This window comes from Dasypus novemcinctus, chromosome X, assembly GCF_030445035.2.
Source record: "Dasypus novemcinctus isolate mDasNov1 chromosome X, mDasNov1.1.hap2, whole genome shotgun sequence".
Classification (NCBI taxonomy): domain Eukaryota; kingdom Metazoa; phylum Chordata; class Mammalia; order Cingulata; family Dasypodidae; genus Dasypus; species Dasypus novemcinctus.
The window spans coordinates 43,785,207-43,928,597 of NC_080704.1; the positions used below are offsets into that span (position 1 = coordinate 43,785,207).

General features: G+C 38.7%; 1 protein-coding gene and 2 pseudogenes across 2 annotated transcripts; 2 read left to right on the plus strand and 1 right to left on the minus strand.

Moving 5' to 3' along the window:
* LOC101434571 (cyclic AMP-dependent transcription factor ATF-4-like) overlaps positions 1–250 on the plus strand; it is a 2,736-nt pseudogene extending 2,486 nt beyond the window's left edge.
* Positions 251–4,018: 3,768 nt separating this feature from the next.
* On the plus strand, positions 4,019–6,971 carry LOC101434999 (krev interaction trapped protein 1-like; annotated as a pseudogene).
* A 50,151-nt stretch (positions 6,972–57,122) lies between these two features.
* On the minus strand, positions 57,123–121,465 carry RPGR (retinitis pigmentosa GTPase regulator). 2 transcript variants are annotated; one of them, XM_004457643.3, is made up of 18 exons: positions 121,237–121,465; positions 118,216–118,341; positions 117,693–117,785; positions 116,142–116,204; positions 115,044–115,202; positions 113,515–113,664; positions 104,992–105,150; positions 100,334–100,489; positions 95,794–95,918; positions 94,177–94,362; positions 92,821–92,989; positions 82,515–82,612; positions 82,144–82,209; positions 78,949–79,833; positions 67,937–68,134; positions 66,952–67,009; positions 65,605–65,696; positions 57,123–57,789 (listed from the first exon to the last, which is right to left on the minus strand). In XM_004457643.3, exons 1-18 carry the CDS (start codon positions 121,262–121,264, stop codon positions 57,583–57,585), a joined length of 3,018 nt encoding a protein of 1,005 aa, XP_004457700.1. In that variant the 5' UTR covers positions 121,265–121,465; the 3' UTR covers positions 57,123–57,582. The 2 variants fall into 2 exon arrangements, with proteins under 2 accessions (XP_004457700.1, XP_071069244.1); XM_071213143.1 differs by having other exon boundaries at positions 78,043–79,833; positions 121,237–121,435.
* Positions 121,466–143,391: the final 21,926 nt, after the last annotated feature.

Here is a 143,391-nt window from a genome sequence, read left to right on the forward strand (position 1 = left end):
CAAGAAACTGAAAAAAGTGGAGCAGAACAAGACAGCAGCCACTAGGTATCAGAAGAAGAAGAGGGCAGAGCAGGAGGCCTTCACTGGAGAATGTAAAGAGCTGGAGAAGAAGAATGAGGCTCTGAAAGAGAGGGCAGATTCCCTGGCAAAGGAAATTCAGTATCTGAAGGATTTGATTGAAGACATCCGCAAGGCAAGAGGGAAGAAAAGGGTCCCCTAGTTTGGGTAGTTGGAAGTGTATGCCTGTACATAGGCCTGCTTTAAAGCTATGTGTAATAAATTATTTTGTAATGAAAAAAAAAAGGATTAAGCTGTAAAAGAAATGTGTGACACACACATACACATATATATATACATACATATACATACGTATATATACATATACTCAAACTGTAGCTAAGAGATGTAGAGGAAAGCGGACTTGGCCCAGTGGTTAGGGTGTCCGCCTACCACATGGGAGGTCCGCGGTTCAAACCCTGGGCCTCCTTGACCCATGTGGAGCTGGCCCACACACAGTGCTGATGCGCGCAAGGAGTGCCATGCCACACAGGGGTGTCCCTGCATAGGGGAGCCCCACGTCAAGGTGTGCGCCCCATAAGGAGAGCCGCCCAGTGCGAAAGAAATTTCAGCCCGCCCAGGAATGGCACCGCACACATGGAGAGCTGACACATCAAGATGATGCAACAAAAAGAAACACAGATTCCCGTGCCACTGACAACAGAATCAGAGAAAGAAGAACATGCAGCAAACAGACACAGAGAACAGACAACTGGGGTGGGGGGAAGGGAAGAGAAACAAATAAATAAATCTTAAAAAAAAAAGATAAAGAAAAGTACTTAAATAAATGGGGAGACATATTGTGTTTGTGAATGAACCAAGTGAAGATTATAAAGAGCTTAATCCTTCCAAGGGTAGACATTGTCTTCACAGAACATCAGTTACAGGAACTGCTCATGTGGTTTTGGAGAGAGGCCTGCCAATCACAGACCCCCTCAAACACTGGTCACAGGTGTGGTTACATGATTCCAGCTGGGTCAATAATAGAACTTTACCTTCAAGCTACTGTGATTAGAGGGGTAAGCACAGGTCCCAGGCAGGCCATGAGAAGTTTGCTCAGAGATCTTCAAAATAGAGGCTGATTGAGAATTCCTCTTATTTTTCTCTTTGGTTAGGCACTGTATGAATGTGACATCAGAAATGCTGATGGCCATGATGCTGATACCTGGAGAAACCTAAAATAATGAAGTCAACAGCAGAGAAAAGCGGAGGGTCCCAACAGCATTCCTGAACCAGTATCCTGTTATCTCTGAAGCTATCTTATGAGTCACTAAATATCATTTTTGTGAACCTTAATTTGAGTTGGATATTCATCCCTTATACTCTAAAGAATTCTGTCTAAACATTTCCAAAGTTTATTATAGATGTAACCTAATCCCAATGGAACTCCCAATATGATTAGGGAGGGATTATTCAGTGGGGGTCCTGGAAAGAAACAGAGGAAATATCAAATGGATATTGAGGAGTTTCATGGAGGGGCTATTTACAAAGATGTAGGCCAGGTTAAGGGAAACTATCAAGGGATGGTCAAGCACCTTGTGCTAATGATAGGAAAATTGATACTACCCATAGTCCTGCAGAAACAAGTGAAGGGAGTGCTGTGGAATCTCGAGAGAGCTGCAGAATTGGTTGAAAGAAAAGGGTCACCTGACAGGACCATGGCAATAGGTAGGGAGGCATTCATGGTAATAAATATCCTTTCTTCACTCTCCAATCTCCTTCAGTGCTTCTCAATGACAGAACACATCAAGTGAACAAGAGGGTTAAGTGAGATAGTCCATCAGGATCAGCCTCTTGGAAAAGAAGTATGCCTAGCAAAGGGGGGAACTGACAAAATGGGTCCACAGTTCATTTTCAAGTATAAGAAGTGAGAATAGCTAAGACTGTTTCGGGGGTGGGGGTAGGAGGGCGGGGGCAGGAGAAGAATCAAGAAAAGGAGTTTCTTCTGCCAACTCTGGAAGCATAAATGTATAATAATTTAGCTGTGTGTACTTACTTACACAAAAATGGCCTATGCCCCCCAAAATGGAACATAATAATTATCCCAAGAAGCAGCCGTAGTGAATATTTTAAAATTTACTATATGAGGAAGCAGATAGGGCTCAAGTGATTGGGCTCCTGTCTACCATATAGGACGTCCAGGATTCAATTCCTGGGGCCTCCTGGTGAAGGAAAGCTGACCCGCATGGCTGTCTGGCCTGAGCAGAGAGCTGGCCCATGTGGAGTGCTGGCCTGTGCAGGAGTGCTGGCCAACGCAGGAGTGCTGGCCTGTGCAGACAGCTGGTGCAGCAAGATGACGCAACAAAAAGAGACACAGAGGAGAGATAATAAGAGATGCAGCAGACCAGGGAGCTGAGGTGGTGCAAGAGATTCTCTCCCACTCCTGAAGGTCACAGGATGAGTTCCCATTGCTGCCTAAAGAGAAGACAAGCAGGCACAGAAGAACACACAGCAAATGGACACAGAAAGCAGACAGTGAGGGAAAAACAACGAGGTGGGAAGAAATAAATAAAATCGTTTAAAAAAACGTAATGTATGATAAAGGAGGGCTAACAAAGCACCTTGCTAACAAAAGAATGAGTACTGAGAGATCAGGCCAATGGCCATGGGAATAGAGAAAAACAGGACAGATGCAGTAAGAGGAGTGGACTGAATGTGGGAGAGAGAAATCTCAGTAAGAACAAGGTTCCATTCTAGCAATAAGGGAGAACAATTGAGCCATTAATAATGAAGCCAGGTGGTGCGGGGGCTTTGAAATGTCTCAAATTGGATAGGCTGAGCTGTATTTCCAAGAATTCACGGTCCTGCTTTTCTTCCATTTAGGGTCAGCTACAGGGGAGATTCTTGGGAGATTTGGAGGCTGGAAGGGAAACAGCGGCCATTTTGTAGCTCATACATGTTGATGCTGATCTGTGGATGCACTTCATCGGTGTGAAGCAGCAGCTAGGCCTGCAACTTCTTTACCTACCCCTGAATCCTCTTTTGGCTTCTCCAACTCCTGGGCTAGGTATGTGTTTAGCTCTGGAACAAAAGGCCCTGGCTTCTGCCGTGTAACTTCTTACCGAGGTCAGAGGCAATAAGAACTGACATGAGTTTTAGTTCTACCTTACGGACCTCCAGCTTGTGCTTGTGGGTTCCAGTTCATTCCTGCTCTCCCCCAGTTCATATCTATCTTCCCTTCCCTGCTGTGTGCCCTGTGAACTTTCAAACTTTAGCTTCAGATGCAGAGATAATAGCCTTCCAGAGTCTGCTTAACCAACTCCTACAATTACATAAGGCTAATTCTCTGTATCAAATCCATGTTGGCCTTATGGAATATATATCCCCTACTGTTTCTGCTTCTTTGGTTGGATGCTGACTGATACAAGTGAAAAGCTAGTATGAGAAAATAATGAGTTTAGTTTTGAGCATGTTAAGATCGAAAGGCATTGCAGGGTGTTAACAATCAGGTGGCTTGGGGGAGAACTACACCAAATGTAAGATAGTGGCTATAATTAGTAGTAAGATGCTCTTTCATAGTTTTTAAGAATTGTTTCACAACAATGCAAGGTATTGGTGTTGGGGTGATGTATGGGAGCCCTGTATGATGATATGCATGTTTATTTTGTAAGTTCATGAATTTTACTATACACTTATTATGTATGTTCACATATGAATGATATACTTCAATAAAATTTTATTTTCAAAAAAGATTGAGACACCCCAGTAGAAGCAGGATGGGAAGCTAAGGACTGAGACTCAGGAGACCTTCGTTTGGAAAGACACTGCGAGGTATTTGATGCAGAGGTCACAGCCCCACCCCCTGAGCTGAATGTAGCAGCTGGGGAGCCTTGTGGCTGCCTGTGCAGGTGACACCACAGGGTTTCCTTTGAGGAAATGAAGAGGAGCAAGCTCCAAACTTCAGCCACAGTAAACACAGTGGTGGAAGACTCAGCCATCTCCACATCTAGTTTTTCCAGCAATGGGTAGTCCAGAAAACATAGAAGATGCATGCATTGCTGTTATTTGTCCAAAGAATATTGCCAGTCTCGATTCTCAGGAATACAGAGTTAAGTCATATGAAAGTTTGTTGCATGAAGTTCTCTTTGAGGGACAGAAAAAAAAAAGAGATAGAAAGGTTTATTGGAACATAAATTTCAGGATGACAGTGAAATAATGCAAGGCATATTGGCTTATGTAGTAGAGTCCACCAAACCAATTTCTCCTTCAAACCAGGGTATCAGAGGAAAACAAGTGCTACTAATGATGACATTTCCTCTGGAGAGAGAAAAGATGGGCAGAGAAGCAACACTATTTATTCTTCTATCAGTTGTCAAAGATAATACTAAATATACGTATACTCCAGGATGCCCAATTTTTCACTGCTTACAAGATATTGTGCAATTTGATAGTGAATCCAGCACTGACTTTGCTACAGTTACAGGAAGGATGTGAATAGCCTTGGATAAGTGACTAGATGAATGTCATGCACAATCTCATTTTATTCCAACTTTATTCCAACCTTCTCCTCTTGAGCAAATAAAAGCCAATGTAATACACCCTGCATATGCAGCTGGCTCAGGTCAAACAGAAAACTCACTATTGGCTATCTAGTGCACTAAAAATAAAGAATAAAATGATAGCCCTAGAGAAAGCAGATACTTGTATTTACAACTCTTTGTTTAGATCAGCTCTTCAGATACAAACTGAAGATGAAGTAATAAATCCATACTTTGGTCTAGGAGCTCCAGACTACTCAAAAATGCAAATTCCCAAACAGAGAAGTGTGAGCAGGGTCACAGAAGACAAGAAATGATAGTGGGTAGGTGATTTCCCTCTTCTTCAAAGTGCCTGTGAAGGAAATTCAGAATTACTAAACTGTCTTCTCAATGAAAGATTTTCAGTCAACCAATTAGATAGTGACCACTGAACACCCACTGCTTATGCATGTTGGTATGAAAAAGTTGAGGCCTCCTGTATATTGTTAGAGAAAAGAAAGTGCAATCCAACCCTTTTAAATGGACATCCTCTTTATTTTGCTGCTGGGGGAGGACATGCTAAAATAGTATAAATTCTTCTAAACCACCCAGAAGTTGACAGACACATAATAGAACAATGAAGAAGACCCTCATTAAATATGTTTGAAGAAAACAATCAAGATAATTGGGAAGAAACTGCAAAATTGTTGAAGGAAGCCATTAATATTATCATATGAAAAAGTCTGAATATACAGAATGGATGGATCATACATTTTATTGAATGGAAACATGGAAATAATTCCACAAACAGCAAGAATCCCCTGAGTACCGGGGTAATGACCAGTGAAGGAGAATGGTCCATTGATGGGCCTTTGATATTGATGACTATCCTTATGAACCTTTATTATTATTATTATTTTAAAGATTTATTTTTTATTGATTTCTCTCCCTTCCCCCACCCCCCACTTGTCTCCTCTCTGTGTCCATTCGCTGTGTGTTCTTCTGTGTCCACTTGTATTCTTGTCAGCAGCACCGGAAATCTGTGTCTCTTTTTGTTTGTCATCTTACTGCGTCAGCTCTTTGTGCCTGTGGCGCCACTTCTGAACAGGCTGCAAGTTTTTTGCACAGGGCGGTTCTCCATAGGGGGTGCACTCCTTGCACGTGGGGCTCCCCTACGTGGGGGACACCCCAGCGTGGCATGGCACTCCTCGTGTGCATCAGCACTGCGTGTGGGCCAGCTCACCACATGGGTCAGGAGGCCCTCTGTTTGAACCCTGGACCTCCCATGTGGTAGGTGGATGCTCTATCAGCTGAGTCAAATTCGCTTCCATGAACCTTTATTTTTGAAATTGAAACTTAGCTTAGTATTATAGGGTACCTAAGAGTTACCTCTTGAGAGGTTCGTTATTGCTCAAATGTGGCCTCTCTCTAAGCTTGAACGCAGCACATAAATGTGGGAGGTATAGGGAGCAGGGCATATGGAAATCCCCTCTGTTCTTTAACGTTTGAATAATGTAAGTATCTTTTTAAAAATTTTTTAAAAATATATTTAAAAAAGAAATAATACCACAGTGCAACAGATTATGGAAGGAATGCATCTTTCTCAAAAAACACAGTGATACTTTACTATTCGGATATGTTCAAAAAGCCTCAGCCTTCAACTCAAGCTTTATCGCATATCCTTGCTGCAACATGTTTGGGTCTGGCCAGAAATACTTGCTGAACTGACTAATTTGTATCTGCAAAGGGAAACACCACAGCTTTTCCTCAGAAGAGATGTTAGACTTCCTTTGGAAGTTGGAAAGAAGATTGAAGACCCAGTAGCTATTGTTATTCTCATTGATGAAGCCAGATAAAATTTATTGAAGGACTTTTATACAGTTCTTGTTGCTTAACTCGTGACATTGGCAAGTCTACTTTTGCTAATAGTTTACGGAAATCATGAGAGTAAGAAACAAAAGCAAGGTTTCCTAAATGAAGACAATCTAAAATCCATTGCTCCTGCTACCAAATTGAAAAGTAAGGCACCTCACTGGACAAACTGAATACTTCATGAATACAAGAATCTTAATACAAGTGAGGGTGTCAGTAAAGAAATGCATCACCTTCAGTGCATGTTATTACAAAATTGTGGGGAAAGCCCTAAATATGGAGCAGTTTTTTTTCGCAGGACAGATATTTACAAAGGCAAACCCCAGCAATCGTAAAGTTATTCCTGTGTATGTAGGAGTGAATTTAAAAGGACTTCATCCTCTCAATCTGGAAACTAAGGCTTTATTCATCAGTCTTAAGTATGGTTGTTTTATGTGGGAACTTGGAGATGCAGATACTTGTTTGCAGATCCATAGAATGGAAAATAAAGTGGCTTTTATTGTACACACAAAACAGGCTGGCATTATGGTAAAACTGTTAATGAAGCTAAATGGGCAGTTAATGCCCACTGAAAGAAATTTATGAAGGAGAGCCATTGATATTCAAGCCATCACATTTTGTGATGAAGATTTTTTTCCATGAAAGATTTCTTAAAATTTTACCTTTAATCTCTTATAATATATACATATATATAATTGTACAGAATCTGTAATTAAGTTTGGCATGTAATGTACCAATTCATTATATATAGTATCCTTATAAACTGCTCTAGCTTTTTAGAGAAATATGCAAGGAAGTGTAGATCGATAGTCTGTATGACATTAGGCAATATAGTAAGCTTTATAAAATGTTATTTTTGGTAAATGGTAAAGTATTTGGAATGGAATGTGATGAAATCAAAGTTCAGGTTTGGTATGACTTTGTGTGCTATTCCAAAATATACCTCAGGAAGCGGACTTGGCCCAATGGATAGGGCGTCCGCCTACAACATGGGAGGTCCACGGTTCAAATCCCAGGCCTCCTTGACCCGTGTGCAGCTGGCCCATGCGCAGTGCTGATGTGCGCAAGGAGTGCCCTGCCACGCAGGGGTGTCCCCCGCGTAGGGGAGCCCCACGCGCAAGGAGTGTGCCCCATAAGGAGAGCAGCCCAGCACAAAAGAAAGTGCAGCCTGCCCAAGAATGGCGCCGCACACACGGAGAGCTGACACAGCAAGATGACGCAATGAAAAGAAACACAGATTCCCGTGCCGCTGACAACAACAGAAGTGGACAAAGAAGAACACGCAGCAAATGGGACACAGAGAACAGACAACTGGGGGGAGGGGAAGGGGAGAGAAATAAATAAAAATAAATCTTTAAAAAATATATATATATACTGAAAGAACATGATCTGAATAAAGAAAATGTATTTTCTATATAAAAAAAAGATTGAAAGGCATGCATGCATAAATAAAAGTTTGAACTCCAAGTGGAGCAATAATGTGGAGATGTCTAACACTAAGAAAATTTAAAATTAAATTGGAGAAATGAGAGGGGTAGTATATATTTGAAATTCTTGCCTTCAGGTGAAAGCTGAAGTTACCACAGTGGATGAAAATCCTTGAGGACATTGGAGGAAAAGAAAAGAAAGGAAAAAGAGGATATACAACTCAAATGGGGAAGAGTGAAGCAAGCCAGAGTCATCATCCTCTTCTTGATCTTGGCAGGGGACATCAAGATCCCAAGGTGAAGGACTGTTTTTGCCAGCTAAGATTTGAGGGAGCATATACAGGGAACATGACCTGGGAGTAGAGGCTAACAGAAAATGGAACAGTGTGAAGAAACATCGTTTATATTCTGTGGCTTAATCCCTTTCCTCTAAGAACTGAGCCCCATAACTTCCAAGCCCTCATGTTGGGTTGTAATAAATTTGTGGAGCTATTCTCTCAGCCTAACAGAGGAGTAGAGAAGCAGGCCAGAGCACTTCAGAGACAGGAATACTTTAATGTGGTAATAAGGAGACAATCAGTTTCTATCGCCAAATCCACGCATTTGAAGGGAAGTGTAACTGATGTGGGACCTGGAGTTTTTTGCATACTTTCTTAAGGGAAATGCTTCCATCTGCCTCTTCCGATATTGATTTCCCAGTGAAAACCCCACTCCTAAGCCCAGTGGGGGTCTGCTCAGGGCTTTGTAGGGGTGGTTATTGTCCTTTCACTCTTTATTCCCAGCAAGATTCTTGGGCTGCCAACTTTGAAGATGGTGCAACTGAACCCCTGCTGGCGGCCGCATCCATTAAACTATCTCCCCTTGCTCTCTTCTTAATCCTTTGCTCTTGATGATTTGTCACATCCTGGGGCCTGTGTCTTCTAGAATGCTGATTCATCCAGAAAGCATGCGCCAGGAGGTAAAAGCCTTGTCACATGTTTTGTGTCAAATCGGGATGTGTTGGGGGAAAGGGAAAGCTTTCATTTACTCTTTTGTAATCAACTCAAAGTTCTGCATCACTGCCAGGATTTAGAAACATTATTCCTGGAGGCAAGAGAAGGCTTTCCATCTGAAAGAACAGCTTACATACATCCCCTGCCTTACCCCACCTTACCCTATCTTCTACTCCCTCTAAGTGTGCACATATATGGGCTTTCTTTCTCTGTGGTTGTGCCATACCCTTTCCCCTTCTTTTTCTACAGACCTCTCTTCAATGCTGAGAGTTTCTGGCTCACTGTGAGGTCCTCAGAGAGGCCAGAGTACATGCAGAAACCCTGCTGTTTGGCCAGAGCTCTGAGGGGACTGAGCCAAGTATGAAAAACAGTCCAAGTTTAGAAACAATGAGTTAATAGTCCTTCCTGGATTGCATCATGCTGTTAGTGATAGCTAATCAAATGCTTCATTTAGTCAAATCCTGTTGGACCTTTGTTCCAACTGCTTTTCAAGGATCAGCCTTCCTCTGACCCTGGTAAATAGCCAAAGAAAAGCTGATACATGGAAAAGTTGTGAGATTTGCACAAAAGCCTACAAGAGGGAAGCAGATATGACTCAATGGATAGAGTATCCACCTATTGTATAGGAGGTCCACGGTTTGATACCCAGGGCCTCCTGGCCCCTGTGGCAAGCTGGCCCACATGGAGTGCTGTCGCGAGCAAGAAGTGCTGCCCTGCACAGGGGTGCCCCCACATAGGAGTGCCACTCTGCACAGGAGTGCCCCCCCATGCAAGGAGTTCCGCCCCATGCAGGAGTGCAGCCAGCCCAGGAGTTGTGCCACCCACATGGAGAACTGACGCAGCAAGATGATGCAACAAAAAGAGACAAGAAAAGAGACAGTATGAGACGCAATGAACTAGGGAGCTGAGGTGATGCAAGAGAATGACCACCTCTCTCCCACTCCGGAAAGTCCGAGGATGGGTTCCTGGAGCCACCTAATGAGAATACAACAGACACAGAAGAACGCACAGTGAATAGACACAGAAAGCAGACAAGGAGGGGCCGGTGGAGAGGGGAGAAATTAAAAAAGAAAAAAAAAAAGGCCCACAAGAGTTATATATACCCAAGCTGAGTAAAGAATCTGAGCCATCAGTGCTGAGATTCTATAGTAATATATTTTCAGGAAGCTGTTTGAGGCTTTTTTAATTTTTTAAATTTTTTTATTTTTTAAAGATACTTAGTTTTGTGTGATCTTTGTGTGCGTTAAAAATAAATAAAATGTATTTTTTAAAAGTAATAAATAAAGATACTTAGATTACATAAAGAATACATTAAAAATGTAGGGAATACCCATATGCTCCACTCCCTCCCCCTCCCACACTTTCCCACATTAGCAACATCCTTCATTAGTGTGGTGCATTTGTTATAATTGATGGGCACATTTTGGAGCATTGCCACTAAGTATGGATTATAGTTTACATTCTAGTTTACACTCTGTTTGAGGCTTTCTTGAATTGCTCTGGTTCTTCTCCATTTTTGCTGGAGTGGGTCCAATCTCTGTGGATCTGGAACCCATAAGATGTACACATTTCTCCTTTTGCCTCATGCTCCCTTCTCTTTAAAGGAGAATACACAGTGATGCGTCTTTTGAGTATACAATCTGGTACAATGAAAACAAATATCTTCTTATCAAAAGGTTGTTATTGCATATGATCATATTATATAGCTTTTTTTCAATTCTCTCTTTCCCTTTTAAAAATAATTCTCTAAACTTCCTCAATCTACTCCAAGCTGGTGTCTGCCCACATCACTCCTCTCAAGTAACTCTTACTCGTGACCTGCATGCTGTTTGCACCAAAGGACATGTTTTAGTCCTCATCTTTGTATATCTCTCAGAGACATTAAACACTAACCACCACTTACCATTTCTAGTAAAACAAACAATCTTTAGCTTCCAATACACCACTCTATTTGACCTCCCTCCTCTCTAACTGCTTCTTAGACTTTGACTTCCCTTCAGTCACTGACAACCCTTGACTGGTGAATTTCACAAGATTGCATTCTAGACCCATTTCTTACTCTATACTCACTCTCTAGGTGATCTCATCTGTACATATAACCTTATCAACTAAATATTGGAAATTCATAAATTTGTATCTTTAGGTTCTCCTATGAAATCCTAACTTTACTGTATATCTTCTCTTGTTTGTTCAAATGCACTATCAACTCCACATACCCTAAATAGATTCAAGACCTCTCTTCTGAAAACCTAGTTGTCCTCAGGTAGTCTCTGTCTCCATGATTGGCACTAAGAGTCATCCTTGACTCTTTCCTTCCTCCCCACATCACCCAATCCATCCCTAGGTCTTGTGGATTTTTCTCCTTAGAGTCTTCCAGCTATGTCTTTCCATTTTCACTGTTACCCACCTGGTCCACTCACCATCTCATCACTTCTTAACTGGACCCCTTATAAATGGCCTCCTAAATGGTCTTCTGCATCCAGTCCTATCCCTCCTGCAACCTTCTGTAGCCAGAGGAAACTTGCTCACCACCTTAAAACCCTTTGGTGGATTATTGGTACTCTTAGATGAAAGAGCAGGATCCTGGGCATAGCCTATAAGGCCCTGTTTTTCTAGATCCTTTCTATCTATCAAACTTCAAATTTCACCACCCTTCCCCTCACTCTCTGTACTTCAGTCATAAGGACCTTCTTTATAGAATAGGGTCTTTATACAGGCTATTCCTTCTGCTTGCTGCATTTGAGTTAACAGCTCTATACTTCCTAATCTTATCTCAAATGCTACTTCTTCAAAGAAGCTTTCCCTGAGTTCTGCTTAAATTCATTTAAATCTGCATATTTTGTGTGCTGTGTATCTTCTAAGATAGTATCTTAGTCAGCCAAAGGGGTGCTGATGCAAAATAACAGAAATCTGTTGACTTTTATAAAGGGTATTTGTTTGGGGTAAAAGCTTACAGTTAAAAGGTCCTGAAGAGTGCAGCTCAAGGCTGCTTTCTCACCAAAGTCAGTTGCCACAAGTGAAGCAAGATGGTGGGCAACTCTGCCTGGTCTCTCGGGTCTTCTCCGGCTCAGCTGCTCTGTTCTCTTCAGCCGCAAACTATCAGGCAAATGGATTATCTCTCTTCCTGAGGTTTTAGCTACTTGAGCCTTCTCCTTTCTGTCACGTGGCAAGACAGAAATGGCCAAGTTCTCTCTTCTTCTGTTCATCTTCTTGAGTGAGTATCTATTTATATCTGCCCAGCAAGGGGCAGGGACTCAACCTGAGTGACACCCTACTGATGTGGTCGAATCAAAAGCCCTAATCTTTTATCAAATAAACATAATATATTTGAATTTAATACAATCAAAGGGTATCACACTCAGAGGAATAGACTAGTTTACAAACATAATCTTTCTTTTTTGGGGGATTCATAAATAATATCAAACTGCCATAGATGGCTTCAACAATATCTCCCTTCTCTTATGTTCTCCTTAAAATGTGATGACATTCCTTCCATGTTGGTGGGGAGGGGGCTCTATGTTCTTTCCCTTGAATCAAAGCAAGGCTAGGTCATAAAAGTTGAGAACAATTTTGCCTGGTCTTTTATGAAATACTTGTTCTTGGAAGCAACCAAGAATCCTTATGGGGATGCTATATGTAGGTGTACTACCTGACACCTCAGTTGAGACCATGTCAATAGCCAGCATCAACTGCTAGACATGGGAGTGAGGAAATCCTCAAAATTATTCCAACCCTCTTAGTAGGTTCTTTATGGTTGGCCACATGTCCTCTCCACTCATTCAAAGTGTTTGAGGTCAAACCTGAGAAGAAGTGGCAGGACATCAGCATGATGCACATGAAGACCATTGGGGAGCACATTGTAAGCCATATCCAACAAGAAGTGGACTTCCTCTTCTGCAAGGATGTGGACCAGGTATTCTAAGACAACTGTAGGGTGGAGACCTTGAGCCAGTCAGTGGCTAAGCTACAGGCCTGGTGGTCTGGTGGCCTGGTGGTGCAAGGCACATCCTGACAACTTTACCTACAGCAGTCATGTTGTATTACTATGAGGCCATTTTGGGAGGAACACTCATTCATATTCTAAACATCACCCAGTAATGCTACAAGGGAATCCTCCAGGACAAGGAAAATAACATAGAAATATAGTGGCATGATGAAAGCCACCTAAACGAATATTACTTCTCAACAAATATCACTTCTCAACAAACTCATGAAAATCTTATCACCAGAATATTGCTGGGATTATCATATAGGCCTGAATTCAGATATTAAAACTGTCATGGTATCTTGGCAGACAAAAGAGTATAATTTGGTTAGAAATAATATTTAACTTCAAATTGTGCCAGTAGATTTCTGAATCTGAAAGAGTATTATTCTGGTTACTTCCTCAGAAAAGTAACACTTAATTTTCATTTTAAAAATACTAAAACACCAACACAACAAACACATCTATTCCTCCATGTAACTTGAGACTTGTAATAAGTGAGACTAAATCTGTGGTAATCAGATGTAAATTCTCAGTGGTTTCTTATCTAGTTTTAGTTTGGGGGAAATACTATCAGGTGAACCAAAATTAATTTGTCACAAGCAAAAAAAAAGTCAGTAATAAGTAACACTCTACATGTGCCAGATAACACACTAAAGAGTTCTAAGAGAAGTGTTTGGCAACAAGACACGGTTGGGGGAGGGTCGTCTCCTAGATTTCAAAGTCTTCTGTTCAAAAGACTGGTAGAGATTCCCAGTGGATATCATAATGATATTCTGAGTCATGGGATCTGAATGAGTCAGTGGGTGCTAAGAGTAAAATGGCAATAGAACCTCAAAGCGAGCATTCCATTAAATAGCAAATTAAGAGTGGAAATAGGGCTCATCACTGTGGGGCAGTGCCTCCTTGAAAGAGCAAAGTGCATGCAGTTGGCTTCTAAATACACTGTGGGTGCAGATGGTGAATGGGAGACAGCATGGGTTATCTCCAGATTCCTCAACCCCACAGCTATCAGAGTAGCATGGACAAGATGGTTCTTGTTTTGCCCAAGTCACATTCAGTCTGCCAACTTCTGCAACTTGTGTCTTCAAATCCTAGACAAGAAGTGGATGGTATCAGAGCGAAAAGAGGCCGGCAATGGATTGAAGAGACCTAGGAGAACCTGAACTTCATCAGAGGACAGTTATCAGCAAGGCCCCAGGCTGACTTTAACCCTCAGAGTCACTCAGGTCATCATCAAGGCCCAAGTTGAGGGATTGGAGTAAAAGCCCTCCCATCAAGTAACCTCTTATTTCCCCTGGTCCTGTGTACACCAATGGAGTATACAATTGTAACAACCATTTAACTGAATTTTCAAGTGTAACAACCATTTAGCAGCAAGGTTATTTGATTTTATAACAAAAGCATGAGGGGATAGCAATGGGAAACCCAGTCCATTCATGACTGAATAGCTTAACATTCAATTCCCTTCTCTAAGAGAATCAGTAAAATCCTAGCTATTATTTCAAGTTAAGCAATTCCGAGTAAAGGAAGTTAGGAGGCAAAACTTACATATGCACATGTTTATATTTTGCTAGTGTTCCAGTTTAGGTCATTTGTTCCCATTTTCAAGCAGCTTATTTAAAAGGTCATTGCACTGGTTTGATGTATAGTACAATGGGTTTCTTTGAAAAAAATGAAACTTCCATTTTCTCTACTGTTTCACTGCTGCCTCCTCCTCTTTAAAATTCTTGTCTCCAGGGTGTAGCTCAAGTGGTTAAGCACATGCTTCCCGCTTATGAGGTTCTGGGTTCAATTTCTGGTAGCTCCTAAAAACAAACAAATGATAAAACCAACTCTCATTGGAGAGCAACTATTCCTCCTATATATATAAAAAAATGTTTTGCCCCCTAAAACTGACAACCCAACAAAACAAAACAAAACAAACAGAAATCCTGAAAAAGAAGTGGGCTTTAAAGAAAGAAAAAGGAGAGCACAGGAATCTTTTCTGTAACCTTTGTCTTTGATCCATTCTGAAGTAGGGAGAGTTAATGGCTGAAGCCCTCCCCCCCAAAAATTATCTACCCTCAATGTTTAGAGAAAAGAGCTGTTGCTTACTTTTGAGGGACTATCTTGATTTTTTTTCATGTAAATTTAAATCCCAAATGGACAAATTCAAGATCTCTTTAATAGTTATTCTCAAATATTTTTTAAAATAAAATTCCATATTTACAATTAAAAAAACACTCCAAACCCAATCACCATGTTAAGGCAGGTTAGTCTAGGGAAAGAGGGAAGACAATCACAGCTGGGACCCAGCAGAGAACATGGCGTTGCGACTCTGCCCAGAAACTACTTGAGGGAAGGCCACTAACAAGAACAATGCTGGAAAAAACCCTGGAGACTCTGGGACCTTCTGGGTTTAGGAGGAAGCCCCAGATAACACCAAACAGAAAGACCTATTGGTTTCCTGAGAGCTAACAGGTGAGGATCAAAAGGCAATCAGTCGACATCCAGCAAGATGGCGGTGGAGTAAGGAGCTCCTAGAGTCAGCTCCTGCTACAGGGCAGTTAGCAAACACCCAGAGCTCCCTGCAGCTAGCTGAAGCATCTGTTTGGGGGCTCCAGGAGGCCAGAAGAGTATCCTGCAACATCCTTGGGGGAATGGAAGGAGGAGACTGCCCATCTGCAGGGAAGACTCATAAGTAGAGTGCTCCATGCTGCAGAAGCCGGTGCCCATCCTCCACTGGAGGCACAAGCCACCTCGGGAGCTGTTCCGTGGCTGGAATTGAAAGCTCCACTTCCCCAAAACAAGGAAGGAAGAGACGGTTGGGCACCAATTTCAATTATTGATGAGGAAACTCAGTGGGCTACAGTATAATCATGAGAACAGCTAAAGCTTGAGCCTGCCCAAGTCAGAAAGAGGCCAGGAGCTGCCATCTTAACTCCGCGCTTGGCACGAGGGGAAGTGGGGTAGACTGAAAATCCCAGTGCTGGTGGGGACCGGCTTCTTCCCATCCAGATCATATGGCAGGTCTAGCCTAGGTCCCAGTACCACTGAAAGCAGGGAGGAAGCTGCAGGGACCTGTGCCAGCCTCTCCAGGAAAGTACCAGCCAAGCCAAGGAGGCCAGTGATTATTCTACTCTGGCAGCATGAGCCGTCCCAGGAGCTGTTCTCTGATGGGAATTGTAAGCTCCATTTCCCAGAAACAGGGGAAGAGGAGCCGATTGGCTGCCGATTTCAGCTACTGATTGGTAGACTTGGCTGGCTAAGAAATAACCCTGGGAACAGGGGGGTGTGAACCAGCCCAAGTCAGAAATAGGCCAGTAGCCACCATTCTGACTCCGCCCCCAGCCTGAAGGGAAGCTGAACTGACTGAAACTCTCAGTGTCAGTAATGGCAGGAACCAGTTTCCTCCACGCAGATTAGCCTGCAGGCTGCCCAGGCTTCAGCCTTGCCTCTGGCGGGGAGGAGGCTGAGGAGCCCTGCACCAGCCTATATAGGTAACTGCAGGTAACTTTGGCTGCCATAGACTGAAAATCAGAAGTCTACCAGGGCAATTGTGGTCATCTTGGACCCACATTGCATAAATTGCTGCCCACACCTGCAGCTCCATCCCTGCCCCAGGCAGGGGAGAAAGGGATGTGAAACTTCATCAGTCTCTCTGGGCAACTACAGTCTAGGCCTGCACGTGGATTATTCCACATAGCTGTGACTCTGTCCCTACCCCTGGCAAAGGAGAAAGTTGGAAGAAGCTTCATTGGTCCCTGGTGCAATGAGGGCAGCTTGAGCCTCCACAGCTTACACCACCAACTACATGCTTGGCTCCTACTGCACCACCAACAAGGGAGAAATGATAGGAAGCCCTAAACTAAAGAGAAAAACTGCACCCAGAATAAAAACTCTAGGAAGCCAGATGCAAAGACACCAACCAAAAATTACAATCCACACCAAGAAACAGGAAGCTATGGCCCAGTAAAAGGAAGAAGATAAGCTTCCAGATGACATAAAGGAGTTGAGACAACTAATTACAGATGTTCAGACAAATCTCCTTAATAAATTCAATGACATGGCTAAAGAGATTAAGGATATTAAGAAGACATTGGGGGGGGGGGCAGAGGACTTGGCCCAGTGGTTAGGGCATCTGTCTATCACATGGGAGGTCCGCGGTTCATACCTGGGGCCTCCTTGACCCATGTGGAGCTGGCTCACGTGCAGTGCTTATGCACACAAGGAGTGCCCTGCCACGCAGGCGTGTCCCCTGCATAGGGGAGCCCCACTCACAAGGAGTGCACCCTGTAAGGAGAGCTGCCCAGCACGAAAGAAAGTGCAGCCTGCCCAGGAATGGCGCCGCCCACACGGAGAGCTGAAGCAGCAAGATGACTCAACAAAAAGAGACAGATTCCCATGCCGCTGACAACAACAGAAGCGGACAAAGAAACAAGACACAGCAAATAGACACAGAGAATGGACAACTGGGGTGGGGGGAGGGGGGAGAAGAGGAGAGAAATAAATAAATAAATCTTAAAAAAAATAAAGAAGACATTGGATGAGCACAAAGAAGAAGTTGAAAGCATACATAGAAAAATAGCAGATCTTATGGGAATGAAAGATGCAATCAATGAAATAAAAAAACATTGGAATCATATAATAGCAGATTTGAGGAGGCAGAAAAAAAGATTGGTGAGCTTGAAGAAATGGCCTCTGAAAGTGAACAAACAAAAGAACAGATGAAGAAAAGAATGAAAAAATTGAGCAAGATCTCAGAGAGCTAAATGGCAGCAAAATGCACACAAACATACATGTCATGGGTGTCCCAGAAGGAGCAGAGAAGGGAAAAGGGGCAGAAGGAATATTAAAAGAAATAATAGAAAATTTCCCAACCCTATTGAAGGACATGATATCCCTGTCTGAGAAGCGCAATACACTCCCATCCAAAAAAAATCCAAATAGATCAACTCCCTGACATATACTCATCAGCATGTCAAAGGCCAAAGACAAAGAGAGAATTGTGAGAGCAGCAAGAGAAAAGCAATGCATAACATATAAGGGATATCCAATAAGATTAAATGCTGATTTCTCACCAGAAACCATGGAGGCAAGAAGACAGTGGTCCGATGTATTTAAGATACTACAAGAGAAAAACTTCCAGCCAAGAATCTTATATCCAGCAAGACTGTCTTTCAAAAATGAGGGCGAGATTAGAATAGTCACAGATAAACAGAAACGGAGAGAATTTCTAAGCAAGAGACCAGAATTTCAGAAAATACTAAAGGGTGTGCTAGAGCCTGAAAAGAAAAGACAGGAGAGAGAGGCCTGGAGAGAGTCTAGAAATGAAAATTATATCAATAGAAGTAACTAAAAGTGTCAAAAGAGTGGTGAAAATAAAATACAACACATAAAACTCAAATAGTCAGGAATAAACTTAACCAATGATGTAAAGCACTTGTATTCAGAAGACTGCAACTCAATGTTAAAAAAATTTAAAAATTCCTAAATAACTGGAAAAATATTCCATGCTCATGGATTGGAAGACTAAATATCATTAAGATGTCAATTCTACTCAAATTGATATACAGATTTAATGCAATCCTGATAAAAATAACACCAGCATTAAAGAAAAAATTGAAAACATGATCATTAAATTTATTTGGAAGGGTAAGGAGTCCTGAATAGCCAGAAGCATCATAAAAAGGAAAAGTGAACCCTCATCTCCAGACTTTAAATCATAATGCCTACCTATAGTGGTAAAAACAACATGGTACTGGCCTAAAGGGAGGAGGAATTTCCTGTTGTTTGGACAAGGTTAAAAAATTGCTACATGAAAGCTTGAATGAAGATTTCAATAAATCTAATTGTGTAATCTCAATGTTTATTTGAGATGAGCTTTTTTGCTATAAATTTAATGACTCAAAGCACAGTAAGTGATGATTCAACATTCACTCATCAAATATTTGTTGACTGTGCAAAAGCACTTTGGAAATCCTGAGTTACACTACGGGTTTCTGCATTCTAGTCACTTGTGAATGGATGCCTCAAGAATTTACCAGATACCATTGGTATTCAAGGATTTCATATACTCTTTGTTTACTTTTTTATAGATTTATTTTATTTATTTATTTCCCCTCCTTGTTGTTTGCATTTGCTATCTGTTCTCTGTGTCCATTCATTGTGTACTTTCTGTATTTGCTTGTCTTTTCTTCTCATCTTCTCTTTAGGAGGCACTGGGAACTGATCCTGGGACCTCCGATGTGGGAGAGAGGCACTCAATTGCTTGAACCACCTCAACTCCATGGTTTGTTGTGTCTCTCATTTTCTCTCCTCTTTTGTCTCTTTTGTTGTGCCAGCTTGCTGCGTGTGCCAGCTTTCCTTCACCAGGAGGCCCTGGGAACCAAACCTGGGACCTCCTATATGGTAGATGGGAGCACAATCAGTTTAGCCACATCAGCTTCCCTCTTTGTTTACTTTTGTTAGTAGTTACTGAGGCACTTATTTGAACCTTAAAGGTATTGATGATGAGTGAACGGTCTTGACTCTTCAGCATCTAAATTTCAATAGACTTTTGTTTTCTGTATGGTAATATTCTGAAAGTAATTGAGCCTCTGTGTCTTTGTGGCAATTAACTTCTCAGAATCATTTGACTCTACTGAAATGTGATTAGAAAAAAGGCTGGGAATATGTATAGAACTATCTACATTTGAAGTTATGTTGGTTTAGAAGGCCTTTGTGAGAACCAAGCATCTGCTAGGTGATGCCATGGATGGTATGGTCAATGAGAAGTTAAAGTGGGCTGGAAGAAGTCGGTGGGGCAAGATGGCATCTGAGTGCACCTCATATTCTCTCCTGCAAAGAAGCAGCTGGTTGGGGTTGGAGTCCTGCAAGAGTGGGCGGTTTTGGGGGCTTGCAGGGCAGGAGGTGTCTGGACGTCGATTTGGAGAGACAGTGACAGAAGTGGTGCTTACTAGAGGTAGAATTTGGGGTTTCTGACAAGGAGGTCAGAAGTTGTGTGTGGGACCCTTCCCCCTAGGGCTGGCAGCTGCAGCATTCCCTGAAAACTATTGGTTGTGTGGCAGTGTTCCCAAGCCCCATGTTTCCTGGATGCGTGGTTCCAGGGTCTGTGTCCCCTAAGCCCCCATAACCCACACTCCACAGACCCACATACCTTGAGTCCACAATATCCCAGACTTCCCATTCCTGAATCCAGCCCTCCCTGAGGTCCATGATTGCCCTAGCCCTCCCATTTTGGATGGACTCTGTGAGTGCGAGAGATTTGGTGGGAGAGGCGGAGGGGCTAGGTGAGTGGGTTCAATTTTCTGGTACCCCCCACTTTTTTTTTTTTTTTTTGAGCTTGGAGGAGCATACTAGCTGGCTTGGAGAGAGCCTGGGAAGAAAGGAGAGGCGAATCTGCTGAAAAAGTCCAATTTACCTAAATGCCCTAGGATAGGAAACTTGGTCTGGGATAAGGAGGAGTCAGAATATCAGTTAGCCCTCCCCTAGCACACCTAAGGGAAAGGGACCATAGGGCATGCTTTCCAAGCTTCCAAAAGCATATTTGGGGTTCCTGGTGAAGTGTAGGTGCTCTCTCACTGGTAATAAAAAGTCATTGTCTTCTGTGTTGAGTTGGTTCACCAAGGACCCACTTGAATCTCCTATAGGACCCCTAATACTGCTTTCCTGCTGCCCTGGGAGAGAGGGAAGTGAGGAAGGGAGAAAGGGGGAACGTCAGATTCCTAAGCGTTTTATTTAACTGCAAAGAAGATTCCTAGCTTGAAACTTCAGATTTTTTTCTTGTTGTCATTGGTTTGTCTTCAGGTTTTTCCTTCCTCTTTACTCCTCAAAGGCCCTTTTTCATTTCTTTTCTGTTCTTTTTTTCTTTTTTTCTTTTTTTCTTTTTCTTGCTTGCTTCCCCCCCACCTATTTTTTGTCCCACCCCCTTTTTTTTCTTTTTCTTCCTTTCTCTTGTTTTTTATTTTTATTTTTTATATTAGGTGCTGCAGGGAGCACTTCACATTTGCTGTGTTTCCTCATCCTCCATTTCCTCTTTTCTGTGTATATTGATTTTGGCCACCAACACTATCCCCTTTCCTCTACATCTTTCTATCTCCATCATTTATTGTTTTTCTTACATTCCACCTCTCTTTGCTTGGCCCCCATTTTTTTCTGACTTTTTATTTCTAATACCTTTGTTTTGTTTTCTGTCCTTTATTCACTCTTTATATTATTGTCTGTCTTTTCTCTTTCACTCTTTCCTGAAGACACTGGCCTGTTAATTCATACTGTATTCCCCCTCATATTCAGTTGACTGTCTCATTACAGTTACTCTACTTTATTTACTGTTATAACTCTACACAGCTTGCATGAGTCTAATATCCATTCTCCTAGATCTCACATGGTTCCTCTGTTAACATTTACTATCAATACTACTATTATACATTTTCCTTTCTTACTCATTTTGCTTTCCCTGGCCCTAATATTTTTCTTCAAGTGAACTTAGCCAGCAACAAGAAAATAGAATAAGAAGAACAAAGTGACAAAGAGAAGACATAACACCTATGCAAAAACAACAACTAATTAAACCCTAAGACTAGACAAAGAAGTTAAGGAACTGATTAAACCCATCAAGATAAAATGATGACCAGACAACAAAAAAAAAAACACTATGAACTGGGAAGTGGACTTGGCCCAGTGCATAGGGCATCTGCCTACCACATGGGAGGTCTGCGGTTCAAACCCCAGGCCTCCTTGACCAGTGTGGAGCTGGCCCATGCACAGCCCTGATGTGTGCAAGGAGTGTCATGCCACGCAGGGGTGTCCCCGCATAGGGGTGCCCCACATGCAAGGAGTGTGCCCTGTAAGGGGAGCTGACCAGCTGGAAAGAAAGTGCATCCTGCCCAGGAATGGCGCCGCCCACACAGAGAGCTGACACACAAGATGATGCAACAAAAAGAGACACAGATTCCTGTACCACTGACAACAACAGAAGCAGACAAAGAAGAACATGCACACAGCAAATGGACACAGAGAGCAGGCAATGGGGGGTTTGGGGGGGTGAAGGGGAGAGAAATAAATTAAAAAAATAAATCTTTAAAAAAAAACAAAAACTACAAACCAAACCAATAATCAGGAAAACATGCCCCAATCCAATGAGCAAACTAAAAACCAGGAAGAGGAGCAGAACATCGAACAAGCAATTAAAGCTCTCAAAATATATATTAGTGACCAATTTGATGAAGTGAAGGAAGAGATTAAGAATATGAAAAAAATACTTGGAGAGAATACAGAAGAAATTGCAAAGATACACAAAAAGATAACAGATATGATGGTGATGAACAACGCAATTCAAGAAATCAAAAATGCACTCTCAGCAAATAACAACAAATTAGAAGAGGCAGAGGAGAGAATTAGTGATATGGAAGACAGTACATCTGAAATCAAACAGATAGTAGAACTGATCAATAAAAAGATAGAAAAAATCAAGCTGGGACTTAGGGACCTGAAAAACAATGCAAAACACACAAATATATGCACTATAGGCATCCCAGAAGGAGAGGAGAAGGGAAAGGAGACAGAAGGGATGTTGGAGGAAATAATGGCTGAAAACATCCCAAACCTATTGAGGGAGATGGATGTGCATGTCCAGGAAGCACAACACACCCCAAACAGCATAAATCCCAAAAGGCCTACCCTAAGATATATACTTGTCAAATTATCCAATACTCAAGACAAAGAGAAAATTCTAAAAGCTGCAAGAGAAAAGAGAGCCATCACATACAAAGGAGGCTCCATAAGATTAAGTGCTGATTTCTCATCTGAAACCATGGAGGCGAGAAGGCAGTGGTATGATATAGTCAAGGTACTAAAAGAAAAAATTTCCAACCAAGGAATACTCTATCGAGCAAATAGCATTCAAAAATGATGGTGAGTTCAAAATATTCACATATAAACAGAAACTAAGAGAGTATGCCAAAAAGAATCCTGCCCTTCAAGAAATACTAAAGGGAGTTCTGTAGGAAGAAAGAAAAAAAAACAGGAGAGGCAGAGTTGGAGGAGAGTGTAAGAGCAACTAAAAAGGCAAAAAGAGAAAAAAAATCAAACAAAATATGACAAACAGAAATCCAAAGAAAATATGGCTAATAGAAATAATTCCTTGAAAGTAATAACACTGAATTTCAATGGATTAAACTCATCTGTCAAGAGACTCAGACTGGAAGACTGGATAAGGAAATATGACCCATCTATATGCTTTCTGCAAGAAACACATCTTAGACCCAGGAATTCAAGGAGGTTGAAAGTGAATAGCTGGAAAACAATCATACAAGCAAACAATAACCAGAAAAGGGCAAGAGTAGCTACATTAGTATCAGACAAAATAGACTTTAAATGCAAAACAATTGTGAGAGACAAAAAGGGACACTACATATTAGTGAAAGGGATAATCTTTCAAGAAGAATGAACAATCATAAACATTAATGCTCCTAACAAGGGCACCTCCAAATATGTGAGGCAAACACTGGAAAAACTAAGTGAAAGAATAGATGCCTCTACAATTATAATGGGGGACTTTAATACACCACTATCAACTTTGGACAGAACATCTCAAAAGAGAATCAATAAAGAAACAAAAAATTTGAACAGTATATTAGAGAAGCAGGACCTAATAGACATATACAGAACATTACACTCAAATACAGCAGGATATACATTATTCTCAAGTGCACATGTATAATTCTCCACGATAGACTATATGCTAGGCCACAAAGAAAGTCTCAATGAATTCAGAAAGATCAACACCATACAAAATAATTTCTCTGACCACAGTGGAGTGAAGCTGGAAATCTGCAAGGGCCAGAGGCCCAGATTTCACAACAAGATATGGAAATTAAACAACACACTCTTAGAAAAACAGTGGGTCAAGGAGGAAATCTCAAAAGAAATCAATAACTACCTTGAAACTAATGAAAATGATAACACAATATATCAAAACTTATGGGATGCATCAAAAGCAGTACTGAGAGGGAAATTTATAGCCATAAATTCATACATCAAAAAAAAAGAAAGAGCTAAAATTGAAGAACTAACTGCACACTTGGAGGAATTAGTAAAAAAAACCAACCAAGTAACTCCAAAGGAAGAAGAAAGAAAGAAATAACAAAGATAAGAGAAGAACTAAATGAAATAGAAAATAAGAAAGCACTTGAAAAAATAAACAAAACCAAGAGCTAGTTCTTTGAGAAGATCAATAAAATTGACAAACTTTAGCTAGACTAAGAAAGAAAAAAAGAGAGAAGATGAAAGTACATAAAATAAGAAAGGAGAAAGGAGATATCACCACTGACCCCACAGAAATGAAGACTATCATAAGAGGACACTTAGTTTTTTTTTGTTTGTTTTTTTTATTGATTTTGTAATAATATTACATTAAAAATATATATATGAGGTCCCATTCAACCCCACCCTCCCACCCCACCTCTCCCCCCCCCCCCAGCAACACTCGTTCCCATCATCATGACACATCCATTGCATTTGGTAAGTACATCTTTGGGCACCTCTGCACCTCATGGTCAATGGTCCACATCATGGCCCATACTCTCCCCCATTCCATCCAGTGGGCCCTGTGAGGATTTACAATGTCCGGTGATTGCCCCTGAAGCACCATCCAGGGCATCTCCCTGTCCCAAGGACACTTTGAAAAACTATATTCCAACAAGAAGGACAATTTAGAGGAAATGGACAAATTCCTAGAAACACATAAGCAGCCTACATTGACAAAAGAAGAAATTGACGATCTCAACAAACCAAACACAAGTAAAGAGATACAATCAGTCATTAAAAACCTCCCAATGAAAAGAGCCCTGGGCCAGATGGCTTCACAGGTGAATTCTACAAAACATTCCGGAAAGAACTAACACCAGTCTTGCTGAAACTCTTCCAAAAAATCAAAACGGAAGGAACATTGCCTAACTCATCGTATGATGCCAACATTACCCTAGTACCAAAGTCAAACAAAGATGCCACAAAAAAGGAAAATAATAGACCAATCTCTCTAATGAACCTAGATGCTAAAATCCTCAACAAAATACTTGCTAATCATATTCAATGACACATTAAACGAGTTATACATGGCCAGATGGGATTCATTCCTGGTATGCAAGGATGGTTCAACATAAGAAAATCAATCAATGTAATACACAATATAAATAGATTGAAGGAAAAAAATCACATGATCATATCTATAGATGCAGAAAAAGCATCTGACAAAATACAGCACCCTTTCTTGATAAAAACACTGCAAAAGATCGGAATAGAAGGAAATTTTCTGAACATGATAAAGAGTATATATGAAAAACCCACAACAAACATCATTTACAATGGTGAAATCCTAAATCTTTCCCTCTAAGATCAGGAACAAGACAAGGATGCCCACTATCACCCCTTCTATTTAACATTGTCTTAGAAGTACTTGCTTGAGCACTGAGGCAAGAACAAGATATAAAAGGCATCCAAATTGGAAAGGAAGAAGTCAAATTTCATTATTTGCAGATGACATGATCCTATACATAGAACACCCTGAGAAGTCTACAAGAAAGCTTCTAGAACTCATAAATGAGTTCAGTAAAGTCGCAGGTTATAAGATCAATGCGCAAAAATCAGTAGCATTTCTGTACACCAATAATTAGCAATCTGAGGAGGAAATTAAGAAACAAAAGCATTTACAATAGTAAATTTAAAAAATCACATACCTAGGAATAAATTTAACCAAAGATTTAAAAGACTTATACACAGAAAACTACACAAAACTGCTCAAGGAAATCAAAGAAGACTTAAATAAATGTAAGAATATTCCCTGTTCATAGACTAAATATTATTAAGATGTCTAGCCTACCAAAACTGATCTACAGATTCAATGCAATCCCAATAAAAATCAACACATCATTCTTTAATGAACTGGAGAAACTATGAAGTTTATTTGGAAAGGAAAGAGATCCCAAATAGCCAAAGACATATTGAAAAAGAGAAATGAAATTGGAGGAATCACACTACCTGATTTCAAAACATACTACAAAGCTACAGTAGTGAGAACAGCATGGTCTTGGCACAAGGATAGACACACAGACCAATGGAACTGAATTGAGAATCCTGATATAGATCCTCTTCTATACAGTCATATAATATTTGATAAGGCCACCAAGCCTACTCAACTGGGAGAGTTGAGAGCCTCTTCAACAGATGGTGCCTGGAGAACTGGATATCCATATATAAAAGAATGAAAGAGGATTACCAACTCACACCTTATACAAAAATCAACTCAAGATGGATCAAAGACCTAAATATAAGAGTCAAGACCATAAAGACTTTGGAAAGCAATGTAAGGAACAATCTATGGGACCATGTAATAGGAAATAGCTTCATGAACTTCACACCCAAAGCATGAGCAGCAAAAGAACAAATAGATAAATGGGACTTCCTAAAAAATAAAGCCTTCTGCACCTCAAAGGAGTCTGTCAAGAAAGTGAAAAGAGAGCCTACACAATGGGAGAAAATATTTGGTAACCATATATCTGATAGGAGACTTATATCCAGCATATACAAAGAACTCCTATATCTCGAAAATAAAAAGACAAACAACTCATTTTAAAAATGGGAAAAATTTGAACAGACACTTCTCCAAAGAAGAAACACAAATGGCTAAAAAGCACATGAAAAAAATGCTCAAAATCTCTAGCTATCAGGGAAATGTAAATCAAAACTACAATGAGATACCACTTTACTCCCATATGACTGGAAGCTATCAAAAAAACAGAAGACTACAAGTGCTGAAAACGATGTGGAGGAATGGAAACACTTATCCACCGCTGGTGGGAATGCAGAGAGATCCAGCCATTCTGGAGGACAGTTTGGTGGTTTCTCAAAAAACTAGCTATAGATTTGCCATATGACCCAGCAATTCCACTGCTGGGCATATACCCAGTAGAACTGAAAACAAAGACTCAAACAAATATATGTACACCAATGTTCATAGCAGCACTATTCACTATTGCCAAAAGTTGCAATCAACCCAAATGCCCAACAACAGATGAATAGGTAAATAAAATGTGGTATATGCATACAATGGAATACTACTCAGCCATAAGAATGAATAAAGTACAAACATATGTAATAGTATAGATGAATCTTGAGAACCTTATGTTGAGTGAAGCAACCCAAGCATTGAAGGACAAATACTACATGACCTCACTGATATGAAATAAGTAAGCCAGGTTGTCTCAGAGAGCTAGAGACTGGTTGATAGGCTTAAAGGAATTTGGGGGGGTAGAGGAAGGTTTCAAGCTGGCACCTACATGGGTGAAATCTATGATAAGCTGGAGGTAAGTATTTTTATAGGGAAGGGATAAAATGGGGGCATAGGGATACCTTTGGGTGGGGCTTTGCAGGCTTGAGGGGGGTAGGGATGGGAGGATGGGTAATATGGCTCAAGAAATAGGGGGAGGGTGGGGGGAATATTTGAACATAGGAGATTGTAAGATATGTGATTGAAAGTATAATGTTGAGAAAACTTTTTCGAAAATATAATAAGGAGGGCTACCCATTTAAGATACTTAAAGAGGATAATTCGATACAGGGCAGACTTCTAGGGAGTGTGTGAGTGCTCATTTTGTCATAGTGGGTTATATCACTGGATGGAGACCCATACAATGAGAGTGAAGGCATATCCATATTCTGGGGAGGACTGATGTTCTCAAATAGAGGGAATTATATCTCTTGAGAGAATTGGTGGCTCCCAATGGGTTAGGGCAGTCGAGCATGTCAAGTCCTCAACATAGTTGTAAGTATCTCTGAATATGGTCCTTCAAGTAATGAAGATTGATTGTCACGCTGGGCCCTGAGTGGAAGGGGAAAGAGGTGTTGAATAGATGGAATCAATGTAACTGTGGGGCAATGGAAGTGTTCCACAAGATAATGCAAAGATAGATATAGGACACATTAAAGTATACCAAAAGCCTATAGGCTAAAATGTAAACCATAATGTAAACCCAAGTGTAACCATGTTTGAAAGCTATTGTCTCAATATCTGTACATCAGTTGCAGCAAATACAAGATGAACATATAAAAAGATCATTGCTGTGGAAGGGACAAAGTGTTCAATCCTGGATATGTGGGAGTACCGTATATAGTATATATGAATTACTGTGATCTAAAACTTTTGTGAAGACAAACTTAATAATTAGAAAGAAAAGAAAAGAAAGGATGTAGACACTGAGGACGAAATGGAAGAAATTGCCTTGCCACTGTACATACAGGACAATACCTATAGCAGTGATAAAAGGCAAATCATACTAATGACTATGCTTGTGAGCTGATAAACCCAAAATAATAACAAGGCCTAGAGCAACTTTGTGCCTGGGAATTCCCTTCTGTCAGCCTTCATGTTACTCAAATGTGGCCAGTCTCGAAGCCAAACTCAGCATGTAAATGCAATGCCTTCCCCCCAGCGTGGGACATGACACCCGGGGATGAGCCTCCCTGGCAACGAGGGACCACTATCAACTACCAACTGATGATGCAACTGGAAAATGACCTTATATGGAAGGTTCAATGCGGATCAGCAGAATATCCATGTCTACATAAAATACCATGACTTTAAAATGCTGTTTGACCTAAAGTAAGGGGGAAATGGAAAGGAGAAATGAGTTTATATGGCTACGAGTTTCTAAAAAAGAGTCTGGAGGCTGGCAGAAGGTTTGCCCTCATGCACAACTGAGCAGAGTCAGAGAGACAGATAAAGCAGATACAACCCCCAGATATTGGTTCCTTTGAGGGCTAAAGAGACCCATGGGAGTTATGGTCATGGCCGATGGGGTTAACTACCAGGGCAGATGGCCCCTCTTTGGAAATGGTGTTTATGTGTGATGAATCTGGACTCAGATGGGATCTCCCTTCATAAGACTTTCATGCTAATGTGCTGGAGGTGCAGTTAATGTTGGGGTTTAAGATATATTTAGGGGATTTGAATCTCTGGACTGACAATGTGATAGCCAGATCCTGAGCCTCAACAGTCTCCAGCACCTACAATCTGATTTATTGGACTTACCACACTCAGCTAAGATGGAGGTGAAGAAGGACAACCACCACACCATGGAGCCTAGAGTGATTACAACTGAAAATGGGAGGATTGCATCCAGCATCCAGGTGGAATCTGAGCCTCCTCTTGACATAAAGGTGCAATGGACACAACCAATCCAGTGTCCACATAGAAGAGGTGGCATTGGATTGGGAAAAGTGGACATAATGGACAAAGGGTATGGGGAAAGGCAGGAAGAGATGAGAGGTGGAGGCGTCTTAGGGACATGGAGCTGCCCTGGATGGTGCTTCAGAGGTAATCACCGGACATTGTAAATCCTCACAGGGCCTACATGATGGAATAGAGGAGAGTATGGGCCATGATGTGAACCAATGTATATGAGGTGCAGAGGTGCCCAAAGATGTACTTACCAAATCCAATGGATGTGTCATGATGATGGGAACGACTGTTGTTGGGGGGGGGGGAGAGGGGGGGGTGGGGGGGTGGGGTTGAATGGGACCTCACATATATATTTTTAATGTAATATTATTACAAATTCAATAAAAAATAAAAAAATTAAAAAAAAAAAAAAAAAGGCAAATCATCAAAAACAAAGCTTTTTCATTTTTTAATTATTTGATACTCCAATTTATTTTTACTTTAATTTTTCTAAATTAGCATGTATTCTATATCTAACCTTTAAACCCATCACTATATTCCATTTTACTGTTAATGGAAACTGGCAATATATTAGGTTTCATTTTCGCAGAAGTTTTGGATCACAGAGAGGTGCAACTGTGGCAGGGGAGGAGTACTGGTCTGGGATGTTATTGATAGGGGCCACATGATTGGAAGGGAGTTCTCCAGGGCATGTATACAGGGTACATAAAAATGTTTAGATATTTTCATAGTGATTACAGTTAAAAATGGCAACTGAGGGAGTGCTGAGTTCTTAGCCAGGGAGGGGGGCTTCCATCACATTCCCCAATGGAACAGCAACAATCCCCCAAATGCAATGGCTAAGACCAATAAAGAAGGATCGTCCTACAATAAGCCCTTGACAGTAATGACTATGCTTGTGAGCCTGTGTGCCTGAAATAAGAACTAGGCCTAGAGCTGCAGGCTGCCTAAGGATTACCTCCTGAGAGCCTCCATGTTGCTCAAATGTGGCCAGTCTCAAAGACAAACTCAGCATGTAAATGCATTACATTCCCCCCAGAGTGGGACATGATTCCCAGGGATGAGCCTCCCTAGCACCGAGGGTTTACTACCAAGTACCAGCTGATGATGTAACTAGAAAACGACCTTGAATAAAAGGGTCAACTCAGACTAGCAGAATATCTCAGCCTACATGTAATATCAGGTGTCAAAAATGCTTTTTGACCTTGAATAAAAGGGGGAAATGGAAAGGACAAATGAGTTTATATGGCTATGAGTCTCCAAAAAAGAGTCAGGAAGTCATCAGAGGGGTTGCCCTTATGCACACCTCAGCAGGGCCCCAGAGACAGCCAAAGTAGATACAAGCCCAAGTATTGGTTCTTCTGAGCGCCACAGAGGCCCACAGGTTCTATGGTCATGGCAGATGGAGTTCAGTGCCCTGTCACTTGGCCCTACTTTGGAGTTTGTGTTCCTGAGTGTGATGGAGTTGAACTCAGATGTGATCTTTGTTCATAAGCCTCTCCTGTTACTTTTACTGGACCTGTGGTTGGCTGTGGGGTTTGGTGTATGCTCAGGAGACCTGAATCTCTGGACTGGCCATGTTATAGTCAGGACCTGAGCCTCAACAGACCTGCAACTCCTACCTGCTGGTTTAATGAATTTACTCCAACCAGCTAACAGGGAGGTGAAGAAGGTCAACCATCACACCAGGGAGTCAAGAGTGCCTACAACTGCAAGCAGGAGAATTGCATCCAGCATCCATGTCGAATCTAAGCTCCCTCTCGATATAGAGGTAGAGTGGACATAACCATCCCAGGGTCCACAGGATGGAGAAATAGAGTATGGATTAGAGTGGACTTACTGATATTCTATTCATGAACTATTGTGATTAGTAATGGAAGAAAATGTAACATTAATGTGGAGAAAGTGGCCATGGTAGCTGCTGAGGGTAGGGAGAGGGAAGAAGAGATATGATATGGGGGCATTTTCAGGACTTGGAGTTGCCCTGGCTGGTACTGCAGGGACAATTGCTGGACATTGTAGGTCCTGCCATGGCCCACTGAGTGGACTGGGTGAGAGTGTAAACTACAGTGTAAAAAACTATCCATGTGGAGCATTGCTGTATTCACCAAATGCAATGAATGTGCCACAATGATGAAAGAGGTTGTTGATGTGAGAGGAGTGGGGTGAGGGGGGTGGGGGCTATATGGGAACCTCATATTTTTTTAATTAACATTAAAAATAAAATAAAATACATTGGGCTGGAAGAGTCAGGAAACCTATTATGGAGGAGTTGACACTTAAGGCAGATTGTGAAGAATAGAAGCAGGAAGAACAATATGATCAAAAACACGGAAGTAGGCATGTGCAATGCAGTAAGGCGGGATCAGATGAGTCATGTAGGAGGGCAGTGAAAGAGCCAGATATAAAGGAAAATTGGAGCCAAATTTTGAGGGCTTCAAAGACCAGGCTAAAAGCTATATACTTGATTCTAGTACCTAGAACCTACAGGTGAGTTACTCTCAAGAAGAATACAATCTGACTTCTTGGGAGTTATCAAAGCCACCAGCTTCTGGAGAGACCGATTTACACCACCTCACCTGGGGTGCCCTGCTCATCCTTTCCTGATTTTTAAGGATAATTTCTATAGTAAAATAGTAAATAACAAACCCTTGTCCTGTTTCTCTGAGTGGATTGGAACAAGAGAAAAATAAAAGAGTAAAATTATCTATAGTTATCTATGGACATCATTGAAAGTTTTTAAAACACAAAAGTAATACGAATAGTCTTTGAGGAAGATAACTGTGACAGTGATTGTCATGAGTAAGAAGGGGAATCTAGAGGCAGGAAAATGATGTCTCAGGTAATGTTGGTTGTCAATGCAATATCCATTCCCTGCTTCTTCATTGCTGAGAGTTTTGTTTGGTTCCTACTCATGTTTCATAAGACTCAGGGGAGTATGATCCCATTTCCAGTAACAGGGGCAAATCCTTCTTGGCCTAAACCAATCATGACAGCCCTGTTTTCCCTAAGAGGAATTGTCTTAGGGGTGTTCCTGTGACACAATTGGGTCATTGCAATGTGAACAGAGATTTTCTGAGAAAGATTTCTTCATTTCTTGTTATAGATTGACTTCCCTGAGGAGCAGACTTTGAGATGGCGATGAGTGTGCAGGAGGTTCACAAAGGACTGTGTTTGGGATCAACACCTATGGAAGGAAAGAAGATGGCAGAGGGAGAAGTTTAACTGTAATGTAGTTTCAAAGAAGGCTTCGGCCAATCCAACAAGGAACTCTGATGCTGTGATGGACCTGGAGAAGTGTCCTGAATTGTAGTGAAGAAGTTGGGCCTTTTCTACATTTGTGACAAACAACTACTAGATATGGACTACTCCCAAGTCCTCCAATCTAAAGAGGAATATGAGATATAGACAACACACAGTCCATCTTTTGCCACTAATGTTGTTTTGTATGAATGTGATGCCTGGAATTTGCCAGTCATTTTAGTCTGATTAAGGCTGAAGCCAAAACAGAGAGAAAAGGATAATGAAGAGAACTGAAGAGAAATAGAGCCAGAGCCCAGATCCATGGTGCCTGGAACCACCTAGAGTTTGGACTTGATATAGAAGGTAGTAATGTCCTTATTATTTGCATCACTTGAATTAGGGTTTTCTCTTATTTTTATCCCTAGTATCCTAGCCAAGGAGGGATACTTCAGGTAATGGATGTTATGGCTTAGATAACATAAAGAATGAGAAACAAGGCACAGGTATAAGAAACACTATGAAGAAAAAATTGATAGAGCCTAGGGACTGACAGCATCTAGGGTATGATGGTGACTTTAAAAAAAATAATAATGACAACCTTGTTTTTGGAATGGCCAAATAAATTAGATGATGGGGAAAATATTCTGGCAACTATTTTAAGTACTTGATTTGGGAGATATGTGCTGTTTTGTCATAACCCAGCACCCATTCCAAATGATACTCCAGTTTCTTTCTGGGGAACAACCTCTCTCTATTGTAAAAAAAGCTCGTACAATGGGAAGTCCAGGTGGCTCTCCTCCAAGTATAAAAGTCCAAGGAGTTTCAGGAAGTAGCATCTACCTTATTTTTCCTCATTCAATTCTAGGACAAGTTACAGAAGAAATGACAAAATGGCTAGAGTTGTTTTTAACCAATTGGAATTTCCCTGACTGATTCTATACTGCCTATTTCTCAGCCCCCTTCAAATTTGCCCTCCTTTGCTTGTTTCCAAATCTTGTTCTTTTGCCTTCTTGTTGACAATGTTACTCCTGAAACCTTACGTGTTTTTAAACAACACCCAATCTCTCTTTATTAAAAGAACTCCTGAATTTTAGCTAGGCATTTGGATTCCCAACCCGAGATGATGTTTCAGTCTCCATTGCAATTTATTATCGTCATGGGACTAAGTCTTGGCCAATTGATGTAAGCATAAATAATGTGTACTACTTAAAATTTTCCTCCTATAATGGAAGTTGCATTCCATTGCTAACCTAATCCTTTCCCTTTAATTTTGGCTAGGAGATAATGAGAACTGGGCAGCCATCTTGAACAATGAAATGAGAGCCCCAAGGTGAAGCCCTCTTCACCAGCCTTGAACCGATCACTTCTGTACTTTGACATGAGGTAGAAGCATACATCTTGAATAAGTCACTGAATTGTGGATGTCTGTTAGATCATCTTGATGTATATCCTTAGTGATATAATTTCCAATAAAATCCTTTTGGTTTAATTTTATAACCAGATAAACTTATCTGATATTCTTGATAAATTAGTGATAATAATACAAAGATATTGGTAAGATTCAAAGTTTTATGGGTTTTTGTAACCTACATACTGGTGGACGTGCAGTATTTAAACAATGCTGTAGCCAAGAGAAGCTGCTGCAGGCACTGGAATATTTATAGTGTAAGACAGGAAGAATAGTGGTATTTGTATTTCCATTAGGCTGAGAAATAATTTTCATCTTGGATCCATTCTGGAAATTATTTTTCCTGCCAAATCCTGACTTGGATAAAATCCTCTCCCTCACTAATGTGCAGCAGAAACCATAGGAGGAGAAAACTGAATTTCCACTGAACAGAGAACAGAGCCACAGCATAGAAAATGAGATTTTATTTCCAGAGTTGTATGATAAAAAGCAATGGGGGTAAGTGGACCTAGCTCAATGGATAGGGCATCCGTCTACCACATGGGAAGTCTGCGGTTCAAATCCCGGGCCTCCCTGACCCGTGTGGAGCTGGCCCACATGCAGTGCTGATGCGCACAAGGAGTGCTGTGCCTCGCAGGGTTGTCCCCGTGTAGGGAAGCCCCACGTGCAGGGAGTGCACCTTGTAGGGAGAGCCGCCCAGCGTGAAAGAAAGTGCAGCCTGCCCAGGAATGGTGCCATACACACGGAGAACTGACGCAGCAAGATGACGCAACAAAGAGACACAGATTCCTGTGCTGCTGACAACAGCAGAAGCGGACAAAGAAGAACACGCAGCAAATGAGCACAGAGAACAGGCAACTGGGGGGGGGGCGGGTAGGGGAGAGAAATAAATAAATAAACAAATAAATTAAATAAATCTTAAAAAAAAGCAATGGGATTTATGCAGAGGGTTGGAGGGAATGAACCATCCTAGAAAAATACTTGCTACATTGCACAACTTGAAGTAAACTTTGAACAATTACTCATAGAGAGATACTTTTCTATAAGTTGTCAGAAAGACCTTATGGTGCAGATATTTACTGACCACCAAAATATCTATGTGCTCCCCTATGTTTCCTGCCCTTGTTGTAATTGGGCAGAATTATGTAGCTGGTTCTGGATGTGAAATATGTGAAACTTCATTTCTAGGCTGAAGTATTTAAGAGTCAAAGTGTATAGTTTAAAACCTTCCCATGTGGAGAGCTCCAGGCTCAGTTAAATTCATTGGTGAATTCTACATTTAAGGAAGAAATAATACCAGTTCTACACAAACTCTTAGAGAAAATTGAAGAAGAGGGATTATGTCCCAACTCATTGTATTAGGCCTGCATTACCCTAATATCAAAACCAGGCAAAGACCTTACAAAAAAAAAAAAAAACTACGGACCAATTTCCCTCATGAACCTAAATGTAAAAACTAAATTTTAGCAAATTGAATCAAACAACATATAAAAATTATAGCACATCACAACCAAATCTAGTTTATCTGATGATACAAACTAGGTTTAACATTCAAAAATTAATCTATATAATTCACCACATTTACAGACCAAAAAAGAAAAGCTATATGATCATCTCAGTAAATGCAGAAAAAACATTTGACAAAATCCAACATTAATTCTGATAAAAACTTCAGCAAACTAGGAATAGACCTATGAAGGACATTTAAAAAAGAATTACAACTAATATCATACTTAATGGTGAAAGAATGAATGCTTTTCCCCTAAATCAGATTGTCCACTCTTGTCCTTTCTATTCAATAGTATACTAGAATTTATAGCCAGTGATAAGGCAAGAAAATTATATAAAAGAAATTTAGATCAGAAAGAAAAACAGTAGAACTGATTTTTTTCAGAGAGGACATGATTGTCTATATAGAAAATCCAATGAAATCTACAAAAAACTATTAGATAAAAGGGTCAACTTGGACCAGCGGAATATCTCAGTCTACATATAATACCAGGAGTTAAAAGTGCTTTCTGACCTGAACAAAAGGGGGAAATGGAAAGGACAAATGAGTTTATATGGCTATGAGTCTCCAAAAAGAGCCGGGAGGTTATCAGAGGGGTTGCCCTTATGCACACCTCAGCAGGGCCCCAGAGACAGATAAAGTAGACACAACTCCAGGTATTGGTTCTTCTGAGGGCTACAGAGACCCACAGGTTCTATGGTCATGGCAGATGGAGTTGAGTGCCATGTCAGTTGGCCCTACTTTGGAGTTTGTGTTTCTGTGTGATGAAGCTGGACTCAGATGTGATCTTTGTCCACAAGCCTCTCCTATTACTTTTACCGGATCTGTAGTTGGTGCTAGGGTTTAGTGTACACCCAGGGGACCTGAATCTCTGGACTGACCATGGGATAGCCAGGTCCTGAGCCTCAACAGACTTGCAACTCCTACACTCTGGTTTATTGGACTTACCCCACTCAGCTAACATGGAGATGAAGAAAGTCAACCACCACGCCATGGAGCCAAGAGTGCCTACAATTGAAAGCAGAAGAATTGCACCCAGAATTCATGTGGAATCTAAGCCCCCTCTTGATATAGATGTGGAGTGAACACAGCCATTCCAAGGTCCACAGGATCGAGGAATAGAGTATGGATTAGAGTGGACTTACTGATATTCTATTCATGAACTATTATGATTAGTAATCGAAGAAAATGTGGCATTGGTGTGGAGAAACTGGCCATGGTAGCTGCTGGGGGTAGGGAGTGGGAGGAAGAGATGTGATGTGGGCGCGTTTTCGGGACTTGGAATTGTCCTGTGTGGTGCTGCGGGGACAGTTAGCAGACATTGTATGTCCTCCCATGGCCCACTGGGTGGACTGTGGGAGAGTGTGGGCTATGGTGTGGACCATTGACCATGAGGTGCAGCGGTGCTCAGAGATGTATTCACCAAGTGCAATGAATGTCTCATGATGATGGAGGAGGTTGTTGTTATGGGGGGAGGAGTGGGGTGAGGGGGGTGAGGGGTATATGGGGACCTCATATATTTTGAATGTAACATTAAAAAATAAAGACAAAAAAACTATTAGAACTAACAAGTGAGTTGTTTCTATACTATGCAAACAGTTTGAAATTGAAATTTTAAAAATACCATTTAAAATAGCATTAAAACAAGAAAGATTTAAAGGTAAATCTAACAAAAGCTGTGCAAGACCTGTATGCTAAAAAATAAAGTATTCGTATTTCTTAACTTTATATTTTTAACATACAGATATGGCACAGCTTTCAAACAGACTGAATTTGTTAAATTTCACAGTAATAAATTGCAAATTAAAAAAACAATAAAGTATTTTTGAGATAAATTAAAGAAGACCTTACCAAATGGAGATAAACCATGTTCATGGGTCAGAAGATTCAATATTGTTAATATATCAATTCTCCCCAAACTGATCTATACATTCAATGCAATCCCAAACAAATCCCAGCTACTGTTTTGTAGTAATTAACTGATTCTAAAATGCATATGGAAATGGCAAAAGACATAGAAGAGCAAAAACAGCTTTGAAAAAGAACATATTTGGAGAACTAGCCCTCAGACTTCAATACTTATTAAAAGCTACACTAATCAAGATAGTGTGGTGTTGGCATAAAGTTAGACAAACAGATTGATGAAACAGAATAAAAAGTCCAGAAATAGATTCACATTTATAAGGTCAATTTATTTCTGATGAAGGGACAAAAGCAATACAGTAGAGAAATGATAGACTTTTTGACAAATGATACTTTAACAATTGGACATCGATATGAAGAAAAAAACACAAAACATTGATCCATACCTTGCATGATAGACAAAAATTAACTCTCAAAGGATCGTAGTCCTAAATGCAAATCCTAAAACTATAAAACATTTAGAAGAAAACATAGAGTAAAGCTTTGATGCCTTGGGTTAAGCAAGGATTTATTAACTATTACACCAAAACACAATCCATAAAAGAAAAATATTGTAAAATGAACTTCACCAAAAGTTTTTAAGCTTCTGCTCTTCAAAATCACTGTTAAGAGAATTAAAAGAGGGGGTGGACTTAGCCCAGTGGTTAGGACGTCCGCCTACCACATGGGAAGTCCGCGGTTCAAACCCAGGGCCTCCTTGACCCGTGTGGAGCTGGCCCATGTGCAGTGCTGATGCGCGCAAGGAGTGCCGTGCCATGCAGGGGTGTCCCCGCGTAGGGGAGCCCCACGCGCAAGGAGTGCGCCCCAGAAGAAGAGCCACCCAGCGTGAAAGAAAGTGCAGCCTGCCCAGGAGTGGCGCCACCCACACAGAGAGCTGACACAACAAGATGACACAACAAAAAGAAACACAGATTCCTGTGCTGCTGATAAGGATAGAAGCGGTCACAGAAGAACACACAGCTAATGGACACAGAGAACAGACAACTGGCGGGTGGGGGAGAAATAAATAAAAAAATTTTTAAAAAAAGAGAATTAAAAGACAAGCCACAGACTGAGAGAAAATATTTACAAATCACATATCTGACAAAGGAGATGTAGCCAGTGTGTGTGTGTGTATATATATATATATATATATATATATATATATATATATACTCTCAGTAATAAGAAAGCAAGCAACCTGTATTAGTTTCCTAGGGCTTCGGTAACCAAGTACGATAAGCTAGGTGGCTTAAGACATCTCCTCCTCCTCTCAGCCACTGGTAACCACTAATTAGTGGCAACCACTAATAGAAACTTATTCTATCACAGTTCTGGAGGCCAAGGGTCTGAAATCAAGGTGTTAGGAGGGTCATGTTTTCTCTGAAGACTCTGGAGAAGAATCCTCCCTTGCCTTTTCCTAGGTTCTCGTCGTTCCTGGCAATCCTTGGCATTACTTGGCTTATAGCTATATCACTCCATTTTCTTTCTCCATCTTCACACGGCTGTCTTCCCTCTGTGTGTCTGTGTCTCTGTATATCCTTTCCTCTTCTTATAAGGACATCAGTCATATTAGATTTAGTGCCCACTCTAATCCAGTATGACCTCATCTTAATTTTATTACATATGCAAAGACTATTTCCAAATAAGGTCACATTTATGGGCATAGGGGCTTAGGACTTGAACACGACACAATCAGCTCAATGAATAAGAGAATCCAAGAAAAATCTGGAAAAGATTTGACCAGATCCTTCACCAAAATATACAGATGGCAAATAAGCACATGAAAAGGTGTTCAATATCATTATGGATTTGCAAATTAAAACCGTAATGAGAAATCACTACATACCTATTAGAATGGTTAAAATGTAAGTGACTGGCCAATCCCAGTGCTGACAATGAGGTGGGAGAAACTTGAACTCTCATACACTACTGGTGGCACAAACACTTTGGAAAACAGTTGGGCAGTTTCCCCAAAATTAAGCACACACCTACCATATGACCCAGGCATTCCACTCCAAAAGAAATGCATTTATCTAAAAGAAATGTAAGCATATGTGCATACAAGTAATTTATAGCAGCTTTGTTTTAATAATCAAAACCAGAAACAACATTGTATGCTATATGTCCATACAATGGAATGCTATTAGCAATAAAGAACTAATGATATATTCATCAACATGGATAAATCTCAAAATAATTAGGCTGAGTGAAGGAAGCCAGATGAAAAAGAATAAATACTGTTAAGATTTCACTTATACCAAAGTTTAAAAAATGCAAATTAGTCTATAATGATAGAAAACATCAGTGGTTGCCTGGGGGAGGGGACTGAGAGAGGCAGAAAGGAAGGATTACAAAGGGACATAAAGAAACTTTTCAGAGTGATAGCTACATTTATTATGTTGATTGTGGTGATGGTATATATATATGATAAAACTTACCAAAGTAGACACTTTAAATATATACAGTTTATTGTGTTTCAATTATATCTCAATAAAGCTATTTTTTCTAAAGTGATTTAGGGTAAAGATCAGACTTAGGTTGTGGCCCACAATGAAATCTCTCACTTGTATAAAATTATTCAGGGAGAAGATCTGATTAAGTTTATGTCCTTCGCTATACAGTTCTAGATTCATGGACTCACCATTAAATTAAGAGATAAAGATATGGGATTTAGAAAATAATATCTCATGCTAGATCTGTGAACTATGTCCCATAACAACCTGTGTGTATGGTTTCTACAAGAAATTGACTGCAATGAAATATTAAGAAGTCTAATAAGTATTTTTAAGTTTATTTTTAACATTTTAAAAAGTGTACCACTTAGTGGTTTTAATATATTTGCAAAGTTATGCAACTTCACTGCTAATTCCAGAACATTTCATCACCCTGCAAAGAAACTCTGTACCCATTAGCAATTATTTCCCATTCTCCCCTCCTCTCAGCCACTGGCAACCACTAATCTACTTTCTGTTTCTATAGATTTGCCTATTCTGTACATCTCATATCAAAGGAATCATGCGTAAGTGGCTTTTTGTGTCTGACTTCTTTCACTTAACATATTGTCTTCAAGGTTGATCCATGCTATAGCTTGTATAAGAATTTCATTCCTTTTTATTGCTGAAAAATATTCCATTGTGTGAATGTATCCGATTTTGTTTACCTATTCATCAGTTGATAAGAAGTCTAATAAGTTTTTAAGAGTCTTGCACTGCTAGAGAAACCAAAAATCTGGACAAAAACAAAACAAAACAAGTCTCTGACCTTTTAAGACAAAACCATCTGTGGATGCCCAGCCTTCTAAGGACAGGTGAGAAAGCTATATAGACTCTAAGCAAGGTGTATATATTCTTCAATAATTACTTCAGATATGGGAAGAAGCATAAGGAAGGATCTTCAGAGGGAAGAGCCATGGGCCATTGAGAACAGTGGAGCAAACCAGGGCCCAATCTGGACCGTCTTTCACTCTCAGTATGGGAGTCTCCACTCATCTAGAGTAGTCATCTAGAGTAGGGTTTTGGAATTTCTACATACCAGTGACTGGTATGGGTCTCTCTTTTTCCCTTTTCCAAATGGAAATGTTTATTATGTGTTGGGTATGTGATGCCAGAGTGGGGGGACAGATAATTTGTATTTTTATTACTTATTTATTTATTTATTAAAAATTTGTTTGATTTATTTCTCCCCACTCCCTTGTTGTTTTTCACTTGCTGAGTCTGTTCATCTTCCTTGTTTCTTTGGGAAGCACTGGATGCCGAGCCCAGGACCTCTGATGTGGGAGGGAGGTGCCCAATCACTTGAGCCACTTCCACTCCCCTCTTTGCCTTGTCTCTCATTCTGTTTTTCCTCCCCATGTCTCTTGCTGCATCATCTTGCCATGCTTGCCTGTCATGTCAGCTTGCTGTCTTTCTTTAGGAGGTACTGGGAACCTCTGCTCCTGCTTTGTTGTGTCTCCCATTATGTTCTTTTCTTCTTGTATCTCTTTTTGTGTCAGCTTGCTGTGCCTGCCTGCCATGCCAGCTCACTTTCTTCTTTAAGAGGCACCGGGACCAGAACCAGCAATCTCCCATGTGATAGGCCGGAGTCCAGTTGCCCGAGAGACATCTGCTTCCCTGTATTTTTAGTTAGTAGGTTTTTGGACCAAGAAGAACTAAGACTGGCCTTTGTGTAAAGCTTACCAGTATCACCCAGAGATGCAGGATTTTGAGCTGGATTTGGTGATTAGATAAGATTTTGAGTGGTCTCCCTTGGGGAAAGGTAAAAGGTATGGGGGAATGCTTTAGATCAGGTTCCCTGGAAGAAGATTCTGATATCCTTGTTCAAGTGATTTATTGGGGACATATTCCTAGGATAAAGGGATCAAGGGAGGAAGATAGAACAGGAGAAAATAAATAAGCAAAAATTTGGTATCAGGTAGAGACTGGCTTCAGTGTGATACCATAGATAGTTCTGGAGCACTAGAATTAATCCCACTCTGAAACAAGAGAGATGGCCTTTGGAACCCTATGTCATTCAGTCATTGGCTAAGGTCCATCCCCAAAGATTGAAGCACAGTCTTCTTTTCAAGGAGGCTTTCCTTTGACCAAGGACAACTTTCCAGAAGAAGGAGCAACTGTGAACCATTGATTAACACCCACAGCTGCTGGGGGACGTTTGCTCCTGCCTGGTAAAAGGGGCTGCAATAGCATAAACTACAGGGAAGATGGAAGAAAAGGGATATTTGGTGAGCAGAAGTGTGGCCTGTGGCAGAGACATTTATAGCTCATTGAATAATAGTGTATTTCCTCACAAGTCCAGTTCTCCTTAGAGTTAAGTAGGGTCACATGGCTAAAGGGGTTTGAAGAAGTAACATTTGTCATTTTCAAGTCAAAGCACTTAAGAAACCTCCAGTCCTTCTCTTTCTCTGTCTTAGCAATCATGAAGCCCAAGTGTTGAGATGTCAGTGTCTTCATTGGCCTGTGTCCCTAAGTGATTACGTGAAGCAGAGCCACCTCCAATCCCTACCTTTCTGACCTGAACTGAACTTACAAAAGAGCTAGAAATGAATCTTTTGTGTGCTGAGCCACAGATTTGGAGGTTAATTTGTTATTGTAGTATACACTTGTCTATCCACTAGGGCTCAATTAAGAAAAGAGAATATAATGATATGGAATTTGGAGTTTATAATAATAATTAGACATTTTGCTATTGTGGGAGCTAGTAAAGAGCTGTATGGGATGTTGTCATTGAACCAATGATGGGCCTGAAGTGACTGAAGGTAGTAGAGTCAGCAAACAGAAAATAAAACCGGAAGTGAAATGAACGAGAGCAAGAGACTGGAACCTGCAAGGACAACAGGAGCCTACATCTGTTATGCACCATCCCTAGTTTTAATGCTGTGCATGACCTGCAGAAGCTGATACCTTTTGTCATGGAGCTGCATATGCATCTGGCCCAGGTCTCGAAGAAGCTGAAGGAGGTCAGGAGGAAGCTGAGTTATCTGAGGGCCCAGCTGTTGTACCATACAAATAAGGAGTTCCAGCATATCAGCAACAAGGTCCACATGTTGCAGCATTGCCTAAAACCTTATGCTGATGATCAGAGAATAATTACGACTATTGCACTTTCATCTTCCAAATGCAATTTTCTCTTGTGGCCAACCATAAACCGGAACCACATAGGGAAGGAAATTCTGGGACACAGAGTTCCAGGCTAGCTAAATTGACACAACACAGTCACCAGATATGTCCTAGCTTAATAGGAACCCTGAATGTCGCAATCCAATAGATATGGCAATGAAGAAGAGGACTGACCAACGGAACTTGAATAATTCAACAAAGTAAATCAAGACAGGATCAAAATGAAGACCAGTCTGTTAGCCTTAACTGGCTAAGGATATTCATCGATTCTTCTGAAGGAAAAAATGGAAATTAATGTAAGAAAATAAATAATTACAGTGCTGTATACAATTATAGTATAGTGGATAAGAACACAGGCTTTGTGGTATCAAGCATCTACTTATAGGCCATGTGTCCTTTCTTTTACAGACATCATGCATTGTATACAGTTAGTAGTACATACATATGATTACACAGATAGCAGTACATGACTTTTATTTTTAGCAAACATCAATTTTTTTAACTTTTTAATTAAAAATATTTTAATTATCTTTTTTAGTTAATAGATTACATAAAATGTTGTATTAAAAAACATAAGAGGTTCCCATATACCCTACTCCCCACCCCCCACCCCATCATTTTTTAATTGTATTTTTTTGAAGATACATACATCACAAAAAATGTTACATTAAAAAATGTAAGAGGTTCCCATATACACCCACCCGCCCACACACACCCCTCTCTTCCCACATCAACCTCTTTCATCACTGTGGCACATTCATTGCATTTGGTGACTACATTTTGGAGCACTGCTGTACCACATGGATATTAGTTTACATTGTAGTTTACACTCTCCCCCAGTACATTCAGTGGGTTATGGCAGGATATATAATGTCCAGCATCTGTCCCTGTAATATCATTTAAGACAACTCCAAGTCCCGAAAATGCCCCTACATCACATCTCTTCTTCTCTCTCCCTGCCCTCAGCAACTACCGTGGCCACTTTCTCCACATCAATGCTACAATTTCTTCCATTACTAGTCACAATAGTTCTATAGTAGAATATCAGTATGTGTACTCTAATCCATATTTTATTCCTCCATCCTGTGGACCCTGGGATGGTGATGTCCACTCCACCTCTCTTTCAAGAGGGGGCTTAGATTCCACATGGATGATGGATGCAATTCTCCTGCTTGCAGCTGTAGGCACTCTTGGTTCCCTAGTGTGGTGGTTGACCATCTTCACCTCCCTGTTAGCTGACCTGGATACGTCCAATGAACCAGAGAGTAGGATTTGCAGCTCTTCTGAGGCTCAGGGCCCAGCTGGCACATGGGCAGTCCAGAGTTTCAAGTCTCCTGAGTATACACCAACCCTAGTGCCAACCACAGATTCAGAAAAGTGACAGAAGAGGCATGTGTAGAAAGGTCACATCTGAGTTCAACTCCATCACACTCAGGAGCACAAATTGCAAAGTAGGGCCCACTAACAAGGCATTGAACTCCAGAGCCATCTGCCATGACCATAGAAACTGATGTCTCCGTAGCCCTCAGGAGAACCAGTATCTGGGGTTGTACCTACTTTGGCTGTCTCTGGGGTCCTGCTGAGGTGTGCGTAAGTGTGACCCCTCTGATGACCTCCCAACTCTTTTTGAAGACTCTTAGCCATATAAACTCATTTGTCTTTGCCATTTCCCCCTTTTATTCAAGGTCAAAAAGCAGTTTTTAACACATGATCCTACATGTAGGCTGAGATATTCTTCTGGTCTGAGTTGACCCTTTTATTCGAGGTCTTTTTCTAGTTGCATCACCAGTTAGTGATTGGCAGTAATCCCTCAGTGCCAGGGAGGCCCATACCCGGGAGTTATGTCCCCTGCTGGGGGGAAGGTAATGTATTTACATGCTGAGTTTGGCTTAGAGAGTGCCCACATTTGAGCAACATGGAAGCTTTCAGGAGGTAACTCTTGGGCACCCTGCAGCTCTAGGCCTAGTTCATATTTCAGGCACACAGGCTTATAAGCATAGTCATCAGGCCATGTGTCCTTACACAAGTTACTTTTCTTCTCTGTGACTCAGTTCTACATCTGAGAGTAATAAAACTTTTCTCAGAAGGTTGTTGTGAGGATTAAATAAGTTAATAAAGGCAAATAACTTAGAAGAGTACGTAGTGCATATGTACTTATTAAATGCTAATCTTATAATTATTGCAGATAATCATGTGTAAACTAACCTTATAATGAAATACATACATTTAAAATTCTCTATAAACTTCTAGGTTGCCTTCAAAAAGTTCTGGGTTAAATGCTTTCTCTGTGTATTATGGCAGAGAGATATCTGGAATGGCAGTCTCTACATGATGGTTTTAAGCAAGGATTTTGGTGTCTAGAATGGAGAAAACCAAGTCTTTGGCATCTCTTGCTTAATGCTTCCTATTCAAGACAGTGTCTGGTGTTAATATTAATTCATTAACATGAATTATTATTTTTCCTGTATATATAGATGTTTCATCAACATAGGAATTCTGACCTAGAAAAATGATACATTTACATTCCATGAATAATCAGAGAGAAAACAACACCAGTCTACCTTTTTAAAAACTCTTGAAAATTTTGCCCTGTTTGTTCAGTGAAAGCTTCTTCTTGGGTAGATAAAGCTAAGGTATTCAAGCAAGTGAAACTGGTTTCTTAGACTCTGGTTTCTCAGACTCGAATTGTAGATCTTGGCATTATTTTCTCTAGAATGTGTGTGTGTGTGTGTGTATGTTTAAGATGAGATGGTACCAAATCAGAGTTTGTATTTAATGGATGTTCACATCCAATTTGATTCTTTTTTGTTGTTGTTGTTACTTAAAACATTCAGTACTTTTTTTTGCTTTTTATTTATTTTTAATTAATTAATTATTTTTTTAAGTTATATTAAAAAAATATAAGAGGTCCCCATATACTCCCACCCCCCTCACCCCACTCCTCCCACATCAACAACCTCTTTCATCATCATGGGACATTCATTGCATTTGGTGAATACATTTTGGATCACTACTATACTGCATGGATAATGGTTTACATTGTAGTTTACCTTTTTTGAAGTAAGCCTGAGGACCAGGACCAAAGGGGTTAAAGAAGTTTATAATAGAATTTATTGTAACCTAGGTGTGGCTGGGGACTTCCAATTTCTTTAATCAAAAGGAGGTCTTCACTGACCTATGAGAAAATCATGGAATTGTATCCTATTGAGTCTCATGTCTGGGTTCTTTCTAAGGTCTCTAGAGAAGTAGGTTGGTCTCTTCTATAGAACATGCTGATCATGGATGATCCCATGTCATATATCAGGTGAATCACACCCCTTGTCTCTACTAGTAGGGCACACAAGGAAAAAAGGTTACCCAAGTTCTTCCCTTTCTGGCTGCACTGTTTAACTTAAAGCACATCAATGTGTATTTTTTTAAACTTAAGTGTGGCAAAGAGTACTGGTTAATAACAGACCCCTGATTTTTAGCTAGGCATATCACCTCCCAGAATATAGGACATTTCCTGCCTCCCTTAGGGTGGATATGTGCTCAAGTTCTGGCCAATGGAATTTGGTGGAAATGGGTATGCAACTTCTGGGAAAGCTGTTTAAAGGATCTGTTTCAGCTGTAGGGGGGTACTTTTTGCTTTCCTCCCATTCGCTTTCCTAGGCTGTAGTCAAGATATATGGGTGGAGCTCCAGCATCCACTTTGGGACTAAACCATTGTTTTTTGCTACTGTAGTTAGGTCTCTATTACTATCAGCTGAATATAATTCTTGGTACAAATAGGTAATCTTAGAAGGTCATTAGGGACATGCTTCCTTTTTCATTCCAGTTTAAGCCAGTGGATAATATTTGGCTCCTGATCTGGCTCTCCCACCTCAGACTTCAGGTTGGTGACAGTTTCCCAAGTGGCCATTAAAGTCCCCTGATATGATTACCCTAACTGTTTCCACAGGTGGAATTGTATTCCTGTACTCCTTCAAATACTAAGCAGAGTCTTTGATTTCGACTAGTAGACCTGGACTGAGACCAGTTGCTGGATCCAGAGAAGTCCTTGATTTATGAATGAGAATGGTTCTGGACCCTTCAAATCCAGACTCCCCACCAGTGAAACCCACAGAGTAGATGTCCCATTTAACTATGCCACCCACTGTGTCAGTTTATGTCTTTTGGAAAACAGGTGCCAATATGGAATTAGAAGTACAAGAAATTTATTGGAGTTAATATCTGTGAAGGATAAAGGGGGAGGGGTAAAAATCCACAGATTTTTCCAGATATAAGTGGTAGACTTGGTTTGGAAAATTTAGGGAAAATTCATATCTTGCTAGCCCAAGGCTGAGGTCTTCGTTTGAGGTGAATGATGGTTATAGCCAGATATTTAATGAGAAGATCCCACAAGTGCCATATAAGTGCTTAGATAAGCTCTCCATACCTCTCTGGTGGGCTGCCAAACTAAACACCCATAGGGGAGACCCAAGCAATATTTGGAGAAAAGTGAAAGACAAGAGAAACTTGACAACTGTGTGCAACATCGAATGCATTCCTCAACCACATACAGCTTGATCAGCAGTGGTTTATGGGCATTTGGGCTCAAGCTATTTGGAAAAAACTTCTACCAAAATAGTTGGCTGAACACTAAGCTATTTAGACACAGGGTGCCACCTTTAGGTTCTAAAAATAAGAATTAAAATTATGAGCAGATACATCAACAGCTGCACACTGGGGATGAGGTGGAATGTGGGGGAATGGGTGCTGACAGATTCTGTAGTATAATTTCAGACATGTTACTTAACACCAACCAAAACACCCCAAATAAACCAACCAAACAAATAAAAATCTTCAGAAAAAAAATGAATCCAGAGTTATCACAATATGTTATGTATAATATTATATAAAATGTCCAATTTTCAACCCAAAATTGCTAGACATACAAAGAAACTTGGAAGTGTAAACAAAGCTCAAGGGGAAAAAAGCAATCAAGAGAAAGTGAGTGGATTGAAATGTTGAATTTAGCAGGGAAAGACTTGAAAGCCGGTATTTAAAATTTGTTCAAGAAATTAAAAGAAATTATGTTAAGCAAATTAAAGGAAAATATGCTAATGATAAGTCAACAAATAGGAATCTCAACAGGGAAATGACAACTATAAAGAAAGAACCCAGCAGCGGACTTGGCCCAGTGGTTAGGGCATCAGTCTACCACATGGGAGGTCCATGGTTCAAACCCTGGGCCTCCTTGATCTGTGTGGAGCTGGCCCTTGTGCAGTGCTGAGGCGTGCAAGGAGTGCCATGCCACGCAGGGGTGTCCCCTGTGTAGGGGAGCCCCACGCGCAATGAGTGCACCCCATAAGGAGAGCTGCCCAGTGCGAAAGAAAGTGCAGACTGCCCAGGAATGGTGCCACACACATGGAGAGCTGACACAGCAAGATGACGCAATAAAAAGAAACACAGATTCCCGTGCCGCTGACAACAACAGAAGCTGACAAAGAAGATGCAGCAAATAGACACAGAGAACAGACAACCGGGGTGGGGGGGAAGGGAAGAGAAATAAATAAATAAATCTTTTAAAAAAAAGAAAGAACCCAATGATAATTATAGAATTGAAAAGTACAGTAACTTAAAGGATAATATTAATAAAGCTGTTTAAAATATTTGGTAAATCTCTTTGAACACTATTTTTTTAGCAATTATAAAGGGAAAACTAGTCAATCAATGACATACTGTTAGACTTTTCCTACTGAAACAGAGAGTGTAAACTACAATATAAACTATAATCCATGCTGTGTTGCAGTGCTCCAAAACGTATTCTTCAAATGCAATGAATGCACCACACTAATGAAAGAAGTTGTTGATGTGGGAGGAGTGGGGGTGTGGGGAGTGGGGTATATGGGAACCTCTTATATTTTTTAATGTAACATTTTTTTGTGATCTATGTATCTTTTAAAAAGATAATAAAAAAGGCAGAGGAAATTATTATTTTCTAATTTTATTAGGTTTCCACTGCTTTTTTTCAGAAAAGTTTGAGATGGTTTATAACCAATTGTTGAAATACAAAAACGATTTTCCATCTCCACTGAGCCTTATGCAAACATCAGAATAACTTTGCCTGCAATTGTTTTTAGGAGGCCAGATTGTCACTCTAGTATGTAGAGAAGTTGCAGGCTATTTCACCTCTGATAAAATGATTTACTTTCAGAAATGTGGGCATGGCAGATAGTTGCTCTAAGGAAAATCCCTCACTGTGCTTGTTTTATAACAACAAATTCCTTCAGCATTTTTTTAGCTATGCTCAAACCCATGTAGTTCCAAGACAGGTTCTGTGTTTCTCTGTGTTATTTGGATTTCCATTGCTCTTTCAACCCTAGCCATTTCAATCTCTTCAAGGCCTCTTTTTAATGCTTCTATAGTTTGGGGTTTTTTAAAAGATTTATTTATTTCTCCCCCACCCCTCATTTGCACTCACTGTCTGCTCTCTGTGTCCATTCATTGTGCACTCTCTGTGTCTGCTCATCTTCTCTTTAGGAGGCACCAGGAATCAAATCTGGGACCTCCTATGTGGGAGAGAAATGTTCAATCATTTGAGCCACCTTTGCCCCTTGCTTTGTTGTGTCTCTTTGTGTTTCCTCTTTGTGTCTCCTTGTTGCTTCATCTTGTTGTGTCAGCTCACTGTCTTGCTCCTCTTCTCTAGGAAGCACTGGGAACCGAACCTGGGATCTCCCATATGGTAGATGGGCACCCAGATGCTTGAGCCACGTCCACCTCCCTCTATGGTTTTTTAATGTTTAATTTCTTCCAGTTTCTCAATTTTCTATTTTATGATGGTTCACCCTAGTATTGAGCATCACCTCTGAGGAAAATACTCTGCTAGACACCATTCTGGGGATGCAAAAATCTATAGCATGAGGAATTTTAGGGAACTAGTGATATATAAGCCTGCAAATCACTCACTCACTACCTAATTGATGTTAATTTTATCAGCTTATATCTGTGTCTTCTTACTCCTTTTCTTATTGCTTCACCCACACACTGCCTGAGCCCTCCATCTATTTCAATCCTTGATGAAGGTAAACTCCTCTGCTTGTTTTCGAAATAAAAAGTCTTGCTACTACAAAGGCATAACCATCATATGTAGCTCTGACACTGTTCACATGCTAAAGATTGAGTATGGTCTTTTGGAATACTCTCTCTTCTGACTCTGGAAATCACTTATTTGGCTCTGCTGTATTTGTTTACCAATGGTTGTGAAAATGACCACAACATAACCCAATTATTTTACTCTATCTTGGTTCTTAGAAAGGACAAGATACTGGACAAGGAATCTAATCTTGGAAGCAAAACTTGCTTTCAAATCAATTCAAATTTAGTCTGTTACAAACATAGGGAAGAGACAGAATGGATTCATTTTTCCATTTGTTTGATGTTTAGGCCCATCTAAGAAAATGGGGATAAATTCCTGTTCAGTAGATCATATATAATTTCTATTTTTCCCTTCCCTTCTCTTCCCACCCCTTCCTACATATACCCACAGCAAATGCTACCATCACCATCACACAAACCAAAGGATCATTTTTCTAGTACTTGAATGGAGTGTAAATAATAGGATAAAGGCTATTCCACATATGCCTTCTTCCTGGAGTGCCTCTGTGGTGCCCATCCCCCTTAACATATCTAATTTACTGTATGTGCTGATATGTATGGTTATGGATAATATTTTACATAGCATACCAATGAATGTGTAATGAGTGGAATTTTTCAAGTCCACACTACTATCTATGTGGGAGGAAGGGAGGGAGGAAACACATCTGTGTGGATCTTCACTGACTATTCTGGAAAAGGACAGAGCTAACAAAACCGATAGGGCAAGACCACATATTTGGGGTTCAAAGGATACAATCAGGGATGATGTTGGTAGGTCCTTGTGATCAGAAGCATGAATGGGGCTGTTGGGATCCCAAACCCAAAAGATTTCAAAAAATAGTCATAGATATGGCATCAGGCCTTGAATATACATAAAGATCATATCCTAGGTTCTTGGAGGTTACATGTAGGAGATTTACTGGGAGCAGAAAGGGAAAGAAGCAAAGGGACCTGCCACATTGTGTCATCCTTTCTGGGGCTAGAATGTAGTTATATGGGCAAAAGGGAATTTGGGACTCAGCTAAACTCTTTTCTATATTTTCTATTAATACTATTCTTAGGACCAGACAGCTATGCTTTGGAAACATGACTGTTTTATGCTATTTGACTTGCCTTTTAAAATGAGTTTTAAATTGTAAAAGATATAAATGTTCCATAGTCCTTCACTCAATTTATTGTAAAAGCACATGGATATGTCCTTCATTGGCAAATAGAATTAATATATTCCATTGTGGTAGTTTCCTCTGTTGCCTAGGCTCACAGTGAGCCTACATTTTCCAATTACTCTTGCAGTAAATTGGGCCCATATAAGTGATAGTAATGGAATGTGGGAAGAAGTGATATATGTCATTTCCTGCCCTGGATTTTGTCAAGGCCTAAAGGGAAATACCAGAGACACCAGATAACAGGATTCAAGGTCCTTGAACTTTTACTGTGTGAAGCAAAGCTGTCCACTGATTCTTGGTGGATTGTGACATGACCAGGAAATAAAATACTTATTGTGTTAAACAATTGAGATTTGAGAAGCCTTTGCTATAGCAGTTAACCTACCTAGACGAATACAACCAGTATCTTTCAGAGAAAATAACCTGGAACTTACCGCTGTCTAATTATTAATAGGAGCTTGCTTATGAAAAATAATATTTTGAAGGTTTGTAATAATTTTCGACTTCAGATCAGTTATTCTCCACCCTTAGTGTTGATCAGAATTACCTAGGAAGCTATTATGAAATACATATACCCAGGCTTTAGGCTTGGCCTAGAGTACTAGAACCAGGTAAGGCATAGGCAGTTATATTTTTTAAATTTCCCTGTGTTTCATATATATCTTTGGCCAAGAACCACAGTTCTAAGATAACAGAAATTTTTGTCTTTAGACCAAGCCAGACTGTCAGATCTCATTGTTTTGGTTTCATATCATTAATTTTATGGAATTGCACTTTTTTCAGTATAATTCAGCTGTATTTTAAAACTTCACATGTAATAAAATTGATCTTTATTGCTGTTTATTCTTTGGTTCTATGAATTTTAACCACATGTATAGTTTCATACGATACCACCAAAAATCAGGATACAGAAGAGTTCCGTCACCCCACAAAACTGCCTGTGCTTTGTAATCACACCCTCCTCCCACCTTAACCCCTTGCAACCACGGATCTGTTTGGCATGCCTTCGAGATTCACTCAAGTTGTTGCATTTATTATCAGTATTTTATTACTGTTTATTGTCTAGTAGTATTCCATTGTATGAATGTAATTGTAAGGCTATTTTGGGGTGTTTCCAGGTTTGGGAGACTGGGAATAGAGATGCTATAAATCATTTATGTACAGGTTTTAGTGTGAACACAAGGTTTTCATTCTCTAGGGCAGGGATCTTGATATCAGCACTACTGACACTTGGTGTTTGTTGGGGGTGGGCTGTCCTGTGCATTGTAGGATGTTTAGCAGCTTCCTTGGCTCCTACCCACAAGATGCCGGTAGCAACCTACCGCCCAAGTTGTGACAGACAAAAATGTCTCCAGACATTGCCAAATGACCCCGGGCAGGTGGGCAAAATCGCTCCTGATGGAGAACTGCTGCCTCAGAGGGAACAAAAACAGCTGGTATTTCTTTGGTGTGGCTGCTAGCTACAAATAGTTGTTGCTTAAATGTCTTTACTCACCTTCATTTCTGAAACATTTTCTCTGGATACAGATTTCTAATTTGGCAGTTTTTTTTCAGTACATTAAAAAAATCATTTCATTACCTTCTGATTTTTGTTGTTTCTGTTGAGAAATCCGTTATAAGTCTTAATATTATTCCTTTTGAGGCAAGATGCCATTCTTCCTGGCTACTGTCAATATTTTCATGTTGTTGTGATCACTTTTTTCTTAAAAAAAAGTATATTGTTTTGAGATGTCTGACAAAGCAGAGATGTTTTAACAGTTTGGCACAGTGGTCTCATGTCCACTTTTTTCAAGTGTTTTGACTTAATCCTTTTCTTCGGTGTCTTATCTGTCCCTTTCTCCTGAATGACTAGCCAAGAGACAGGTATAGCTGGTAGGCTCTAAGATGGCCTCCTGTAAAAGGCAGGGGGCCTCCTTGTGTAATCCCCTCCTTTTGAGTGTGGGCAGGACCCATGACTTGCTACTACCCAAATGAATACAGCAAAAGTGATGGGTGTAACGTCTAGGTTTATGTTACGCACAGCTATGACTTGTCTTGCCTTTGATGAAGCAAGCAGCCACATAGTGATATCCTTCCCTGTAATGCAACCAGTATTTTTCTATAGTTGCTAATAAATTACTATAAGCTTAGTAGAGTAAAACAACATGCATTTATCAGATCATAGGTCAGGAATCTGGGCACTGCTTAGTGGAGTCCTCTGCTCAGGGTCTCACACGCTGCAACTGAGGTATTGGCTGGGGCCACAGTCTCATCTGGAGATTGGGTTGTTCTTCTCCCAAGTGGAAGGGATGTTGGCAGAATTCAGTTCCTTGCAGTTGTAGGACCGAGGCCCTCAGATCCTAAAAGACACCACCATCCCTGGCATGTAGCCATCTCCATAAGTGGCAGTTTGCTTCTTCAAGGTCAACAAGAAAGTGGTGCTACTTTGAATCTCTCTGAACTCTTTGAAAGGGCTCAACTGATTGAGTCAGACCCACCCAGAATAATTCCACTTTTGCTTATTTCAAAATTGATTGATTAGGGGAGTGGATGTAGCTCAAATGGTTGAGCACCTGCTTCCCATATATAAGGTCCCAGCTTCGATCCCTAGTATCTCCTAAAAACAAACAAATGAAAAAGAACTCTCATTGGAGAGCAGATGAAGCTCAGTGGTTGAGCACCTGTTTCCTATGAATAAGGTCCTGGGTTCAATCCCTTCCCTGGTACCTCCTAACAAAAAAAAAAATTAACTGATTAGGAGCTTTAATTACATTTGCAAAATCCCTCCCCCCCTTTTTTTAATATAACTTAAGCACAGGAGTGATGTCTCATCATATTCATAGGTCCCATCCACACTCAAGGGGAAGGAATTATACAGGACATGAATACCGGCAAGCAGGAACCAAGTGGAGCCATCTTAGAATGCTGGCGAACACACCTGGCATGTCTTAGTATCATTTACAGGCTTTACTTTCACTTGGCTCCCATAGTTTGTATTTTGGTAACATATTTTTGTAATATTGTACTAGTATTATAGGTGCAATAGCCAACATTTTCTATTAAATTTGCCTTCAATAATATTAGAATTTTACAAAATGTAGTATTTATACAGAAGACTATTTTGTAAGATTTCCAAATCATATCTACTCTAGACCAACAGCCGTACAATACTTGTGTATGAAATGCAAAGATGGAGTTTCTTTTTCTTTATTTAAATGGAGCAATGGTGACTGTAATTGAAGAATAGAGGTTCAACAATGGCAGGGGAGGAATACTGGTTTGGGATGTTATTGACAGGGGACACATGGTTGGCAGGGAGTTCTACAGGACATGTATCCAAGGTACATAAAAACATTTGGATATTTTCATAGTGGATACAATTAAAAACAAGAACTGAGGGAGTGCTGAGTTCCTAGCCAGGGGAGCTCTATCACAGTCCCTAAAGGAACAGCAACAATTCTCCAAGTGCAGTTTTGGATCACAGAGTGGTTCAACAATGGCAGCGGAGGAATACTGGTATAGGATACTATTGACAGGTAATATATGGCTGACAGGGAGCTATACAGGGCATATGTCCAGGGTGCATGGCAATGTTTGGATATACTCATAGTGGCAACAATTAAAAACTACAGCTGGGGGGGGTACTGGGTTCCTGGCCGGGGGTGCTCTGTCGTGGTCACTAGGGGAGCAGCGGCAGTCCCCCAGGTGCAATGGTAAGGACCAGGAAGGAATAAGGGTCCAACAGGGAGAGCATGACACTAATGACTATGCTTGTGAGCCTATATGCCTGAAATAAGAACAAGGCCTAGAGCAGCACTGTACCTGGGAATTTCCTCCTGACAGCCTTTATGTTACTCAAATGTGGCCAGTCTCGAAGCCAAAATCAACATGTAAATGCAATGCCTTCCCCCCAGCGTGGGACGTGACACGCGGGGATGAGCCTCCCTGGCACCGAGGGATCACTATCAAGTACCAACTGATGATGCAACTGGAAAATTACCTTGAATTGAAGGTTCAATGCGGATCTAGCAGAATATCCCTGTCTACATATAATAACATGACTTTAAAATGCTGTTTGACCTAATGTAAGGGGGAAATGGAAAGGAGAAATGAGTTTATATGGCTAAGAGTCTCTAAAAAAGAGTCTGGAGGCTGTCAGAAGGATTGCCCTTATGCACAACTGAGCAGAATCTAAGAGACAGATGAAGTAGATACAACCCCAGGTATTGGTTCCTTGGAGGGCTAAAGAGACCCACGGGTTCTATGGTCATGGCAGATAGGGTTCACTGCCATGTCAGATGGCCCTTCTTTGGAGCTGGTGTTTCTGCATGATGAAACTGGATTCAGATGGAATCTCTTTTCATTAGACTTTCATGCTACTTTACTGGAATTGTAGTTGGTGTTGGGGTTTAAGATATATTTAGGGGATTTGAATCTCTGGACTGACAATATAATAGCCAGGCCCTGAGCCTCAACAGACTTCAGCTCCTACAATCTGATTTACTGGACTCACCTCACTCAGCTAAGATGGAGTTGAAGAAGGACAACCACCACACCATGGAGCCTAGAGTGCCTACAACTGAAAGCAGGAGGATTGCATCCAGTATCCATGTGGAATCTGAGCCTCCTCTTGACATAGAGATGCCACGGACATAACCAATCCAAGGTCCACAGAGAAAAGGTGGCATTGGAGTGGAGTGGGAAAAGTGGACATGGTGGCTGATATCGGTATGGGGAATGGCAGGAAGAGATGAGATGTGGAGGCGCCTTTGGGACTTAAGAGTTGCCCTGGATGGTGCTGCAGGGGCAATCACCAGACATTGTAAATCCTCCCAGGGCCCACTGGATGGAATGTGGGAGAGTATGGGCCATGATGTGGACCACTGACCATGAGGTGCAGAGATGCCCAGAGATGTACTTACCAAATGCAATGGATGTATCATGATGATGGGAGTGTTACTGGGGCGGGGAGTGGTGGGGTGGGGGTGGTAGGGTTGAATGGGACCTCATATTGTTTTTTTAATGTAATATTTTTACAAAACCAATTTAAAAAAATTTTAAAAAAACAAACAAAACAATTCTCCAAGTGCAATGGCAAAGACCAGAAAAAAATGAAGGTCCAACAATGAGCCCTTGATACTAATGACTATGCTTGTGGGCCTGTGCACCTGAAATAAGAACAAGGCCTAGAGCAGCAGGGTGCCTAAGAGTTACCTCCTGAGAGCCTCTGTGTTGCTCAAATGTGGCCAGTCTCGAAGCCAAACTCAGCATGTAAATGCGCTTCCATCCCCCCAGCGTGGGACATCACTCCTGGGGATGAGCCTCCCTGGCACCGAGGGATTACTACCAAGTACCAGCTGATGATGTGGCTGGAGAACGACCTTGAATAAAAGGGTCAACTCAGACCGGCAGAATATCTTAGCCTACATGTAATATCAGGAGTTAAAAATGCTTTTTGACCTTGAATAAAAGGGGGAAATGGAAAGGACAAATGAGTTTATATGGCTATGAGTCTCCAAAAAAGAGCTGTTAGGTCATCAGAGGGGTTGCCCTTACGCACACCTTAGCAGAGTCCCAGAGACAGCTAAAGTAGATACCTCATATTTTTTTGAATGTGATATTAAAAAAATAAAGAAAAAAAAATATTTAAAAAAAAGAATAGATTGTTGTATTCAGAAGTTACAATGGGGAAAACAAAGGTAAGCTGGCTCCATTAAATAAGTAGCACCTGTGAATATAAGGAAGCAACTTTTATATCAGAGTAGACTATAATTTTATCCTTCTTATTCCTTATGGCAGGAATAATAATGAGCCCAATTGGTTACCACTGTGAATGGTAGAGAAAGAGCAAATGTGCAAGCCTGGCTGTGTTCTGTGCTTGTGTGGCAGCTATCTATGGCATGGCTAAATGCCCCAGATGAGAACACATATATCTGCAATATGTTTTTGAGCCAAATCAGCTCCCTAAAGAAAGGATCAGGAAGTGAAGAAATTTTAACACTTGGTTTTCTCCACAAAGAGATATTATTTGCACAGTTGCAATGATGTTTTCTTCACTCAGGTAAATAAATTTTGCTTCTGTTAATATTTTAAATTTAGACAGATTTTTACCCTAATTTTGTTAATTGATAACTCTAAGTACCTCCAAATTTTATTCACACTCATCCATTTATCAGTGGAAGTGACCAGATAGAGTTTATTAAAATATGTTCATTAAATACAATCGTGCCTCAGTTTTTAAAAATTACAAATACATTAAAAACTGTTACAATGTCATGAAATTGCAAAGATTACCTTATGAAATTATAAAGAAGTAAAATTGTTTAGTAAAAACTATGAAATGCCTGAATTGAATTTTCACATATAAAAATATAATTTTTATTGCAACACTGAACAGTTAAGGCCAAAACACTTGAAGGAGAGCATGAGATAAACATATTTTGAAATTGCTTATTAAAAATATTTCCATAAATAAATACCAAACCTGGTCTTACTGTTCAAACCAAATAAAACATATTATTAATTTATATCTTTAATATTGTTATCAGAAACTTTCCTTCAGCAGTCATATATTTTTTCAAGTATAAATTACAATGTGTTTGATGACCATGAAAACATAAATATGTACTTAGAGTATTGTACAAGATTTTGACCTTCTTTCCATATTTGTTGGTGAAGTATCCTTATTATCTTGCCCCATGTGGTTCTGGTTTGCATCTCTCTTATTTCTTCTAAAAACAATTTGATCTCCTATAGGCTTTATCTCTGGCAGTGGCTCACGATTATTCTGCAAAGTTTTCTGACTCGTCAATGACATCCTCTTAAAGAGAGAAACCTAAAAGAAAAAGCCAATAAGAATTTAAGGTCAACCACCACACCATGGAGCCTAGAGTGTCTACAACTGAAAGCAGGAGGAGTGCATCCAGTATCCATGTGGAATCTAAGCCCCCACTTGACATAGATGTGCAATGGACACAACCAATCCAAATGTCCACAGAGAAAATGTGGAATGGGTGTGGGAAGGGAAGCCATGGTGGCTGCCGGGTTTGGGGAATGGGAGGAAGAGATGAGATGTGGAGGCGTTTTCGGGACGTGGAGTTGTCCTGGGTGGTGCTTCACGGACAATTACGGGACACTGTAGATCCCCCCAGGGCCCACTGGATGGAACGTGGGAGAGTGTGGGCTATGATGTGGACCATTGACTACGGGGTGCAGTGATGTTCAGAGATGTACTTACTGGGTGCAATGGATGTCTCACGATGATGGGAGAGAGTGTTGCTGTGGGGGATGGGGGCGGTGGGGTTGATTGGGACCTCATATTTTTTGAATGTAATTTTTAAAAATAAATAATTTTAATTAAAAAAAAGAATTAATTTCAGTAGGGGAAACATTCATTTACTAGTATTTAGGGGTATCATCCTCAACAAATATTAATGGAGAAGACATGAAATATGTGCAAGACCTGTATATAAAAAATATAAAACATTACTAAAGGAAATATTTAAGACCTCAATAAAATGGAGAGAAATGCCATGTTTGTGAATTAGGAGACTCGATTCTGTTATGATGTCAGTTCCTCCCAAATTCATCTGTAGATTCAAAGCAATCTCAATCCAAACCCATACAGTTTTTTAAAATTATTATTATTTAAAGTGACAAATTGTAAACATTCACATGGAAATACAAAGGGTATAGAACAGCCAAAACAACTTTGAAAATGAACAACAATGTTGGAGGACTAACACTACTTAATTTCAAGACTTATTATAAAGCTTCAGTAATCAAGACAGTATGGTATTGGCCTAAGAACAGACAAAATTAGATTGAAGGAACAGAATACAAGTCTAGAAAGAGACCTACACATAAAAGGTCAACTGATTTCTGACAAAGGTGCAAAGGCAATTCAGTGGAGAAACAATAGTCTTTTCAACAAATGGTGCTGGAACAACTGGATGTCCATATGCAAGAAAAAAAAGTTCAGCCCATACCATCACCATATATAAATATTAATTCAAAATGGAATGCTACTCAGCAATAAAATGGAATGCAATACCATGGGTGAATCTCAAAGTAATAATGCTGAATGAAGGGATCCTCCAAAACATACATAGTATATAATCTCAATTATACAAAATTCTAGAACATGCCATACAATATATAATGAGAGAAAACAGATCAATGGTTTCCTGGGGATGGCATAGACAAGTAGGTAGTGAGGTATTGCAAAGGAGTATGAAGACCCTCTTGCCAGTAAGGGACACGTTCACTATCTTGACTGGGGTTATGGTTGTATGGGTATATACATATGCCAAGACTAATCAAGTTATATATTTTATGCCAGGAGTTTGTTTTGTTTTGTTTTTAGGTACCAGGACCAGGGATTGAACCTGGGACCTTGTATGTGGGAAGCTGGCACTCAATCACTGAGCCACACCAGTTTCCTTCAAATTATATATTTTAAATATGTGCAATTTATTGTGTGTCAATTATACTTCAATAAAGATATTTTTTGAGAGAATAATTATTGGGTGGGCCTGAAAAAGACTGTCTCAAGTTTTAAGCCTGGGCAAACCTGACAGTAAATGGAGACCATAGGTATAATTTATTTCAGATTCCCCTCATAATGTAGAATAAAATTAACTGTGTACTTGAGGCAAATATGCTGGGTTGTGGCTCCACAGTGAACAAAGCATAGCATCAGAAAAAAAGTAGTTGTCAAGAAAGGCAAGAATCCATAGGCATGAATTTTGGTGGAGAAATTCTCATCTCATCCTCTTCTTTTAGGTTAATGAAAATGAATAAGAAACTGATTGTGTACTAGCATGGGAAACCATCCAGCGACCTTGCCATATTCCAGTTAGTTTCTGAAGGGAGGCAGTGGGTCTTTAACCTCTGTATCTGCAGCCTCTAGCATTTGTACCTGGCACATAAGAGGTACCCAAATATGCCAAATAAATACATGAAGGAACTAGTCCCATGATGGTAAGAAAATTTTAATCACCAAAAAGCTTACTGCTGCTTTCATTAGCTTACGTGTGCATAAATTAAGCCAATAACATATTTTTCTTAGTGGCCAACTGTGGTTCCAAGTAATCAGCATTGGCTACAGTTTGGAAAAGCAACATTAAGTGATTTCTAGATATTTTTGAACAGTTACATACCAAAAGGTCTTTGCTAACAATTAAAATCATAGATTCTAGCCTGGCAGGCTGGAACATTTGAAATCATCGAAACAAAATCCAATGGCATATTCTGTCTTACAGACACCAAGAGTTCAATTTCTTTTCTTTCTTTTTATTCAGATTATCTTTGGAGTACCTGTCTAATTAAGCGGCGGGAGGGGGATCCCAAATATATATATATTTATATATTTTTAAAATTATTTTATTTATCCCCCCCGCCTTGCGGCTTGCTTGCTGTCTGCTCTCTGTGTCCATTCGCTGCACATTCTCCTATGTCTGCTTGTCTCCCTTTGTTGCATCATCTTGCTGCACTCTTGCCCGCGCCCAAGAGAGCGCAGGCCGTCAGCCCTCTGCAGGTGAGGGCCAACTTGCCTTCACAAGGAGGCCCCGGGACGCAAACCCAGGCCTCCCATATGTTAGATAGGAGTCCAAATGATTGAGCCATAGCTGCTTCCCCCAAATATATTTATTTTGATAGGAGCTAAAACATCATTTCTTTGCCAAGTTTTAAAACCAGTTTGATTTGTTTGGCTTCAATGGTGTAAACAGGTTAGAGACAGTGTAGATTTAAAAAAAAAGTCATGTGGGAATGATTGAAAAATGAAATCTTATCCAAGCCAGCTATTTTTTTTCATGTTTGAACTTTAATGGTCTTATATTTTTTCAAACAAATCAATTTTAGTGATACATATTAATAAAGCATACAATTCATCTGCAGTGTATAATCAATGGTATTTGGTGTAATCACATAGTTGTGTGTTTATCACCTCAATAGCTTTTAGAGCATTTTCGTTATTTCAATAATAATAAATGAAAAACAGACAAACAAGAAAATTCCTCACCTCTCAATCTCTCTATGCTTTCTCCACTGTACATAGCTGCTGTTTCTGGCTATTCTATCCAAAGTGTGTAATCAATGGCTTTTAGTATAATCACAATGTTGTACATTCATGATCTCAAAAATTTTAGAACAATTTCATTACTTCAAAAGATAAGACTCCATTCCCCTTAGCATTCCTTCCTTAGACCTATATATATAACCACTAATCTCATTTCATCTTTATTTTATAAACTGATTTATATTTACATTTTATATAAATAGAATCACACAATATGCAGTACTCTGTGTCTGGTCTCCCTCACTTGGTATGTTTTATTTGGTCTGATATTGACATTGTATAGTATTAACTTACATTTGCTCAGCTTCAAAGAAAAATGGTCTTATAAATGCAATTCTACCCATATTCATATTTCATATTATATATTTATATTTCACCTAATATACTTAGTTCATAAAAGGGCAACCACATAGTATTTGTCCTTTTGTGTCTGGTTTGCTTCACTCAAAATAATACTCTCCAGGTTCATCCATGTTGTCATATGTTTCATGACTTCGTTTCTTCTTACCACTGCATAATATTCCATCATGTGTATACATCACAATTTGTTTATCCACTAACCAGTTGACGGACACCTGGATCGTTTCCAACTTCTGGCTATCATAAATAATGCTGTATGAACATGAGTGTGCAGATGTTTATTTGTGTCACTGCTCTCATTTCTTCTAGGTATATACCTTGCAATGGTGTATATACCCCACTGAGGTCCTGAGTTCAATCCCCGGGTCCCACGGCAAATCTATATTCAACTTCCTTAGGAGCTGCCAAACTGTCCTCCACAGTGGCTGTACCATTCTACATTCCCACCGACAGTGAATAAGCATTCCTATCACTCCATATCCTCTCCAACATTTACAGTTTTATGACTTTTTAATAGTGGACAGTTTAATAGGTGTGAAATGATATCTCATTGTAGTTTTGAATTGCATTTCCCTAATTGCTAGTGATGCTGAACATTTCTTCATATGTTTCTTTGCCATTTGTATTTCTTTTTTGGACAGTCCCATTTTTTAATTGGATACTTTGCCTTTTTATTGTTGAGTTGTATAATCTCCTTATATATCATGGATATTAAACCCTTATGAGATATGTGATGGCAAAATATTTTCTCCCATTGAATCAGTTGCCTTCTCACTCTTTTGACAAAGTCCTTTGAGGTGCAAAAGTGATGAATTTTGAGGAGGTCCCATTTATCTATTTTTTTCTTTTGTTGCTCATGCTTTGGGTGTAAGGTTTAAGAAACCACCTCCTACCACAAGATGTTGAAGATGTTTTCCTACATTTACTTCTAGGAGTTTTATGGTTGTTTTTTTTTTTAATTTAGGACCTTGATTCATTCTGAGTTGATTTTCATATAAGGTGTGAAATAGAGGTCTTCTTTCTTTTGGATATGGCTATCCAGTTCTCCTAGTACCATTTGTGGAACAGACTGTTCTGGCCTAGCTGAGTGGGCTTAACAGGCTTGTCAAAAATCACTTGACTGTAGATGTGAGGGTTAATTTCTGAGTTCTCACTATGGATCCATTGGTCAATCCTTATGCCAGTACCATGCTGTTTTTACCACTGTAGCTAAGTAATATGCTTTAAAGTCAGGAAGTGAGAGTCTTCCAACTTGGTTCTTCTTTTTTTAAGACATTTCTGGCTATTCAGTGCCCTTTATTCTTCCAAGTAAATGTGATTATTGGGTTTTCCCTTTCTGCAAAAAAGACTGTTGGAATTTTTATTGGAACTGCATTGAATCTGTATATCAGTTTAGGTAGAACTGACATCTTAATGATATTTAGTCTTCCAACCCAAGAACATGGAATGTCCTTCTATTTATTTTAAATCTTCTTTGGTTTCTTTTAGCAGTGTTCTGTAGTTTTCTGAATACAGCTCCTTTATGTCCTTGGTTAAGTTGATTCCTAAATATTTGATTGTTTTAGTCACTATTATAAATGGAAATTTTTTTTCTGATTTCCTCCACAGATTGCACATCAGTAGTGTATAGAAACGCTATTGATTTTTGCATATTAATCTTGTATCCCACCACTTTGCTGAACTTGTCTATTAATTCTAAAAGCTTTGCTGTGGATTTTTCAGGATTTTCTAGATATAGGATCATGTTATCAGTGAATAGTGAAAGTTTTACTTCTTTCTTTCCTATTTGGGTGCCTTTTATTTCTTTGTCTAGCCTAACTTCTAGCACAATATAGAATAATAATGGTAACATCATTGTGTTGTTACTGATCTCAGTGGGAAAGTTTTCAGTCTCTCACCATTGAGTATAATACTAGCTGTAGGTTTTTGATATATGCATTTTACCATATTGAGAAAGCTTCCTTCTATTCCTATCTTTTGGAGTGTTTTTACCAAGAAGGTATGCTGTATTTTATCAAATGCCTTTTCTGCATCAATTGGGAGAATCACATGATTTTTCTTCTTCAATTTATCAATGTGGTTTATTATACTATTTCCTTTTTATTTTATTTTTTTAAACACTTTTATTTTTTTTAGATTTATTTATTTATTTATTTCTCTCCCTGCCCCGGCCCAAGTCTGCTCTCTGTGTCTATTTGCTGCGTTGTCTTCTTTGTCACTTCTGTTGTTGTCAGTGGCACAGGAATCTGTGTTTCTTTTTGTTGTGCCATCTTGTGTATCAGCTCTCTGTGTGTGCGGTGCCATTCCTGAGCAGGCTACACTTTCTTTCGCGCTGGGCAGCTCTCCTTATGGGGTGAACTCCTTGCGAGTGGGGCTCCCCTACACGGGGGACACCCCTGCATGGCAGGGCACTCCTTGTGTGCATCGGCACTATGCATGGGCCAGCTACACACGGGTCAAGGAGGCCCGGGGTTTGAACCGTGGACCTCCCATGTGGTAGACAAACGCCCTAACCACTGAGCCAAGTCCGCTTCCCACTATTTCCCTTTTAAAAGAACTAGAATAATAGTCTATTCTTTAAGTATGAAATAGATTACTGTTTGAATTTTTAAAATACAATTATTTTTGTTTTTTTTCTCTAACTAAAGAAATGTATATTTATTGAAATATATTTTCTATTAAGTATAAAGGAGGAATCTTAAGTGTAGTCAGAGTTTAAGACCAGAATCTTCAGCCTGGCATTTGAGGCCCTCTACCTCCTGACCCAACTTCCTCTCTGTCATATCAACTGGCACCAGCACTTGGGCCTCCTGGTTGGTATCTGCCACCCTGCCTCCCACATCGCATTCCTTCCCATGGCTCAGCCTCCTCTACTCATCGCTGTTTATCCGAGCCTACCAACGTACAAGGAATGTTTAAGACTGGAGAACCTGAAAAGTTTCTGAAACTTGGTTATGTATTATAGAATATATACTATCATTTGGTCAGATCTGTGATTCAAATATTTCTCCTGCTGCTTCTTTCACTTAACTTTTCCTCTCCTGAGGGTCTTACGTCTCCTGATTATACTTTTCATCTTCCTCCCTTATATTTGATTTTCTTTTCTAGTCTTTCCCTGGGTGCTTACAATTCAGGAAAAAATCTTCACAGGAATGTTGTGAATCATGACATGAGTATCTGTGAAATATTCTGTTCTACTGGATGGTGAATCTAAAAAGTTCTTAAATCTTGGTCAAATGTTCTGATAATATGTATGTTATAAACTCTTCCTTACTTCTTTACATTTTAGCACTCATTCAATCAACTCAAAATACTTACTGAGCATTTACCATGGACGAGGTGGTATGCTAAGTGCTAAGAACACACTGGAAAGCAAAACAAATAATTGTTTCTGTTCCCATGGAGCTGAGGGCCAATGGGGAGATACAGATATAAAGCAAATAAATATAAAAATGAGTATGTAATTGAAAATTGTGGTAAATACTATGATGGATAAGAAAAAGGTGTTATGTGAGAAAATGAGACACAATTTATATTGGTGGGGAGGGGAGCTGCTGGTCTCACAAGACCTCTATGTGGAAGAGGCATTTAAGCTGACCACTTAAGGTTGAATAGGTATTAGCAAGGCCTTTCATTGTTCTTTTCTTCCACGTTTCCTCCTAACACTTCTACCCTGACATATGGTCTCATAATTCAAGAAAGTTCTTCTGCAAGTAAAAATAGTAACTAACTTCCAAGGAGAAGAGACATATCAATTAGACTTCTCTCTAACAAGTCCAAACAGGTACTAGCCAAGAGAGAATAAAGTAGCATGCTGTAATGTTTTCTAAGCACCATCTTTTTTTTTCATTCCTTCTCTCTATTTCTTGGCTTCATCTTGTTGTCTAGACTCTCATGATTACTATGCCCTTATCGTTTAGGCAATAAAGTTTTACTGTTCTTTAATTTATCTTTTATTAATTAATGAACCATTATGGATGGGAAGACTAAATTTTGGCAGAGCAACCTGACACTTAATCTATCAGTACAATAAATTAATATGCACATTAAAAATGTGCAAGATCACCTGGAATCCTTCACACCTTTTTTGAGTCACACAAACTCAGATTACTAAGGGAGTTAAATTATGTGGGTCACCATATGCAAAGTAGAAGGAGCAACATAATTCTTTAGTCTTAACACTAAAATGGAAAATTTCATTTCACTTACCTTCTTTGATTTTTTTAAGTCTTTACTTGGTACTGATTCGCTACCTTCCTGGACTTCTGAAGAACTGCTGTTTGTTCGAGAGTGCATGTTTCCTATGATAGGATACATTTAGAAATATTTTTTATGACTAGTGAGAAAAAGGAATGTCCTGTTTTCAGAGAAAATCTACTAACCCTGAGTTATGGGGTTATAATAAAAGAGCTTAACCATTTGAGTAGTGGCAATATCTACAGGGCATATTTCCTAAAAGGTTGAGTTAAGGCTAAAAGCCCAGAAATTTGGCCAATGTTAGAAATGTTTAGATGGCCAGTATCCAAATATAGCTACAAAGTTAATATTAAATGTTAGAGAAGACTTCTGTAAAATATAAATTACCTGACCTTCTAAGAAATTAACCTACTCAAGTAAGTTCATTGTACTCAAATGGACATGCTATTTTTTTGTTTCAAAATACTCCAAATGCTAGGTAACTGAATAATGATAAAGCATAATTATGAAGCACATTCTTTCTTTTAATTTTATATAATTATAGAAATAACTAGAGATGATAAATATTTTAATATTTTGCTGAACATATTCTAAAAATTACCACTTGGTAAAAGTTAGAAGAACAAAAGGAATAAGGAAATTAACCCTTCTGCTACTTAAGTTTAGATCAGGTATTAAATATTTTGGCCAGCTATGTTTAATGAGAACAAAATATTAAGCATACTGTGATATGATGATATGGAGACATAATGTAGGAGTTGCACAGCAAAAACGGATGATTTGGGTGTGGAAAATGTAGGTCTCAAGGGCAATCAAGTCTTCTCCATTCTGGCACATGTTCTTTGACCAGTAATAGCTAAGCTTGGAAAAAGACTTCCCTTAAACATCCGTGGTAAGATGAAAGACTCAGGTCCAGGCTCTGAGGAAATAGCTGGATGGCCTGCTGTGGCTCTAGATCAGCCAGGTCATCTTAACCTAGGCAATGGGGATTGGCAGCGCTTGTCAGAAATCTATGTTAGGATATGGTACAAAAGCCTAACTTAAAAATACTAGTTGAATAGGGGAAAAAAGGTAGTTAAAAACGCTGCCCTAAAGAATTTAATACTGACACATGAGCAGCTATGAATAATACGAATATTTTTATGTGAGGAAGCTGTGGTGATTATAAATGAGAACAAATAAGCCTATCTTATATATTTCATAGCTTGTTAATGGGGTCACATGACAGTAAAAAATGTAAAATGGAATATATGTACAGATGCTATAATTACCACATCACAACATACATATGCATATATTTGTATGTATGTTATGTAATCTTTTTAGAAGTGTGCTTTTGGAAGTCAAAAGTGCCCACACCTTTTGGATTTTCATTGTATTCACGAATGGCCCGTTGTTCTAGGTTGGCTTTTTCTTCCTATAAACAACAAAGAAACACAAGTACATATTTAAATAAAAGGACACACATATTTCAATGATTGCCTATGATAGGGAAAAGTGGGATGGAAATGGAATAAAAGGAAATAAATTTAAATAGAAAAGGCTTTGTACAGATCAATGCTGATAATGTTTCATCAACTAGAAGGCATGAATTTGGGAAATTTTTCATTTCCCAAAAATAAAAATGAAAAAGAATCACCAGGGACATTCAGTTTGAATTTCTGAATTCCAAACCTCTGAAAGGTATTCAGGGGTAGTGTTAGCAAACTAGTAATTTCAAACCGAATGTCTGCTAGCAAGGTCACTCTTAGGCAAAACTGCCAAATGGATAAGATACATTCTTTTTGGATCCCTAGATCCATTGGAAGGATGATTTTCTCTTTCTCAGTGATACCTCCCCCTATTCCTCCTACACTTTCTTCTAGACTACATCTGTGAAGAACTGATCACAATCTGAAATATTCTTTGAACAACTTTCACTTGCCCAAACACACGTAAACATGCATCACGTATGCCCCCTTGCAAATATGCCAATTCTGCCACTAGGACCAGTGCTCCTAACTTCCTAATTTTGTCATTTCAAAGACTCAGTGCTGAACATCTTGGTAGAGTTCTCTATAGTGTACTACTATATGGACCCATGCCAGTGGACTTCCACTTACATAGGCAGCAGGATGCCATCAAGCAGCCTGGAAAGAGAGTACTAGAGACAAAGTTTACATGATTCGTAAATTTGGCCAAAGATTTTTCCTGTGGCACATGAACAAAGCTACCCATAGAAGTATTTGAGGTTAAGATAATTTCTACTCCCAAGAGAAATTGGAATCTGTTCTTTGTAGGGATCAGGGGACCCATACACTTTCTCTTAGGCAGGATCTCAGGATTTAAGGACATATCATCATACCTTTTCAATGGTCTTAATCATATCGTAATTGGTTCTTTTGGTCCCTTCTGTTTCACTGTGTTCATCTGATGTTTCATTCAGATCTTCTTGTACATTTTCATCATCTCCCATAGTTTTCTTCTCACTTTCTAGAATTTCATCAATCTCCTCATCCATGTCTTCTGGTTCTATGTCTTCTTTTTCTGAAAATTCGCGATCCTGCAACAAAATTGATCATCAAGGAAGAGTTAGATATTCTTTTTTAAAAAAGAGTAATTTTGTATTGCTGTCATGAATAATTTATATCATCTCAAGGAACATACACAATATTAATGCAAACATTAATGTTAAAGAAATAAAATACTTCATAACCTATGATGAATAACAAGTTATTATATTACCAAGGACTTTATGCATGTGGCACTATTTTTACATTTTCAAATGACCAGGATTTCCAAAATCCTATCAGCACCTATAGTAAGGTTAAAATGGAAAAAAAAAAGGCTTTCTTGGGTGTCTCAAAAAGATGCTTTTGAACTTGAGAGAAGTTAAAAAAAAGAAAACAATCTCTACTGTGGCATTATAACTTATCAATATAATATTTTCATTTTCTAAAACAGTGATTTAGAATCACTTGAAGAGCACTAATTCACTGAGAAATACACACACAGGTAAGTATAATTATTTACATTCCAGGAAAAAGATAAAGGGACACATAGAATTTAAAGGTTTCTGCTCTTGGTTATCTAAAACATAGGGAAAACCAGAGACAGAACTTGGTTCATCTAATTCCTGACCAGTTAATCCAAATTAAAAACCATCAACAGTCTATTTTTAGAGGTCATAGACTGATAGTAAATCATGTAATGCTTATGAAATATGGGCAGAATATATTAGTTTATCCTTTATTCTATACTGAGTTTTTTTGGGGCAGTCTCATATTTTGGGTGGAATACTGCTTATTGTTTATCATTAGATCAGGCCCCTTACTGGACTTTTCCCCCTATGCTTTCTACTCACAGACCTCACTAAAGGTATTAACAGCCTCTAAATTAGGTGGGGTGGTAATCCCTGCCTTTCACTCCCTTGAGTAACATTTTTACCAAGTTCACCATGGCAATATTTGCTTCAGACCATATGCATCCTTTGTATCTCCTTGAACACAATAACTAGCTTTTCATGGTCAAGTTTCTAATGGCTGTTTGGCTAAGGATAGAGCCTGACACTCAAAAGGATCTTTAGTGGGTGGTTTGAAAACAATGCTTCTAATAATTAAATCATCCTTCTTCTTGCAAAAAAAAAACTATGAAATGTGAGATTTCAGGCCAGGGAGAGGATATTTTTATTTTTCCCACCTTACTAACAAAGACACGGGGCATCCTCAGGTCAATGGCATTTCCACTGAGGATAGGCAATCTGTAAGTAAAACCTTGAGATTTAAAAAATGTTTGAGGGAAACGGACTTGGCCCAGTGGTTAGGGCATCCATCTACATGGGAGGTCCGCGGTTCAAAATCCCGGCCTCCTTGACCTGTGTGGAGCTGGTCCATGCGCAATGCTGATGCGCGCAAGGAGTGCCCTGCCATGCAGGCGTGTCCCCCGCGTAGGGGAGCCCCATGCACTAGGAGTGCGCCCCGTAAGGAGAGCCACCCAGCGCGAAAGAAAGTGCAGCCTGCCCAGGAATGGCGCCGCACACACAGAGAGCTGACACAACAAGACGACTCAACAAAAAGAGACACAGATTCCCGTGCCGCTGACAACAACAGAAGCGGACAAAGAAACAAGATGCAGCAAATAGACACAGAGAACAGACAACCGGGGTTGGGGGGTGGGGAGAGAAATAAATAAATAAATAAATCTTTAAAAAAATAAAAATAAAATAAAATAAATTTAAAAAGTTTGAGAAGCTACACCGGGAGGATTTGTCTTAGGTTTTCAAAGATCATGAGGCAGTGTAAGTGAAAGGTGAACACAGAAGGGAGAATGGGAGAAGGGAGTGTGGGAAAGGGAAACATAGTACTACTGCAGACAGCTCTCTCAAAGGATGTGCTACATAGTTAGGTTGGGTAGGGTTAACCACATGGCAGCTACCATTTACCAAGAACTTCTAAAGCTTTCTCTTTTCTGCACAATTGCCCCCTCTAAGCCACTTATAATGTATCATTTTGTGTCTAGCCAGATGCACATTATGTGTCACTAAAATTATCAGAGTCAACTTTACTTTTAAAGGGACTAGATTTAAGACTTATGGCTAATAAATAGATTTATTCACAAATGTACGTAAATGAAAGGCCAATTAAAAAGAACAGTGTTCCCATGACAGAGAATTTCAGACTATGCCCCTCTATCTCACAGAAGCTCACAGTAAGCTGTGTTCATGGCATAGTCCTCAATTACTTGGAGATTTAGGCTAATTTAGCACCTGGGTTAACTCCAATTGTGCTTTGTTAACTAAAATGTTAATATAACCATAGGATAATATCATGCTACTATAAAAAGGAACCTGGAAGTTTTACCTTATTTTAGAAATAAGCAAAATTCTTATCTCTTTGACAATGAGCTACAACCTTACTAATTAACTCTAAGAAGAACTGTCAGAATGCTTATTAGTTTCTTAATTTGAGAAAGCTATTAGAAAATGATGTTTTCACATCATCAGCTGTGGCACTCTGCACTCACTAAGCACATTTAAAATTCATCTATGCACATCTGGACAACAATTATATAAAGCACTTACCTTCAAATTGAAACAATTTAGGAGAGGTTGGCAGAATACTGTCATTTTATAAAAAGAAAGGGCAAAGTTTAAATACTTTCTTGGCACTGGAACCCTAAAAAGATGGAATAAGATGTATGGGACAAAGATACAGCTAGTGCTAGGATCACATTAAAGAGGTGAAGAGGCCTTGCCTCTCACAAAAGGACTCTGGTTTCATCGTTCAGGCACAGCACACTGGGCCTCAGCCTTTGGTCTGGCCCTGGGCAACACTTTCTACATTTCTTATGGGAAGTATCAAGAAACATTGTGAGGTTTCAGTTTGCTTAAGAATACAATCACATTGTATGCTTTAAGAACTAGAGATTGCTGTTGGAATTAAGCATAGTGGTTACTCTGGTGCGGTGGGGATGGGAAATGGCTGGAAGGCACTCGAAGGGAGCTTCTGGGGAGCTGATTACTGTGCTTTCCTTGATCTGGATGCTAATTATGTCAGTGTGCCCAGATTTGTGAAAATATATTGAGCTATACATATATTAAAAATGCACTTTTCTGTATGTGTGTTATACTTCATAAAGTTTTTTTTCAAAAGTTAAAAAAGTATAAAACTTTGGGCTACAATTCTGGCTTTCTGATATGCCTTAAATCTCATATAGTGTAAAAATGTTTTTCCAAAGAGCTTAATATAGCATAAAACTTTATATTTAATTCATATTGGGTGAGAAAGTGTATCTTTTAAAATATTGATTTCAAGTGCTTTTTAAGACAGGAAAAGTTAACATGTAAATTCATGTTTTAACTACAACAGAAATCACTGAGGCAGTAATGAGAGTAGGAAGGGCACTGAAACAAACACCTAAGTACTACTTTCAAAGCCTTGCTCTACTACTCAATACCTGAGCAAGACACCTAATTCATCTACTTCACAGTCTACCTGTAAAATGGGAACTATTGCGACACCTCTTCCAAGGGTTTGTATAAAGATTAAAAAGACTAATTAGAGAAAATAACATATGAGAAAACAATAAATACTTGTAATAAGGGGTTTTACAAAAGAAAGACAGAATTCCTGCTGTGGATTGAGGACTGTCAAAAATCAAAAGGCTTGGTAAGTTTTTGTCATAATATCCAAGACTGTTAAACTAGAAAATGGTTCATTTAAAGTATTCATTTATTTGTTCTACCCTATTCCATATGTCCCTTTAATGTCTCCCACAAGCCCAGCAGCTGGGGCAAGCGAAGAAGGCTGGGTGCCAGTCGGAAGGAATGCTGGGGATTGCAGTGAACTGGAGGGGCAGCCTCACTTCAATTTTAGGCGATGCTCCCAAACTGTCAGGTTTTTCAAGAGAAGCCCCCAATACAGTTCTTAAAATATGAAACACTGATATTTCAATGTTGGCAGCCAACACATATTTTGCAAGAAATTACTGTGTATACCAAACAAAATAAGTCTACAGGCCAGATCGCATTCCTGGGATGCCAATTGTAACCTCCAAATTCTTGGTTTCCAACTGCACTACTTTAAGATCTCCAAGCCTTCCCTTCTTTCTGTGTACCAATCCCTGACTTCTTTTCTAATCCTGTATTTTTACCACTGTATAAATTCCAGTTTGACTCTAATAAGTAGGCATGCAAAAATGCATGAAATACGTACAGAGCATCTTGCTGGTAGGCTTTTTAGTCTCATTCTCAGATTTACTATTTCCCCCCTTTTTCCTTAGAAAATGTATTTTCCTCTTCTACTTTAAGTAAATTCAGGATCCACAATTATAGCTTTGCTGTCTATTTTTTATCGATTTTGATAAAAACATTAGGACACAGAAGGGAAATCTTTTATTCAACAATAGCACTAACACCTAAATTTTAGGCTAACTATATGAGTGTGATTAGTCTTTCATTATGCTTCAAATATTGAGGGGCATTATTTGATCCATACATGCTATGTAATAATATTTCACTGAGGGTTTCCATTATTATAATCCTCTTTCTTCATACAGATCTATTTCCATAAGCCTTTTTGTTGTTATTTTGTTTTATATATTATTTAAACAAGAGTCAGGTTCACTAAAGTAAACTCATGCACATCAGTCAATGATGTGGAGATTTATGAGTGTGGATTTGTACTTGACTTGATGTGAACTCTCCAGAGCATAATTAGAGAGACATAGGTTACTGTTTGCTGAGTGCTGGGAAAATATTCCCTATGTTGCCTAATCATTAAAAGATCCCTTTATTAAAAGATGGAAATAAGACTCAGAAAGGTTAAAAAAAGCTGTCCAGGAGTCCACATAGCTAATCAATGTAGAGCCTGGATTTGGAAGTCGGGTCTACTGGACTCTATAGAGTCCATACTCTGTACCCCCTGCCCAAATAATTTGGAGATCATAATGACTGCCCTGATATTTTTTTTTCCCCCACTGATGTTTAAAAAAATTGCAGATTCTTATTTTTGTTGGTAAGCTCATTTCAGTAAGATCCTACTCTTCTGTACCACTGTATGTACTAATAGCAAATAAAGGCTTAGGATTTCTTCCTGGAGAATAAAATCTCTGGAATTTACATCTCCCTTCCTAAATTCAAGAATAGATGTAAGTGCTAGTCTATGTCTGATATTTATTCTTCTGCTTCTATTTCTCTGCAGAGTAGGCTTCCTGGAGGAGCAGCCTGTGCTCATTCTCTCCTGGCAATATGGGTTCTGCCCCTGACCTACCTCTCGCTTTTCTCCCACTAGGCTTCTCTGCAGCCTTTCCACCACTCCTTTCCCTTTGAAACCCCTTCCTTGGTTTGGGTGACACCTCTCTTTTCCAATAAGTATTTCTCACCGCACTTCCTTCCCAATCTTGCCTCTCTCAACCTCCCCCCTACCTACTGTTTTCCTGAGTTCTATCTTCAGTTCTCTTTTCTTTTTATACTATGAATACTACCTCTCATTCAAATCCATGATTTTAACTACATCTATAGGCTAGTGATGCTCAGTTTCCAATGAGCTCCAGACCCACATGTGTATGTGCCTACTGAACATCTGGAAACAATCTAAAATCAACACATTCAAAACCACCTCCCAACCCTGGCTCCTACTCTTCTATTCTCAATGTTAGCAAACGGCACTATTTCCACCCAGTTCTTTAAGCCAGAAACAAGAAAAGCCTGGCCTTTTCCCTCCTTCCCAACGACATGTCTTTACTAACCCCTTCAATTCTATCTCTAAATCTCTCTTGATAATAAATGTCCCCATATCACCATCTCCACTGTCCTAGTTCAGGCCCTCTTCATTCCTTGCTTGGTCTACTACAACTGCCTCCTAACTGGTATCCCTGCCTCCAGTCCTCTTCCCCTCTGATCCACCCTGCATACTGCTGCCAGAATGATCTTACAAAAACCCACATGTGATCATCTCTTTCTGTTTAACATCTTTTATAAACACATAGGATACTGTGCCTCTGTATCTAGGACCAAAGTATATTCTTGGCAGCAATGACACCAAACCACTCTCATTATTCCCATCAGACTGCATAAACCTCCCTCCTCCTTGGCCTGGTTAGGTTCTGCTTTACATGACTCAGTTTAAGTTTCACCCCTTGCGCCTTGGCAGTCCGTTCCTAACCCTCCCCTGCAGCTGAAGTACCACTCCTAAAGGCACTCTTATATAGTACTTGTAAATTTTCTGGTCAGTCTATATAAACACCCTAAGAGTTCCTGGAGATTAGGAGCCACATCTTACTCTCTGCATACCCAAGGAACAAAACCACTTTCTTCTTATTAATTCAGGGGATTAACTGTGGAAAGCCATAGATAGGTGTTTACATATTTTCAATCTTCAGTAAGCCCTGGATAAGAACATAAGGGTGTTAGGAAAATCAGAAAACAAAAGGACATTTTTAAGAAATAGTTGAAACAAAGGAACAGGAACTCCTTTTACCTGGAATTCTTTGAAGAAATCTATACCTAAAGTCTCTGACCGGTAAGAGGGCCACAAGAGGTTGACTGTAAGTTGCCCTTACTTCTTGATTTGAGGAAGTTCTGATTTTGTGTTTTGTGTTTTTGTTGTTGTTGTTGTTGTTGTTGTTTTTTGGTGCTTGATGCATAAATATTTGTTGAATGAATAACATATAGCAAATATTAAGTTATGTGTCAGGAACCAGACATACAATATTGCATTTAATTGTCACAATAGAAGGAATGAAGAAATTACAATACCTTCCTCCATGAGAGCTTTTTTTTTGAGATATATATGTATAGCAAGTTTATCTCTATAATGAAAATAACAGAAAACATTTCAGTTGCACTCACCTCAAGTGCCGCTGTACATCAGCATTAGATGCTTCTGTGGTACTCCTTTGTAGCTTACCGTAAAGTATTTTTCTGCCAGAGTCCTCAATATGAAACTGGAACGCAAATGACTGCTATATATATAACTCACACTTCCCTCAGTGATAAACTATAGCAACAGCTTGATCAACCAGCAGATGGGGTCAATAACGGAAGGAACTAATTATTTCACTCTGTTTAAATTAGTATTAATTCTTTTTTCTCTAAGATATATAAGATTTACAAATATGTAAATCACTTCTGTTTATGAAAGTCCACCAAGAGCTAGTTTTTTTAGTCCCCTTGACCCCACCACTAACCAACAATGATAAGCTCCACTCCATAAACTCCTAGAAGACATTACACCTGCCACATATGTGATTAAGTAAATGTTCACTGAACACAGTAAGTACAGAAAGTTGATATGCCTAATTTAGTATAACTGCTAGATAGCTGGAAGGTGGAGTGATTTTGGTGACTAGACTCAAGATTTTTTTATTGAGGAAAAGGATACCAGAAATTCTGGCTCTGACAGAGATCTATTTGGTAATGAATCTGATAACAACTAACTTTTAGTATAGAACTACTTAGGTCACCCATTCTAATTCTATACTTTCCCAGATGAAGAAATTAAGGTCTGGAGAGGCAAAGAAATTGCCCAAACTCATACAGCTCAAAAGCACAAAGCCAGAAGTAGGGCCCAGGTCTCAAAGTTATTAGGCCTATGCTCTTCTGGCCAGAACACTATACATACATATGTTCTGTATGTATAGAACCACTACTGCTTCTAAAAGAGCATATTAAAAAATTGGCCAGGGATATGTGAAGAAATGGGTAAGAAATGCTATTTTAAAATGGACACTGCACCAGTTCAAATACTGAGATGGTCACACTTCAGAACATCATTTTGGTATTGTTGGCTAATTATCTCTTCAGTGGAATGTTTATACACACACCTTTAAAACTAGTAACTTCAGTTTATGAGTTTCTCATCTCTCTGGAAGTTTGTCCTTTATGAACTCCAATTCTGTCACCTATCTTATTGAAGCATTTTAGGTTTACTTCTTAAATAACCATATTTGGCACTAGCAATAACAGCAAAGCACATATGCTTATTACTGTGTTAATTCTGTTCTACAAACTCTTAATGAACGTGGCAGAATTTGGTAGAACACAGATAATCAACTGTGCAGAGGATTCAACCACACAGAAGTCACAAGAAGTTTACCATCAAAAACCTCTTCAATAAAAGAAATTATAAGAAATCCCTATGAGAAGTGGATGTAGATCAAGTGACTGAGCTCCCACCTACCACAGGGGAGGTCCCAGGTTTGGTTCCCGGTGCCTCCTAAAGAAGAGGAGTGTGGCAAGACATAATAAGATGAGACAACAAGACACACAAGGAAAACAATGAGAGACACAACAAAGCAGGGAGCAGCGTGGCTCAGGGAATAAGGCACCTCCGTCCCACACCGGAGGTCCTGGGTTTGGTTCCCCGTGCCTTCTGAAAAGAAGACCAGCACACAACAAATAGACACAGCAAATGCAAACAATGAGGGGGTAGGGAGAAATAAATAAAAATAAATCTTAAAAAAAAAAAAAGAAATCTCTACTGTCCAAGATATGAAGGGACTGAGGAAGGAAAACAGTTGAAAGAACACTATGACTAACAAAAATCAAACTAGCACATTAAATACAATGAAAATTTTAAGATTGAAATAACTCTAGTGGAAATCTAGTCTCTTCTAAATTCAATATCTAATATCAGTTTACCTTTTCACAAACAATTACCGACTACACATTTGATTTTTATTTTACTTGAAATATTCTGACAAGTAACAGATTGAGAAGTACAGAAAAATCAATGGGGGAACACATTGAGAGTACAGAGTAGATACTGGGAATGAAGATTCTGACAGTATAGTTAAAGCTCAGATGTTATAGGAATTTAGAAAAACAGAATCACAGAATCACAGAAGACAAGAACCTTTAAAGCTGGTTTTTAAGAGTAAAGAACAGTATTTTAAAGAAATATAGTTTAATTTTAAAGTGCAATTTTTTTCCTTAAAAAAATCTTATTCAAATAACAATCACGGTAAAGACAAATCAGCCTGTTAGAATTAAAGAATTCATGAGTTAGAAGGGATTTTACTTTAGTTATCATCTCATCTAATCTATTCCATTTTACAGATGTGCCCAATGAGTGGCTTTGCACGGCCCATAAATACTTAAAAGTTTTACGTACTTCTAGCTTATACTGTTTAATTGCCCTCTATTTCATTAGATATTAACTATTATAAGAGACCATATCATTAGGATTTAAACTCTGAACAGAGCTGTCACTCCGTAGATTTTTGCGAGACATAAAAATGTATAAAGACAGCTCCATTTCTTTAATATGTTCCTTCCTCATTTTAATTGTATAATAACACTCATTCTTATAGAATTATTCTATGTAGCAGGTAAGCTGTAATCATAGCCTGAAAAAAAAGTGCTAATATATTTATAGGAAATGAGTTTTTATAACCCTTAAGGATCTGTGCCATTTTTATGGACCTATATGTATACACAAACAAAACGTTCTTAAGATTCCTATTTCCTAAATCTATCTTTAGTGAGAAATATATAATGTTAAGTACCTGATATGACCTTTTGATATTTTCTAATTATTGATTTATAATTTATGGGAAAATGCACCAAGATACTAGCTTAAGAGGAGCTAAAAAATCTACTAGTGCCTCAGCTGTCTTCTACCCCTTCACACAATTGGTATCAGTCACTATTATAACACACATTTAATGATGATAAAAATTAATGTAAGAAAATGGACTGAGTGCCTAATATGTGCAAGGCATATTAATATCTGGCCATGCAGAGTCAGGTCAAATATAAAGTTTTTACTTCAATTTCAAATAATGTGGTAATACATTATTCCAGAATTTTTTGGAGCCTGATGGCCCATTTTCTAAAAGTTGTTTTGACTGCACTGGTGTTTTGGACCTCTGTATTTCATGTTTTTTCCCCTTTCCCTCTGTGTTAGTAATAAACTTTTTTTGATATGGTTTATCTTTGTCATATTTCATAAATCCTTTTAATTTGCTCACCTTTTTTGCATCTTCTCCTTCACCCTGTCCCTTCTTCCCTTCATTCTCTGTATCACCTGTCTCCTGGTATTTTCCTTCTTCCTCATTTTCTTCCTCTTTCTCCTCCTCCTCTTTTCCTTTCACTATCTTTTCTTCCCCGTCTCTTCCCCCCTCTTCCCCCTCCTCCCTTTCCCTTTCCTCCTCTTCCCTCTCGGCTTCCTCCTCCTCTTCTTCTTCTCCCTCTCCTTCCTCCTCTCCTTCTTCCTCTTCTCCTTTCTCTCCCTCCTCCTCTTCTTGCTCCTCTTCACCTTCCCCCTCCTCTTCTTCCCCTTCTTCTTGCTCCTCCTCCCCTTCCCTCTCTTCTTCCTCTTCTCCTTCCTCCTCCTCCCCTCCTCCTCCTTCTTCTCCTTCCTCTCCCTCTTCTTCCCCTTCCCCTTCCTCCTCCTCCCCTTCCCAGTCCTCCTCTTCTCCTCCTTGCTCCTCCTCTCCTCCCTCTTCTTCCTCTTCTCCTTCCTCCCCCTCCTCTTTTTCTTGCTCCTCTCCCACTCCCTCCTCTTCTTCCCCTCCTCCTTCCATCTCTTTGTGTCTTTCCCCCTGATGGCCTTGTTCCCTCTTTCCCCCCCATTCTTTCTCATCCCTTTTCTCCCACCCCCCCTCCTCTTCTAGGCCCTGCTCTCCTTCACCCAGGCTCTCCAGTTCTCTAATTACTCCTTCCTTATCTTTCTCCTCCTCCTCCCCTTCCTCACTCTGCCTCTCTTCCACTCCTGAATTACCCTCCTGACAGATTCCATCACTGCCACTGTCAGGCATGTCCTCGTCCTCTCCCTGTGACTTTCCCTCACTTTCACTCACCTCTGCTCTGTCTGTAAGGTCATCTGACAGGATTTCTGCCTCCTTCTCCTCTCTTTCCTCTCTTCCTTTACTCACCTCCACATTTTCCTCATGTGCCTCTAGCTCTTGCTCCTCTATTCCACTTCCTTCTGAATCGTCTGCTCCTTCCTGCTCCTCTGGGATCTCTGACAAATGGTCAATTTTATATTCATATTTTGTCATGAATTTTGATAACTTGTGTTCAGTCTCTTCGTTTCCTTGTTCAATAAATTTTCTGCTATACCACAGGTTTTGGTCAACTTCCACTTCATCATCCTCTCTCTCTCCATTACTAAATTCTATTGACTCAGGCTGCTCGAATGCATCAGCTGTACCTTGCTGACTTTCACTTTCACCTTCCATGTAACTGTCTGGCTCCTCTATAGATTCTCTTTCACTGTCAAAGATCGTATCTTGCTTGTGACTTTTACTTTCCTTAACAAAATCTTTATTTTCTTCATCCTCAATACTCATGTCTCTATTTGGCAAGTCATCAAAAAATGTATTGATATTTTCTCTAATCTCTTCACTTTTTCTTACATTGTTCAGATCTGTCATTTCTGCCAGCTCAGTTTCCTTCTCAGAGACTATTTCTTCTGCTTCTGAATGCTTGGCACTGTGTCCTTCATCATTTTCCTTTTCTATTTCCTTATCGCCAAACTGATAAATACCAAGTTTACTTTCATGCATAAATATATTTTGCAAACCCTCTTCATCAATGTTGGCCTGAGGCCCAGCCTGACCTAAGTCAATACCTAGGTCCTCATCTGAAAATGCTTCCATAGTCACTGCTGCTTGTTTCATGAACATCTCTTTTTCCAAAAGTTGTCTATATGTTTTCCCTTCTTGCATTTCTATCCTCTCTTCAAATTCATATTCATTACTGTCATCATTTTCAGTACAAGCTGCATGTTTCTTCAGTGTCTCAACTGTTTCTTGTTTCTGTAAATTTTTGAAGTAATCGTCATACTACTATTAGCTGACAAAGATAACTTATCTACTTTAAAACCCTGCCAAGATTTTACACTTGTATAGGTTTCACTAGGAGAATAAAATGTCCAGTTTTACCAGACAGTTTGTTCAGATTTTGTTTTGGGGGGGATAATTTATGTCACTCTCTATGTCTATGATACATTTAATTTTTATTTACTCATACATATCTGCATTTGTTAAACTTTCGAATTCTTAATACCTGCCTTAATTTTGCCATTAATCACAGTACCATCAACATGTATTCTCTGCCTCCTTTCTCAACCTGGATCAATCCTCAGAAAAAATACATTTCCACACTGATTGTAAAATATACTGTCATAAAAATTAATACTTTTCTTGCATAAAGTGCAAACTCTGTTCAATTTTTCCCACATTTCCTCTCATTTTTCATTTTCAAATTTTTGTCTTTTTTGATTGTATGAAATTCACAAAATTAAATTTAAAATGTTAAAATTAAGAAAAAATGGAAAGAAAACTGAATAGCACATTTTTTGAAGGAAAACAAATGAAAGCGCCAAATATTGTTTTCAATATACTAAATGAGTATACTTTTCTTTTAAAAAACAAAATTTTCTATGAGCTTTCATATTTTTTACCTGCTTCCTTTTTATCTATTGTGTTCTTTAATTATAACAATTTACATATATGGATAAAAACATTAAGAAAAAATACTCAAGGTAAAATGCAAGACTTTTATGAAAACTATGAAATTAAGCATTGGGATTTTGACTAAAACATTAACAATATGAAATTAATTTACTATTGGACAAAGTAAGGCAAAATCAAATTGTTGAGATAATTCTACAAGCTAATAGATTCAAATATTCGATGTATTTGGGCCTCTGGAGAGTAAAACCTCTTTAAATCAAAATTTATAAACTGTGATGAGTGCCAGGCCTAGGAAAAGGTTGTTTCCTAAAAAGATTATTAAAACAGGACACATTAAATAAAATCACAAACTAATATATATATAAATAGTATAATGAATCTTTTTTTATTCACTAAAGTAGGCTTGAAAGTACTATGTGGAGCATGAGATCTATATTGGTTTAAAAGGAAGCGCTTTCCTTTGAAAAATATTGTTTATTCTAGATCCTGTTCTTTAAAAAGGTATGACTCTTTCAGAGCCCTGAGAGAGACAGGGCCAGTTGCCAGAATTTCTTATTTCTAAATGTGCAGGCCTTTCTTTCCCTAGCATAGATGAGGCTAAGTCCAGAGTCTACTAGAATAGGAATGACAGACACTGGGAAGACGTGTGCCTGGAAGTGTAGCAGTCAGTGAGTACAAGCAGTCAGAAAGCATTCACCGAGCACTCACAACTGTGTTGGAAGAACAGCTCTCCCATATTCAAAGAGATGCTGTTATTCACCGTGCCTCTCAGAAAGACAGATAAGACTGATGAGGCTTTGCTCTAAATTTTATAATTTAGCAAGCTTCGCTGGCATTTCAGTAGCTTCAATGCATAAGAATTTTTAATTTAACAATGTGGCAAAAGCACTAGAAATATAAATTATATGTTTTCTATAGCCTTCTTCTCTCAGTTTACATTTCTCCAATTTATTTTCCTAATCCCCAAACCCCTCATCCTTTCATCCTACTGGTCCTTAGAGCCAGGAAAAGCAAAGGATTTCAGGGCAGGCATTTATCTCTTCAGGGCTGTAAAAACTACACACTATTCCTTCCTCTTGCTATTCATTAAAGGTCTCTCTTTCATGTCCATGAACAGTCTCAAGACTGATTTCCAAGTGTTTAATCTTTTTCTATGTGTTTTCAATTCCTTAATAAACTACAGCCCAATCCAAACAATGGAAAGGCAACTATAAAATAGTTTCACTAAAATCCAAAAATTTTAGAGCTAGGAAAGATCTTAGTATCACTCAGTAGTGTGATACTGAGAATAGTCACTCAGCCAAAGTCATACTAAACAAAAGTCAGAGTCACTCTGATGAATGGTACTTTCTTCTTATACTTAGAAATTGCACTAATAATCTATTACCTTGAGGGCAAGAGAGTATGGCTATTAGGACTTAAATTAATGACCCTAAAGAGCAAATTTCAGCAATGAAATTCTACCACTCCTGCTGACTAAAGGAACAAGCCAAAAGGGAGGCTATCTACATTGTATTCCTGTCTTTTAAATTCTAAAGTAAGTGACTGCTTACCTTTCTTGTGTTCTTTCCAGAAACCTTCCAAAAAAAAAACAAAAAACACTTAAACAGTTCTTACCCACCATAATGAAAATACTTCTCCATATTATACCTTTTGTTTCTGAATTGGTGATAATTTTAATGACTTGTCATTGGAATTCAGGCTCATCATGTGTGTCTGAAATAAGTAAAAAATATATGTTCTAAAAATCATAAGGAATTTATTATTATATATATTTATACATTCTGAATATATATAAATAAAACAGACACAACAACTGTTCAGATAATTAATATTATGCAAAGACCAAAATGAATTTTATATGTAAACTATAACGAACCTCAATAAAATTGGTGTTAAGAAAACACAAAATGATGCATATAAAAGAAGTTTTTTATGTATATAAAATTATAGGAAATATACACACAAACAGATGAGAAATAAAATTCAAATTCATATCTAGATGGATAGGAAATAATTACCATATTTAAAACATCAGTAGTTTCTCCAAGACTGTCTGAATCTGTTGCTGAACAAGTGTCTGTTTCTTTCTCTTTAGTCATTTTATCTTGAAAATAATCTGAATGATTAAAAGGGAAAAAGGAAAAACAAATCTTAGTGGAAAAGTGAAAGGCACCTAAAGATAAAACAGAAATTATTCCATAATTTAAAGTACAGATATAATTTTACCAAAGATCCGTTAACCTCATGTCAGAGGAATTGAACAGAATTTATTCACAGTGATAACAGGTTTTTAAAATCTCTTTTTGAAAGCTGAAAAACTTTGACACTGATTAGAGATAACAATGGCTCCTTCATATAAACAGGCAAATGCTACTCCTCTGGGATAAATACTACCCAAGTATCAAGTATCGAGTACTTGGTAGCAAGCTTCCAGGATGGGCCCCAATGACCCACATTCTCCTGGTAGTTCCCCTTTCATATTTTACCAGGTTGGTCTATATGGCTCAAAGGATAAAGAAGAAATGATTGTTTTATCATTGTAGCTTCTGACTTGGTCACTCACTGTCTCTCTCAGATCACTTGCTCTAGGGGAAACCGTGCTGTGAGTATCCCTATGAAGAGGCCCATGTGGTGAGAAAGGGAAGTCTCCTGCCAGTGGCTACAGGAGCAAGCTTGGAAACACATCTTCTAGCCCCAGTCAAGTCTTCAGTTGACTGTAGCCTCACCTCACAGTGTGACCACCCTTGTGGAGCCAGAACCACCCAGCTAAGTTGCTCATGGATTCTTGAGCCCCATAAACCATGGGAGATAATAAATGTTTGCTGTTTTAGCCTGCTAATAAGTTTTAGGATAATTTGTCAGGCAGCAACAGCACAAGCACCTAGAAACTTTTATGGGAAACTGCAAGGTGATTATATCATAAAAAAGGTAATTAAAAATTATAAGCTCTAGTTGATCATACATTTTCTCAATTACTTACTATGCCCTATTGATTACCCATATATCACTCCATACTGATCCCTCCCTTTTAAATCCATTCAATTCAAATGAGCAAATAATCATTCTGTGTCTATTCCATGTGAGATAATTGCAGGAGATATAGCCTTTTTTTGGGGGGGGGGGGGTACCAAACCCAGGGATTGAACCAAGGCCCTCATGTGTGGGAAGCCAGTGCTCAACCACTGAGCGGCATCAGTTCCCGAGATACTGCCTTAAGTAATTGTAAACTCTTAAAGAACTTAGATATCACACCCAAATGTTGGCAATCAGGAAAAGTTTCACTAAAAAAGGTGCACAGAAGGGTGAGCAGAATTCTGAGAGGCAGAGATGGAGGTGGAAGGGAGAAAGAACAAAGCCCACCCTTAAAAGAGGAAGAACAGCAGTTTAAGCAAAGGGGTAGAAACACAGAGGAAAGAACCTTGTATTGAAGGCTTACCATGTGCCAGGAACGTATGCTTTTATAGATGTTAGGTAACCCCATAGCAACAAGACATGTGTTATTTTATAAACAATTTTTTACATGAGGATATTAAGGTTCAGTGCCTCTGGTGCCAAGTGTCAAACTCAGGTCTGTTTAACACCACAGCCCTTGCTCTTTTCACTAAGTCAGGCAGAGAATTGCTCCATTTGGTTGAAAATGGTGGGCAGCAAGCTTTTCCTGTAAAGGGCCATATAGTAAATGTGGCTATGTGGGCCATTTGGTCTCTGTCCTAACTATTCAACTCTGCTGCTGTTGTATGAAAACAGCCATAGACAATACATAAATGGTCATGGCTGGGTTCCGATAAAACTTTGTTTACAACAGCAGGTGGCTGGCTACATTTTACAGTTTACAGACCCCTGATCTAAACTAAGGTTATAAGAAAAAGACTATTGAGAGGTGAAGCTAGAAAAACAGGTAGAATCATATGGAAAATTTTATACTTATTTTCATAAATATCAGGAATCCTCTGAAGACACTGGAGCAGATAGATTAACATTGAAAGTGTTATGCAAGATAGATTGGAGAGGGTAGAGAATGGAGGCTTGGAATATATTTATATGCCTCATACTTGACTGAGAAAAGAGAAGCCATCAGACATGATCTGCTCTGTCTTCTCAGCAACAAACTTACCTACATTTGTACCCCAGTTCTCGTTTTCCTGTTAACATGTATGATGCATCTTTCCTTTTACCAAAAATTGAAATCTGTGTGACAGCCCTCCTGATTTCTCACTCATGCCTCAACTCCTAATACCCTGGCTTCTGCCCTGGTCTTCCCGCTGGAATTGCTTTTGCAAGATGACCAATAATCTCCATGATGCCAAATCTACTGGACACTTCTTTGAGCTCTTTTCCTTGGCCTTTGAGCAGTACTTTGCATTCATAACACTATTCTCTCCTAATTTCTCACATCATCCTAGTAGTTCCCCTTCCACATTTTAACAGGTTGGTCTGCATGGCTCAGAGAATAAAGGAGAAATGATGTCGTTGCAGCTTCTGACTTGGTCACTCTCTCTCTCTCTCTCTCAGATCACTTGCTTGGTCGGGGGAAGCCACGTTGTAAGCATCCCGAAGAAAAGGCCCATACAGTAAGAAAGGGAAGCCTCCTGCCATGGTCCACGTGAGTGAGTTTGGAAACAGATCCTCTATCCCCAGTCAAATCTTCCCTCCTCCTATCTTACTAGCTAACTAGGCAGAGGAAGGTTTCTTTGCTGGCTTTTAATTCTCAACACTCACAATGTTAGACATCCTCAGAGCTATATCCTAGGCCCTCTTCTCTTTGGACACTGCTTTCTAGTAGGTGATTCCACCAAATTCTATGGATTTTAAATACCATCTCCAAGTTGATAGCTTCCAAATTAATATCTCAGCCCAGACCTCTCTTCAACTTTTTAGGCTTGTACTTCCAACCACCTAACTTGATATTTCCACTTGGATGCCTCACAGACATCTCATGCTCAATTCTTGTCAACCGTCTTCTTGCCTATATTTTCCCCCTTACTTCACCCATGTGCAATCCATTAACAAGATTACTAAGTCCAGTGAGTTGTATATTTCAAATGTACCTCAAATCTGCCTGCTTATCTCCATCTCTACTGCAAACACATTGGTCCAGATACAATCATCTTTTGCAAATGGCTCCTAAATATTCTTCCTACTTCTAACCTGGAGCCCCCAAAATTCAGAGGCAGATGTGATCTTAAAAAGTATATCAGATTGGAATAAATCTAAATAAATATAAATAATCTTCCCTTTTCTCCTTCTCCAACATCATCTTGTCCTGCTCTTTCCCTCACTCTCTAGACCTAATGGTTTTTCCTTTTCTTGTAAACTGCCTCCAAACCTTTGTGTATATTATTCTTTTTGCCTGGAATGTATATATCCTCTCCCTTTTTCAGGGATATCTCTTTCTTATCCTTTATGTTTTAGCTTAAATGTCAACTTCTCAGCAAGACCTTCTCTGATCTCCTTCCCTCCAATATAAACTACATAGCACTTTCATTCTTTCTGCCACAGCAAAATTGATAATTTTCTATTGTTTTGCCTGGTTGTTGTTTTTTTTTTTCAGTCTCCCAACCATACTACAAGCTCAATGAGAGCAGGGATTATAACCATTTTGCTCACTGTTGATCCCTAATGCTTAGCACAGCGTTTGGAACATAACAGGTACTCAAAAGATAGAGTGATCTGTATTTGAATTGGAGTCATGCATCAGAAAAAGACATCCATCAATAAGGTATCATGCCCAGGGCTGCAGGGTCCCCTTCTTAAGCTTATGGAATGGCTTAGAGATACCAGTATAGCCTTAGTACATACTGTCCACTTGGCACAAAATCAATAAATAATGTCATTTCATAATGGCTTGCTCATTTTTATGTGCCATGTCTCTTCAACTAGATAATAAACTCCTTGGAATCATGGACTACATTTTATGCTTCTCCTTCATATTGTCTAGCATTTGGTATAGTGTTAATCACACACTGGTCATTCAATAAATACTTTCTGTTGATTAGGCCTACTATAGCCCTTCCGTATAACTGGTGGTACTCTATTTGATTCTAGGGGATAAGGATCTGTGAAAGGTTCAGAGCCCTGAAGGACATCTGGGGAAGATGGCAGACTCAGTCCTTCTATCACAACAACTATTAAACAGACAGGAACTGTTTGAAAACAACTATTTTGAAACTCCAGAGGCCAGAAGAACACCATACAGCATCCAGGGAAGAGCAGGAGGAAGAGACTATAAACTATGATAAAGAATTGTAAATTGCTCTCTCAGCAGGTGATGCAGGGTCCAGTCCCTGGCTAGCTTGTTGGTGGCAGAAAGGGACATTAAAATCCTCTTCCTGGGAAGCAGATGTGGCTCAACTGATGGAGCTTCTGCCTACCATATGGGAGGACCTGGGTTCGATCCCTGGGGCCTCCTGGTGAAAAAGAACAGAAAGCGTGCCTGTGTGGCAAGCCAGTGCCTGCGTGAGTGCCCATGTGGTGAGCCAGTGCCCTATGCAAGTCAGTCACGCAGCAAGATGATGACACATCAAAAGAGAGACAAGTAGAGAGTCAAGGTGACGCGCAGCAGAAACCAAGAACTGAGGTGGCGCAATTGACAGGGAAACTCTCTCCCCACCAGAGGTGTCCAGGATCAAATCTCAGTGAATCCTAGAGGAGAGAAAAAGAGAAGAGAAGAAAACATAGCAAAAACAGCAGGGCAGTAGGAGGGGAAGGGGGGGAAATAAAAAAAAGTTTTTTTTAAAATCCTCTCCCCCAAGAACAGGGGTGGGCATGGCTGAATCACCAATCATGGATTTTGATTAGTGAATTTCAATCACTGGGGGCCTGGTTCTGAATGCAGCCATGGCTTCAACCCTTACGAGACAGGGGCAGAGGTGGTGGAGATTTAAAGATGCAGCACTTTTTTAGGGCTGCGGAGGACTGTTATCTGCAGGGTTGTATTTGCTGGGCAGCCTAGGAAAGCTCAGCTTTGGGGATCTGTTGGAATTTTTGGTGAACTGCCTAATCCCCTCCCGAGGTCACATTAGAGCCAGTCTGTGCCCCCTCTGCAGGTCCCTGGACCTGTTTTGGCTGGGGAATACTGACTTGAGAAAGAACTCTCTGGAGTGACCTTCTTCCTAGAATTTGCTCTAAGGGCAAAAGGAACATGAGACAATAGAACGAGTGAAAAACTATAGAGGCAGAAAGACTGGGACAAAGGTCTGAGGCTTCAAATACCCAGGAGAGGGAGGTCTGTCTCCTGGGAAACAGAGAGGTCATTAAAACTCCCATAAACAGGGAAACACCAAAACAACTAACAAGCAAAAGGCCAGGACAAGACAGAGGCCTGGAGAAACAGGGAAAACCCTGCAAACTGCATTTGCCTTGGGTAGACCTTCCTGATAGGATGGGGTTGAAGTTCACGAAAATCTCTACCTTATAACCAGCTAGTTACAAAACCAAGAAACAGAAATTCCAGGGAGTAAATCCCAGAGTCAACATTTTTACAATATTAAAATATACAGTGTTTAGCAAAAGAATACAAGACAAAGAAACAGTAAATGATGTTCCATCCAAAAGAAAAGAAATAAAAGACAGAAGAAACTAACAAAGATGACAAGAACGCAGACATACCAAACAAAGCCTTTTGAAAAATGACCTTAAAAATGCTCAAGGAGATGAAGTACAGTGAAGAAAACTACAGGAGCTCAGGAAAACAATGAATGAACAACATGAGAGTCTAAATAAAGAGATAGAAATTTTAAAGAGGAACCAAACAGAACTACTGGAGTTGAAGACCACAATAACTGAAATCAAAAATGGAGGGTTTCAAGAGTAGACTGGAACTAGCAATATAAAGAATCAGGGAATGTGAAGACTAAGGAGCAGAAAAAAAACAGAAAGTAACAAGTGTTAGGGAGGATGTGGAGAAATAGGAACTCATTCATTGTTGGTGGCATCACAAAATAGTGTAGCCACTGTGGAATACAGTTTGGTGGTTCCTCAAAAAGCTAAGTATAGATCTACCATATGATCCAGCTATCCCACTAGTATGTATATACCCAAATAATTGAAAGCAGAGATTTGAACAGATATTTGCACACTGATGCTCATAGCAGCATTATTCACAAGTGCCAAAAGATGGAAGCAACCCAAGTGTTGTATCAACTGATGAATGGATAAATAAAATGTGGTATATCCATACAATGGAATATTATTCAGCTGTAAAAAGGAATGAAGTCCTGATGCATGTGACAACATGTGTGAACCTTGAAGACATAATGTTAAGTGAAATAAGCCAGACACAAAAGGACAACTATTGTGCGATCTCACTGTTTTGAAACAATTAGAATAATCAAACTCATAGAGTCAGAATCTAGAATTTAGGTTTATCAGAGGATAGGGTGTGGATGTACAGGGCTCCTAGTTGGAATGATGAAAATATTTTGGTAATGGATGGGGTGGTGATGGTAGCAAAACACTGAATGCAATTAACAGCACCAACATATATATATGAATATCACTAAATGGGGAAATCTTAGCTTATATATATGGTCACAGAATAATTTTTTTTTAAATCCATGGCACTACATGACACAAACAGTGAACCCTAAATTAAACCATGGCCTTTAATTAATAGCCCAATTATAAAAATATGCTATCATCAATTGTAACAAATGTTTCACACCAATGCAATGTGTTGGTGTTGGTATGGTATGTGGGAATCCTGTATTTTATGCATGACTGTTCTGTAAACCCCAAGTTCCTCTAATAAAAGAAAAAATTTTTAAAAAAAGGCAAACTTTGTAATATCACTTAACATATGTAAATAGAATGTACAAACACTGAACAAAACACAAGGGACATGCAAGGACAAACAGAGCTATATGGTCTCAAGGTTCTTAAATTTTATGTGACTGTAAATTATGGATGCATATTAGAATCCTGAGGGAAAGTATTAAAAAAATAAAAGAGGTTTAGGTAAAAAGCCAAAAAAGGAAATTAAAACAGAACAGTAAAAAATATTCCATTAACCAATAAACAAGAAAGAAAAGAATAAAGGTAGAAAGGAGAAACCAAGCAACAAAAAGCAGATAAAAATCATATAGCAAAATGGTAGAGCTAAATCCAACCATACCCATAATTACATTAACTATCAATGGGCTAAATACTCCAATTCAAAGACTGTCAGGCAGGATAATAAAGACAGATTCAATTATATGTTGTCTACAAGAAATACACTTTAAATATAAAGAATAATATAGGATAGAAGTAAAATGACAGAAAAATGCAAACACTAAGCATGAGACAGCAGGAATCCTCTATTAATTTCAGACAAAACAGACTCTGAGAACATTAACAAAGATAAAGAGGGACATTTCATAATGATAGCCATCAGGAAGACATGATAATCATAACTGTGTATTCACTGCATCAAAAAAACCTTTAAAATACTTGAAGCAAAATCTAATAGACCTAAAGGGAGAAATGAAATCCACAAAGTTGAAACATGTCACACCACTCTCTTTGTTAACTGTCAGAACTAGACAAAATTCAAGAGCCATATGGACGACCTGAACAATAGTATCAACCACCTTGACCTCACAAATTACTTATTAATTACAATAAGAAAAATAGTAACTTTATTGTGGAGGAACCTGGTGGATACCACCTTAACCAAATGATCAAAGTTAACATCAACAATATTGGAACAATCATATATTGTGAACTAAGGAAACATCACTTCAGTGTTATTCCTGCCAAAAATACATAACCTGAGTCTAATCATGAGACAATATCAGATATACCCAAAATGACACATTCGAAAATTTCAAGGCGAAGAAACACAAAGACAGACTAAGGATTATTCCAGGAGACTAAATTAAAGGAGACTATAGATTAAAGATTAAAGTAGACTAAAGAGAAAAGAGAATTAAATGCAATCGATTATCCTGGATTGGATCCTAAATCAGGGGAAAAAATGCTATAAAGTATACTACTAGGATAAGTAAAATCTGAACATGAACTGTGGATTAGATAATGGTATTATATCGATGTTAAAATTCATGATTTTGATAACTGTACTGTGGTTATGTATGAAAATACTTTTTTCTTAGGAAATACACAATGACAGAATTAGAGGTAATTCCCAATCTACTTATATGGCTCATAAATAGAATTTGCGTGTATGTGTGTGTGTGTGATGACACACGAGCAAAATGTAAGCAATTAGTGAATCTGGGTAAAAAGTATACAAGAATTTCTTATACTGTTCCTGTAACTATGCTGTAAATTTGAAATTATGTAAAAATAAAAGTTAAAGATCTACTGGTACATCAGAAATGATTATATGGGGTAATCTGTAGCTTATATCTTTAAGGTTCCAATTCTAACTGAAGGGGAGTTGGATAATTTGGCTTAGTTTACTTTTCACTTTACCATCTGAAAAGTGATGTTTATTCGTTTTGCAAAAAAAAAAAAAAAAAAAAACTGGTAAGGGAGCCCAGGGTAAGTGATTCTATATCAATTAAAACCTGAACTCTGTTAATGATCTAAAGAAAAGTCACATTATACCTTGGCTATAACTTTCAAAATACTTTTTATTAAGAGTTTTAGCAGACAGTCACAAAAATGTAAGGAATGGCCATTCCTTTTGATTTAGTTACAAAATTATGTATACCTTCTCATTCAAATCTCAAAGTGGGAAACAACTTCCCCCAAACAACAAACTTCTCTTTTCCTTGTATACACTGTCTGTCAGAATCTATTTTTCTTTATGCGGAGCTGAAGAGCACCATTAGATACGGATTCCTATCTCAAAAGGAAACATAAAAGTTGTGGGTCAGATGGAAGAAACTTGCTCATTATCAAGGTATTAGTTATAGTTAATATTCCATTCCTATGGCCAACAATGCTTGCCTGAGTTCCTGCTCCTTTATTACCTCAACATTTCACCTAGGTCTCTGATTCCAAAGATATTAAAAGTTACCTGTGCCATGGTTATCTGGTGCCCAGATTATCTTTTGAACTCCAAACTCTCTGCTTACTCTGATCCCCTGGTCCTGGCTTCTTGCCTTACCCTATCATTCAAGCACATGCCCTGCAGTAACACATATACTTCTAAGATACACAAATGCCTGTAAACAGGCATTTAGAACAGAGATGTATAATAGAGATGAGATTCCAATTTAAAACATGAAATCTATATCTGATAGGCAGTACAATGTAGGCAGTGAGGTGGATGTGTTAATAATAATTACTATACTAATTAAGGGGTTCCCAGAGTTGCTAAACCCAATGCTAAGTATTATATATGCCTAATCTCATCTAATCCTCATAATTACTCTCTGAAATAGGTATTTTTATACCCAATTTAAAGATAAGGAAACAGATTGAGAGAAAGTAACTTTTCCAAGATCAATCACAGCTAATAAACATCAGAGCTGGCATCTGACTCTAGATCAGTTTAACTACATATACCATGTTTTTAACAACTTGCAATACTGCCTAAATATACAACTCTACACAGGACCAGAAGACCTACGTTCAAATCCTATTCATTTCATTTCTAAGATAAGTGACCTTGGGTAAGTCACAGCATCTCTTCAAGTCTTGCTTTTCTGGCAGCGGACTTGGCCCAGTGGTTAGGGTGCCCGCCTACCACATGGGAGGTCCGCGGTTCAAACCCCGGGCCTCCTTGACCTGTGTGGAGCTGGCCCACGTGCAGTGCTGATGCGTGCAAGGAGTGCCCTGCCATACAGGGTGTCCCCGCATAGGGGAGCCCCATGTGAAAGGAGTGCGCCCCGTAAGGAAAGTCACCCAGTGTGAAAGAAAGTGCAGCCTGCCTAAGAATGGCGCCGTCCACATGGAGAAATAACACAAGATGATGCAGCAAAAAGAAACACAGATTCCCGTGCCGCTGACAACAGAAGTGGACAAAGAAGATGCAGCAAACAGACACAGAGAACAGACAACCGGGATGGGAGGGGAAGAGGAGAGAAATAAATAAATAAATCTTTTTTAAAAAAAGTCTTGCTTTTCTTATCTGTGAAATGAAGAAGACTATAATTCCCACATACTTCATGGAGTTGCCTCAGGGTTTAAAGGAGACAATATAAGAGAAGGTACTATGTAAGCTATACATTGCTATTGTTATATGGTACTCTTAGGGTCAATGACAATGCTTTCTATATGCCGGGGTAATGCTGGATTTGAGTTCAAGTAGGAAATATCAGTCTTTATCTAGAAAGCAAACAATTTAATTGATTAGAGAAAACATCTTAAGTGTAAAAATCAATAAGGATTAACAGGCATATTTCTTCTGAGAGAAGGCAGAGTACTAAAAGTTACCTGGCTCCACTGGCTGCATGGGGCCATCCTTTCTAATGGCTCTCTCTGGCAAGTTACTTGCAGACAAACGGTAAGGGATTAAACTGGGGGAAAAACAAACAGGTGGTACAGGAGTCCATTTTATTGGAGGTAGTGTTCGTGTCATTCGAAGAGACTCTGGGGATTTTTCCTGTAAAATAAAAACATTAAATAAACTGCTAAATGATTTATATATAATTTTGACATAAACTACCATGCAGTTGCTAAAAATTTTAAGATTATGACTGTAAAGTCTGCCGAAGTTTGACATTAGCTTTGTAATAATCCCCAAGGATTCAAACTTATTTTGTTCTGTTGTCTCTGTATCTTGGTTGGTCTAAATTATCAATTTGGAAGCCTGTTTTTCACCACGGTGTAGAAAAGTGTGTGTCTTTTCTCTGCCTTTCTAAAGAAACAAAAAATTATTCATGACATATAAACAAACAACAACAAAGCACTGATGGAACATTTCCCAGTTGTTTTAGATGTACTTTCCCGTAATAAAATACCAAACTTTTTACTTCAAAAGGAATACATTTTTTAATGTAATTTTTTTAAAAAAAGGAATGTGTTCTTTAAAAAGATATTTGACATTTTCTAATACTTAAAAATATGCCTTGAAACAATACTTTTAAAGCACTGAAGGAGAACCTCTAAGTTTAATTGAGAGAAAATATTCCCTCTCTCAAACTGAAGCTCCTATTTTCTGTTTTTCAACTTTCAATGTTTATTAACATATAACCTTCCACTATAACTAAAAGATAAAAGCATGTGGTGGAGAGTGGATATGGCTCAGGTAGTTAAGTGCCTGCCTTCCACATGGGAGGTCCTGAGTTTGGATACCAGTGCCTCCTTAAACAAACAAACAAACAAAAAACAACAAGCAAAACAAATGAGAAAATCAGGTCAGGGAAGCTCAGTGATTGAGCGCCAGCTTCCCATACACAAGGTTCTGGGTTCTGCCATCCCACCCCTCCAGTACCTTAAAAATAAAAAAAATTTTAAAAGCACGTGGCAAGTTAAAGTGGAAGTCAATCCACATACTATTGAGAAAAAAAATTCCACATTCAATCTGAGGTGAAAAGATAGGCCTATAGAAGGATGCTTTGTACAGTACCATCATCTACAAAGGTTATCCATGACAATTTGAATTTTCTGATTTGTATATTTAACAGTTAACTATGAATTCGCTTTAAAAGTTTGCCAGCCCTCAACTCCAATCATTTTATTTAGTAAACTTATCTGAGAAGACCCTTCTCTGATTTAAGAAAATGGACTTTTTCTTCAAGTTATTTTTGCAGTGCTAGATAATTCTATTAGAATAGACCACAAGTGTACCCTCTCTCTTCGACGCATGCGTGCTGATAAAGTTCTATGCAGTGCCATTCCTGAGGTCAAATCACCAATGGGCAGAGAAGCTGGTGCAGGTAAGCAAGGATCATTTAATTCATCTAAACCAATTTCTTCTGGCATATTAAGTCGTGGAGCAGCAAAAACTAGCATGTGACATCCACCGCAAGCGACCTACAGCATAAACCCACAGATAAATTAATTGATATCAGCTTCAAACAGAAATGAGTTTTTAGCAGTTTTCAGCTACAAAATATTTACTTAGCAGTAGACTTCCTAGATTGACCATACATACACAAATTACAATGTATATTCTTTAAATATTGTGATTTAAAAATTAGAACAAGTTTAACCTACCATTCTCCTTTCAGTTTATAGTTTAGAGAAAAAAACTATTTGGCACATTACATGTCTCCTTACAAGTTAAAAAATGGTATAATTGTTTCAGAAAAAGATGCTAAACTGGGCGCAATATTAAAAGCTTGAAAAAATACTCAAAGAAGTTCTACAAAGAAAAAAGTGACCCAAGAATAAATCAGTCTCTTAGTATAATTAGGTCTCCAATCTTTTTCTTTACATGATAATTTTCTAAGTTTAATGCCTAAGAGTCCTTAGAGCAAAATATGAGTGTGTACATAATGCAACAATAACAAATGAAATCAATATATAAGAATTTTGAGAAATAAATTATTTTCAATAAAATGTTTTACAAGTACAATATTTTCAACACACAGATTCTTAGCAACTATATGTGTTCTACATGGTAAGCCTAACATACCCTGTATCTTATAATATTTTCAAATTTTAAATATATATATGTATTTTTTACATCACTTCTAAAAATTATCTTCCTCATAAGACTATAAGCTCAATGAATGCAAGAGACAGCCATTTTTGTATCACTGTATACTCTGTATTACTGATACTTAGTACAGTACCTTGCACATAGCAGACATTCATTAAACAGTTGTCAAATTTATGAGTTGAAGTGCCCCATAGTGAGACTATCAATCTTTTGAGAAAAAATTTTATGTGATATTGTCATCAACAAGTAAACAGAATTTTCAAAATTCTATAGTTCTTAATTGACAAAAGTATTAGAAACAGAGATATGACATCTTATGGTGATGTGATATTAAAAGAATAGATTTTTATCTGAATAGCATTTAACCAATAGAATATATTTTAAAAACTCTTAGTTTATTATTAATTTTTTTCCTGCACAGAATGTGAGAGTCTCATTCATATTTAATACAACATTTACTGAAGACTACTATGAGCAAAGTTCTCTGCTGGGTGCTATATGAGATACAAAGATAACAGGCATGACATAGTCCTGGCTTTCAAGGGATGTGAGAACAAAGCAAAAGAGTCCAAAATTAGGGCAAAAAGAAATATGTTAAAGGAGGAAAATTAAGAAAGGGACAGATTTGCAGAGTGGCATAATTTCTGACATTTAGCTTTTAAAAAACTAGTATATTTATTAGATCAGTTCATGATATTCTTCCATACAAACACAAAAGTACTTGTTTATCTTCTATGAAATAATGTAAGACTCAAACACAGGAATATGAAAATGTAAACACGGAAATGTGATGCCCTTACCAAGTGAACTGTAAACTTAAAAAAATTAGAGCACAAAGCAGGAGTGAACTCATTGGTAAAATTTTCCAGTCCAAGTCCTAATTTTCCATGTCGACCATCTCCAAAAGTATACATAAGGCCTATATCTAAAATGTGAACAATAAAGAAAATTACAAAGGTGTTATTTGTATGGATCTATTTCTAAGCAGATAAAACCATGAAAATACATGAACTTACATTACAAATTTTAAGTTTCCCCTCAAATGCCGCATTGAGTTTAATCTGATACATTGATGTTTCCTCAATCTCTATGTTCTCTATGGTCCTACACATGACTTTAGGCAATAGGTATTCTGAGAATAAGTGACTAACCCCTCAGTGGTTAGTAAAATTGAAGCCCAGTCCCATGAGGCATTGAGCGGAGCAGATGCATATAGTATTCATCTTGCAAAACACACCATATTCTCAAGGGGAAGTTGAGTTTTGTATTCTGACCCCCTATAATCCAATATAAGCTATTTTATGTTTTTCTCCTGTCATTGCTTAGATTGGGGTTTCTCAACCTTGGCACTATTGACATTTTGGTCCAGACAGTTCTACTTTGTGGGGGGCTGTCCTGTGCATTATATGATATTTAGTACATTCCTGGCCTTTACCCTCTAAATGCCAGTAGAACACCTCCCCACCCCCCAAATGTCAAAAATATCTCCAGATATCACCATGTGGCTGGGAATCAGGGATAGAGGTAAAACTGTCACCAGTGTAGAGCCAGTGTAGAGCCACTGTCTTAGATCCCTCCAAATATCTCTTTTACTAATTCTGTTCCTGGGCTGTGGAGTGTTGCTGAAGAAAATGCCATAAACCAAGCATGTTGACTAGTAGACTCATTTACCAATAACCACACCCCTCTTTAACTGGGGCCATAACGATACTGTGTAATCTGGTTGGTTTTCTACAGTCTTTTGCCCACTGCAACAGGAGCAATTCTGAACCTACGTTCCTTTTCTGAAGTGTGCTAAGTGCCACAGAAGCCAAAGTAAAAGGTGCCACAGGATACATAGGAGGGGAATCTCCCTCAAGACTGGGGATTAGGAAGCCTTTCAAACTGAAACTTAAAGGATGTGTAGGGTTTAGTGACAAGAAGAAGGGAGTAAGTTCAACAAACCGGAGAGTAGGTGTTGCAACTCTGCTGAGGCTCAGGGCCCAGCTGGCACATAGACAGTCCAGAGATTCAAGTCTCCTGAGCATACACCAACCCTAGCACCAACCACAGGTTCAGTAAAAGTGACAGAAGAGGCATGCATAGAAAGGTCACATCTGAGTCCAACTCCATCACACTCAGGAGCACAAATTACAACGTAGGGTCTACTGACAAGGCACTAAATTCCAGAGCCATCTGTCATTTATATAGGACCCGGGTGTCTCCATAGCCCTTAGGGGTACCCTTAACTGGGGCTGTATCTACTTTGGCTGTCTCTGAGATCCTGCTGAGATGTGCAGGCCTTCTGATGACCTCCTGACTCATTCTGAAGACTCTTAGCTATAAAAACTCATTTGGGGTCAGCTAACAGGGAGGTGAGGATGATCAACCACCACACCAGGGAACTGAGAGAGTCTACAGCTGCAAGTGGGAGAATTCCATTCATCAGTCATGTGAGATCTAAACCACCTCTTGATTTAGAGGTGGAGTGGATATTGCCATCCCAGGGTCCACAGGATGGAGGAATAAAATATGGATTAGAATGGACTTACTGGTATTCTACTACAGAATTATTGTGACTCTAGCAATAGAAGAAATTATATCATAGATGTGGAGACAGCGGCGACAGGAGTTGCTGAAGGCAGGGAGAGGGAAAAAGAGGTGTGATATGGGGGCATTTTCAGGAATTGGAGTTGTGCTCAGTGATACTGCAGGGACAGATGCAGGACATTATATATCCTGCCATCACTCACTGAATGGACTGGGAGAGAGTGCAAACTACAATGTAAACCATAATCCATGCTGTGTAGCAGTGCTCCAAAATGTATTCATCAAATGGAATGAATGTACCACACTAGTGAAAGAAGCTGTTGTGGGAGGACTGGGGGGTGTGGGGATGGGGTATATGGGAATCTCATATTTTTTAATGTAACATTTTGTATGATCTATGTATCTTTAAAAAATATATATTTTAAAAAATGAAAAAAAAAGAAGGGAGTACATAATCTTCCATGCAGAATCAGTAGCACATACAAAGTTCCTGAATCAAGAGAAAACATGGCTCAGTCAGTGAGCTGAAAGGTGACCAATGTGCCTGGAGCAGAGAACTAAGAGGAAAGTGGTAAGATGAGTCCGGAGGGGTAAGGAGGAACCAAACTACAGAGGGTCCTATTCATTTATATTAAGTATTTTGAACCCTTGTCTTAAGGGCAAAAATATACTAAATGAATGGTTTTAAGCCAGGAATAAGATGAGACATTTGGGGACTTCCAATTCAAGATGGCAAAGTGGTTTCTTACTAAGGGAATCCAAGAGAACTGAAGGAAAACATGATTAGAAATTCAGTAGGGTGACAAGTACCAAAATTAATACACAAAAATGGTTTCCCTATAAACACACGATAAGCAGTGTTTAGACTCTTACATATAATTACTAGGTATTTATTTCTCTTTCTCTCTCTATATATATATGCACACACACACACACACATATACCTATCTCCTTCTTTATCCCTTCCTCCTCCTCCTTTTACCCTGATATCTTTATCCAGAATGTTTTCAATGGTTTGTCTTTTGACTGTCTTTAGCCAGGAAAAAAAAACCCACTCTGATCCAAGTCCCCTGATTGCACCTCTAACTGAAGAGCTTTCTAAGCCACTGGCTATATTAGGCAACTGGCAAGAGCTGACAGATAACTCACTACACGCTTGTAATTAGTCCTGGAGAGAAAAAAAAAATCCATAAGCAAAAAAGCAAACCCAGTTAATGTTTAATTATTTGTGCTACAGCTTCATTCATCAGGTGTACTATAGAAATTTAACTAAACAATCTAATTGGTATGTTAGATGAGGCATTTTTTAAGAGTGTGTATTTACCATCAATGGCAATTTAGAATTGATGAAAAAATGGTAATAAGGACACAAACTGAGATTATGACCCTGTGGTACAGGACACATATCAACAACGCTTATGGGACTATGAAAATACTTCTTTACATTGTATATAAATTCTATTTCATGCTACTTAACAAGGACGTCAATACTTGATAAGGGGGAAGTGGACATAGCTAGACAGATAAGAGCATCCTGACCCATGTGGTGAGCTGGCTCACGCGCAGTGCTGTCGTGCCAAAGGAGTGCTGTGCCACACAGGGGCGCCCCCGCGAAGGGGAGACCCATGCACAAGGAGTGCACCCACAACGAGAGCTGCTCCGTGTGAAAAAAGCACAGCCTATCCAGGAGTGGCACCACACACATGGAGAGCTGATGCAGCAAGATGACACAACAAAAAAGAGACGCAGTTTCCCAGTGCCACCTGATAATACAAGTGGATGCAGAAGAACACACAGCAAATGGATACAGAAAGCAGACATTGGGGGAGAAGGGAAGAGAAATAAAATAAAATAAAAACTTGATAAGGGGTAAGAAGCCTTTTCTGAAGGGTTCTTTGAGGAAGAAGGAAGAGTGTTTGATAGTACCCTGTATTTGTCAATTCCTAGTTTCCCTAACCACATACCATTAGATGAGCTCTACTATAGCAGCACCTTTTTTTAGGGGGGGGGGGGGGGGGGAGAATACCACTACCTGGATTATTTCAAAATACTAGAAAGATTTCTAACTTTTTGATACTTTACTCCATTTTTAGATTGAAACCTAAGCTAGAAAGAAGTGAAACTGCAGACCCCTTTTTTTCCCTAAGCAATTAAAATTGTGGAGCAAGTCAGTTTTAGGAGACACTTTACTAAGTCCTACATTTGCAGGACCAAATTCCTGATGTTGAGAAGTTGGCCCAAAGCACCTTCTTCTGGATAAATGAGAAACTACAGAGCTGAAGATCTGGAGTAATCAGATATGTAAATTTACTAATGGTCTCTGAGGTACCTTTTTCCTATTACTGAGGAAAGAATAGGAAGGAGTGACTACTGAAAACGCCTCCTGGTGGCAAAAGCACCACAAGAATTTATTCATCCTGAATGTAGCCCTGTCAGCTTGAACAGGGAGAATGTTTTAAAATAAAATTTTTCTCTTAGGAGTTTTCTCACTGGCCTGAGAAAATGAGGAACCTTCAAATTGATACAAATTTCAAAAGGATTCCAGCTTTCTGCAATACTATGATCTTATCTCTGACAGCACTGATATATTTTGAAGTTCTAAATTTTGGAATCATTTACATTTATTTTATATTCAATTAAAGTAATAAAAATGAGTTTACAACTTTATTCTTTTAAATATTAAACTAGGAATTCCATTTTTCTTAATCAGTAATTCCTATGCTTAAGTTACATTATTCCAAATATTATTTATTTTGTAATAAAATATACCCACACGACTAATAAAAGCATAACCCAAATTCTAATCCATACCTGTTATCAAAGCTGTGTGATTTTCTCCACATGAAATATGACATATTTTCTGATCTGTAATATGCTCAATGACTTTGGGTTCTGACGTTTCAAAAATAAAAGTGCCAAGACCCAACTGACCAAACTGTCCCAATCCAAAGGTATACACTGCTTTCTCTGAAAGGAAAGAGAAATGGGCAAATACAAGAAAAGGAATGCGTGTAAATAGATACAGTTACCATTATATCTAGAAAAACTGTGACATTCAATCTTTTATAATGAAGGTGAAATGTCTTTGAAAGAAACACTCATATAAGGATGCTTAAATGCTTAAGTATTAATATTTCAATGATGAAGGAAGATAAACATGAAAAGAGACACAATTGTAAAAATTATGGCAGGGCCCTGAATTTAAAATTTACATATAATTATAAAAGGAAATGCTTTAGGTAACACATATTGCTTGTAAGTAAACAACTTGCATAAGGCAAGATATATATATGGTTGAACTACCAGAAAAGTCCCTATAATGCCCACTTCCTTCATCTCTTTAGAAAGCATCAATTGTCATTAAGTTAATTCCTGTCACTGCCTTAAATAAAAATAATGAAGAGTATCTTCTGCAGAAAAACTCCTTGAAAAGCAGTTAATAGAATAATCTTTTATGAAACACAATTTCAGAGGAGAATTTGCATGAGAATGAAAATGTATTAATAGATATGTTCCATTTATTCATAAGTAAAGCTCCCTTTATCAGGAAATACAATAATATTGGAAGGAATGGATAAAAAGCTTTCCTCTATATTAATATTTTTAAAGTGATTCCAAAGGACCTCTAATAACTTAGTAAATATCAGTTCATATATTTTATAGAAATGGAAAACCATAAAAACAGGATAAATGAGTGGGTGATGAAAGGGCCCTATTAGACGTGCTTAAACTCTCACTGCCCACTATGTCAGGAAGGGTAGTGTCTATTATATCAGTATACATCTTCTCAGTTCAATACTTTGACTCCGAAGAGCTCCGAATTCAGGCAGGAACCCAAATCTTCACTATTATTAGCTGTGGCAAGCAGGCAAGTTACTTAAATTCTTTGATAAAATAAAACCTACATTTTTTATTAAATGAGAAAACATTCATGCAGATACTGAAACATATTAGGACATTAAGTTATAAAGAATAATAATTTTTTCTAAAAAGTAATCTAATCAACTCATTCTGACAATGGGGTTTACTGGTGAACATACATAGTTCTCTACTGTCATGTAATTTTATATTATTTTATTTTTCTGTCTGATAAGTAAAGAATGCTTGCATCTTAAGTAAGACACATACAGATACTACTCCTTGAAGAAAATGTGCTGCATCAAGGATATGAAATCACATCGAGGCAATGGCAAAAGAGATTGCTATTTTAATGTAAAAAATTCCATCTCCAGGGAAACTGACTTTGGCCCAGTGGTTAGGGCGTCCGTCTACCATATGGGAGGTCCGCGGTTCAAACCCCGGGCCTCCTTGACCCATGTGGAGCCGGCCATGCGCAGCGCTGATGCGCGCAAGGAGTGCCGTGCCACGCAAGGGTGTCCCCCGCGTGAGGGAGCCCCATTCGCAAGGAGTGCGCCCATGAGGAAAGCCGCCCAGCATGAAAAGAAAGAGCAGCCTGCCCAGGAATGGCGCCACCCACACTTCCCGTGCTGCTGACGACAACAGAAGCGGACAAAGAAACAAGACGCAGCAAATAGACACCAAGAACAGACAACCAGGGGAGGGGGGGAAATTAAATAAATAAATAAATAAAAATCTTTAAAAAAAAATTCCATCTCCAATTCTAAATTTTCAGCTTAGTAGAAGAACATTGGTTAAAATAAAATAAAACAATTACCATCATCTCTGGCTGGCCAATAATTACTCCAAATTTCTTGGACTTTCTGGTATTAGCCTGTGGCTTTTCAGGCAGCATGAATCATACCACAAAAGCTTTGTTATCCAGTTAGGTGCTCTTTCAGGTGCTTGGTATGATGATTAGTATGACAGTAGTTGGTTTTTTTTTTTTAATGACTTAACACTCTATTATTTATGTAACAGCATTCCATATAACAACTAATATAATTTTGGGGCATATCACCTTTGTGACAATTAACATTTTAATTCAATGTTAACAAATAATATTTCATTAGAAAACACATTCTATTAGTTGGCTTAAAATCAATATTGCTCAAATTTCACAGAATATATTTTATTTTATGACTAGTAACTTGTTACTTTTTGCCCTGTAGAGATCAAAGTTTCTCTAAACATAATCTGGAAAGGTTAAATAAGGTAAATTCTGATTTTCCTTAGGATCCATACTTTACTGTGGACCTCATCTTATAACCAGGCCTTTTTTATCTTCTGGTAATGACTCTGGATGTCATACAAGATTGCCTTTATTGTTCTGCCTCAGTGTGTCCCAAGCTCATCTGACACTCTCTCAACAGCAGTCCATTATTTCTCTGATTCTATGGGGACTCTATAATCACACAGTCACTGCAACCAGTAATTCTATTGTCTAACTTATCCTTTTCCATTACAGCATGTTCATATGGAAATAGTTTCAAATAAACTCACCTGCAATGAATTAATTCAAATTAACTTTAATTAAATTAACTTTAACTCAAATTAACTTCAAATAGATTCCTAGGTCAGAGTTAGAGACACTGAGAACAAAATGGGGGAGGACCCCCATAGAATCATCTAATCCAAGTCTTCCTTTATTGAAGGGAATGATCCAGAACAGATAATAAGCTCTTCTTTCCCTAGGATCTCGCAAAGTATTTTATAACTCTCTTAACTGTTCAATTTTGTATTTAGTCAAACGGATGAGCAATATACACTTTGGGTTAATTTCTTCATCACCTGTGATTAAACATTTAATATTTCTGTTTACTTTGTACCACAGAACCCAGGTTTCTCACCAGGGTTAGCTCATAATAAAACTCTCACAGTTCCATGGAGAAGAGTGAAAAATACACAAAGTAGTGAATTTTCCATAAAGATAAATTTATACAATTTAAGGGAGTCTCTCATTATTTTATGCAATGATGGTGATAAAAGATGGCAATTTTTTTGTAATGTCCATTTAGCCAAACGTAAATCAGAAGCTGGAAATCATCTGTTGGTCCTCATAATTTTTGTAAAAAACCTTACTGGTCTGTGAGAGCCAAAAGTCTGCAAAAAATCTGGAGAGAAGAATCAATTTCTGGCACCATGATTTTTAATCTTAAAAAAAGTAACTAATATTTGATGTCCATAGAAAGCTAAATGTCTTTAAATACAATTTTTAAAAATCATACTAAGTGCATCTTATAATTATTATAAGTATAAATTAAAAGTATCATGGATTATCTTGGTGCTCATTTTATATGAAAATATTTTTATATTGCATACTTTAATGATCTATTATTATAAAATCAACATTTGCATCTTTCAGGATATTCTTGAATCACCTAATAAATACTTATTTATATGATCTTTGTATAAGCTAGAAAAAACACATGATACATGAAAAATAAGTTCTATTTCTGGCTAAAGAATGGATTTTCAGATAATTTATAAGATTAATTTCAAATTTTAACTCCCAGGAATTTCATTTTGTCAGCAGAAATTTTTTAAAATCCTAGACCTCAGAATTATTTCCCAATTTAGAGTAAAGGGTTTGAAAAAAAAAATTTCTAACTTGGAAAAGATTCCATGTGCAAATTGCAATTCTGGGAAACCAAAACTTAATAAGCATGACTGGGACTAGAATAAGAAGTCAAGGAAAAGCAACATAAAAGCAGAATATCTAAATATAAAGAATTGCTTAGTCCTCTTGAAATATTAAGCATATTATCTGAGGATTTTATGTTATTCCAAGTTTGTCTGGAACACATCTAACTTTGGGTTACTAAAGATGAAGTGGTGATTTCAGAAATGAACGGTTCATTTATCTTTGACCAAAAAATCATCATAACCTGATGGCACCACCACTACTTACTTATCTAATAAAATATATCTAATGCTGAGCAAATTTGGGAGCATCAATTTAGCAAGCATATTGTCAAGTGTCAAGTATGTTTAATATATTGACTAGAATCCTGAGAAATGACATGCTGCCCTACCAAGTAAAATTTAGAAGCCAAAAGTGACATTACTATGAAGGCTCTAACTTTCTTTCCTCATCTGTAACTTAAAACCTTAGCACTTTTTAATGAATTACTATAACAGAACTTAAAAACTACAAAAAAAAAATTGCCAAGACAAAGATAGTATGACAAAAGAATTTTCCACTACCTGTAGAAAACAGCATGAATAAGGAGCTTCTCCAAAAGAAGGCATTTCAGAGAAAATAATGCTAATTTTAGATAAATATGGAAAATATGAGGAAAACAGTTTATCCTTGAAAATGAGCTAAAAACAATGTTACTCACTACCATTACAAGGTGTTATAGTCAAAAAATGTCAATTATGTTTGCTGAAATTTGATAAGGTACAAATTGTTCTACTTAAAATTTTTCTCCACAGGCCATAAATGCATATTAACTACAGGAATAAAAGGTGGCAACCTTAATGGAAAGAAATGCAAGGCCAACCCAGAGAATGAGTGAAATGTCCTTAGCAACCAAGGAAGCAGGGAACACAGCAATCTGCACACATACCTGTGAGAACCACAGTATGCCCTCCACCACAAGCTACTTGGAGCACCTTCTCCGAAATTCCAGGCACCAGCTGGGGCATTCTGTGGTTGGCCAGCTGCTCGTTGGGAAGACCTAACTTCCCACACTCAGGTTCTCCAAAGGTGTACAATTCACCCTCCGCTATTGAAGGAGAAGAACAGTGATTGAGGAGGACATAAATGTGGGCAAAATACTGGTCTTTTTGGTGCACATTCTTATGATGAACAAAAAAAATGGAGATAATGACAACTTAATAAATTGGACCTTCCTTGAGATATTTTTATTGTATGGTAAGGAAATAGAACTAGATTTTCTCCCCCCTCTTCGTTTTTCTACCCCAATAATCTTCATGAATAACTCACCACTGTAATTATTAAACAACTGGAAAATCATTTTAGCTGTTTCATAAAACATAAAGACTATCTTACTTCTACTTACTTTTAGTTGAAGAAAAAGGGCTAACATTAAGTCCCCATAAGGGCAAGGATTTTGTTTTGCTCACTGTGGTATCACAAGCACCTAGCAGCATGCCCTTGTATGTTAAGCATTTAATGAATACTTGTCTAATTAATTACTTTTTACAAAACTCATTTTAGAAAACTCATTCATGTGTGAAGACATCTGTTAAATATGGTAAGTGAATCTAAGACTGCAGATTTTACTATGTCAGATCATACTTCCTCCAGAAAAACTTCCCATATCAAGAAACTCCTGACATTTAACTATCTTGCCCATACTAACACTCTTGATTTGCTTCTTCTATTATACTTACCACATTATGACAGTAAGTTTCTTGAAAGCAGGAACTCTTTTATTAATTTCTCTGAATTGATTTCTATAAAGCAGGAATTTAAAAGCCTTTGCAAATATACCATTTAATCTAAAGAATGTCACAGAACATAACCACCACTGGTGTGAGGAAAGAGAACACAGCAGATCTGGTTGCTTATTCCTTATATGTCTCCAAGGGAACCATGATTAACCCAGGGCTAATCATAATGTGGCTCTTGGAGTGTTCTTTATGGTAGAGATTGATGACTTTGCTATATATACCTAGAGCAATGAACTATGCCTACTAACTCCTTAGGGTTGCTACACAGAAACTTCGAGATTGATGGTGTGCACCTGGTTTCACTGCTGGGGCTCTAAGTTTCAGTGGCTGTGGCCAGTTGCCAGCAGGATGTTCCTAAGATGACCAGTCCCCAAGAAAGCCTGGGACCTCAAGACTAGAATGGGCTTTCCTGGGCAGAGACATTTCACACATGTCCCCGTAGTTTACTGCCAAAGAGAAATCATGTCCTACGTGGTCTCGGAATAAGAAGGACTAGGAAACCTATGCTGGGCCTCTCTCGTCTCTGTGATGCTTATCCTTTTCATGTTGCTTTGTACTGTGTCCTTTGCTGTAATCAATCTTAGCCATGATCAACAGCCTGCTATTGATTCCCTTTCCTCCCATGACTCTCATATAAACTAATTACAAAGTCCTGATGAGTTTCTCTTCACTTCTGTCCATAAATTCCTGCTGACCCTGGCACCTTAATTGAGGCCCTCCTGAATTTCCACCTGGGCCAAGAATTTTCCAATTTCCCACCTCTAGTCTCTCTGAAATGATTACACAATATCAGATTTATCTTCCAAAAACAAGGTCTAGTTATGAGACTTCCAAATTCAAACACCATCTGTCAAGTATGAACTCTGTGGACTGTTAGAAAAGGCTTCAACACTAGGTCCCCACATTAGCCTTACTGCCATCCACTCCTCAGGCTAGTGACTCCTTTTTATTTTTTAGATACAATTCACATACCATAAAACTCATCAGCCAGTGACTCTTTTTTGAGTCACACCCTCTGCTGACAAGTCGATAAACGCGCTATCAAAAAAAAAATGCACATATCATAGCATTAACACAGCATTTTGAGGGTTCAGATTCCCTAGGATCCATGATCCCTAGGTAGAAAACTCTTGCCTTAACCTATAGACAAATTCAATTATGCAATAATCCACAAACATACTCTTTACTTGTCTGCCTCTATATCTCTGCACATGTTTTTACCTCTGCTTGTACTGTCCCTTTTTCTCATCTCTATCTCCCAGAGTTCTTTCCATCCTTCACAGTTAATCTCAAACACCATCATCTTTCTGAACTATGTCCTGATGCCCCTGACCAGATATAATTTCTCTTCTTAATCTCATATAAGGTTCTGCTATCAAATGCCTATGTCACCAATCAGGGTCTGCTGCACATTCCAGTTATTGGTATTGCATGGAGGTTAACAGCATGGGCTACAGAGCCCAACTGCTTCATTTGCATCTGGGTTCTGCCACTTACTCACTGAGTGATACCAAGCAAGTTTTTCAATTGCTGTAAAATGGGAATAAAAGTACCTATTTCACAGGCTTGTTGTTTCATCAGATAAATGAATCAATACATGAAAAAGCACTGAGCACAGTGCTTGACACAGTCACTGCTCAGTCGTTATTAGCTACTACCACAGTCATCTTCCGCATGCATACATGGAGAAACTGCCCGTAGAAGTTTTTCAGGCCTTTGGAGTCAGAAGTTCTGATTCTGCGACTCAGTTGCTGCACACTAGCCCCTTGTAAAATCTGTGTTCTAAACTTGTTTCCACATCTGAAATCAGGGACAATACCATTTCTCTCACAGTTGTAAGATTAAATGGAATATAGTCACTCAAATGTGTATTTACTCAAAACTTTATAAATCTTGCATTTAGTAGACTCTAAACTCCTGGAGAGTAGGATTGTCTTAATCATCTTGGTGTTAAAATACCCTTTATCATGACTATATGTGGTAAACACTGAATCGTTTCTCACATGGTTTATGCAGGGGTTCTTAACCTTATTTGTTCCACGAACCACTTTGTCAGCCACGTGAAAACTACGGACCCCTTACTAAGTCCACACTATACTGTGTATTTTTTTTTGCCTTGTTAACATTTTAATACTCAAGCTTCAGACATTTCTGTTTCTCAATATAATGGTTTTTAGTTGATATTTATTTAGGAAAACTTTATTTTTACATACAAAAGGACCAAATACATTCTAAGCAAAAAATTATATGTAGTAAAAGTCTTGAGTAGCATTCCAAATATAACTGGCAGAGCATTAGACTCTTATGAAGACATTTTCAAACTCAAACTGAGTGTCAGCAGAGGAGAGCTGTATCTCAGATGTTGCTGGGGCTAAAAGCATAAATAACATTGATTTATGATCAGAATATGATGTTGTAAGCATTTTACCTTTTACCATGGTAGTTTCTTATTCATTATAAGCATTTTTAGTATCTTTTAGCTATGTTTTTTTATAATAATATATATTTTTTATTTTTAAAAGATACGTAGATCACACAAAATGTTACACCTTTCCCACTTCAACAACTTCTTTCATTAGTGTGGTACATTCACTGCATTTGATGAACACATTTTGAAGCACTGCTACACAGCATGAATTATGGTTTACATTGTAGTTTACACTCTCTCCCAGTCCATTCAGTGGGTTATGGCAGGATATATAATGTCCTGCATCTGTCCCTGCAATATCATTCAGGACAACTCCAAGTCCCACAAATGCCCTAAAATCATACCTCTTTTTCCCTCTCCCTGCCCTCAGCAGCTCCCGTGGCCACTGTCTCCACATCAATGATATAATTTCTTCCATTGCTAGAGTCACAATAACTCTAGAGTAGAATACCAGTAAGTCCACTCTAATCCATATTTTATTCCTCCATCCTGAGGGCCCTGGGATGGCGATGCCCACTCCACCTCTCAATTGAGAGGGGGTTTTGATCCCAGATGTGTGGTGGATGGGACTCTCATGCCCGCAGCTATAGTATTTAATAAATATATCACACCTGCACCAACACATCCCCACAAGAATAATGTTATTTTGAATTTCAATTCAAGCTCACAGATCCCTGGTTAAGAACCCCTGGTTATAGGTAAAATACTGACCTACACAGCGGTAGAAAAGATATTTCCTGTAGCTATGAGTAGGACCTTCTTTAATAAGAGAAGGTAAGTGCTTTTTTTAAAAAAAAAAAAAGATTTATTTCTCTCCCCTCCCCCACCCCCACCCCGGTTGTCTGTTCTCTGTGTCTATTTGCTGCATCTTCTTCGTTCACTTCTGTTGTTGTCAGTGGCCTGGGAATCTGTGTTTCTTTTTGTTGCATCATCTTGTTGTGTCATTTCTCCGTGTGGGCGGCACCATTCCTGGGCAGGCTGCACTTTCTTTCGCGCTGGGCGGCTCTCCTTACGGGGCACACTCCTTGCACATGGGGCTCCCCTATGCAGGGACACCCCTGTGTGGCACGGCACTCCTTGCGCGCATCAGCACTGAGCGTGGGCCAGCTCCACACAGGTAAAGGAGGCCCGGGGTTTGAACCGCGGACCTCCCATGTGGTAGACGGACGCCCTAAGCACTGGGCCAAGTCCGCCGCCAGTAAGTGCTTTTATTACATATAAAATGTCTCATTTAAAACCAACTACTCCTTATTTACGTAAAAATTAAAATTGACCATAAATAACAGAAATAGTTTTATTTCACCTATTTCTACTTTACTTGAGCCTATTAATTTTGGCTAAATCTGGATTTTCCAAGTTACCTACCTAGCTCTGATATATCTTCCCTCAACATTATGACCTTAAGCACCCTACTAGGTCTCTACTTTCAAGTATCTGAAGACTGCTCCAATGTAATATAAATTTAAGCATACATGTATTTTGTATATTTGTAAACTACAAAGTAAAAAAAAAAGATTTTGTGGAGTTTGTATTTTGCATATTCAAGGTGAGAATTATGTTTTAAATAAACCTATAATATTTTATCTGAAGACTTCTCCATACATAGCTGTCTCCAGTTCCCACAACTCCAATTTGTTTACTTATACCCACTATTATAGTCACTGACTTCACTCTTACTGTATGAATAATTGGTTGAAATGTTCAGACCCAACCATTAATATCCCAGATGAAAAGACAGAGAAGTCAGGGATAATACTTGAAAACTCAGTATATTTTATCTCTAATATTTGAAAACTTAAGTATTTTATAAAATTTAGAACATGAATGCTTGTGGATATTGCTTTAAAACACACTAGTTGGTTAAAAAATATGTAAGAAGTTTTAAGTATAACTATCCTTTTTACAAATGCATTACTAACATGTTGAATAATTATTGCCTTTCTTTTTCTGTCAAGTTTTCAAAATACATACTTGTATTTTATGAATTTATGTATTATATGAAAAAGTCCAGTACGGCTATGCTCAAGGCAATAATATTTAACTCTGAACTTACTTGTGAGATCAGCTGAGAGAAGAGTTGGGTGCTGGGAAACCTAAAGCCTAGATACTTCCCATCAAGTAAAGCAAATATGGAGTAGAAATGCCTGGACATGAAGTTAGGATCCCAGAGCATGAGGTCTAAACTAATGTTTAAAATTTATATTAATAAACTTATTAGCTACATGTGATATAGCTTTTCTGCCTGACCTAATATTTTTATATCATTCTCTTCATATTTTAAACGATCAAATAATAGAAAAAGACTTGTAATTTCCGACTAATGAAGGTCTATTGATTCCACATAAATCCTGAAAGCCAAAATACACAAGTCTAAGTGTTGCAGGTAATCCACTACTCCACTTCCAAAAGGCTGGCATTCTCCCTCTTTCAAAGCCCTCGGAGCAGTGCTACTTATAAACACAAGGTTTGTTTTTCCTTCTCACCTTGTACACAGTTTGATATATAGGCAAGTATTCCCAGTATGTATTTATAGCAAAATAACTGACTTATTGCACTAAAATGCATTCTGAGCTTCAAGACTAAAATGAGACTATTGGCATGGAAGAAAATGGAAAAATTGAGGACATTCAATAGGACTGTTTAACATAAAAGTCCAGTTACTGTGAGTTTGGGTCCATACTAGTTCAGGTAAGGGCAACAACAGGTTTTAATTTTCTCTTCTGTGGACACATTCCTAAATATGCCACCTCAAATTCTTTCAGAATGAGATGCGCTACCAGCTGGAAACGACTTAATGTCTAGTATTTTCTGAAGCCCAACTCAGAGATCATAATCAGAGGGTTCAACTACATGGATCCCAAAGCTACTTCCAGCTTCTAGTGCAAACTTCACTATTCCAAGGAGCCCTGGAGCCATAGGAGAACAGATTCCATAGTTCATTGCTCTTAGTTATGATACAGACAGGTCCGGAGTTGTAGAATACACCTCTCGCAGAAAGAAACTGTGAAATCAGAAATAGGACTTGCCTCTTTATGAAGAGAAGTATTTTTCTTAGTAATATATTCTGCATTTTAATTAAGAATTAAACAGTTATCTCTAGTCTCTAAACTCGACATTCAAAGAAAAAAAAGAGTAACAGATTTTTCCATAGAACGTTTTTATTATCTATCATGAAATATATATTAAGTTAAACCATTTATGCTTGAGTGATTTTTATGATTTGTGAAAAGTTGCTTTAAATAATTAAAGTAATAAAACAATGGCTAGCAGTAAAATTGCTAACAGTTCATAAATTCTACCAGTTGATGTAAATGAATCTACAAAGAACTTCCTATTTTCTTAAGGTCTAATGCAAGCACAGATCTATGCATATACTAAAAAACTACACTTTAAGAGGGTAAACTCTATGATATGTAGATTATACTGCAATGGGCAGAAAAACAAACAAGTTCAAGTTAACAACTGTTGGTTAAATTAACAATTCTAATTCTTTCCTACTGGCTAAAGCAGAATTTATTAGTAAAATTGATTCTGGCAGTTTCTTAAAACCAAAATATAAGACAATGCTTTTGGGTGGGCTCTTTATTTCTTTTTTTTTTTTTTTTCCATTTGTCTGGATCTTCTTTGTTTTGTTTTCATAAACAAAGAAAGTATAGACTAACCTACCCCAGGAACCCTAAAGTTGCCAATAAGGCGGTAAGCCCCAAGGAATGCAATCAATCAACCATTCATTCATTTGCGCCCTCATTCAATAATCTTATAGATCATCAGTTTGTTCAAGGCACCAGTGATACAGTAGTGAACAATACCAACAAAGTCAGGCTTTGCCCTCTCTTGGTGCCATGCTGCTGCTAATTTATTGATAAATCTGGGGGGTACTGGGATGAGCCTTTTGGGTCTTTCTAAACCTGAATATGTGCTACATGAAATAAAAAGTAAATGTATAAAACAAAGGTTTAGAGAGATGTTTAAGAGGGTCCACAAAACTTTTTTGATGTTAAAAAAAATCATCAATAAGGGAAGTGGATGTGGCTCGAGATTGAGCTCCCATCTACCACAAGGGAGGTCCCTGGTTTGGTTCCTGGAGCCTCCTGGAGAAGATGAGCAAGACAGCAGACTGGCCTGACAGGCAGGCACAGCAAGCTGACGCAACAAGGAGACACAAAGAGGTAAGACAATGAGAGACACAACAAAGCAGGGAGCTGAGGTGGTTTAAGCAATTGCACGCTTCCCTCCCACATGGGAGGTTCCAGGTTCAGTTCCTGGTACCTCCTAAAGAGAAGATGAGCAGACAGAGAGCACACAGCGAATGGACACAGAGAGCAGACAGCGAGCAGAAACAACAATGGGGGGAGGATAAATAAAACTTTTTAAAAAATCATCAATAAGATAGAAAGCAGTGATCACACTTCTCCTATCAAAACTAGTATAAATGGAGACCAGGGGTTCTTAATATTTTTTGTTCCACAGACCCCTTTGCCAGTCAGGTGAAATGAATACTACTGTAATTTATTTACTGCATACATTCATAAATGAAGGAAATGTTAGGCTTCAGTTAGAAGTCAGAGCAAATAGAGATAATAAACTGATTTTTTTCAGTTCAAGCTCACTGACTCCCTGAAATCTTTCCACAGACCCCTTGAGAGTCTGTAGACCCCTGGTTAAGAGCCCCTGATGTAGACCATAATATAGCCCTATATTCCAAATATTTTAACTAAAGTATAAAAGGGAGAAATTGGAGCTGCTGAGAAAAGTTCCACCAAAGGAAATCATATCCAATACTGATCTCTCTTTCTCTTCCAGCTATAGTGTTTATCCGTATTCCCATAATGAAAGCTTATGACTCACTTATTGAAATAAAAGCATATTATCAGAACAAGAGTAGAGTAAGTTATAGAGAGGCAACTGGTCCATAGGTCATTTTTTTTGCCAATGCCAAAGGGTTCAACAAGTTTGAAAACCAAAATTTAAAAGGTTCTGTCACATACCAATTTTGTTTTTCTAACAGATCTCATATACACTTAAAAAGTTAACATGTCAGGGAGAGTTTGAAATTATAAACTCTCATTATAGAAATGAAGAAACACTGTGACCAGAAATAAACTAAAATTATTTGATTACACGGACCACCAGGGCACTATTTCTATAAAACTGTAGAATATAAGTTATATCGTTAAAATATTAATTTTCTAATAACCTAGAAATAAGAGATAACAATGAGAAATCCAAAATATTTTGGTCTTACTTGTTACAAAGGCTGAATGGTAATATCCACAAGAGATCCAGGAGATGGGTTTTCCAATGGTCACTTGATGAGGGACACACATGTTAATTACATTTTGTAAACCAATTTGCCCTTCAGAATTGTCACCCCACATAAAAAGTTTTCCATCCTCTAAAAAGAGAACATAAGAGGGGAAAATATGTTAAAAGGTAAAAGGGCCATCAAGCTATTTTATTTCCAAGAGACCATTTCTTTTTTAATGTAGAAAAATTATGTGTTTTGAAAGAAAATTACTACTAAGACGTTTATATCAGCTAGCTACTTAAGAGTTCAATTTCTATTATGAAATGCTTCCATAATGACAAAGAACAGAGAATAATCTGATTGTAAGTCACTTTAGTCACATTCATATTTTTATCTCAATAGCAAAAACAAAACGTCCTTTCCTATAACTACCTTTTATTATTCTAATGTCTCTGAACAGAAAAGAGAAAATGATTTCTCCTTTCAAACAATCTACCTGCAACTGAACTGAAAGACAGCACATGCAGCACTAGACAGTTTCTTGGGAAAGTCCCAGGTCAAAAGGGCCCGGAAGATCTTGCTCTTGAGAACATTGTGCAAAAGACATTTTACAGGAAGGAAAAAAAAAAACAAGGAAAATGTATTTTTCTAGTTATTAAAAATAACTTACCCTTGAAAACACATAATCTAGCCTCAGAGAATGAGTAGAAATATTAGCATATATAGCATCTCAAAAACAGGTTAACTCAACAGTTAACCAGTTAACTCTTTCTGGTAAGAGTTTCAGTGTTTAAAAAAAAAGTTAAACCATGGAAAAAATATTAAGAAAGGAATTATTAGTGCTTAGTTAATTAAATCTCTTAATTTTAAAACTGTTTATCTTTGAAATAGTTTAATAAGGCAAATAAAAGGAAAATTGAAAATAAGAGCCAAGAGAAGAATGCCAAAATGCTAACCTTAAGAGTTGATGAAACTGAATGGGGAGAGCTGCAGATCTGACCCTGGTTGGCCTAACAGCAACATGATAAGTTGCATAGCTCTTCTGTTGGAAAAAAGACGCATACCAGCAACTTCTTCAGGGAGACCATGTTAATCTTGGCTTCAAGTTTTAAATAAATTTCTTATATGGGCTTTTGATAGGAAGTCCAGAGAGATGCAAGGGCCATTATAAACTATATTTTGCAACATATACTGCAACAGATTTCTACAGATGTTTCTGACAGCAGTCTTCAATATAACTTTCATAACACCCAATGAAGATAATAGTTAAGACTATCTAAAGAAGTGGATAGACAGCACAGCTTAGAATTTATTTAATAATTACTTTCTGAATGTATATTTACACCAAACTCTAAATAAGCATAAAATTGTAATATGTCATGATTTAAAGTTATATCTTTAATCTCTTCTAAAAACAAAGAGTCAAAGAAAGAAAACTCAACAACAATATTGTCGTCAATTTATTAAAAGTTTCCATATTTTGGTCTAAAGGAGTTATCCTAGATGGAAATAGAAAAACGTCTCACCAGTTAGTGCAGCTGAAGTGTTAGATCCAGCAGAGAGCTGTTTGATCTTATGTTGAGATGTAAAAAAACTAATGAGTTGAAAAGTGTTTCTCTCTTCAGTGTCACCAAGACCCAACTGCCCTTCATTATTTCCTCCAGCTGCATAAACATTTCCTCCTTCTACACACAGAAAAGAAAAGATCAATATACTATAGTCACCCTCCTTATGACACACAGATCAACCCGGCATTTCCTCTATTAATAGTGCAAAAGTTGAAAGTTGTCAATAGCCTATTATTTGGTAAATAACTTCATTTCATTTTCAAAAATAAAACAAAACAAGCAAGGCCATACATTTTTGTGAGATGTTATGAATCATTCTAGAGTTTAGCAACTGAAATGCACAGAATGTGTAGAATGTATTTTCTTGCTAACGCAGTACTTCATTAATTCAAAACAAAAAGGAAGAAAGTAATTTCCAAATTAGTTTAAAATCCAAATAAAACTATTTTAAAAGAGATGTGGTTCATTAATTTTATATTTCCATACCCATTAAAGCTAAGATAGAATAGGAACAAATAAGCAAAATGAGGCAAATCCATAAAGAAGAATGTAATCAGAAACATGAACTGCCAATGTCGTATCATTATTTAACATTTTTAGCTAAACTGGTAAGCAGCATAGCATAGTGTTTGAGAGCAAAGGCTCCAGAGTCAAATTGTCTGGGTGCAAATTCCAACTTGCCACTTACCAGCTGTGTGACCGTGGGCAAGCTGTATTAACCTCTCTGTGCCTCATTTTCCTCATCTGTGAAATGTAGATCATAGTAGTGCCTACTTCATAGAGCTGTTATTAGGATTAAATTAGTTAACATTTGCAAAATACTTAGAGCAGCATATGGTGCATGGTAAGCACTCTATCAATGTTTGTCAATTACTTTCTTAAATAAGAAGTAGATCAGGTCTAGATGACAAACATTTCTAGAAAGCGCTAAACTAATGGCGCAATTTAACATATACATATAAAATTAGTTATACCTGCCATAAAAATGCTCATGAAGTCAAAGTCTCACTACATTGTAGGGGAAACTAAGGGTAGGAAGTCATATAGATTGAATACCTGTTGAAATTAGGGTGTGGTTCCTTCCACAGGCGGCAAATTTTACCTTTTCAGGTTTTAAAGCTAAAAAATATATAAATATGATAATTAAAATATTTTGTGGCTATTAAAATTAGGAAATAACCCAGGTCAAAGAGTAACTAAGTGGTAGAACTGGGATTTAAAGCCAGACTTGTCTGATTTCAAAGTCTATGTTTTTAACTTTTAAACTAAAGGTTTTCAGAGCTAGCTGTATATCGCAATAATCAGTGGAGTTTTGGAAAAAATACAGATGACTGAACTCCATCTCTGGAGAATCTGAGTCAGCAGGTTTGAGGTGGGCCCTGGACATCCATATTTTTTAAAGAAATGCACACGTAATTAACATATGCTGACATCCACTGCATTCTGTTATACTGCCTACTAGAAAATGTTTCCTCACTAACCCAATCCATTATCTAACTTCCCATCACCATTTCCAAGCTTACCTTCTACCGCACCCAATGAAGAACTGTTTAAGTTCCAATATTCATAGGTATACACCTATGATAAAATCATTCATTAATTCACTTACTTAAGAAAAAAAAAACATTTACAGAGTATCCAATGACTAAGACAGAGTCCCTGGTCTCAGGGATCTATAGTTTAGACAATGTTCACATCCACTTAGCTTATTTATTAGATGTTTGAAAGTAAAGGCCATAGTCACTGTGAATAACCCAAGTGTTTAGAGATTGTGCTCAATAAATACTTTTTGACCAAGTAGAACACATTAAAAGTTCCATAACAATATCCACAAATAGCATGGGTATGATAAATTACACTGAAATTTTAAGCTGACGTTAAATCTATGGCCAGCAAGATTAAAAAAATACTGCTCTTGTCACATCCCAAAGAATCTCCACTGACCTTCAAGCTTAGTTTATGTTCATAACTATATCCAGAGGTTTTGCACATAAAAGTGAGAAAGCTTTGTAAAGGCTATTATTAAACACCACATATTTTTTAGGACATTCCTGATTTCAAATATTTTGTAGTGTTGTTCTTGTAAAAACAGTACTACTAATCAACCTATAGTCTCTATTTTATTCAGTAAATGTACTTGCTAAATACAGCAGAGTAAGGTATGCTTATTTATATAACCAGCAACGATACAGAAACATGATATCCACAATTCTAACAAATGAGATGGATATCCACAATTCTAACAAATGAGATGGAGCTCAATATTCTTATAAATTATGTTTGTTCTCCGTATACACAACAATAGTAATATTTAAGTAATTTCACAAACAAGCAAAAAAAAGAAAAAAGAAAGAAAAAGATGTTCAAATCCAATACTGTAGAACCAATACTTCCTTTGTGGTCTCTGGGTTTAAAATCAAAGTGAAACCATAACACATAAAAGTAGTTCTGCATATTATATAAAAAAATAAATTTAAATATCAATACTATTCAAGTACGTATCACAAAATAACTAAAGGTTTTATTTCTGACATTAAAGATCTACATGATCAATATGAGTACTTTATGTAGTTTTTTTTTTGAGAGATAAAGAAGAAAACTCCATACCTTTGACACACGTTGGTTTGCATATAGTTACCTTTGATCCTAATCCTAACTGGCCCCAGTTGTTACTGCCAAACATGTAAAGTTTATTATTTCCTGGGGGGGGGAGGAAAAAGGAAGAACAAATCTAAGAATCTTTTTAGGAAATTAATGTGAGATAAAGTCTTCACAAAGCAATAAAAAAGCTCTACTTTAAAAATGTCATGCTTTTCCATGTTAAAACGGGTTACCCTGTACAGTAACATATAGCCAGACTCAGGTGTAAAAGAGTCTCTATGATCATATAGTTACTTTTTTCTTTTTCAATTAAATAGTTATAGTAGATTTACTCCAGGAAAGTTATATTCATGAAGAATCATATTTCAAACATACTAAGGAATTTAAAACAAAAGACTCTCTTGAATCAATTTGTGAAGAATTAAAAAACACACTGTTTATAGATTTTCAACATGTTTAAAACACAGCCCCTCTATAATATTTAGGATTTTGAAGTAGTACTGGCCTCATTTAGGACTTTCATACTAACCTGTAACAAGAGCAGAGTGCTCATCGCCACAGGAAAGATAAACAGGTATATCATTTTTAAACCAGAACTTGCTGGGAATGTTTTCAGCAAATTTAGTTTTTCCAAATGTAAACACAGCACCCGAATCTGCAAATAGAAAATATTTTCTATTTTACAACTTTTACTATGCTGCCTATTATTAAAATATTGTTTCAGCAGTTTATCAATACAAATTCCTTATCTGGTGTGGCAGCTTTGCCTCTATTCTAGTTCCATTTAAGTCTTCCTTCTTCTGACTCCATTCTAATTTGATGTATGAAATCTATTAAGCTGAACATGTTATTCATTTACTCAGGTGACAAAAAAATGTACTATAACAATGAAGGCAGTGGCCTGTTCCTAATAGTCCTGTTAATACCAGATGCATTGTCTGGCCCCTGGAACGAGTTTCATATATTAATAATTCGTGCCCTACTCAATCTGGTTAACACCTGGTGATCTAACCTGGGAAGGAGGGCTTCTCTCCACTCACAGCAAAATAAGAGTATTGAGTTTTCTCATTGGCATCATTATGATATCTGTGGGAAGGATTTATGTATGTCAGTTGGGATTTTCTTTGGTCCAGTTTTACCAGGGAACCACCAGTGTCCTCATTCAAAGGAAGGAATGTCACCACAAATAGTGAACTTGTATTTTCTCTATTGGTAATTCCAATAAATGCCCATAAAAGTAGAAGCAAAATAGACTGTAAAAATTGTTCAAACACTATCTATTTCAATTGCACCTATGGGAAGGCATCTGGGAAAAAACCATAAGCTTTAAAAGCAGCTGTGTATTCAAATCCTGACTCTGCAAATAATTAGCTATTGCAATCCTAGACAGAACATTTAACTGAGTTTTAGTTTCCTCTTAAATGACTATGATCTTTATTGGGGTAAGTCTAAGTACCAATATTGATTTTTACATTTGTTGAATCAAGCACAAGACCTGGCAGAGCAAAAGCTTGACAGGGGTCGGCTGAATAAATATACAAAGTGTAACACAGGCTACAACAATCTCATAGGGTTGCTGTGAGGATTAAACAAGATAACATGTATAAAGAACCTAGTATAAAGTCTGAGATCCCCAACACGTTGGCACATAGCCTCTGTAAACTCTTCCTCTACCATAATACTTGGAAACCATCAGTGACGTCTCTGAACTATGTTATCTGCAGAATTCATATGACTATTATGTACCATCAAAGAACCTCTCAAACTCTTTCACAAATTATTTTGTTGATCAATATTTTTCTTTCTCAACTATATTCTAAGGTTACGGAAAGTATAGACTGTCAGCTATGAATATTGCCTGGCACAAAGTAACCCTTAAATAAATACCAGTTATTTTTAAATCTATCTACTTTTCACAGAGAAAACACACATTTACATATTCAAAACTGATTTCAGCTCATTTGGAGAGTAGTCAAATATAACTTTCCACACTTTTAATGTTAAAGACAGCACATTATCCAAGCCTTCAGCAGAGCAGCATTTCAGTTTTTCCTAATTTTTCTATTAAAAAAAAAAACTCAGAATATTTAGGAATCCAGTATAAAATGAAAGGATCCACTCAATAATGCAAGTCAGAAAGCTTCTAATTCTTTTCTTACCCATTTATTAGTTATGGAGATGTATTTTTCTCACTCCATAAGCACTGTATAGAAAAGGATGGTTTATTTTGTCCTACAAAACACCATCACAATATGCTATGAACCTATGAAACTGGGGAGAGGAGTTTTGATATTTAACATTCTTAAGTAAGCCATTAAATACTGCCCAATCTGAGTAGTATACACAAAAACTGTTCTGGCCCAGCATCACTTTGTAGAGAAGACCAAAACCCCTACCAGCTCCCAATAACCATTTAAATACATACACAAGCACGAGTGGGTGCACGCGCACATACACCCCAAATAAGGGGCCAGATTCAGCTTTTGAGGAAATCCCAAGGAGGATGATCACACACAAACTAATGAGTACCAGAAAGGAAAAGACAGTGAATATAGGTATTAATGATAACTATTAATGCTCAAGAAATTAGCCAGTATGGGAACCTTGTGAAAACCATTGTGAGGCATCTCAGTTCAAACTGATAATGGGGTGTTGGGAGGCCAGGTTCTAGAACAAGCTCATTTGAACTCTTTTGTCCTGCTCTGTTCCCCAGGAAGCCTTCCATGATACCACTGCCACAAGGCAAAGTTTGGTGGCATATTCTATCAAAATATACTGCCATTTTTTTTAATTTCTTGCATTTCTCACTAAACTGTGAACTCCAGGAGGGCTGGACTCTAATCCTGTTAAGAGTCAGGAGAAAACGAAATACTTAATGAGAATGAACACATGCTTCTGCTCTAACCCAGTGTTTTTCCCCCCAAACTGTTGGTTAACTCATTAGTGGGTCAGAAAATCAATTTACTGGGTCACGACCAGCTTTTTAAAGGAATTTACTACAGAAAATGCCTTAGCGCGCCCCACGTGGTTATAATAAGTACTGCTTCGTGTAACGTCTATTTCTGTTAAACAGTATGTAGGCGGTATCACAGTGGAAAATGAATTTCTAACTGGAGTTCGGAGGGGGAAAGTCTAAAAAATCACCTTCATAAAGGCTCCCTCTTCTCCCCCTTTCTCCACCCCGTTTCTTCCATCCCCCTTTTGTCCTGCATTAGTTGCCAAATCCTTACTGCATTCAATACAGAACAGGGTCCTGGGGAGCAACAACGTGCACAACTCTGAAGTACTTCGGTAAGTTCATGGGGAGAAGCTCATGGAAAGCTTAACAGAAGAAAAACAGGCGCAACCTCTCCCCCGTACCCCCGCCCCTCCCCTCCTCTACTCCCCCTTCAGTAATTTGCTGGGGTGCGGCCAGGACTCCGGCCTCACTAGGGCCTGTTAGGCCCGGGCCTGTCCCCCAACGGGGACGGCCCAGAGGCGGGGCCTGGCCGCCCGCCCGCCCGCGGACCCTCCCTCCCGGCCCGCCGCCACCGCCGCGGGCGTGACTCACCGGGCACCAGCTCCTCGGGCTCCCCCATGCCGAGGCGGTACGGGGAGCCTGCGCCGGGGCCGGGAGGGCGGTGGGGGTGATTCGGTGAGGCCTATAGAAGCGCCTACGGCCCGTCGCGAGCGACGGAACCCCCCTGGGCCCCCATAGCGACACTCTGGGCATCAGCGTCGAGCGCGTTCCCGGAAGTCAACAAACAGCCGCTAGGGGCAACGGAGGTGGAGCCTTGGGCGGGGCTGGGTGGGGGAGGGTAGTCGTTTGCCGGCGGCAGGCTCTGCGCAGGCGCAGATGCAAACGCAACGGCAGGGCGTTTGGGGCCGCGCGCCCTCCGGCGGTTCGGAGGGGAAGAGCCGCCACGCGACTCAGTGATATCCTGGTACGCTCACTCTTACGCCGGTGTAGACCCACGCCCCACTAAGAGCCCGCCAAATTAATGACAAACGTCGCACGTATCACATACTCTCTCGCTCGATCCATGTGACACGGAAACGTCGACGCACAATTGTGATGATACTAGCAATAGCGGTAACTAATAACATTAAATAAGCTAGGCATTCTGCTAAATACATCCTAAATTGGATTTGTATCCCCAGCATCTAAACCAAGGCCGGCAAATGCTATATACTCAGTAAATATTTATGGGATGAATGAACCCTGTTATATAACCCTGTAAGGTGGTTAATATTATCCTCATTTACAGATGTGGCGCTGGCTCAAGATTATACATTGGGAGAACTTAGTCCTGCTTGTAGCCTTAACTGTCCCCCTTCCTGTGTTTCCTTCCCTAGAAGGAAAAAGCTGAGATGTACAGTCCATTACTGACAGAAACATGCACAAGGACATTCACCAACAGAACAGCCTTGCTCTAGAATTCGCCCAGAAATGTTACATATTTCTGCTGAGGAAGTTTGTTTGCTCATGTATCGGCACATGGCCATCATGAAGAACCAAAAGTCATCTTCCAGGATGAGTATATTTATGTGCATGTGGTAACTGTGGGCACGGGCTAGAATCAGACAAAGCTGGATTCAAGGATCTCTGAATTCCTTGTTTGTGCTAGAGTGTGTTAAGACTTTCTGGGCGTTTCCATTAAAATGCTGGGGGGGGTGGTTATGTTAAACCACCTTATACACAATCATTTACTTACAAAGCAAAGAGGAGTTTACTAAGAAAATATTTAACAGGGAGCATTGACTGGGTGTGGGAGGTTAAGGCAGGCTTATCTGAAGGAAGAACTTTAAATCTAAGAGCAGAAGAAAGGAACTGGGATGGGTGAGAGAACTCTGGGTGGAGTAAATTGCATGCTAAGGCTTACAAAGAGTTTGGCTCTTTCCAAGAATTCAAAGCCACGAGAATGGCTCTTGGCAGTGGGGTGGCAGGGTCTTGGACCTGTTAAGAAGCTGAGATTTGATCCTAAGAAAAATGGGAAACCACTGAGGGGTTTTCAGCAGGGGAGTGTGTTCCTGAGATCATTTGCCTGGCTGCTGTATGAAATAGGAGCAGGAGGCAGGTTTCAGAGGCTATTGTAGGACTTCAGACAAGCAATGATGCTGGCTTCGTATAAGGTGGTAGCATTGGCACTGAACAGAAGAAGGCAGATTCTAAAACACAGTAGGAGGTAGAATCAACATGAAATGGTGTGTGACTATTGATTCCTGGACTGTGCTGGTTTACCAAATAGATCTTAGAGCAACAGCAAAGAAGGGGTCCTAAAAATATTACTGAAAACAATTTGATATTCTTTTTAAAAGCTTCATAATAGTCACTATGGGGAAAAATCAGAACTTTCAATCTTCATTTAGCTGTGATATGCTTTAGTTATATTTTGTTTTCAAAATACAGGAAAGCACATTTGGAGGCTGAAAGCCCCTGAAAGTATTAATCCAGCCCTACTCCCAGGTTTCCAACATAAAGCAAATAGGGGGAGGGTCGTGTGGTTTGGGGAACAATGAGGAAGGAGCAGGTAGAGTTGGAATTTGGTAAGAGGGGTGGAGGTAACAGGGCATGTTCACTGTTGAGCACACTAAGACATCAAAGTGGAAGTGCTGAGCTGAGCTGGCAATTCGCAGGCTAAAGCCCGAGATGGAGCATGCATTCAGGGGATGGCTGGGTATATGTGGTGATTGTTGTCACCACTTTTATTCTCTGGTTCAGATGAGTTCAGAATGAAGAAATGCAACCTCAGTACAATCAAACTTTATTTAATCATAGCTCAATATTAAACTCAAATCTGGTCAGGGATGATGGAAGTGCCGCCTGGTGTTGCCCCACAAGCCTAGCCAAGGCACAAGCCTGGCTGAGGCACCAGTGGAAATGCCTTCAGTGTTAAACACCTCAAGCCCCGGCCAAGGCACAAGCCTGCCCAAGGTGCTGGTGGAAGCACCTTCAGTGTTACAGCTCAAGCCCAGACCAATGCACAAGTCTGGCCGAGGCAGTGGTGGAAGTGCACAGCTCGGCGTTGCAGCTCAACTTGTCGCTCAGTGCTTGTTGTTGCAGCTCAGCTTATCATGCTCAGCTCAGTGTTGCATCTCACAGCTCAGCATTCATTGTCACAGCTTGGCTCAGCATGCTCACCTCAGCTCAGCGGCTTGACCAGGTATTTGCTCATCTCACAGCTCAGTGTTCAGCTTGACTCCACATTTCAGCTCAACATTCACCTGGCCAAGGTGCCGATGGAATGCATACTGAGAGCTCCGGAGCCACTCTTTATATAGTCTAGCTGTGTGACCACCCCTGTGGGTGGAGCCCAAGTTGCGATATTCTGATTGGTCAATCACTGGTTCAAGGGCATTGGTTAGAGTTTGAAAACCAAATTAGCATATTATGTGAATAGCATATCCTAACTGGGAGGTGCTGATTGGCTGACTATTAATTAAAGCAAAAGATTCTATTGGTTGAAAACTCTCTTACCTTATTGGTTGCCTCAGGATCCCTCTTCCTATTGGTTAGCTCAGGATCCCTCTGCCTAGGGGTCCCAGGCTCAGTTACCTGCTGGCTCCTTCAGTGACAGCAGCCTTGAGAATGGGTGAAGTTCTAGAAAGAGACTATAGAATGAAAAGAAGAGAGGCTAGGATGAGTCTTGAGGAATGCCAATATTTAATGGCCCAGCAAAGGATGAAAAAGTTGAAAAGAGATAGAGTGACCAGAAGGGGGGTGGAAAACCAGTAGAAAATCACATCAGAGAAGCCAGTAGAAGAGTGTTTAAATAAGGAAGGAGTGCTTAATCATGTCATATAATGCTGAGAAATTAAAAGGAAAACCATTGAAATGCCCATTGAACATAATAATGCTGAGATCATTAGTGATATTGAAAAGAGCTGTTTGGTAGAATGATGGTGGCAACGTTGTAGTTGGAGAGTGTGAAAAGATGAGGGAAAGACATGAGGGTAAGCACTTTAGAGTTTGAGATAAGAGGGAAAGGGTGATATTGATATGGGCTATGTGTGGGGGCTGTGTGTTTCTTCATTAATAACCTGGGCTGTGTATGTAAACTTGCTAAAACTTAAGATTCCAGCTTAAGCCATGTGTGCGAGCAAACAATAAGAACTGCAGACCAGCCTTTTGTAACCAAGCTAACCACTCCAGGCTGCCTAGTTCACAGAAAGCCAATTAGGTAATAATATCAGCTCTATAGGCTTTGGATATTCAGGGAGGATCCAGACTAAATATTTTAATTCAAGCTTACCCGGAATGTGGGCGATAGGTGTTAATTCAAGCCATCTGGTATTCAAACAAAGCACCATTTGACTCCCCACTCCTACCTCCTCTGTGTAAAAGAAACCCAAAAATCCTATTCGGGGCTCAGGTTTTAGACAGGAGTCCCCAAGCCTGGCTGGTCATAATAAATCTTTTTCCTTCTCAAAATATTCCTGAGTCCTGGCCTTCAATACATGATCTAAATGAATCTTTCTGCTTCCACAACAATATAGGACAGTAGTTGGAGGGGAAAGTGAGGCACATGGAGGGCTTTTGTTAAGCTTGGACAGGCTGGAGCTTGCTGAGGGACCCAACTGAAAAGAAGGGGTGAGAGTACAGATTCAGGAACATGAAGGAGTAATTAATCACACAAGGCAGGAGGAGATGGCATCCAGACTCCATATGGAGGGACTGGTTTTAGCCAGGAGAGACAATATTTCTGGCACATCAAGAGGAAAGGAAGAAAGCCCTCAGTTTTTTCTTTGGTAGATGGAGATAATATCATTGCCTATCTCAGAGGTTATTGTGAGATCAGGCAATGCATGTAAAACTGACAGCTTGGTGCCTGAAATAGAGTAACACTGAAAGATGTTAGTTATTATTAATAAGGAAGAGTCGGCTATGGTCACTGTATTAGCATAGCCAAGGCTACTAATGGAGGTCCGATTATTGTGGAGTCATGCCATATACAACTCATTGCCTCCTGGGTTGCTGTAGCAGAACAAGAAAGAGAAAAGAGAGGAAAGAGAAATGGGAAGGAGAGAGGGGAGAGAGGGAGTTTGAAATTAAATGTTTCACATCAGAAGTGATACACTTTTCTCCTTGCTTGCAGTCCATTGCCTTGGTCCAGGGTTATGTGACCCTGTGCACTGCTGGGGTGCTGAGAAGTGTGGGAAAGCATGGGGATATTCTGTGAGTATAAGTACCTCTGCACAATCCCTATAGCCAGATGGTTTCAACCTGTAGAGTCACTGCCCTTGTATTGGAGAAGGCAGGAAGCTCTAAGCTATAACTTTATAGCTTCGACTCTCAACTGCTGTTGTGTGCTCTTATAGTGCCCCCTTCGCCCACGGCCACACACCCATGTACTACTTAGAAATCATATTGATATACAGATGTCATCTTATGTCTGACAACAATGTACAACTCTTGGCAATTTCCTCTATCAGTTCTAGTTGTTATTCATCCAGGAACATTTTGCATCAACTAAAAATAGATGCATCTATGGGCAAGGAAGACATTTGATGAATTATGTTCCTTGGCTGAATTAGTTCCTTGGTTGACAGCATTCAGCAAAACTTCAAAGGCTGGCATTTTGAGTTGTATTACAATGCAGCTGCCCTTGCTGGTTATTTCTCTACGTAGTATGGGGTAAGCAGGTGTGTCTTCACTATGAAAACTTCACTACGAAATCCCATAAATATCTAAATTTATGAAACAGATTATAATGGGTTCTTTGACTTCTGAAATATTTTAGCTTCAGATATATTAAGCTTGAGGATATATGAAATGAGGATGCCCAGGTCCAAAGTCTGGGAGTTTTATTTATGAGGAAGAAGCAAGAGGCAGATGGAGACTACCGCGGTCTCAGCCCATAGAAGAAACTTTTACACCTTCCGTCCTTTATTGTTTAAGCCAGTATTTTTAAAACTTTAATGTGCTTACGAATAATCTAGTGATGTTGTTAAAATGCAAATTCTGAATCAGTAAGTCCAAGGTGGAGCCTGGGAATCTGCATTTCTAACAAGGTTCCAGGTGATGCTGATTCCATGGATCATACTTTGAATAGCAAGACCTGAACCCATGGAAAAACAGAAGTCGTTTATAGAAGCCATAAGGGAAACAACCAATAAATGTGGCTATAGACAGTTTAACCAAAAAAATGAACTAGTATTCAGAATATGTATAGAATGCCAACAAATTGATAAGAAAAAGACATGCCAAAAATAAAACAAAGTATATTGCATTCATAGAGATAAAATCCAAATGGCCAACAAATGTATAAAAAGAGCTCAAACTCTTGATAATAAGAAAAATACAAATTAAAATATGAAATAACATTTCATACTAATATAATTTGCAAAAATACTAATGTCTAATAATTTTAAGTGTCCTTGAGTATTTAGAAATATGGAAGTTTGCTGGTTGGAGTGTAAATTAGCACAACCACATTGGAATAATTTGCCAAAACTAAATAAGGTTGAAAAAGTGCTTTCTTAAAACCCAGCACCTGTGTCCAAGGAGGTATCCTAGAAAAAAGTGGAAATAACCTAACTGTCCATCATTAGAGAAATGGATACACTGTTTATTCATACAATGGAATATCATATAGCAATTAAAGTAAATGAAACAGTTCCACATGTACAAATATGAGGAATTTTCAAAAACTTAATATTGAGGAAAATAATAAAATAACTAAATGATATATACAATGTGATGCTATTTTAGTCAAAAATTTTAAACACATAGCAAATAAAATATTTGTATAGAGATTCATATATAGACAATGATCACATCTAGATGAACAACATTTTGAAGAGAGTCATTTTCACTGGAATAGGAACAGAGTTGGGAGAAGGTGTAGCTCAATGGTTGAGTGCCTGCTTCACATGTACGAGGTCCCACGTTCAACCCCTCAACCCCTGGTACTCAAAATAAATTTTTAATAAAGGAATGAAGGATGAATTGTGGAATTGTGGAACTTTATAAGTGTCTGTAATGTTTTGCTTTCTTTAAGAAGAAGATAAATCTAAACCAAGTATGGGAAGATATTAACATCTTCTCAGAGTGGTCGATATATGATGGAATTAGTTTCTTTAATGCACAATGAAATATATTTAATTAGAGATAAAACAGTTTTTTTTTCTTTTTAAGTCACCTGGGTTGAGATAAAATTGACATCAAATATATGAACCTGTGATGGTTAAGTTCATGCATCAACTTGGTTACCTATAGTTTCCAATCAAGCAAACACTGGCCTGGTTGTTACTGTGAGGAGGTTTTGTTGATTTAAATCATTAGTCCATTGATTGAATCTATGGCTGATCACCTGTACAATCAACAAAATATTGTCTTCAGCAGTGAGAGAAGTTTCATCCAATCATTTGAAGGCCTTAAAGGGAAAACTGAGGATTTCAGTTGTTAGAAGGGAGAATTTCTGTCTCTACTTGAACCAGCCAGTGTCTCCTGGGGAATTAATCAAAACCTTTATTGGAATTCCTGGCTTGCAGTCTGCTCTAAAGAATTTGGACTTGCCAATCCCCATAGTCATGTGAGCCAATTCCTATAATAAATTTCATAATACTTACATATATACCTCCTGTCATTTCTGTTTCCCTGAAAAACCCTAATACAGCACTGTTTATTTTATTTTTTCGATTTTATTGTTACCTATTAATAAAGCATAAATCCATCGAAAGAGTACAATCAATGGTATTTGGTGTAATCAATTATTTGTACATTCATCACCCCAATCATTCCCAGAGCACTTTCATTATTCCAATAATAATAATAAACAAAAAAAAACAAAACTCATCACCCCTCAATCTCTCTAGGCCTTGCCTGCTGTACATAGCTGCTATTCATTTTCCTTCTCTCTAGCATATTTATATTTATATTTTGTAAGAACAGTCTTATATATGCACTATCACCCATATTCATATTTGACATGAAGCACCCATTTTAAAAGTATATTTTGATAAGTTTTAACAAATATATACACCACGTAACCACTACCCTAAATCGAATTATACATTTACCTCCCCCCATCTCACCTCTCAAAAACAACCATCATTCTGATTTTTTTCCACCGTAGTTTTCCTCCTAATTTTGCCTCTTCTAAAATGTCTTTGTGTCCGGCTTCTTTCATGCAGCATAAAGTTTCTGATATTATTTCATGTTGTGTGTGTCAGTAATTTATTCCTTTTCATGGGTATACTATTATTTATTTATCCATTTACCTGTTGATTGACATTTGAGTCAATTTCAGTTTGGGGCTATAGCGACAAAAGCTGCTATGGTGGTTTGAAGATGTATGTACTCCAAGAAAAACCTGTTCTTAAAATCTAATCCATTCTTGTGGGTGTAAACCCATTGTAGGACTTTTTGATGAGGCTTCTTCAGTTAAGGTGTGGCCCACCTCAATCAGGATGGGTCTCAATACTACTACTGGAGTCCTATATAAAAGAATGAAATTCAGACAGAGAGAAAAAGCCAGTGAAGCAAGAAGCTGAATCAATGAAATTATGAAGAGAAGGGAGAAACCAGCAGATGCCACCATGTGCTTTGCCAGAGGAGCCGAGGATTGGTGGCAGCTGGTCTTCAGAAAGAAAGTATTGTCTTGATGCCTTTATTTGGACATTTTCTAGTCCTCAAAACAGTAAGCTAATAAATTCCCATCATTTAAGCCAACCCATTTCATGGGATTTACTGAAGTAGCCTAAGAAACAAAAACAGCTTCTATGGACATTCATGGCTTTTTGTTGTTGTTGTTTTTATGTTTGTTAGTGGACAAATGCTTTCACTTCTCTTTGGTAGAAAGAAAACCTGGGAAGTAGAATTGCTGGGTCATATGGTAAGTGTATGTTTAACTTTACAAGAAACTGCCAAATAGTTCTCCAAAGTACCATTTTATACTCCCATCAGCAGAGTTTGATAGTTCTAGGTTCTTCACATCCTCACCAACATGTGGTATTATCAGTCTTTTTCTCTCTCTCTCTTTATTTTTTTAAAAATGTTACATTAAAAAAATATGAGGTCCCCATATACCCCCATCCCCCTCACCCCACTCCTCCCACATCAACAACCTCTTTCATCATCGTGGGACATTCAATTGCCTTTGGTGAATACAATTTGGAGCACTGCTGCACCACTTGGATAATGGTTTACATTGTAGTTTACTCTCTCCCTCAGTCCACCCAGTGGGCCATGGCAGGACATACAATGTCCAGCATCTGTCCCTGCAGTACCACCCAGGACAACTCCAAGTCCAGAAAATGCCCCCACGTCATATCTCTTCTTCCCTCTCCCTACCCTCAGCAGCTACCGTGGCCACTTGCTCCACCTCAATGCTACAGTTTCTTCCATTACTAATCACAATAGTTCCATAGTAGAATATCAGTAAGTCCACTGTAATCCATACTCTATTCCTCTATCCTCGGACCCTGGGATGGTTATGGCCACTCCAAATCTATATTGAGAGGGGGCTTAGATTCCACATGAATGATGTATGTAATTCTGCTTGCAGTTGTAGGCACTCTTGGCTCCCTGGTGTTTGATTGTTGCCATTCTAGTGGATGTGAAGGGCTATCTCATTGCAGTTTCAATTTGCATTTCCCTGGTGACTAATGATGTTGAGCATCTTTTCAAGTGCTTATTGGACATACAGTATCTCTTCTTTAGTGAACTGTTTGTTCAAATATTTTGTTCACTTTTTTAAAAATTAGGCTATTTGTCTTATTTTTGAGTTGTGAAATTTCTTTATATACTCTGGATCCAAGTCCTTTGTCAGTGTTATGTGTTGTAATATTTTCTCCCAGGCTTTGCTTTTCTCAAATGTTAAAAAGGGTAAAAGAGTCCAACCAAAAATTTATCAATGAAGGACAAAAATAGGGAGAATGTGCAAAAAAAATACAAATTTTAAACAATTGAAAAGAAAATTAGCTCTATGATTAAAAGTGCAAGTAAAACAATAAATGTTTAATGTTTTCCTATCAAATTGGCAATGTTTAAAAAGATTGTCAGTACCCAGTTAATTGGAGAAATACACACCTTTAATTATGGTTGGTGGAAATCCAAAAAGGTTCAAATGTTTCAAATGGCAATTTGACAACATAAGTTATGATTCAAAAGAAAAGGTATATACTTCTTACTCAGCATAACCACTTCTCTAGGATCTTCCAGAATTTTTTCTACATAAATATACACATTTGTAAAAATATATGAAAGACTCTTTATTGAAACATTGTTGTTTTATTTTGTACAATTAATTTTCTTTATTTATCCCTCCCCCTCATTATTTGACCTCACTGCCTGCTCTCTGTGTCCATGCACTGTGTGCTCTCTGTGTCTGTTTGTCTTCTCTTTAGGAGGCACCAGGAACTGAACCTGGGACCTCCCATGTGGGAGAGAAGCACTCAATCACTTGAACCACCTCCACTCCCTGCTCTGTTGTCTCTCTCATTGTATTTCATCGTTGTGTCTCCTTGTTGTGTCATCTTGCTGCATCAGCTCTCCACATCAGCCCGTTGCACCAGCTTGCTGTCTTGCTTATCTTCTCCAGGAGGCACTGGGAACCAAACCCGGGACCTACCACATGGGAGGTGGGAGCTCAGTCGCTTGAGCCACATCTACTTCCCTTGAAACATTGTTAGTAATAATAAAAAAAATTAAAAATACCTAAATGACCTCAATAAGCTAATGAATAAGTAAATTATGGGACTTCTATACACTAAAATACTATGTACCCATGAAAATCAATATGATAGGTTCATTTCTACTTATATGGAAAGGTATCTTAGATAAAATTATTTTTCTTAAAGATTTATTTGCTTAATTTTTTTCTTTATTTATCGACCCCCCCCCCCCTTCCCCAGATGGTTCTTTCCTCTGTCTGATCATTGATTGCTTGCCTTCTCCAGTGGGCACTGGAAACTGGACCCAGGACCTCCAAAATGAGAGGTGAGTGCCCATGGCCTGAACCACATCTGCTCCTCACAGGCTGTGGCATCTAATGGCTTATGGAAACTGCTTGTTACGGCAGGGATGGCATCTAGCTTGTTGTGGTGGGGGTGGCAGCTGTTCATCTTATTTTACGAGGTACCGAGACCCTAACCCAGGACCTCCCATGTGGTAGGTGGACCCCAACTGGTTGAGCCATATCCATTTCCCTAAGCTCAAATTTTAAATGTGAAAAGCTAGTTGCAAAATAATATGCATAGTATCCATTTTATAAATAAAAATTAATTTAACATATGTGCATATGTCGATAGGTGTACTATATGCCTAGGTAAAATTCTATGGAAGAATATTTAGTACACCATTTAATAGTATTTCCCCCTTGGTGTGGAATCAGAGGGTTCTTTCTAATTTCTGTCATACATATCTCTGTGGTTGTTTTTTTACAAGGAGCACAATTTTCCAGTCAAAACACAAAAGATACAAAATGCAAAATAATAAACAAAAAACTAACACACCTAACAATTATAATAGGTAACAATTAATAAGCATTTACTATGTGGCAGAGAATGTTCTATGCGCTTAAGATACATTGATTCATTGAAGCCTTGCAAAACTCTTCTGGGGTATATTTTATTTAGTTTCCCCATTTTACATATGAAGCCACTAAGGTAGAGAGAGGTTAAGTAACTTGCTCAAGGTCAAACAGCTATTTAGAGGCAGAGCCAGGACTTAAACCCACATCTGTCTGGCTATGGAACCCTAGTTTTTAAAACTATGCCATTCTGCATGCTGAGGAAAGAAGAAAATATGTTAGGAAGTAAAAAATATGTTAGAACTCCCAGTCCATACCAATCCTGAACTAAGTGGTTATCCATTGATTCTGTACAAGTTTTGTGTGTAGAGTAATACAATTTAGAGTAATGATTTTGTCTCTTTATTCATTTTACTGTGTACCAGGTACCTGAGTGAAGCCTTTTGTCTACATAATCCCCTTTACATATATATTCAGAAGTTTGAGCTTCAAAATATATCTGCAAATTCATCATGTCTGATCACCTCCTTGATTGCCTCCCTGCTCTTAACCACCATCACCTCTCACGTGAACTATTGTAATCTCTTCTTACTTAGCGTTCCTACTTCTGCTCCCAAAGGTCTATTCACAACTCAGAAGCCAGAAGGTTCCTTTTCCTGGTATAACATGACTTTCCCCTTTTCAAAACCCTCCAATGACTTCTGCATTGACTCAAAATAAAAGCCAAAGTCCAACAGTCTACAAGGCCCTGCATTGTGGCTCCCTACTTTGCTGAGTTTATCTCTTATCTCAAACCTGGAAGCAAGTTATCATTAAATCACTTTACAGATTTCAATTATCTGTAATTCATTCTATCAACAAATGTTGAACCAGGATTCAAACCCAGTTTTCTTTGACTCTAATGACTGAACTCACTCCATTACACCGTGATCTAATACAATGGTTCTTTTTTGCAGTGATCTGATGATTATTTTTGCTAGGTAAAACTCTGACATCCAAATGAGGTCTTTCCTTTTCTTTGGGAGGTTGCTAATCTAGCATTACTGAAGTTGCTAAGGACACTTGTGGAACTCTTCTTTTGCTAGAAACTCCAGGGCCTAGGATATAATATCGTAAAAAGCCATGGAAGTAGAAAGTCCTTATTTTTGTTTTGTTTTTGCATTTTCATTAGATTTTTAAAATTAGAGATGTTGTAGGTTTACAGAAAAATCATGCATTAAATAGAGAGCTCCCATATGCTACCCTGTTCTTAACACATTGCATTAGTGTGGTACATTTGCTACAATTCACAAAAGAAAATTTTATAAACCATGTTTTACCTTAGGGCTCATTGTTTGTGTTGTAGAGTTCTATATATTCCAGTAACATATATACAACCTAAAATTTCTCCTTTTAACTACATTCAAATAATATATTACAGTACAGTTAATTACATTCACAATGTTTTATTACCATCACCACCATCCATCACCAAAACTTTTCCATCTACCCAAATAGAAACTGTACAATTTAATCACTAACTCCCTATTCCCAACCCCATTCTGGTCCCTGGTAACCTGGATTCTAATTTCTGAGTCTATGAATCTGTTTATCCTAATTATTTCAAATCAGTGAGATCATACAGTAATTGCCCTTTTGTGTACAGCTTATTTCATGCAACATGATGTCTCCAAGGTTCATCCATGTTGTCGTATTTATCAGAGCTTCATTCCTTTTTATGGCTGAATAATAGTTCATTGTATGTATGAACATTTTATTTATCCATTCCTCTGTTGATGGACACTTGAGCTGCTTCCATCTTCTGGCAATTGTGAATAATGCCACTATGAACATTCGTGTGTAAATATCTGTTCAAGTCCCTGCTATCAATTTTTTGAGTATATACCTAGAAGTAGGGTTGCTGGGTCGTATAGTAATTCTATACTTAACTTTCTGAAAAACCACAGCGGCTGCACCATATTATATTTCCACCACAGCGAATGAGTGTTCCTATTTCTCCACATCTTCTCCAACATGGATAATTTTCTGTTTGCTTTTTTTAAATAGTGGCCATTCCAGTGGGTGTGAAATGGAGTCTTATTGTGGGTTTGATTTGCATTTCCCTAATGACTAATGATGTTGAGCATCTTTTCCTGTGCTTTTTGGCCAAATATCTTTGGAGAAATGTCTATTTTTAAGTCTTTGCCCATTTTATAATTGAGTTTTTTGACTTTTTGTGGTTGGGCTGTAGGGTTTCTTTATATATTCTGGATATTAAAGCTTTATCAGATATGTGGTTTCCATACATCTTCTCCCATGTTGCAGGCTATTTTTTTTTTTTTTTACTTTCATGATAAAGTCCTTTGCACAAAAGTTTTTTATTTTGATGAGGTCCATTTTATATAGTTTTTCTTTTGTTGCTTGTGCTTTGGGTATAAAATCTAAGTAACCATTGCTTAACACAAGGTCTTGGAGATGCTTCCCTCTGTTTTCTTTCAGGAGTTTTATAGCTCTGTCCTTAAATTTAGGTCTTTGTTACATTTTGAGTTGGAATAAGGTAAAGGGCCACCTTCATTCTTTTGCATATGGACATCCAGTTTTCCAGGTACCTTTGGTTGAAGAAACTATTCTCCCCCAATTGAGCAGACTTGGCACGCTTGTCAAAAATCAGTTGGCCATAAATGTGAGGCCATTGATTTCTGAACTCTCAGTTTCATTCCATTCATCTGCATATCTGTCTTTGTGCCAGTACCATGCTGGTTTTTTTTTTTTACAAATATATGTCACTGAAGTGTTTATTGTTTTGAATTTGTATAATCATAGACATATGCTCCTGTAAATTATTTTCTTTATTCCCTCCCCCTTGGGCTTGCCTCCTGTCTGCTCTCTGTGTCCATTTGCTGTGTGTTCTTCTGTGTGTCTATATTTATTTTTATTTATTCCCGCCCCCTTGTGGTTTGCTTTTGTCTGCTCTCTGTGTCCATTCACTGTGCGCCCTTCTGTGTTTTTACTTGTCTCCCTTTTTGTTGTTGTTGTTGTGTCACCTTGCTGAGTTGGCTCTCCGTGGCACTTGCGTGCTGGGCAACACTACATGGTGCTTGCAGGTCAGCAGCTCTCCATGGCATACAGGCAAACCTGCCTTCACAAGGAGACCCTGGGATGCGAACCCAGGGCCTCCCATATGGTAGACGGCAGCTCAACTGATTGAGCCACAGCCACTTCCCAGTACCATGCTGTTGATTAGAAAAATAGATTTATTTTGAAGAATAATTTGGAATTTAAACTGGTAAAAAATGTTAAGGATTGCCAAGAAGAAAAATACACTTTTGGGAGACAAATAAAGGGTTATTATGAAGATTGGGTCTGATTATTTTGAGTAGCTCACAAACTAACTCAGGATACAATTCCAAAAGAAGAGTTTTGAGGGGTTCGTAGCAGTGCTTATGTAATGAGGTAATTTCCCAGATGAAAACTTTAAAGGACTATGTAATGTGGTGATAATGGGTTACATTACATATAGTACTTATGTACCAGATATCGATCTAAGCATACTTACGTGTTAACTATTTAACTTCCCTTAATACGGAAGAGAAAACTAAGGTACAGAGAGGTTAATTTATTGAAGGTCCATACACTAAAATTCGGTAGGGCTGAGTTTTGAACATAGGCATTCTGGTTCCAGAATCTATGCTCTTAACATCTACACTATACTCTCTCTTAAAATAAGATAGAGAAGTGGTTTTCAAACTTTCTTGATTATACCTCATCATTCATAATTTAGAACATGTGCTTCCAGTGTGTGTATTTATATCCATGTACTACTGTACTAATATATTATGGAAAATGTAAACCATAGTCAAAAAAGAGACTTAAAATCATAAGATAAGGCGATAGACTTGGCCCAGTGGTTAGGGCGTCCGTCTGCCACATGGGAGGTCCGCAGTTCAAACCCCGGGCCTCCTTGACCCGTGTGGAGCTGGCCCATGTGCAGTGCTGACGCGCACAGGGAGTGCTGTGTCCCCCGCGTCGGGGAGCCCCACGCACAAGGAGTGCGCCCCGTGGGGAGAGCCGCCCAGCGCGAAAGCAAGTACAGCCTGCCCAGGAATGGCGCCGCACACACGGAGAGCTGCCACAACAAGATGACTCAACAAAAAGAGACACAGATTCCTGTGCCGCTGACAATAACAGAAGCAGACAAAGAAGATGCAGCAAAATAGACACAGAACAGACAACTGGGGTGGGGGGGAAGGGGAGATAAATAAATAAATAAATAATCTTTTTTTAAAAAATGATGAGATAAAAAATCAATATAACTAAAAGTTCTAATATTTGTTTTGGTCTACCCAGATGGGTTGTCTTGCACATCTCCCAGGATATATATCCTCCAATTTAGAGAAAAGACTTGGGGTAGCATGGTTTGGAATTCTGGCTTTACCACTTATTAGCTGAGTATTCTGGGCAAGTTGCTATTCTCCATGCCTCCGATTTCTCAATTGTTAAATCAGGATAACAACACCTAATTTGCAAGGATTATTGTGTAGTTTAAATGAGACAATATGCACAAAACCTGTAGTGGCTGGCATTCAGTATGTTCTCTATTTTTAATTCCTATTTTTTGAGTTTTATTGTCTGTTTTTAAAGTTTCGTTACTCTGTATACATACTGCCGAAATTAAGCTGGAGACAGCTCTGCAGTTAAACTTGGTACATCTAGATGGAGCTAGATTAATAGCTTTTTCATGCTGCCTCATTCCAAACATGCAGTGGTGTCTTTTTGAGAGAGGAGAAAACTGGAGAGGAGACTTATGGAAGAAACTATGTGCATTTTACACCATGCAAAATATTATTGGAAAGGAGAAAAAAAGGACATAATGACTGTCCAGAAACTGAGAAATGAATGGCCAAAGAAAAAAACAAAAACAAAGTAAAATGAATGGCCTCACGGATCAACAATTTTGTTTCTATGACCAGAAGCTCCCTTTTACATCTGCTGTTAGCCATTGTCCTTTGTGATTGGGGATCAAGGTTGAAGACTCTCTAAGTATATTTTGAGTCATTTTTATCTGCTCGTTACTATGGGTGTCTTTTTCCTAACAAGGGTCCCTTGGCTGCATTCAGTTTAATTAATTACCATTTACCAAAACTTCACCTTAGATCCCAACTCTAGGCTTTTGTTCCCTCTTTATCCTCCTCTTAGATGTTAAATCTTTTGGGTTTCTTTGGCACAAACAAACTCAACCAGGAAAGCATCAGACATGAAGGCATATCAGTCAAATTTCTAACAGATTTGGTAGCCTCTTGTTAGGATAATTTGAGAGGGGTTTATTTACAAAAAAAAAAAACTAATTTCAAAGATTTGGAAGGGGTTTGGGGTATCCACAAGGCATAGTGCAAGGACTCAGCCTAACAGTAGTGGAATTGTTACTATCCCTTGGCTCAAAGAGATGGAGAGTTTACTAGCACTTGAAAGGAGAGAGTTGAATAGAGCAGGCCCCCTTAAAAGGAACAATAAATTTCTATCCAGAAACAGTCACCCTAAGGTGACCTCAAAGAGAGGGAACCAGGAGAATAAATATGTTGAGTTTCCTCTACTCCTTCCCTCCATTCTCCTGCTGGGATATCCAATGGCCAAACCCAATCAGAAGCCAAGAGTCATGAAAGCCCATTGATGCAGCCCATGCAGGTCAATTTTCCTGGGTAGATATCTAGCACATGAGGCTATCAGCTTGTTCACAGAATCAGTGGGAAGACTGGGGAATCAGGATGAGGAAAAAAAATAAAAAAGGCAGAGATTTAAGAATGGCTACCCATCATGAACAACCTAGCAGTAGATCTCATGTAAATCTGGCAGTAGATCCATCCTTGCTGTATGTACCAACTGATTTCATCATACATTTAATCTCATTGTCCCTTCATATTTGGGTCCCATCTTCAAGAACAAAGACCTGAGTGGGTGCATCCAATTGACTGAGCCTAGTTCATCTGCCTTTATACTCTTTGCCAAGGGGTGGGGATAGGGGATGCTGCCTGCCTTTTGCTTCCCTGGTGGGAACTGGGGTGCTGCCTCCCTTCAAAACTCACACAGTTGGGGACTTCCAGAAATTAGAAAAGGGCTAAGAAACAGGCATTTCCCTGTCCCCTGTAACAAGGACAAATCTCCACTAACAAATGACCTCCTAATTCTTTTTCTTTTTTTTTCTTTTTACCAATCTGTAGCAGGCAGGAGTATAGAAATTTGGTTTACATTTACAGTTCTCTGTTCTATCTCTCTCATTTCCTTCCTTCCCCCATTTCCTGATCCTAGGAATGCCCCTTTATCTCTTAAGATTTTTATACAAGAGAACTAGACTAAGAATCCAAAGTCAAGCTGGGGGTTCAAATGCTGGGCTGCCAAAAAATATATACAATCCCATTCCATAAATTGCCCTAGTTTCACGTTTCGTCGTACAGCACATACATCTCTTGGCCTGTTAATACCTAGACTTCATTAAACATGTATTTCTCTCAATACAATGTTTTTTTTTAGCTGCCATTTATCAAGGAAACATTGATATTGTATTTATGTCCACAAAATGTAATGTAACAATGTCAACAGACATGACAATAAATAAGCTTTCTGGCATGTATTTGCAAGTGACATCACTAATTGCATCCTCTGAGAAGTCCATTCACATACCTTTTCTCAAAACCTCCTTGTCTTCAGACTTGAATCTTGTTCCTTCCATGTCTCCAATAATCTATCCAAACCATAAACCACTGTTCATCAATTGTTATAGATCCACACCTCAGGTTTTCTCTCCCTTCAGATAAAATGCCAGTGAGCACCCACTGGGAACATTTCCCCTTTTCAGATTCAATGTAGCTGCTTAAGCTACAATGAATCTTGAATTGTTGGACCCAGACGAATCTAAAATTACATTTCTCATCCTTGATCGAACATCTTTATACTCTATTCCTACACACATTCTCCAGAGTTTTGCCAGTATCAACTGGAAATCCAGGAGTTCTCTGTCATTCTTTGGCATTTGACTTTGTTATTGCCACCCACTCCCAAGGTCATGCTGAAATCTGACGGTGGTGGGAATTGGTGGCAAGGGGGTGGGGTGGGGAGGACGAAGATAACTAGTTTCATCTTGCAAGGTTACTCCCTGGGATAAAAGAGCATCTTCAAGCAAAGGAAGAAGAAATTCATCAGGCAAGGTAGGGGAGATTTCTTCTGCTGGCAAGCAAGATTCAATGAGGATTAAGGGTTCAGCTTTCTCAGGGTCTTCTAAATCCTCTCATATATTTCCATGTCGATTTTCCAGCTTTCTGTCTTACCTGGATAATGCCACAATATGCACCTAAGAAACCTGTCAGGGCTGTGAATACCACTGATACTGTAATTCATCAACACATAGGATCAAACCAAAGTCTGAGTTTATCTTTGACCATCTCAGATCTGTTGAAGCAGACAACTGTTTTCACCAGTAAGCTATTCACTATAAGCAGCAGTCTCCTCTCCTTGCTGTCATTGAACTTCTTAGGCCCCTCAAACTATTCTTAAATTGTCAATGGGCAATTCATTTTAGGTAACCACAGGCAATTGTTTAATCAGCTGTTTTGCCATGCCATTTCTAAGAGGGAGCTTTAGTATCTGTCTGACCAATCCCAGTTATATCATTTTCCCCTGAGAATCAGTTGCCTGCAGTTCACTTTGTAGTATCAATTTCTGAATTGGTCAGAGTTCTTGATTTCAAGCAACTAAACTCCCTTTGGCTAACTTTAAGCAAGAAAAAAAAAGTTTAGTAGGAAGTTATCAGGGGACTCATAGATGTAACAAGGCTGGAGAAGAATGGGGGAAGGGGGAAAACAAGAGAGCCTAGCAGCAGGATACTGGGTTAGGAAATCACTGCTAACCTTGTTGTAGCCCACAGCCACCATTGGACCTAGTCACCATGGCTAGACTGCACTAACCACTGGACACAACCAGCACTGCTGGTTGATGGCAGCATTGTAAATCTCATCTCACTGGCTCTTCTTTATTTTATTTTATTTTATTTTATTTTATTTTATTTTATTTTATTTTATTTTATTTTATTTTATTTTATTTTATTTTATTTTTTCTCTCTTTATCTTTTTAAAAAATGTTACATTCAAAAAATATAAGAGGTCCCCATATACCCCCCACCCCCCTCGCCCCACTCCTCCCACATCAACAACCTCTTTCATCAAAATGGCACATTCATTGTATTTGGTGAATACATTTTGGAGCACTGTTGCACCACTTGGATAATGGTTTACATCGTAGTTTACTCTCTCCCACAATCCACCCAGTGGGCCATGGCAGGACATACAATGTCCAGCATCTGTCCCTGCAGTACCACCCAGGACAACTCCAAGTCCTGAAAATGCCCCCACAACATATCTCTTCTTCCCTCTCCCTACCCTCAGCAGCTACCATGGCCACTTGCTCCACATGAATGCTACAATTTCTTCTATGACTAATCACAATAGTTTCATAGTAGAATATCAGTAAGTCCACTCTAATCCATACTCTATTCCTCCATCCTGTGGACCCTGGGATGGTTATGTCCACTTCACCTCTATCTCGAGAGGGGGCTTAGATTCCACATGGATGATGGATGCAGTTCTCCTGCTTGCAGTTGCAGGCATTCTTGGCTCCCTGGTGTATTGGTTGACCTTCACGAGTAGAACTGAAAACAAGGACACAAAACAATGCACACCAATGTTTATCTTTGTTCCTTCCAGATTCAAAGCCCCAGGTGGAAGTATCCACTGGATCATATACCCATGACATGGCTTGTAAGGGGTGGAGAGAAGGAAGTAAGAGTTTACACTGAGACTCACACAATAGGAAATGGAGAGGGATTTGGATGCTGGGCAGTGAAAAATTCCTTTTCTATAAATCAGTAGTGGAAAGACATTTCACAAGAAGTACAGAAACTAGGTACTGGGCCAGGGACTGAACCCAGGAAGCCAGCACTCAACCACTGAGCCACATTGGCTCCCCTGAGTTTGTTTGCTTTTTGTTTGTTTTTAGGAGGCACTGGGGACTGAACCTAGGACCTCCCATGGCAAGCAGGCACTCAACCACTTGAACCACATATGTTCCCCAGAAACTTTTTATTTCTCACTCTTTCTCCCTCCTGTGCTCCCTTTCCCTGATTTTGAAAAAGTCATTGATCCTCTCTGGTCCTCTGGAGGAGAGTTGGTCTAAAATATCCAGAGTTTGTCCATGTCTAACACTATGATCTCAGATCTCTCAAGGATCTACTAAGGAAGGAAGATCTTACACACTCTAAGAATTTAGCAAATGCATAGTCTAGATCTTTCCTTTCATCCAATTAGTAGTTTTACATGATCTTTTTTGATCCAGTTTCTCACTGAATATATTTCTACATTAGTCAACAAGTCATAATATTTATTGAACTCCCCTTTAATATTAGACAATGTAGCATTTTTACCTTAGTTGCCTTTTGACACTTCATGTTGATTTTAATAGTTCCATCAGTACCCCACAAATGTTAAAATGTATATAAAAATCAAAGTGAACCTTAGGGAAGAAGACTGATGAAGGAAGTTAATATTCCAGGAGGTCTTAGGGTCTTATCAAGGTTGACACATCAGTTTTACTTTGAATTTCTTGTCTGCCTAATTATTTCACCACTTTGATTAAATGAAGCTAAAATTGGTATTGATGAAAAGAGAAAGTGCAATCAAAGAAGCAGATAAGCAAATAATTAAACACAAATAACTTTTAATTATACTCACGTAATAAAGTTAAGGAATAGTGTCAGGTGCCAAAATCACTTTGTCAAACCAAAGGCAGCATTGGGAAGAAAAATTTTCAGCACAGTATGTTCTGAAAAGTTTAGTCAATTTCAAAATTGAGAAACACTTTTATATAAACTTGATTCCAAAACAATCCTGAACCTTACGTTTTGAATATGTTCAGACCCTCCAATGAAAACCCAATTTATGTCCCTCCTCATGAGTTATTCATGGAATCCTAAAGTACCTAGGCTTTGCCAAACAGAGAGAGGTGGATTTCCAGGTATGGCAGCTACACCAGGAAACTTTAAATGCTGTCCCATTTAAAATTGTAATAGGAAAACCAGCAAATTAGCTTTCACTTTAAGTAGATCAAACAGTTTCTTCTAAGCTCAACAATATAGTTACCCCTTGCCCTTACCTAACCCAAGTTTGTCCAGCTTATTTATCTACTCTGTCTAGTGTACTGCTGCAATGATGCATGATGCATAAGAACAAATACCAGGTATTGATATAAACTCATTAGAACATGCAGAGGAGTTGTGAATAGCACATTCATTGCAGGAAAAAAGACCTCTGGGGAGAAGTCAGTGGTGTCCATAAAAACAAAGGTGATCTTGATGCATTATTCTCGTATGTACTCTGCAAAATGTATTACTGATGTCTCCAGCATCATTTTGTTCTCAATTGATTGGAGAAATCTACTTTAGGAAACAAACTGGATTGTTGTGATTTCCCTCATTGCTTTGAACAAACAGGCTGTACACTTTAACTGGCAAAAAGAGTAGTAGCCATCATAGCAAAGGGATTTTATGACTCATTTTTATTATACTACTTTGGTACACTGGAAGGCAATAATCACTTTTGGCATTTATGGAGTCCTTTGTATTTTCAAACCACTTAACAATCATTAAGTACTTTATCTCATTTCCATCTCAGTGGGACAGGTTGGTTGCATAGCAGGGTCATAGGAGGGAAAAACTATCACCCTAAATTTAGAGAGAACAGTGTTCTTGATTTTTGCATCATTTAGGACACATACATTGATGGTAGTAACTAGAAAGAGCTAACATTTATTAAACACTGAGCCAGGTATATGTTACAGTAATCTACATCATTATCACATTTTATCCTCACAGCAAGCCCATGAGGTAGGAGCTGTTAGTACTACCGGTTAACAGAGAATGAAACGGGATTAGAGAGGCTGAGTAATTTCCTCACAATAAATAGCTTTCCATCCTGTAACTGACTCCCAAATCTATGACTTAATTCTCACTAACTGCTTCCCAGGTGATTTGCTTATTCCTTAATGGTATTGCAATGGATAACAATTGAGAATGATCTGGAAATCCATGAACTCCTTGATTCTCTGGAAGAAAGGAAGCTGAACTCCAGATGAATTCTGGTGGATGAAATTGGTAACAGTGAATGCCTAGCCTCTATGACCTAGGCTCCAAGTAGGATCAAAACACTGGGAAAGTTCTTGTTTCTCTCTCTTTT

What these genes read in the sequence shown, in the direction of transcription:
- RPGR (XM_071213143.1), bottom strand. Translation starts at nt 121,264, where the DNA reads ATGGGGGAGCCCGAGGAGCTGGTGCCCG. An exon ending in TCACACAGCTTTGATAACAG is followed by an intron (nt 95,919 to 100,333) that starts GTATGGATTAGA and finishes TTCACATTTTAG; the next exon opens with ATATAGGCCTTATGTATACT. An exon ending in CTACTGATGTTTTAAATATG is followed by an intron (nt 82,210 to 82,514) that starts GTAATTATTTCC and finishes TACTTATTTCAG; the next exon opens with ACACACATGATGAGCCTGAA.